Source organism: Capricornis sumatraensis, chromosome 23 (assembly GCF_032405125.1).
Source record: "Capricornis sumatraensis isolate serow.1 chromosome 23, serow.2, whole genome shotgun sequence".
NCBI classification, from domain to species: domain Eukaryota; kingdom Metazoa; phylum Chordata; class Mammalia; order Artiodactyla; family Bovidae; genus Capricornis; species Capricornis sumatraensis.
The window spans coordinates 19,718,184-19,862,048 of NC_091091.1; the positions used below are offsets into that span (position 1 = coordinate 19,718,184).

The window sequence follows — 143,865 nt, forward strand, 5'->3', positions numbered from 1 at the left end:
GGAGTCTTTACCTGCATTAGAACCTCTTTTTCCTTTTTTATATTCTAGCTAGGGATTTATCAAGTCAACAAATACTCATTTAGTGCTAACTATGTGCAAGTTAACACTGGAATCTGAGAGAAGCTAGCTTTGAAATCTTGTACCCTGAGATGACTCAAGCTGTGATTCTCAGAGTATAGCCCATATGGATATTCCTGGCAACTGAGGGCTGATAAACCCTCCTACAATATCAATAGTTGGGGCAGATTCTGAGCTGGAGAGCTATTAAGGCTAATGGGAAAAAAAAAAAAAAAACAATGGACCAAGAGTCCATAGACCTGATCTGGGGCTGGATCTTTCGCTAATTAGCTGTGTGATCTTGCACCAGTCTTCTAAACCTCTCTGGGACTTAAAGACTTCTTTACCTGTGAAACAATACGGTTAAGCTGCAGTGTTTTTCAAAGTATGGCCCTCAGAACACTTTTATCAGATTCACCCAAGTGAGTCGTTTTTAAAAATGCAAATCCCTGGACTCAAACCAGTGTGTTGAAATGAAATCTTTGGGGTCAGGGCCTAGGGGTCTGCACTGGAACAAGCTGCCAGGTAATTCTCATTCAACTCAAGTTAAGCACCTCCAGAATTTTTGAATTACAAGGTTCCTCCTGTTCTAAAATGTGGGAATGAGACTTCCCTGGTTGTCCAGTGGTTAAGACTTCATCTTCCAACGCAGGGGGTATGGGTTCGACCCCCGGTCTGGGAATTAAGATCCTGCATGCCTTGTGGTCAAAAAATCAAAACATAAAACAAAAGCAATATTGTACCAAACTCAATAAAAACTTTAAAAATTGTCCACATCAAAAAAAAGTTTAAAAAAAAGTTAAAAAAATAGAAAATAAAATGTGGGGGTTACTGAATTAAGTAATAATCTGAGTTATTTTTCAGAGATCAGTAGAATGGCCAAGTGAATAATCAAGAAGGCATCTTGCCCTCACAGTGTCTATGAAAGAAAGCTTAGAAAACCCCTGTTCAGTGGCATGCCAGCCAGGCCACAGCCCCAGGAATATGCTGCAGCTGATGCCCGTCTGCCCACCTGCCTCCTTTCTTATCCCTCCCTCTCTCTCTCCCTTTCTTGTCTTCTTTCTCATTCTTTTCTTTCTTCTCTTTCCTCCTCTCTTCTTGCTCCTCTATCTCCCCTCCCTTTCTTCCTTCTTCTTTCCTTTTCTTTCTCATTTCTTCCAAAATCCCATCAGCACCTAGGAAAACACATCATTAGCAGTACATTTATTTGCACTTAATCAATATACTTTTTGTGATGAAGTCTTTCCGGCTCCCTCAATCAGGTATGAGCACTTCCTGCTCAGAACCTCACAGCACTTTGAACCAATCTTAAGCCATTAATCATGTTTTGCCATGTAATATTTCTAGGTGTACTCTATTAGGGAAAAGGCTGTTTTATACACACACCGCCCCTTCTACTACGCCCAGCCCGGTGCCTTGCACATGTTGATGATACTTTACACTTACGTGGTGTACATTAGTTTAATAAGTTTTTGCACAGACACTAACCAATGGCAGACCCTGAATGGATATTTACTGAATGGACCAATGAACAAATGCCTCTACTTTCCTTACCCTTTTCTTGAGCTTGTCTTATCTCCTGTCCAAGGCCCGGTTTGCACAGTGACAAGGTCATTGACCTTGGAGTAAGAAGCTTGAGGCTGAAACCTTGTTCTATCACTTAATAGTTGGGTAGTCTTGGGCAATTGTTTAACCTCCTGAACCCTGATTTTATCTGTAAAGTAGAATAATACCTTATATTCAGGGTTGGTGATGATGAGCTGCAATTACTTGTGAAATAAGTACGTGCCATAATCATGACACATAGCAGATAATTTAAAAATGCTAGTTAAATGAATTTCTTCCCTTCCCCAACCCTTTACGTCCATTAGAATGTCTCTTAGGACAAACACTGGCTTTTCTAATTCTTTCTCTCCGGGTTTGTATTCTGTGTCTTGGTGTGCTGCATACAAAGATGTGCAGAATAAATTTTGTGAACTCTTAAAAATAGTCAATGCCACATATGGAAAGCACTCAAACTAGAAATGAGCAGACTGTATTGTCAAGATTTTTTGTTGCGAGGTCTGTAAGCCCAACTCAAACAATCTTAAGGAAAAAAAAATTTTTTTTATTGACTCCCATAATTAGGAACTTCCGAAGGGCATCTGACTTTAAGCATAGCTGCACCCAGGGGTTAAAATACTGAAGTCGGGATTCTGTCGTTTTCTTCAGCTTCAGACCCTGCTTCGATGGCTTCATTCTCAGAGCAGGATCTCTGCAGTTGGTTGGGAAGGATGACTACTGGCCTGCAAAGCTGAAAGGGAGAGAGGCCCTTTTTATCTGTGTGAAGCTTACAAATCTCATGGAAGGATTCTCACTCACTCTGGTTGGGTCCTATTTCCACATCTGGACCAGTCAGTGAGTTCAAAGCTTCAGGATAATGGTTGGCTCAGCCTGGGTCATATGCCAACCCTTGTGGTCCATGGGGAAGGACACAGTGATTGACAGTCCCTTGGACCACAGGAATGAGGGAGAGGTAATGCCTCCAAAAGAGGGGCTGTCAGCAGACAAGACCAACTCATTCAGCATACAAGTAGAAAAGACACCATTTTCCCATAAGATGCCCTATGCTCAAGACTGCCTACTTTGTGTCATTTAAAGGACTCGGCTTCATTTACTCATTAATTTATTCATTCACTGTTATTGGGGAAAATATAATCATTTTGAGAGCGTCCTAATCCCCAGGCTCAGTGCCAAGGGTAGAGGTACAGCAGGGATGAAGGCAAACACGGGTTTCCTCGGACGGGGCTTTGAACTTCTTCCTGAGCGAGCTGTCACAGTTCCTCAAGGTTCTCTGCTAACTGTGACCCTTGGGTTCCAGTTCTGATTTTCAGAAGAACTGGGTTACAGTGTTTTAACTGGGAGGGGAATCGCTTTATCCGGTTATCACCCTCTTAGCACAGTCAGTTTGCTGGCTGGACTGGCCTCTCTTGGCAGAGGTCATGGAATGAGAGGCTCTAGGATGAAGATGAAAAAACGTGTACTCAGTTCCAAAAAGCAGGCTTTTTTGGTTTGTTTTCTGTTTGTTTTTGTACTATACAGTTTTGTTTTGTTTTTATTTTATTTATTTATTTTTTTAGCTGCACTGCGAGGCATGTGGAATCTTCTCTGACCAAGGATTAAACCTGCATTGGGAGCACAGATTCTTAACCATTGGACCACCAGAGAAGGCCCTGTTTTTGTAATAAAAAGTTTTTTAATTGTGGTAAAATATATAAGCTTCCCCAGTGGCTCAGTGGTAAAGAATCTGCCTGCTAGTGCAGGAGCTATGAGAGACAGGGGTTTGATCCCTGAGTCAGGAAGACCCCCTGGAGGAAGAAACGGCAACCCACTCCAGTATTCTTGCCTGGGAAATCCCTTGGACAGAGGAACCTGGTGGGCTACAGTCCATAGGGTTGCAGAGTTGGATTTGAGTGAGCATGCTTGCCCATACAAAATACATAAGCATAAACTTTATCATTTTAACTATTTTTAAGTATAAATTTCAGCTAGAAGGGATAGGCTACCCACCTCAGTATTCTTGGGCTTTCCTTGTGGCTCAGCTAGTAAAGAATCTGCCTGCAGTCCAGGAGACCTGGGTTCAATCCCTGGGTTGGGAAGATCTCCTGAAGAAGGGAAAGGCTACCCACTTCAGTATTCTGGCCTGGAGAATTCCATGGACTATAGTCCATGGGGTCGCAAAGAATCAGACACGACTGAGAGATTTATACTTTCACTTTCTTCTATAAGCACACATATTCTTGTGAAACTGATATCCAGAACTTTTTTTCTTGCAAAACTGAAACCCTGTGCTCATTGAACAACAACTCTGCATTGTCCCCTCCCCTAGCCCTAGGCAGCCACCATTCTACTTTATCTTTGTGAATTTGACCACTCTAAGTGAGTGAAAAGTGAAGTCACTCAGTCATGTCCAACTCTTTGCGACCCCATGGACTGTAGTCTACCAGGCTCCTCTGTACATGGGGTTTTCCAGGCAAGAGTACTGGTCTCCAGGCCAGAATACTGGAGTGAGTAGCTGTTCCCTTCTCCAGGAGATCTTCCCAACCCAGGGATCGAACTCAGGCCTCCTGCATTGCAGGCGGATTCTTTACCAGCTGAGCCACAAGGGAAGCCCAACAATACTGGAGTGGGCAGCCTATTCTTTCTCCAGTGGATCTTCCTGGCCCAGGAATTGAACCGGGGTCCCCTGCATTGCAGGCAGATTCTTTACCAACTGAGCTATCAGGGAAGCCCTAACCACTCTGAGGACAACTTTTGTCCTTTTGTGACTGGCTTATTTCACTTAGCACTGTGTCCTCAAGGTTCACCCACGCTGTATCACGTATCCGATTTTTATCCCTTTTTAAGGCTGAGTAATACTAGGTTGTACATCTACACCACATTTTGTTTACGCCTTCGTCCATCGATGAACACTGCGGTGCTTCCACCTTTTGTAAATAATGCAGCTACAGACTTGGTGGGGAAGATCAGTTTTGACAGCAGGAGCCCAGGTGTTCTGGAGCTTAGTAAAGATAGGGCCCAAGAACCCTACATGGACGAGCCCTGCGTTTGAAGGGGCAGTGTGAGCATTCAGAGTGCCCTCTTCTGGGGTGGGCTGAGGTGAGAGGAAGGGACAGTCTCCTGGGCCTGAGGTGGTGTGTCCATGTTTGAAAGAGAGGGTCCAGAAGGAAGGGAAATGCCAGACTTTATCTTCCTCATACTTTGTCCAGCCCAGGCCCTGATTGTACACTTTGTTGATCAAACTTTGGAACTCTTATTAGGTCACTGGAGGTGACTTACAAACTACGACATGGTACAAATTGCTTTAGGAGTGGTCTTTACTCATTCTTCAAGATTCACCTTCGCTGAGCCTTCTCTCAAGGCACCCCCGGCAGCCACCAGCAGCCTACCAGAAGAGTTCAGCCCCCTCCTCTGCCATCACCTAGCCCCAACTTCACTTTTCTTTGCCAGTATTACCTATATCAAACATGGTAATTTGTCCATGTTTCAGCTGTCTATACCAAACTGAGATTTGAAGTCAGCCTTGTACCAAGTGCCCAATTCTGTTCCTGGCACTTAAGAAGTAGGTGTTCAATATGGCTTTGTTTGAAGGTGAAGAAGGAGGGTCACACTGATTAAATGGGGTTTGCTCAGTGATGCCCCGCGTCAGGGGACTGTTAGCTGGAGGCTGAGCCAAATAGAAGTAGAGTGTCTAGGGGACTTTGAAATGGCCACTGAAGACAAGGGAACTGCTTGTTGGAACTAGGCGCAGGTTTCATGGCGCAGTACATCAATACTGTTCCTTCTAGGGAAACAAACAGGATCAATGCTGGCTGCCCCAGGCCTCTGAGAATATCTGAAAGCCACAGAGCCCACGGATGGAGGCTCCACGCTGGTCTTGCCGACTACGACAGCATGTACCCATTTGGCAGACTGAACGACACTATATTGAATTTCATACCTGTGATCGTATCCCAGGTCACCAAAAGCCCGATATATAAAGTGACAGCAACAGAGGAACACACGATCGAAGGGTTGAAAGTGTCCTTCAACGCTGGGGCTGGCATTCTCACTCTGTTCCCTACCTCTCTACCCACAACAGACACTGCCATTGGCATCCACACACTTGTTTGCCCGGCAGAGATGCAACCTCAAAATGTTCTCACCAGTGTTTCAGGCAGCTACTGCCAACAGATCATGGCTGGGACTTAATGTGAACGTTTTTTGCCTTTTCCAATCTAATCCAAGCTAACACCATTCCAGTAGGACTCCTTTCCATGGCTGTCTAGACTGCTGCTCTAGAGGCTTTTCAGCCTGTTTAGCTGTTGAACTCCAATCCAATTAAAACACATTGTGTTGCTACTAGAGGAAAGGCCTGGGGCTGGGTGCTGGGAGAGTGTTAAGAAGGACAGAAGTCTGCCTCGCTCTAATTTTGTCCCTTGGTCCTATACCTGCCTTCTGGACAACCCCAGTAAGGCTTTCCCCACATCCTATGACATTCCTTTCACTATGCGAAGAGGCTGTCATGCCTCCATCCTACTGCCCCCATCCCACCTTAGTCTTTCTTTTTACTAGAGGAAATCTTCTAAGTGCGTCTAGTCATTTCTCATAGCATTTGGTTTTTCAGATCCCGCACTCTATGGTTAGCCTCCCATGGTCATGCTCCAGTTTGCCTATATTCCTCTTAAATTGTGGTGTCCAGAATACACATCGTACTTCATTTGTCATCTAACTAAATCAGAGCACAAGCCAACATGGATGGGTGAAAAGGGGTTCACCAACTGACAAGGCTTATCAAGGCAAGAACCCCTGTGAACGTGTGACTACGACTTATTTGGGGTAGGTCATGCAAGCTCTTGTATGGACCAAATCCTTTATTTTTCATGACTTAACCATTATTGTTAGAATTACAAAAGCTCAGAGCTCCGCAAATCCTTAAAAGTCACAATCACCCATCTTACGATGAAATCACCAGGCTATCACATTCCCTGCAAAAGATGGGAGGTCTTGAGCATCTTCTTCTCTAATGGGGAATTTTATTTTTGAAGGCAGACCTTTCAGTTTTATGACTTCCCTGTTCAAAAGTTCCTCCTTTTCAGTTGAAACCTTCCTGATTGTAATGCTAGTCATTTTTCAGGGTTATTGAGCATTTCATTTGCTCAGCACAGTCCTAGGCATTGTGTGTGCAGGGTCACATGTGTGTCGGGGAACATGAGCACTCCACAGGGGTAACTGAGGTGGAAGGACAAGGACAAATAACCTCAGATTTTTGTCTCCTGGGAAATTATAGTCTGGTGGGGAAATACACCAAAGAGTAAAACAAATACTATCTTTGGGACATGGGCTAAATGGTATGCAAATACAGAGGAAAAGGTAGTTACTTCCAATGAGGAGAATACAGATTATTCTTGTGTCTATATGGCAGCCAGTTCTCTCTATAGAACAAAATCAGATCACGTTAAGTAATGTGCTCAAAACCTGCTCAAAACCCGCCAAGTTTCCCAACACACTTAGAAATGGACCTGAGGTCCTCACAGTGGCCTATAGGATTGTGGCCTATAGGTGGCCTGGCACTGGCCACCTCTCTTCGCCCACATAAATGCATACTTTTCCACTTTGCTCACACAGACCATCTTGCTGTACTTGAACTTGCTAGTTGCTATCTTAGAGCTTCAATACTGGGTGTTCCCTCTCATGGGTCTCCCCGAGGCTTGATCCCTCATTTACACAGTCTCAGCCCCATTGTCACTTGCGCAGCTAGACCTTTCCATCCTCCTATCCTGCCTTCTTTACTTAATGACATTTATAACTACCTGAAATTATCTTTATATTTATTACCAACAGTCTCCCAGTAGAACATAAACTCTACAAAGGCATGGATTTTATCTGTTTTGTTCCTGTTATATTCTCAGTGCCAAGAATAGGGCCTGGCACACAACAGGTACCAAGTAAATATTTGTGACGTGAGCGAATGAGTTAATCTTGAAGACCTATTTTGGCAGTCATTCTTAGTAGCATCCAGTGTTCTTGTCTATTGTTTCTCAAAACAAGTCCCATATTTTTGAAACGGTTTCTCACTTGAAATTCTGTGGCATTTCCTAATTTTTAAGATTTCTCAAAGATTTAGATGGTGGTTCTCAGATTTGCAAATTCTTTCAGCTTCTGGAAGATTTTCCTCCCAGGCTTAGGAACCTAGACAAATTGCATGCACAAAGAATGCACGTCTAGCATGAAGGTTACATTCTCAAGTCAGCAGAGAAAGCGAAAAGTGACATATTAGAATTTTCCTTGAATATCCTTAGCACTGCAACAAATCACTGATTCTGTAGCTGTGCACCCAAGGAATTGGCTTGTTTGCATTAAAAGCCCAGTAGTATGAAAAACATGGGTCTCTGACTACCTGAATCTCTCTCAGCCCCTTGGATGCTTTGCCTATAAGAGGTACTTGGGAACTGAGTCTAGTGAGTGTTGGGGCCAGACTGTCTAATTTTGAATCCTGGCCCCACCACTTGCTATGTAACCACAGGCAAGTTACTCAACCTGTCTATGCACCAGTTTCTTCATCTGTAAAGTGGGGGTAAAAACAGGGCATACCTGCCTCGTAGGGTTACATTGAGGACCAGATACGCTAACGCATATGAGGTCTTTAGACGAGCACCTGGCGCGTAGTACTAGAATCAATGTTAGTGATTATTTTATTATCTCCCATCTCATGTTCATACCGGGGCATATGCTCGGTGGGAGGAAAGGCAAGCAGAATGTGCTAGACTATTTAAATTGCACTCTTGCTAGTTCTCTCTCACTTTCTTTGTCTCTGTTTCTCTTTCCGCAAATGCCAATAATTGAATTTCTATGATGTGGCCTCGCTGTAAATTGCTTAGGCACTTTCCTTCTGCTGGAATTCTATATTTTTAGATTCATCATCATACCATTCTAGTTTGAACACCTTTGTAAAGACTGGAGAAGGTGAGAGAGAACAAACGTGGACTAGTTTGACCTCCTTGTCTCTATCACCTGAATATTCCCACACTTTCTGCCAACAGTGGCCTTAATTCTCTTAATGTTCTCTTGCCAGCGTGGCTATTGAGTCCCTTTGGCTGCTTTTAGCTTTTCCTAGAGCACTGGGATCCTTCTCTAGCTTTAGCTTTTTTGGACATTATTCTCACAGATTCATGTGTCTCCCTTTCTTTTAGCACTGAGAAAGTAAAAAAATCAGAAAGAAAGGCAACACTGCAGAAAATTCATTAAAAATAGCCAGCCTGTCTTTTTTTGTTTGGTTTTCCATTTTTGTTTTTGTTTTGAATGTGAAGAACAGAAAAGAGAGTAGCCTGAGGAGCTGGCATGAGGAGAAAGAACCATTTGCTGCTGCATACACAGAAGGTGCTGTTCGGCGCGTGATGAATCCCTTGAGGCCAGAGCCGCAGGATCATGCAAGGCTCTTGGGGGCACTCCTACCAGGCATGCAAGCAAGTTTTGACCACATCTGGAAAGTTCCGTTATTACTGTTGTTCAGTGGCTAAGTCGCTTTAGACTCTTTATGACCCCATGGACTGCAGTACGCCAGGCTTCCCTGTCCTTCACCATTTCCGGGAGTTTGCTCAAACTCATGTCCCTTGAGTCAGTGATGTCATCCCACCATCTTGTCCTCAGTTATTACAGGTATTTTCTTTCCTTCCAAGCCCTGGAACAGGATTCCTTGGTCCTGGGCTGGTCCTGAGAATAACAAGGAAACTCATAAGGGCCAGATATTATTATTAATATCATCCTGTGGCCCAGCGCTCAACTCATTCACTTATTCAGCAAATATTTACCAAGTACTTATGTACCAGGCACGATGCAAAACATGGAGGGTAAAAAATGAAGTAGACACAGTCTCTTCCCTCAGGTTGTTTATGTCTAGTGAGAAAGAAAAGCACTAACAGATAATGTCCTTACCGCAGGGTGAGTGCAGTGTGATAGGTCAGGTGCCACCCAAACCATCCCAGGCAGCAATCTCAGGAAGTACCCGTAGAGGAGCGGAAGCTGAAACAGGGAAGAAAAGGAGACCAATACCAGCCTTGTTAATGAACAGGTTTCTGCTGTGGGTAACAGGGGCTCAGTTCCAGGGCGGATGTCTCAGAGCTAGTGCAGAAACTGTCTGTGTTGTCCCCTCTGAGGGTGAGGATCTGAGGTATTGGCCCACTGACTCCCACCCTCTTGTCTGCCCTGGCCTCTGATTAGGGACACGTGTGGCTATAGGCAGAAAGCCGTGTGTATGTAGACATGAGGATGCCCAGTCTATGTGGGCAGAGCACTGACCGTGTCTGCTGCAAGCATTTATAGGAACCAGCCCAGAACCCCACAGATGCCCCAGGGAGGAGCTTCCAGCTCAATCTGGTGAGATATAAGAAGTCTTCCTGGAAGACGTGACAATTGAGCAGTACCCTAAAGAAGCCTTACTCCAGAGCTATTCAGCAATGTCTGGGGCAGAGTTCTTGCTGTCTGGTCACACTAAAGATTTTGCACTGAGAGGTCTGGCTAAGATGAACAAAAGTGCTGCTTATCACTCTGCTCGTGGGGTTTGGGAGGTTGAGAGCGGGGCAAGAACTCAGATGGCTGACCCCCCTCACAGTGCTGCCCTTTCCAGAACTGAGTCAGGAGAGTCAGAACAGCAAGCAGTGAGCCTGTGTCTGCTCTTTGTAAAGAGAGCCTGAGGACGTTTCTGGGTTTGCCCCAAACCTACCCTGGGTTTCTGTCTATTTGTGGATTAGGTGCTTCCTCAGAACATCCTTCCTCCCAGAGCGGTCACCCCGCGCCGTGCCCAGCCCCCAGATGCTCGCTGCACTCACTCCTTCATCAGCACCACCTCCCTATTAGATCGAGGATGTGGCAATCGGGCTGCCCAGAATTGCTCTCCCCACCTTCAGTTGCCCTGAGCAGAGTTCAGATTGCACATTTCCCGACACTCAGAGAGACCCATTAATATTTAGCATGTTATATTTCCAAAGCACTTTGCTAACACGAATTGATCTTTTCGGCACCCCCTTGTGAGACAGTTCAGTACTGCTAGCCCTACTGGGGACATCAGGCTTTGCGAAGATAAGCTACTTAGGCGAGGGCCATGGCTGGGAAGGGATGGATCCAGATTAGAACCAGAGGTCGATGAGACCCATTGTATGAGCCTCCAGACAGAGCTCCAGGGTGGGCCCAGTGCCCCCTCCCTGCCTAGGACGTACTGGAACAAATCCAGCCTTCTGAAGTTTCAAATAGAATGAGCTTGTCATCCTTAAGATTGGACTGTTACAGACAGCTGGACTGTTACAAACCAGCTATTGTTTAGCAAGTGCTTACTTTGTGCCAAGAGCTGGGTGCTTTACATAGAATGTATCATTTAGTTCTTATAACCCTTGCCCACCTCTGCAATGTTGCTACTATTATTATTTTGTACACCAGAAAACAGGCACTGAAAGATTAAGTAACTTACTTAAAGTTGAACAGGAATTGGTTAGAGCCAGGATTTAAACCCAAGCTACTCAGCTTCAGAGACTTTGAACCAGGTGAAAGGTGGATAGAGGCACCAAGTCAATTGGAATTACTCTTGAAGTTCTGCCTACTTTCAGGCAATTCATCATATGCCTTACAAGATTCTTTCTGGAGGTAAAGGAATTAGGTGGGGGTGAGGGGCTGTCTGCGAAAGAGTTCTTGAGAAATGAGAGTGTAAACAAAAGTTGGTGGTTACTTGATTTCCTCCGGCTTTTACTCTTGGCTCCCCATTCCCAGCCCTGCCTAAAAGAACAGAGAGAGGACTAGTTTATCCAGTAAACAAGTGTGGGGTCCATGTGCCGTGTGTTGTGTTCTGGTGGGGCTGAGACACACATAAGTCATTATGATTTGGTCGGGAGCGCTATAACCAAAGAGTCTGAGAGCTCATGGGAAGGAGGAGGCAGAAGCTAGCCTGGGGAAGTTGGGGAAGTTTCTTGGCGGTGCCATGAGGTAGGTCCTGGTGGAGATGGAGGAAGGAGAGAAAGGACATTCCAGGGCAAAGGGGATAGCACGTACAAAGGAAAGGAGATGTGAAATCACATGGTAGTCTGCAGCGTAGCAAGTTCTGTTTATGTGGAAACAGCCTGCTTGCTTTCTTGAGTTCAGTGAGGAGCCACTGCCCTAGATGAGGGGGCTGGGTTACCAATTCTAGACTATCCCTGAGAATGTAACTCCTTGTGACACGTTGAGCCAAATTTTTGATATTCTATTGCTGAGTAAACAAGATGATTGTTTAACTTTAGCAAGTTCTGCTGTGTGCAAGGCACGGCGCTGGGTGCTGTGGATAAGGAATCCTAACTGAGCGCTGTGGAGCTGTGGGAACGAGTCATGGACTGAGGGCTTGTGTGCCGGAAAGGAAACTTTGTAAAAGGGTCGCTCTGCCCCTACCATTCTTCTAAGGGAAAAGAATTAATGTTGCAATTTAAAAATCTGTTTGTTCCCTAGTCAGCCCTGTCCCTTAAGAGCAAAACTCTGTGTAATGTATATGCCCCCTTTCCTTGTTGTCACTTTATAATTTACCAAGCCATTTCCCATCCACTGTATGACTTAATCCTCATGATAACCCAGTGAAATAGGTGGCCTTGGTGGTTCTCCATTTTACAGATGATGAAACTGAGGTTTAGTGAATATTCAGGATTATGTGTTTTATAGCAATAGAAAGCTTCCCCACAGTGGTCTCAAATTTGTCCCATTACGCACACTCCTTGCCTTCTGAATCAATGCTTAACTACAGCTTCTGTGCTATGCGCTCCAGGGGCTCCCAGTGGCCCCCTGGGGTGGGAGGTGTCTTGCTGCACCTCTGGAGGTAGGTATTGAGAATGTTAAAACCAAGGCATGGATGCTGCTGTATTGGAACTCAAAGCCCAGCTCTAAATAGTTGACTCAGTCAGAGCTGAGCCAGGAAATTCTAAGTGGTAGACGTTATCCTACTATTTTCTCAATTATAGCTTGAAGGAGTCAAGTTGTCCTCAGATCAAGATGAATATGGACATAATATCACCTAGCCCTTTCCTCTAAGAAGCATTGTGGTGTTGGATATTTTAGCCAGACAAGCCTTGAGGTCAAGAGGTGGATAGATTAGACTTGGTATAGGAAAGCTAATTGTGTATACGTGTGTGTGTGTGTGTGTGTGTGAGAGAGAGAGAGAAAGAGATTGAAAGTGTGTGTGTGTGTGTTGGAGGTACTAGCACAGCTCACAGTTGGATAAGAGCATCAGATGTGTGAACTTATTGTCCAGAGAGTCAACCAAAACAATAGTTGCTGCCATGCCCTTTTAAAGGTGGCTTCAATTAGAGTTGGGAGAGTTTTCTGGGCTCCTATCTTAGCTGTGGGGTCAGAGGTCATTGCTGCTCATCAGAGTCCTCTATCCTATTTTCCTCATGAATTAAATGGGAGTTCTCCCAGTTGATATTTTGCCCTCCTATTGTCCTAAAAAGTCTTATTTTTCCTCCAGTTGATACCTAAGACAGATAAAATTCTAGAAAATAGCACTTACTGATGTTAGTCATGAGGGAAGGATCCAAGTACCCAAAAGCCCAATAAATTCTGGATCTTTCTGCATTTATTGATGAAAGTCACTAAAGGAAAGAATTCTGAAGTTAGGGGGCACAAGCAAGGGCCCACATTTCCAAGGGGAAGGTTCATTTAGTCCCTCTCTCCTGAACTTTTTCTCCTCCATCTTCCATGTCATCTGGGTAATTACGGTTTTATATTAGGAGGATATTGAAATTCCAAGGAGTTGTGAAATGTCCCCCAGCAGAGTTCTTTTATATATGCCTTGTTCAAATTGTCCGTTTTGAAACTTGGCTGGAGATGACCAAGCCCAAATCATTGAACAGAGGGGCAACATGGAATCCCTAAAAGTCTGAGGACCAGATATCCTCTATTAATAGCTATCCGAGGACTCTGAAGGTCTGAAAGAGGGGACCTGGCATCGGGAACATTTGAGTTAGAGGTAGTGTAACTTAGAGGTTGAGAGCTCAGACTTGAGAGTCAGATTGCCTTGGTTCAAATCTCAGGTTTGTCAGTTATTAGCTGCACAGCCTTGGGCTTCCTCCACTGTGAAATGATGATAATAATAGATTGCACCTTACAGGGTTGTGTGAGGACTGACTTAGATCAGGTACATAAAGGGCTTAGCACAGCTCCTGCACACAATATGCATTTGTTAAATGTTAAACGCTATTATTTATTAAAGGGAGAATTCTTTTCCTGTTCTAGGGTGTTTCTTTCCTTCCTTATGTCCTTGACCCCCTGCTGCTGCTAAGTCACTTCAGTCGTGTCCGACTCTGTGTGACCCCATAGACAGCAGCCCACCAGGCTCCGCCATCCCTGGGATTCTCCAGGCAAGAACACTGGACTGGGTTGCCATTTCCTTCTCCAATGCATGAAAGTGGAAAGTGAAAGAGAAGTCGCTCAGTTGTGTCCGACTTTTCACTACCCTCTAGTTTATATTTCTAAAGCCAGCTGCTTAAATATCCCCTCCTCTTCTGGTCAGGGATACAAAGAAAATACAGCTTGGGCATGGGAGTACTTTCTTCTGTATTATTTACAGCATCACCTCAAACTAATATACACAGTTCATTTTAATCCAAGAGCTAAGGGCCCTTTAAACCAGCCATTCCTTATTTATTCAGTTAAAAAAAAATCAAAGTCCTTTGGTTTCACGTTCCTTTATTGTATTTTGTAAGGCATATATTGGATACTATGTAAATGTGAAATACTCTAACAATAGTAACTGAGACAGATGAGAAACTCAAGGAAGCAAAGTCACCATTTTGAGCTCAGCTCTTTATTGATGGGCTGAGTGATTTGGGAGCGACAATGTGGCTCCAAAGTTAAAGAGCCCCCAGGGATTCAGAGGGCAAAGGCTTGAGTCGCAGTCATGGCAGCAGTTATCGTGACCCCAGACAGGCAGCTTCTTCCCCCGCAGACCTCAAATTCTCCCCATCAATACTAGGATTAATGCCACAGAACAATCTCCCAGGGATGTGAAACCAGGGCTGCCATATGTGGTTGTACAGGCTGTGTACTGCACAGGGTGTCAGCTGACGGGGTAAGTGGGAGCTGAAACATAGCTCATACTCTACTCATCAGTCTGTGCTCCCTGGTGATGTACAGCGTCCACATGGAGGAAGGGACCCTTCTGTCTAATTTGCATAAAAGTAGTATACGGGCTAGTAGAGGCCCTGTGTGAAGCAACGGTGATAGCCATGGATCACAGAGCTTAGCACTTAGAATGGATACATTTATTCAGCACACAGTTCTTAAACACCTACTATGTGCCAGACCCTGATCTAGGGACTGAGGATATGGAGAGGAGTGTAAATAATTTCTGCCCTTGGGTCCTCTTTCTGTCACCAGGCCATCCTCCCCTAACGTTCAGTCATCAGCAAGTCCTGTAGACTCGAGATGCAAAATATATGTCAAGTCCACCCACCTTGTTTCACTGCTAGCACTTTGTTTTTATTATTTCTTTCCTAGATTACTGCAGCAAATGGGCTCCTACTTCTACTCTGGTCCTCCAAACAAAAACAAGAGTGACTGTATAAAAATGTCAATCAGGGGACTTCCCTGGGTCCAGTAGTTAAGACACCACATTTTCACTGCAGGGGGTATGGTTCCATCCCTGGTTGGGGAACTAAGATCCCACATGGCCTAAGACAAGGCCAAAAAAAAAAAAAAAAAAGTCAATCAGATACCATTAACCCCTTGTTTTAAGCTTTTCAGTGGCTATAATTTAGTCCAGGGTCCTCACCATGGCCCCAAGGCTGTGCACACCTGATTCCAATCATCTTGTCATGTCATCTGAATCACTCAACCCACACTCTCCCCATCTGTATGAGAAGAGGTTCTTCACAGAAATAGGAACCAATAGGATATATGTGTATCTCCTGTAGGTATAGGTGTATGTGATATATATATATATATATATATCCTATGTATATGTATGTGTGTATATATGCGGGGCTTCCCTGGTGGCTTAGCAGTAAAGAATCCACCTGCAATGCAGGAGACCTGAGTTGGATCCCTGGGTCGGGAAGATCCTCTGGAGGAGGGCATGGCAACCCACTCCAGTATTCTTGCCTGGAGAATCCCATGGACAGAGGAGTCTGGGGGGCTAAAGTCCACAGGGCTGCAAAGAGTTGGACACGACTGAAGCCACTGAACACGCACATGTATATATGCATATATAAAACAAGATTTACTGTGAGGAATTGGTTTGTGTGATTTTATTGTGGCTGAGAAGTCCCACAATTGCTGTCTGCAAGTTGAAGACCCAAGAAAGCCCGTGGTGTAATGCCAGTCCTGGCCTGAGAACCAGAGATAGTAGGATAGAAGACCAAAACGACTCTCCCCTTTCCCAATTTTTTCTTCTGTTCACACCTTCAGCAAATTGAGTGATGCCCGCTTCCCAGGTGGTGCTACTGGTAAAGAACCTGCCTGTCAACGTAAGAGACATAAGAGATGAGTGTTTGATCCTTGGTGTGGGAAGATCCTCTGGAGAAGGAAATGGCAACCCGCTCCAGTATTCTTGCCTGGAGAGTTCTATGGACAGAGGAGCCTGGTGGGCTGCAGTCCATAGCGTCACTAAGAGTCGGACAAGACTGAAGTGACCTAGAAAGCAGGCACCCACATAAGGGAGGGCAAATAAGCTACTTATCTCAGTCCACCCACTCAAATGCTAGTCTCATCTGGAAACATCCTCACAGACACACCCACAAATTATGTCTGATCTGGTTAGTTAGTGACACAGTCAAGGTGACCCACAAACACAATTACCTTTCATACTATTCCACAAAACACCATTCTGTCCTTCACACAACCTAGCTTGTTCTCTGTGTGGTCTCATTGCTTTCGCTGGAGCACCAATTCCCTGGTTGTCCCCTTGACCATCTCTTTCTTATCCTTCAGTGCTCAGTGGAAAGGTCACTTTGAACCTCAGAGAGGCGATCTGGACCACCTTGTTAAAGTAGTGTAGTATGTATGCCCACCAGCCACTCTTTGCTAGGATGTTCCACAACAAAGCATCCCAGCTCAATGTGTAAGTACACAGTTCTTTGTTTACAATCTGTCATATCTGCTAGATTGTGAGCCTTGTAACATGATTGTTTGTTCTCCACTATAAATCCCTTCAGAATTTTGCTAGTCTCTGGTGCACAGTAATAAATACCAAATATTTGCTAAATGAAGTTGTTACAGAGAATTTGTCTCTCAAAGGGGAGTAATCATCACAACATAACGTAGAGATACATTTTGTGACAAAGGTAGTGATATGCTGGTAAACTGACTCTCAACAAAAGAACCTGATTTGTCATTTGTTGATTTCCATGGTGGTGTAATCTGAGCTGATTTCAAGTTACCAATGGTTTAAAAGCTGACTTGTAAAAACAATGAGCTTTTCAAAGGGCTTCCCTGGTGGCTCAGATGGTAAAGAATCTACCTTCAATGTGGGAGACCTGGATTTGATCCCTGGGTTGGGAAGATCCCTTGGAGAACAGAACAGCTACCTACTCCAGTATTCTTGCCTGGAAAATTACAAGGACAGAGGAATCTGGCAGGCTACAGTCCATGGGGTAGCAAAGAGTTGGACATGAAAGCTGTTATGAGCTGCCTCTGGCCTGTCACTGGACTAGAGGTCTGCATGGGTGCAAGGAGAACCCATTAGTTCAAGCTGGGGAGTTCAGCAAAGGCTTCCTGGAGGAGGTGACACTTGATCTGTATTTTGAAGGCTGGGTATGTTGGTTCAGGCCTTTTCACTCCAAAATAGCTAACAGAGCCCTGCTCCTAGTAGTCCATGTTCAACTGTTCCTGGCTTCTCTAACTCAGCTCATTTCTGCTTGTCCAGGAGTTACCACTTGATTAGTTCAAGCCTCAGAAAGGGTTTCCTGGTGGCCAGCATTCTACTGGGTTTGCTTTGCATGCAGCAAAGTAGAGTAAGACTGGGTAGAAGTTAGTCAAGGGAGAAAGGTAAGAGTTTTCCAAACAGAGGAACAATTTATGCAACTCAGCAGTTCCATAAGTCTAAAAGTATATAGGATGGCGTGGAGGAAGATTAGCTTCTGCCAGGCTGTGTTTGATAGGCTGAGGAACTACACTGATTCACAGCATAGGATGGGTGGCAGAGGGAAAGAGAAAGGAATTGATCACTTTCCCTGCATAATAATTCCTGCATAATTCACAACTGGTAATTGTGGGGGTTTGTTTTTGTGGGTTTCATTTTTTTCTGGTATGGAATCATTTGATTAACATCTGTCTCTTCCAAGAGACCGTAAACTCCACAAGGGCAGGGACTATCTTGTTTACTATTATTTTCTTAGTATCCGACACAAAGCCTTCTACATAGCAGTCAACAAAATACAATCTTGTTGAAAGACTGCATCACCTGGGGAACGTTTAAAACATGCTTATGTCCATTTACCCTGAAATAAGATCTGTAAGTCTCTCTTCCCTGAAACTCTGAACCACAAGGATGTAGAGAAAGTAGTAAGGCAGGTGTCCGTGTTTTGTAAAAACCACTCAAGAAATTCACTTCCATTTCTCCTTCCAAAACCAATCAAGTGGATCCTTTAAATGGTTTAACGAAGTGTGACATGATTTAATTTTACTGGTATAAGGATAGAGACTTAGTGCGGCTGGCCTCCATGTTTCGTAAAAATCACTCAAGAGATACCCTTCCTTTTCTCTTCTCAAAGCCAATCAAGTGGAGCCTTTAATAGGTTTAACCAAAAGTGTGATGTGATTAAATCTTGCTGGTTACATAAACAGGCCTGATGGCAGTGGGGAGGAACCCACAGAGGTCCTGATGGCCGTGGGGAGGAATCAGCAGAGGTGCTGAAGTGCTGGGCCCAGTAAGGAAGACCATGCTGTAACGAGGTAAAAAATGAGATGGGTCTGATTTAAATCTCTGGCGGTGGGTGTGAAAGGGAAACAGATTCAAGAGACGCTCAGGACGTAGAATCTACGCAATCTGGTGCCCACTTGGACACAGTGGAAGAAGTGAGACGGAGGAATCTAGGTTGAAGGTTGGAGTGAGTGTTAGTGAACAGGGAGGAGGGAAGAGTCACTTTTAAAGTTGCTACATTTGAGGTGCTTGTTGGACGTGGAAATATTAGTCGCTCAGTTGTGTCCGACTCTTTGCGACCCCATGGACTGTAGTCCGCCAGGCTCTTCTGTCCGCAGGATTTCCCAGGTCAAGGATACTGGAGTGGGTGGCCATTTGCTTCTCCGGCGGATCTTCTCAACCCAGGGATCGCACCCCGGTCTTCCGTATTGCAGGCAGGCTCTACCATCTGAGGCACCAGGGAAGCCCAAAGGGAGACTTAAATATTACTGTTCTCCAAGAACTCTGGAAAACACTGATATTTAAGAAGCAGATTAGAAAAAGAATTCTTGAAGGAGACGGAGAAGAATGACCAGGGAGGAAGAAGGAAAACCCGAAGATAGAAAATAAGTGATAATGTCCAACAGCATTAAGTGGTGCCTCAAGCTTAAGTTAGTGACTCGAAACTACCTTCAAGGAATGATGGTGACAAAGGGGACTTTCTTTCGGGGCAGAAACTGCCGGGCAGAGGACGAAGGAGGAAGTGGCGACAGCAAGTTCAAACCACCTTTTTCAAGAAGCTTTGCTGTGTAGAGGAGGGATGGTACGACTGTGCAGGACGTCAGGAGCTCTGACCCCTTTATAGCTGAGAGGGAAGGGGACGAGTGAGCGGACGGCACCGCACCCATCGCGGGGGCTGCGCCCTTTTGCCTACTCTTCCCCCCACGTGACCCGGAGGCCGCCGACGCAGGCCGGCCTCGCGGAGACTACAGTCCCCAGAAGGCCGCGCAGCGCTGGGGGGGCGGAACCGAGGCCTGGCGCACGTCTCGGAGGCGCGAGCGGAAGAGCTCGAGCTTGGAGGAGGCGGCGGATGCGGCCAGCTGAGGCGCCCCGGATAACGAGTTGCTTCGCGTACCTGTGCCTCCCTCCCTCCGCACTCCAGCCTGGGGCTCGTGGCTTCCACGTCTCCCTCAACACTTGGGACAAGCTTTCTTTCCCCTTTTGTTACCGGTATTTTTCTTCTCACGTGACGCGGGGCCGGCCTCCGCCTGCGGCGGAGGTTACTGAGAAGCTCCCGCCCTTCGACCCCTGCGGGCCCGGGTTGCGGGGGAGCGTCTCAGACCCCTTTTTCCTTCTCTGGGCTGCGTGCTTGCTTTGGGTGCGCTCCTCAGATACTCTCTGCGAAGGGGCAGTTCCTTTCCTGTGTTTCAACAGGTACTGAGTGGGGACTTAGGGACCCCTTTTTCTCCCCAGTGGGTAGGAGGCTGTGGACAGCGGGGGCCACCCGGGGCTTCGGGCGATTTCGGGGCGCGAGCCCTGAGCCTCTGGAGCGAGTCCGCTGGGCTGGCTGGCAGCCCCGGGCTATGAGCTGGGAGTGAACTGTCTGTTCGCCAGGGAGGGTATACTTCCTGGTTTTCTTGGGCCATCCTCGGAAAACTCCAAGTACGCTTTTTAAAGTTTTCTTTATCAATAAAAGCCTTTTGTCAGAGTTGAGTAGGGAAGAAGCACAGGATTTGGAATCTGATGTCCTGGGTAGAGTCTCGGGTTTGCCACTTGCTGGATCTATTATCTTTTGTAACCCGTTTATTGCCTCCCTGGTTTCCCAATCTGAAAAATGGGGGGTGATCGTCTTGGGCCTTCCTGCCTCCCAGTGTCGAGCAGTTTATTAGAAGTGACATGTGTGAGAAAGCATGTTTCACATATAACAATCTCACTGTCTTTCTGTCTCCAGCCCAGGTCAGTTGAATTTTCAAACCGTGTTTGTGTGTTTATGAACTTGATCATAAACGTGATCGTGAACCGTATGAAGATCAAATGAGATAATAAATAAATAGGGGAAAAATGTCTTTGGAAACGAATGTGAACCATACAGATGTTCTTATGTCGTGTTCCTGGGGAAGAGGTAACATTAGGGCCCTATCACCTGTGGAGTCAATTTTAAACTTCCTCTGGATTTTAAGGTCCACCAGAATTTGGCTTGTTCTGTCCCACCAGCGCTGCGTGCAGGCACTTAGGAGCAGTCTTGCTCTCGTCTTGCTGTATTACAGCCATCCTTTCTTCAGTGCTACACAGAGTACGGATATCCCAGAAAGTACTTCGTGTTCTGCGTGTGTAGTGCTAAGCTTATGCTTGTCTCCAGCTGGTTGGCCCTTTAGAGGTACTACTTGTTCTAAACCTAGCCCTGATTGTATCACAGTGTCACTAACTTGAATGTATACTAGCTGAAATGAGAAATATTGGGGTTATTTTTACCTGTCCTAGCTACGTGTGTTAGGAGTCTGTGTTACCTTATAGTTAAAATTCAGAACATAAACAGCCAGGATTCATGTGTAGTTTTTATTCTGGCAGTTCAGTCTGAGACTCCAAGCAGGTGACTTTGCTTCTCTTTCCCCTTGTAACGAGTGAGGATTTTACAGTCAACTTTTTGTGGGTTTGGCGGTATAGTAATTAGGTAGTCTTGTATTATTTCTGAAATCGTTAGTTGGAAAATACTTGAATGTGGTTCTAAAACCAAAGGATGGCAGTACAATTGTTGAATGTATAAAGCTGAACAAATTTGAGTTGAAATCTCGGTGCTGTGACTTCCAGTTCATGAGTTGTGGTGAATTATTTCACCTCTTTAAGTTTGTCTACTAATTTCTGAAATGAAGATGATAGCGTTTACCTGGTAAGGTGTCGATCCAGATTAAATGAGATGTGAATATAAAGTAGTGCTGGAGTGAGTATGTGCTTGTTATTTTGTTGCTATTTTAATTGATGACTGCTGCGTCGCTTCAGTCGTGTCCGACCCCATAGACGGCAGCCCACTGGGCTCCCCCGTCCCTGGGATTCTCCAGGCAAGAACACTGGAGTGGGTTGATGACTATGATGATGGTAGAAAGTGATGAAATTTTAGGTAACATATTTTCTTAAGATTCAATTTTTTTTGTTGTTCGTAAAATGAGGATAGTTATCCTTAACCCATAAACTTAAAGAAGCAGTAAGAAGTGCTCAGATTGCAGGCTTTTTTTTTTTAAAGCAGTTGCATTTTATATAAAGATTATATTAGGCTATTTTTTACGTTTAGAAGTTTCCAGAACGCTCTTGTTGTTGGGGTGTGCTATTGGGCTAGTGCTTCATTGATAACCCATAGTAAGAATTTAGTTTTGTGTCTTTTTGCACATTATAGCTTGTAGCAGAGCAATTATCAATGTTAATGACTTAGATATTGACTATTGATTAGGATAGCGTTTTATAGAGCATTTTTTATTGGCTTCCCACCCTCCCTGCCTTTTTTAAAAAAAAGCTAGACTATTTGACTCTAAAAGTTCAATCTAGTGGGAAGGGGCCAGAAGATTTGGTGACCCTCAGTTTTTGAAAGTGGTAATGTAGTGACAAGTGCTTATGGTGGCACAGGTGTGTGTGTGTATCTACAAGGAGTGAGAGTTTAGAGAAACCAAGGGGGAATGTCTACTAGAGAAAACTGATTTGTTGGTCCAAGCAGAGTCTTAGAGTTAAGAATTGAAATGTTTACTTTTCATCCCTTCAGATGCTGTGTTGAGTGCAAGATGTCTGAAGATGCAAATATCTGGGAACTGTTTCCTTTACTCTCTTTTTTGATGTGGTTTCCCCTGGCTCCACTTTACTAGTTTCACCCTGACCTGTAGTTGAGAATCAGCAAGATGACAATTTTTTTTTTTTTTACTACAGACTTGTGTATAAACTATAACAATAGCCATTTCCATTAAAATCTGCTTTGTGTGCTGTAACGTATTACTTTTTCCTTTATGTTTTAAACATTTTTGTTCATGACTTTTTTCTTTAAAAGAAATTTTTGGAAGATAGACCCATTTTCAGGCTTAGTGAAAGACAGTATTGTTACTGTGTTTAGTTATTATATTTTCTTATAGGCATGAATTTAGGTGATACATATATATTCACTCTCATAAAGCTTCACATGATCACTGTGATTTTTTTAGCCAAGGTTAAGTTTGTTGACTGTGCCCACTGAGCCCTGAAAAATAGCAAAACTAATTGTCTAATGTGTTTCAATCTGTGGCCCTGTCCTTATTAGCTCACCATTTACAAAATATCTCACCAGAATGAGTGATAAGACTAGTGTATTGTTGATTTGGAACTTGTGCACTCATTAGACATGACAGAAGGAAATGAACGAGTGCCAAAAGTAAAAGTGTAGATTTTTAATCATACAAAACTGCAATACATGACTGGCACTCACACTGTGTATAAAACTGGTGACCTATGGGATGGTTTTTGACAATCACTGACCTGAAAGATGGTGCTGTGAAAGTGCTGCACTCAATATGTCAGCAAATTTGGAAAACTCAGCAGTGGCCACAGGACTGGAAAAGCTCAGTTTTCATTCCAATCCCAAAGAAAGGCAATGCCAAAGAATGCTCAAACTACCGCACAGTTGCACTCATCTCACATGCTAGTAAAGTAATGCTCAAAATTCTCCAAGGCAGGCTTCAGCAATACGTGAACTGTGAACTTCCTGATGTTCAAGCTGGTTTTAGGAAAGGCAGAGGAACCAGAGATCAAATTGCCAACATCCACTGGATCATCGAAAAAGCAAGAGAGTTCCAGAAAAACATCTATTTCTGCTTTATTGACTATGCCAAAGCCTTTGACTGTGTGGATCACAAGAAACTGTGGAAAATTCTGAAAGAGATGGGAATACCAGACCACCTGACCTGCCTCTTGAGAAATCTGTATGCAGGTCAGGAAGCAACAGTTAGAACTGGACATGGAACAACAGACTGGTTCCAAATAGGAAAAGGAGTACGTCAAGGCTGTATGTTGTCACCCTGCTTATTTAACTTCTATACAGAGTACATCATGAGAAACGCTGGGCTGGAAGAAACATAAGCTGGAATCAAGATTGCCTGGAGAAATATCAATAACCTCAGATATGCAGATGACACCACCCTTATGGCAGAAAGTGAAGAGCTAAAAAGCCTCTTGATGAAAGTGAAAGAGGAGAGTGAAAAAGTTGGCCTAAAGCTCAACATTCAGAAAAGGAAGATCATGGCATCCGGTCCCATCACTTCATAGGAAATAGACGGGGAAACAGTGGAAACAATGTCAGACTTTTATTTTTTTGGGCTCCAGAATCACTGCAGATGGTGACTGCAGCCATGAAATTAAAAGACGCTTACTCCTAGGAAGAAACGTTAAGAGCAACCTAGATAGCATATTCAAAAGCAGAGACATTACTTTGCCGACTAAGGTCCTTCTAGTCAAGGCTATGGTTTTTCCTGTGGTCATGTATGGATGTGAGAGTTGGACTGTGAAGAAGGCAGAGTGCCGAAGAATTGATGCTTTTGAACTGTGGTGTTGGAGAAGACTCTTGAGAGTCCCTTGGACTGCAAGGAGATCCAACCAGTCCATTCTGAAGGAGATCAGGCCTGGGATTTCTTTGGAAGGAATGATGCTAAAGCTGAAGCTCCAGTACTTTGGCCACCTCATGCGAAGAGCTGACTCATTAGAAAAGACTCTGATGCTGGGAGGGATTGGGGGCAGGAGGAGAAGGGGACGACAGAGGATGAGATGGCTGGATGGCATCACGGACTCGATGGACGTTAGTCTGAGTGAACTCCAGGAGTTGGTGATGGACAGGGAGGCCTGACGTGCTGCGATTCATGGGGTTGCAAAGAGTTGGACACGACTGAGCGACTGAACTGAACTGACCTGAACTATATTTTAGACGTTTCTCTTAGTTGAGTTATATTGGTTGCAGGCATCCCACCCACAGGAGAAGTGAGAAGACATGGAATTAGGATGTTCATGTCTTAAAAGAGAACCTGCTTCTACTATGCCACCCACCAGAAAATGTGCTCTTAGCCAGTGGGGAAAACATGCGGAGTCTTCTGTTAATGAACCCAGGGGGATGAATGAAGCCTGGGTAACTCCTGAACTCCTGAGAGTTTGTTGAATTACAGAGGAATTCGTTGTCAGAGGTTTCGATAGAAGTTACAGGCTGTTGCTGTGCAGCAGTAAACCTGCGTGTGGAGAGAGTATCTTCCTCTCAGTAGAACATGGACCCATTGCTCACAGTCTGTGGTGCACATTTTCACAGTCTCATGCTGGCCTTCTGTCTAGTTTTTTATTCTTCAAATTTGTTCTTTGGTTTTATTTAATCTGTTGTCCCTTGTGCCCTTTTTAAAAATTTTTTGTTATTATTTATTTTTATATCAAACATGGCTGGTTTAGACTAGGGATAACAACAGAGAAGCAGAGAAGCATTGTTAGAAACAGCAGATTCTGGTGTCTAATATTCTGAGGTTCCCAAATAACATGAGTTCACCTGTACATACGGTAATATGAATTTCTAGAATGGACAAATTCATGACTGTTTAACTTGGTGCTAAGGCAAAAATATGGACAAACGGTGTGTGGTATTCTTATTATGAGACTTGCCTCTTAGGAAAAAATAGGTGTAGTGTTAATACTGGCTTGCATATGGGCTGTTTCAGGGTCTTTGCCGTGGAATACCAGATGAGTGTTAAAGAAGGGAAGCCTTTGGATTTAAACATTCCCCTCTGAAATTTATAGAGCAGCCCTGTTTGTTTTTTTCTTATCATCTGTAAAATAGGGTTAATAATACCAACCCTGCTTGTTTATAAAGAGTAGAGGGAAAAGTTAACAAGAATGTCTTGGAAATGAGGTAACTAGGGAAAAGGCTGACGGAAGGGCAGAGACAGAGAGGAAAAGTCTCACACTGGGGTGGGTAACTTGTCCCTGAGACAGGAAGAGGGTACACAGCAAAAGCAGAGAGTGAGGCTTAGTCAGAAACAGAGAGGGGCCATCAGAAACCCTTAGGAGGGACAGTCAGACGGAGGCAGTTAGAAAGAAGGGTAAACAGATGTAGAACCAAGGGCGACTTAGAAATGGCAGGTGGATTCAGGGAGGGAACTGCGAAAGACTGCAGGAGGGAACCAGGAGGGCATGGCCAAGGGCTTGTTGAATTAGTTTCTTGAGTTTTTGTCTGTTGTTTGGGGAGTTCTTGTAGACATTTGTAATTAGCCAAGAGAGGGAAGAAATGCAGATATTAGTAGTAAATCTAGTAACATGTTTATAAAGTTTTTATTACACTAAAATTTTCCCTTAAGCACTCATTTTATTTTGCAAATTCAAAATTCAAACACCAAGCCAGCTTTTGCTGCAGGCCTGTTAACTGCCTACTTGACCCCTTGATATGGTGGTTGTTTAGTTGCTAGGTCATGGCCAACGCTTTTGTAAGCCTATGGACTGTAGCCTGCCAGGCTTCTCTGTCCGTGAGATTTCCCAGGCAGAAATCCTGGAGTGGGTTGCCATTTCTTTTCCAGGGGATCTTCCTGACTCAGGGATTGAAACTGCAGCTTCTGCGTGTCTCCTGCATTGCAGGTGGATTCTTTACTGCTGAGCCATCAGGGAAGCCCTCATAGGTAAACTCATTTTAAAAAATTAAATAAAATGATTAGTTTCTCTTTTAGAAATACTTTTTTCTTAAAAAGAAAAAAATCAAATACGTGCTTACTGTGGAAAACTTGGAAAATACAGAAAAGTTTAAAGAGCAACAACAAAACCCATAATCTCACAACCTAAGCAATGCATAATGAGGCCTGCCCTTTCATTTTGTTGATGGTTTCCTGTGCTTTGCAGAAGCTTTTGAGTTTGATGTAGTTCCGTTTGTTATTTTTGGTTTTGTTCCCCTTCCCAAAGAAACAGATTCCAAAAAATACTGCTAAGACTGATGTCAAAGAGTGTGCTACCTATGTTTTCTTCTAGCAGTTTTATGCTTTTAGGTCTTACGTTTAAGTCTTTCATCCATTTTGAGTTATTTTTGTATTTGGTGTAAGAAAGTGGTGTAGTTATATTCTTTTACACGTGGGTGTCCAGTTTTCCCACCCTCATTTATTGAAGAGACCATTTTCCCCATTGTGTAGTTTTGCCTCTGTATTGTAGATTAACTGACCCTGTAAGTGTGGGTTTATTTCTGGGATGTCTGTTTTCTTACATAGTCTGGTCAGTCTTTGCAGTTCATCCCATTCTATCTAAATGTAAAATAGAGCAGTATCTATTTGAGGTTATTAGAACTCCGTGGAAGGGGAGGATCTTGAAGGAAGTGATAGAATGACAAATTGAGAGGACAGAAGAAAATTCCACATAGAGTGATGAGAAGCTAGAAGCAAGAAGTGCGGTGTGTGAACTGAATGAGACAGAAGGGGTATTTTAACAGTATTGCACAAATGGAAGACGATGAGTAGTAAAGAGAGATGATTTGCTAGGTTTACATGTGTGTAGGGATAATGAAGAATTAATGGAAAGCTCTGAAGGCTGGGCTGAAGAACTTAGATTTGGTCCTTAAAGATGATATTTTTGTTGAAAGTCATGATGAAAACAGTATTTGAGAAAGATTGTCCTGGTGGCTTAGAGGGGTAACCCCAAGTAGGGAGTGGCTTTAGGGTAGGCAATAGGACAGTCATGGAATAATGTAGAAATACAAGGTGTAATAGCTCTTGTGGAGGAAGAGCAAGAAGTGTAGGGTTAGAAAAGCTGAAAGTTGAAATACCGCAAAGTTTTGAGTTTGACAGATAGGTGTATTGTAGTATTTTGACAGTGACATTGAGGAAGGATCTCAGAGAGGTCTAGGGAGAAAGATATTGAATTCGAGTGCTTTTACAAGTTGTAGGTTTGAGTGGTAGTTGAAAAATCTGGTACTTTAAAGATCTTCATTATTAAATTTATTATAAATGAATGCTGTCCCTTTTAAAGTAATCATTCTTAAGACCATGCATTTACATTCTTAAGACCATGCATTTATTCTAGCAAATAAATATTCTTTGGACTTTGTCTTTTGGAACTGCTTTCAGAACCAATAGAACCATACAGGAAAACCAGTCTCATCACTTTATGGTCATATCTTTTGTGCCCAAGAATATTATCTTGCTTGATCACTCATCTTATTTACCATATTTATTTCTAAGTGATATTTGACGGTCCCTAAAAGTTAATCTGCAGAGGCCTTAGATTTATTACCATGCTGGATATTTAAATAACTGTCATCACTGCTGAGAACAACCTTAAGCTGTGATAGCATTCCAAGAAGAGCTGCTAGTGCATGCTGGCTAAGAGGGTGGGTTCTGGAAGACTAGGTTTGAATGATCTCTTTAGTACATTAATTCTGTACCTTGAATACATTTTTTTTAACTTGCCTCAGTTTCCTTGTTTTTAGAAGGATGGTGATACTACTTCCTGCTTCGTAGGATTATCGTGAGGATTAGCTGCTAGAACGGTGCCTGGCATATTTTAAAAGCTTGGTGTTAGCTGTTCATCACCATCACAACTACTGTTGCTGCCATCTCCATGTTGTCTGTTTATCTTTTTAGTTTCAAAAATCACTTATGTTCCTGTTTAATTACATCTTGTACAAATGGAATGATGGACAGCTAGAGTTAAAATTAGAGCTCAAATAAATGATCAGACATATAGGAATGAGGCTTTTTAGAATGTGTGAACTTAGTGGGAGAACAGCAGAAAAGACAGATTTTCCTCACTGTGAAGTCTAACCAAGGATAGAATACTGGGGAATATTCATGGTAAGGGAGTGTGAAGCAGAAGAGGAAGCCAGCAAAGGAGCAGTGGAAGATTGTTTAGAGAAAGAAACTCTATAGAGTGTACATTAATATAGAGGTTATATTAATTAGGATAAGATTTGGGTGCAGTCGAATCATAGAGACTTAAATGTGATAAAAGTTCATTTCTGTCATTGTCACGAATTCCTGAAGTAGTCTGGGACAGTCGTGGTTTGTCATGGCGTCATGTTGTTACACCGCTGTGCGTGGATTCTCTTCTTTTCCAAAGTTGCCCGGTGGTCTGAGATGGCTGTTGGAGTTCTAGCCTCTTCATCCACATATGAGCCAGCAGAAAGGAGGAAACATCTTTTTCCCTTTAAGGATTCTTCCTGAAAGTTAGATGTACCACTTCTGCTCGTATTCTGTTGGTCACAGAGCCACATCTTCCTGCAGGAGAGGTTGGGAAATGTAGAATATTTTGAATGCTCAGTGCCTGGAGAGAAAAATGAGGAAAAATCAGGATAACCCAAGGGTAGCTAGTTGAAGAATATAGGGTAGATAACAGAGCTAATAGTCTGTGTGTGTGCCAGGCTGCTTCAGTCATGTTCGACTCTTTGCGACCCATGGACTGCAGCCCTCCAGGCTTCTTTGTCCATGGAATGAATTCTCCAGGCAAAAATACTGGAGTGGGTTGCCACGCTTAGGGTAGTTTACTTCTTTATTGGTAATCCTTGATAGAGTTTTTGTATTTGTGAAACTATGAGTATGAAACTACTCTTAATCAAATTGCATCAATAGTACTCTGTTTTTAGGGTGTTATCCTTTCATGAATCCTTACTTAATTAGGATTATCAGTCTCTTAAAGGGAAAAAGGTGATGGGTATGTATGTATATGTATGCCTGTATGTGCTATGTGTATAGATATATAATATACGTTAATATATATATATTTCCTCATTTAGCATTGGTGTTTGCCAAAATTGCTTCATACAGCAACAGCCTGCCTTAAAATTGATAGTATTTAAGTGTCTGATATCATTCTTTCATTCTTTTAAGCTTCTAATTTTACCTAGCCTTCTATTCACTCTCCAATTTGATTGTTTTGGGCCATTGTTTTTAATCTGTCTCTGTCCTTTTATATTACTACTCTCTCTCACTGCTGTTAATGCTGTTAATAGTACTTCCCAAAATAGATAAATGAGCAAATTTAATTAAATGTGTTATTTGCACTCTCCTGATCATTAATGAGTTTGTATGTAAGGTCAGGCCTACAGTCTTGCTAGGATTATAATGACTGAATTTTCTCTGTCCACTAAATGGATAAGTATTTGCTTTAGAGTTGTTTATTTTTAAAGCTTCCGTATTTTGTGTGTTTGTGTTCTTTTAATGTTGGAAATAAGAAGCCCTTCTAACAATAAAGGGAGAGTGTTTCCCTGTCTGAGAGTAAGAGACAGACCTGTTCCTGTTTACCTAAACACTTGAGAGTACATTTTCTAAAGGGAAGGACATTCTTTTATGAAAGCATAGTACAGTTATCAAAATCAGGAAATTAACATTGATATAATATTACACTGTAGTCCACAGACTTATTCAGATTTCACTCATTATCCCAATAATGTACTGTTTTGTAGGAAAAGAAAATTCTGGCTCTTGGAGTGTGTTCAATTGTCATGTCTCTTTAGTTTCCTTTAATCTGGAGCATTTCCTCGGTCTTTGTTTTTGCATGACATTAACATTTTTGAAGAGTCGAGGCCAGTTGTTTTGCTGTTATTATTGTTGAGTCGTTAAGTCGTGTCCAACTCTGCCATCCCATGGACTGCAGCTTGCCAGGCATCCCTGTCCTTCACTGTCTCTTGGAGTTTGGTCAGTTTCATGTCCACTGAGTCAGTGATACTATCTAACCATCTCATCCTCTGCGGTCCTCTTCTCCTTTTGCCTTCGATCTTTCCCAATATCTTAGTCTTTTCCAGTGAGTCAGCTTTTCGCATCAAGTGGCCAAAGTATTCGAGCTTCAGCTTTAGCATCAGTCCTTCCAATGAATATTCAGGGTTAATTTCCTTTAGAATTGACTGGTTTAATCTCATTGAAGTCCAGGGGACTCTCAAGAGTCTTCTCCAGCACCACAATTCAAAGGCATCAGTTCTTTTGTAGAATGCTTATAAATTGGGTTTATCTGCTGTTTTCTCATTACTGGCTTCAGGTTACCCATTTCTGGCAGGAATACCACAGAAGTAATGTTATGCTTCTCAGGGCGTTGTGTCAGGAGGCACAGGATGTTGAAATATTAGTAATGTGGTCTTGGATCACTCCTTTAAAGGTAGTATTTGCCAGGTTTTCCAGTGCAAAGTTACTATTTTTCCTTTTATAATTACTTTGGTGGTAAAATATACATAAAATTTATCATTTTAACCATTTTAACCAAAGTGTATAGTTCAGTGATTAAGTATATTGACATTATGTTTTTAATTTTGAGGTATCTTTGAAAAAATACTTTGAGATTTTATCAATTTCCTACTACTCCTTGAATTTTACTAACTTTTGTTTATCTGCCTGAATCATTTTCATGATGGTTCCTAAATGGTAATTTTCTAATTCCATCATGTCTCCTATACTTATAATACTTTATTTCATTATTTATTTTGATGCTGTTACTGATTTGGTCAGTGGGAGCCCATTCAGGCTGATTCCTGTTTCCTTTTGCCTTGCCCTTGTCACTCATACACGTTCATATACATCTTTATCTGTCTACTGAAAGCAATGTTTATATTGATACTTCTGATTCCAGTCCAATGCTACAGGGTTTATTCATTCTGTATTTATAACCCCCTCTTCCAAAAGAGAGAAACTTGTCCCTATGATTTGCATTTTTACTTACTGGCCTAGTCCTAGAATACCAGAGAATAGTTTCATACCACTACTTAAAAGACATCTTGTAAGCAGAGTTCAATATTTGTTTTCCTTATCCTATGGGCATATAGTCTAAATCTCCACTGGCCAATAAAGTAGCCACTAACTGCGTGATTTGAGATGTGTTGTAAATGTAAAATGTATACTGGATTTTGTAAACTTAGTATGAAATAAGAAATGTGAAATATCCCAATAATATTTAAATAATATGTTGAGATATATTAGATAAAATAAAGTTAATTTTAACAATTTTAACATGGCTGCTGCTGCCGCTGCTAAGTCACTTCAGTCGTGTCCGACTCTGTGCGACCCCATAGTCGGCAGCCCACCAGGCTCCCCCATCCCTGGGATTCTCCAGGCAAGAACACTGGAGTGGGTTGCCTTTTCCTTCTCCAATGCATGAAAGTGAAAAGTGAAAGTGAAGTCACTCAGTCATGTCTGACCCTCAGCGACCCCATGGACTGCAGCCTTCCAGGCTCCTCCATCCATGGGATTTTCCAGGCAAGAGTAACTGGAGTAGGATAACATGGCTGCTAGAAGATATTAAATTACATATGTGGCATCCATTATCTTTCTGTTGGACATCACTGAGCAAGAAACCACTTTCAGAAAGTTACTTGGGTTAGTTTTCTCCCCAGCTTTCTTTCTGTAACATAGTTATGTTAGTCATTTGCAGTACAATTCATTTCTATTATATTTTAAGTTTTTCTCCTCATCCTAATTGATCTTACTTATTTTTGAGCATGTGAAGCATTAATATGGTTCCCAAAGTCAGAATTATTTTAAATATGTATATGTACTCAAAGCAGTGTCACCCATTTCTTCTTTCTTTTCACCCTGTTTTCACCCCACCTTTATAGGCAATCAATCTCATCAGTCTCTGGATTACCCTCTCGGTGTTGTTTTCGCCCAGGTATGAGGAGATAACACGTTTATTTTTTTTATTTCTTAACTTTTTACACAAAATTTAGCATACTGTAGATACTTTTTTGTACTTTGCCTTTTTTACATTAAACATTTCACTTCAATATGTTTTGGACTCCATTCCATATCAATTTATAGCGCTCACTGTCCCATCCTCCCTTTGTCTTTTCCTCCCTCTGTCTTTTCCTCCCTCTTATGGTTACTCTGTTGTGATAACTTACCCATTCTCTCATGCCATTTCCAGTGTTTTGAATTTATAAGCAGTGCTGCAATAACTAACCTTGTTCATGTATATTTTTGTATGTTGGAAGGGTATGTTTGGGTAAATAACCTAAAATAGGATAGTTAGGTCAAAAGTTTACTGGAGTGGGTTGCCATTGCCTTCTCCAAAAGCAAATATAGTTTTCTTAAATATTGCTCAATCCCTTTCTGTGGGAGGTTGTACAAGTTTGAATTTGCACCAGCAATGTATGAGAGTTTTTCGCATAAACTAATTATCCGAGTATGTTGGTATGCTTTTTAATTTTTGCTATCCTATTTGTAGTTAGAAACAAAGTATCTCAATGTCACTTTACAGTTAATCTTTACATAGAATATATAAAAGTCATTTTAATATCTTTCTGTGTGAATTATATTTTTAACTTTATTTTTCTATCAGACTTTTTTTTCTCCATCAGTTTTTAAGTGTTCTATAGAAGTCCAGTCATTTCCTTATGATAAATTCTTTGAAGGAGAATTGCTGGATCCAAAGGTCCTTTGATATATAAAAGATTTTGAAATATTGTTAAAATGCTTTCTATATTAATAAAATATGTATCTCCATTAACAATGTGGAGCTCTATTCAAATAGTCTTTACTCACCAAAACAGACCTTACTTCTTAATCTTTGTTTGTCTGATAGATAAAATAGTAGATTTATTGTGGATTTCTTTGCTAACTGATGTGATTTATTTTTTCTTTGTTAACTGATGATGGTTTATTTTTTATTTGTCCAGCTAGCTGTCCATTCAACATATTCTTATTGAACATCCACCATGTACCATCCTAAAAGTTAGAACTATAGTAATGACTAGAAGTTGAACATCTTTTTGTATTTCAGTCATTTGTATTATTTTGTTTCTTATCTCCATCTCTTTCTCTCTTTTTAATGGCATTTAATAGATGTTTTGTCTCCTCAGACTAGTTCTCAGAGGACTGAGAATGAGAGGAAATGACATTTCCTTATTCTGTTTTGTTGTTGAACTTTTAAAAAGTATTTTTGTGCGTCTGTTTATTTTCATTGCCCATTCTATTGCAAATCACTGTATGAAACTCTTAGAGTATTCATGAAATGAGATCATGAAAGTTAAATGCAGAAACAGGTGTCAAAGAAGTGATAATTACAGATTTTTGTAAAATTAACTTTTATCATTATTATTTTCCAGGAGAGGCTGCTGTCTATCAGAAGGGAACTTTTGTACCATTTGCCTCAGATGCAGCCTGTCTGCACGTTCTAGAGTTTTATTATTCAAAAAATAAATGCCACTTATTTGGTAAGTCACTTAACTAGAAATATTATTTACTCTGTTTGCCTATGTTTTGTATGTTTTTAGTGCCATTTTACTTTGTAACTCTCCTGTATAACAAGTTTGAAAGTGGCAGTATCCTGAAAGACTTTCAGGATCTTTTGAAGATTTTCTTGCTTTTGTTCATGTGTCTTTCTTAATTTTGGTGTTTGTTGTAGAGAGAATAGGGGCTTGTTAAATATTGGAATTAATTCTCAACGTTGGATTACTCGCTTTGTTCTTTTCAGTCTCTTTCTACTATAATAACTGAGAATTAACATCCCTTCTTGTCCAGCTCTAGCTTCCCTGTAGTTCAAATAGGGAGCAGCAAAGATGCACTGTTATGGTAGGAGTTTGATGAACTGGGAAGACTATATGATCAGTGAAATCCTCAGGAAACCATAATAAAGCAGAATGAATACGGCTATCAAAGAAATTGTGGATGAAAACTAATTGATAGCTAGTGAAACTGATTTTAATTTGTAAAATGTTACTCTCTAGATGTTTATTTTTATTTTTCTAAGAAGACTTAAGTTGCTATGACCTGCTGTTTTGTGAGAGGTTTCTCTTCCCCACATCCTGTGATAATCTTTTTGGCCTGTTGCAGCTTCTGACTCTCATGTGTAGCCATTGGCAACCAGGAAACGGATGTATAGGATGAAGGCTTTTTCAGAGGGTCAGTCATAGCGCTGTCATAATTGTACTTGTGTGCTGCTGCAGCACATGCAAAGCATTGGATTAAAGCTTTAAAGAAATGATACTGGTGATTTGCAGAATTTCCTTTTAAATGGGTTTGCACAACAAGACATAGAAGTAAATGTTGATGTTGAGAACTGAGCTCAAAACAGTACTATCAAATAAAATTTAAGAATGAGGAGCCACAGGCACAAAAAAAGGGGAAGGAAGATTCTCCTTTGATATGTTTTTTTTGGTAGCCTCTTGGCTTCTGTTAACGTCAGAAAGCTGACTTCAGGTGTTCCTAGATAATGTGCACGTCTCATGTCAGTACAGCGACATGGGTTTTCATTGTGCTTGACTCTGAAAGGGCCACGTCTCAGAGTAAACCAAGTGAGTTTTAATCTTGGTTATTTAAAATCTCCTTGTACCTGTCTTATTAGGAGTATTTTTTTTTTTTTTAGAAGAAACTAATTTGCAACTGGCTATAAAGACTGACATTGTGTCCGAGAAAATGCTGTACTAACGCTGCGCTGTCCCACAGGGGCACTTCTCAAGTCCCCAAACACAGTGCTGACAATCTGTGACAGCCTGTGAATTGTTGGGCAGCATTTTGGGAGGATGGACAGCAAGCAGAGTGAGGCAGTTGTGTCTAAGTTACGGAGAAGATGGGGAGGGGGAGAAATGAGAGAAGAGCAGAGCAGCTCAGGTTCTGGGGGCAGTTTGAACAGTAGCTATTCTCCTTGTGAGCTCTGCTGATACCACTGAAATGAATAGCTGGAATTGGTTTCAGTGGGGTAGAAATGTGTTTCACTTTTCCTTTCAAGGTGTTATGGTTTCATTTTGTCTTAAAAACTGTAAGGTTAGATGTTCTATTGATAAAAGTAGGAGTTGGATAGATTGAAAAGTTTTGAAGAGACTAGAAATATCACTTCATGCTAGGAAATGAAACTATTAAAATCAAAGAAATGGAGATGGGTCTTACCTTTTCCAGAGACTGTTGCAATGGTAGTAAGGCCAGTTACCATATCTAGAGTCAAAATGATTGGGCTCTTATCTCAGACAAATGTATATCCTGATATTTTTTAGTTTATTAGATACCACTGGTGGCTCAGTGGTAAAGAATCCGCCTGCAATGCAGGAGACACTGGTTTGATCCCTGGATTGGGAAGATCCCCTGGAGAAGGAAATGGCAACCCATTCCTGTATTCTTGCCTGGGGAGTCCCATGGACAGAGGAGCCTGGTAAGCTATAGCCCATGAGGTTGCAGAAGAGCTGGACATGACTTAGCGACTAAACAACATACTAAGGTATCACCAGCTATTTGTTTCAGAAACACTTGGCCAACTATAGGAATCTTCACCAGGTAGCAAGGCACAAGTTTCTGGTATTTGGACTGTGGAGTGGAATTTGATGTGGGGCAAACTTTGGTTCAGTTCTTTCTCTGATTGTGAGTATGGTTATACAAAGTGAGTGTATTTGATTGCTCCCCTAGATGTAACGTCGGTTTATGCGTGTGGGGTTAGACTTGGGGAACACTGTTACAGAGCCCATCCCTCCTGTTGATCCTGTTTCTGGGTTTGGGTTCGATGTGATTGCTTGCTCACTGATACCATTGGGTTAAGCAAGTGTAATGTTGAGCGATGTCAGTATTAAGATTGTGTGCTATTGTAACACCTTTACCTGATGGTACATAATAATAAAAAGCCAGGGTAAATGAAAGAACAGATGGTGTAAGGGAAGGTTTGGAGACTAGACACAACAGTAATAGTATCACTTCTCAGCAATTGCCTGTAGGGTCTAGACTTGACTCTCCATTGCTTATGGTATTGAATGACTGAACCTAGTATTGAGGGCCCTCCAGGCTGAAAACGGAATATTCTTTCTGGCAGAATATTCCACACTTTGCTATATTGACCCTTTGGCTCTAGTAGTTTCTATAGCTGTCTCCAAAATAAGGTTTTCTGAATTACTGCCTCTTCAGATTGCTCAGACCATTCCTTCTACTTGGAATATCTCCCTTCAGTCCCCAGTCTACATACTAGCTTCCAATTCCCTTCGATGCTATCTTTTTCAACTGTTCCAGGCCCTGTGTGATAGCTCTCTTTTCTGAATTTTTATCATTTAGAGCTTTTTACTTGTCAATTTTATATTACCTTAAAACACCTTTTTAAAAAAATTTCTTACCTTCCCAATTAGGTAGAGACAACTTAAATAGGAGGCTATGTTCTTCATGTGGCTCAAGCTGTGTCCTTACCTGTGGTCCAACTTTATAATTTCCACTGTCCCAGCGTAAATCTCAGTACATTCTGTGCACTAAAAAATGTTTGGCTACAAGAAAATGCCGTTACCTATTGTTAGCTATTACTAACCTTTAACATTTGTCTTGCTTTTTGTATCATAAAAATATTAGATTAAAATACAGTTTAGTACCTGAACCATGTTTGTTCAGTAGATTATTCTACTTTGAAAGCCTTTTGTAACACTCTGGACAGGTTTCCTGATCCTTAAAGGAGCAGTTCTCTGAAGATGTTTATGTATTATAAGGTAATTGTTTGCTGTTCTTGACAGTTAGTAAACTTTCAGTCTGCATATAAGAGAGTCTTTTACTTATTAATTATCTGATGTTTTTTCTTTGCCTGCTTTAAAGTGAAGCTTGCTGCTTTTGGTTTCTCAGTTTCTGATCAGCCACATTTGGTCTTCACAGTTGCTAGTACAGCTACAAGGAGGAAGGAGATAAGAGTTGTAACTATATCGCTAACATACCTTTACAATTATTCTCTTTGGTTATGGTTGCACTTTGGTATTTTTTCTTTTTTAAAACTATACTAAGCTTTGTTTGCCCCATTTTTTTAGAACGCATGTATTCTAGTCTACTGTAGTAGTTAAGTGTAGGGACTTCAGAATCCTAAGCAACACTTGGAAGCTGTGTGATCTTAAGTAACTTAGTTTTAGATTTCTCATCTGTAAAACTGAGAAAATAGCAACTACCTCTTGGTGTGTACTTGGGGTCAAATGAGACAATATGAATAAGACACAGATTAAGCCTATTACTGCTTTCAATACTTACTCAGTGGTTTATTAGCTTTAGTTTGTGAATCTTGGGCTTCTGTGGTGGCTCAGATGGTAAAGAATCCACCTGCAGTGCAAGAGACCTAGGTTTGATCTCTGAGTCAGGAGGATCTCCTGGAGAAGGGAATGGCAACCCACTCTAGTATTCTTGCCTGGAGAACTCCATGGATGGAGGAGCCTGGAGAACTCCATGGATGGAGGAGCCTGGAGGGCTACAGTTCATGGGGTCACAAAGAATCAGACACAACTGAGTGACTTTCAAAGGGGAAAAACGATCAGGCTTAATGCATGTCAGATTTAAGGCACAGCCCTGAAAGCCTTATTTGTTCTAACTCTTTTATTCTCAGTTGCACTATAGGACATCAGTGGAACCCAGGATAGACGCAGGAAAGGAACTAATTTCAAAGGAGTGTAGAAACACAGACCAACCTCCAGATGTGTAATGAAGGAAAGAAATTTTAGGAAGGTGTTTTCTTCCCTCTTCTCTACCACCAGATAGAGACACGGAGTAGGAAGCAGACTGCTTGCTCTACCTTGATGTTACATCTTGCTGTTGTTCAGTTATAGTAAAGCTTTGATCTGAGGTGGTCAGTTGTAGGTGCAAATATTAGACTCAGAACAGCTAAGTTGGTGAACGATGGGGTTACCACATCAGTGGAGTGTGAAAGAGACTAAGCTGCGGACTGTTTCCTAGCCTCTAAAGCGTGAAATCAGTTGGTGCCGATGCATGGCGGCTGTAGCCAGTGGAGTATAAAATAAGTTGGGAGTGTGAATTGTGTTATGTTATGAGAAAAACCTTTTCATGCCATAGTTTGTTTACATATTTTGAGGCCCTCAAGACCCCTGCTGGAATCATCTCTCCTGTATCTTTCATTGTCTGGATACTCAGATTTCTTTATGAAATATTTCTTCCAGTTCTGCAGCCTATAATCTTTGCTCAGCTGCATGCACAGAGGCAAAGGCTATAAATGTCTGGAGCAGACTAATATTAAAATACTGACTTATATTCTGTTTAAGATTACATCTGAAAAGGCCATTTGCAGCAGGTATTTATTGTACAAGTTTCTTCTCTCTTTAGATTCAGATTTGAAAGTGCACTCTGCATTCTGCTTTGAAGGTTCCTCTAGTCTAGGAACCGTGCCATCAGTTTCACTGTTCGTTTTTCCCATGTGCCTCTGGAGAAAGGTGGAGAAGGATAATGTTTTCAAATGGTCGTGGGAGTAGATAGGAAGAAGTATAGAGATTATTCTTATGGGGAATAGAAGAGAGGGAGTTCCTCTCCTGACACCTGGTTAGGTTCTTCAACCATATGGCTTTGAGGGTGAGGCAAGGTGAATGAGGAAGTTTCAGAGATAGTAGTAGATTATTACTGTCAGCACTTTTAAGTCTGGAAGGTTATTGGAAATAGTCATGCCATGAAAGCATTAATCTTTCATTCTTACCCTAGTTGATTTTCTTGTTTTACTGCAGCGGTCTTTGAATTCTTTTTTGGTTGCTTTGTATTTATACAGATTCTAAGCAAATTGCTAATATTTATGAAATTAATAGATGATTGTGAGAGACCCATCTTGCTGAGTATCATCAGGCAGTCTAGTGTAGTAGTTAAATGCAGGGACTTTGAAATCCTAACCAGCACTTAACAGCTATGTGACCTTGAGTTGCTTCAGATTTCTCATTGGTAAAACTGAGGTCATAACACCTATCTCATGGTACTGTAGCTGGAATCAAATGAGAAAATAAGATACGTAAAATATTGAGCACAGTCCCTGTCACACCACGAGCACTCATCAAATGGTTAGCTGTTGATTTTTCCCTTCTCTTCCTCCGCTGCTGCTGTTGGCACTACTCTGCCACTACTTCAGTTTTGCTTGTGGGGCCTAAACCTTAATGGAACAGAAAACATAATTAGACATGGTTCATTGCAGCAGATTTTGAAAAATATGTCATTGTTCCCTGGCTTAATCTATTTCTTAATAGATCTTTCTTAACCAAATAGAAACACCATAAAAAGACTTTTTAGCGAAAGGAAAGGATCTTTGTGTTGACTTGAGATTGTCTTGTAAAAAATTGATTATTCTAAAATGTATTTGGTTAATGCAAATAAAGCAGCTTTTCTGTGAACTTAAGGAGTATATAAAAATAAGAAAGAGTTTAAAGCACTGTAGAAATAAGAAAAGTTTAAAGCGCTGTCATTCCTTATTATTCACCTAGTACTGATAATTTTTTTTAGGAGGTACCTTATTTTTAATTCCTAGGAGAAATGTTTTGTCTGGTCTGAAGACTAGTTGTAGCAGAATTCTCATCTAATGTATGAGGACATTTCTGTGGGAATGGGATGGAAAAGTCATCCTGATCATTTATACTAATGGAGATATGCATTAGTGTGGATAATATATTTGGTTTTGATGTGTATTATGTGATTATTTTTGCAGCACAATTAACTTTCTGGTTAAAATTTACTCAGCTAGTATATCCTGCATATATATACTGGGTAGAAAATTGGTTAAAGGCAGGTGTGATGGTTAGCTTAACTAACTATTTAGATTAGTTGATGGGAGATCTGGGGTTCTTGTCTCAGTTACCACTCAAATAGTTCCAAGTCTTAAGTAAATTCCTCAGTTTCCTCATTTTAAAAATGAGTTTATACGACATGATTTTCCAAGGTCTTTTCCAGCTATCTGTAAGGCTGTAAGATTTGTATGGAGGTAACTTGACAGTCAGGACATGCAACAGTGACACATTTTGACCACCAGAGGGTGGAGTCCAATCAGTTAGCTGGAGCTCTGTATTTGACCAGAATGTGGTGTCCTTGGAAACGAAGAGGACACATTGCTCCTCTGTCCATTTAACTTAAGTTATGGAGCCTCTGACTTTTGTGATTCTACTTGCGTTAGACATCTTTCTGCTTTTTTCTTTGCAAACTTCTAGATAAACAAGGGAGAAGAGAAGGATAGAGGTTTCTTGTTGTCCGGGATTCATCAAATTTTGTTCTCTTAGATAGCAAGTGACTCTCAGGTGACCCATTGGCAACTTTGATGGGGAGCACAATAGTATTAGTGGCTAAGTTTAAATTACTTGTGGCTTCCTTCCTCCCCAAACACATAGGCATACATACAAATGACAGTCAATCCTCATTTCTCTCATTCCTTCTGAAATCCCAAGGATGAAAATGGGATGTCTGAGAAATATAATAAGCACAATATTTTTAATTGAAATCTAGGTTTCAGCCTTGCTTTACCGCTTAGTATCTATCTAACCAGGCACATTACAACCTCAGATCCTCAGTTTCTGTATTTGAAAAATTAGGATATTGAATTATGACCTATATAATCTCTTTCAATAATGTAATTCTAAAATTATGTAAAAATTTTTCAATGTTTATGTGAAGGGCAGTGCTATTCTTGATAAGACATTAATTTTTATAAAAATATCACAGAATTTTTCCTATTTTTTGTTTGAAATAGAATTATAGGTATTGTTAAGGCATAAATATTAAAAATTTAAACTACCATTATGGCAAGAAGAATGACAGTTGCCTTTCCATTGAGACATTTTTCTAATCCCCAAAACAAATACAAACAGATTCTCTGAGCATTGGCTCACAGCAGCAGCGAGTCAGTCAAAAGAGGTGGGACCAGGAGCCAGGCCAAGCTGATTTGGGGTATAGTTGATAGTAAAGCATTTAGAGAAGTCATCTGGGAACACGTGAGCTTAGAAGAGAGGGCACGTGGGGTCTAGGAATCTGTATTATAAAGCTGGATTCAGAGTCCATTTCTTTAATCACACAAGTGGAAATATCTTTGATAGAGTCCGGTTGTATGCGTCTGAGAGCACAAGGTAACATGGAAGTAACAAAGGGGGTGGGTTGCCATTTCCTTCTCCAGCAGATCTTCCTGACCCACGGGTCGAACCCAGGTCTCCCGCATTGTAGACAGACGCTTTACTGTCTGAGCCTCCAGGGAAGTCCTAACAAAGCAGGCATATAGTCCAAAGAAACAAGCAGAAATGAGTGTCTAGAAGGTGACAGACAAGTGGATGCAGAAGCGTGCTTGTGAAAACAGGCAAGGATTAGCACTTATGATTTGATATGTATACAGGAGAGTAGAAGCCAGCCAGGAAAACCAGATAGAAACAGCATTTTAGGATTATGTGCAAATACAAAATTTCAGTCTATCCTTGTTTTAATCACTTTCCTTGATGTTGGTAGCCATGTCTTCTTGGCATATCTAAGGTGCTCACAGTTGAGTCTAGTGAGGATATCACTGACACTCGATATAGTTTATATGCTTCTAATAGCTTCACATTCCACTGGATACACATATCCACAGATCTGCTCACTAGAACTGCAGAGTTCATTTCACAGAACTGGCTAGTAAAATATTTGGCAGGCAAGCTAGCTTTTCAAGTGCTCCTAGGAACAGAGCCCAGCTGTTCCCTTTGGGCTTTGCACTGTTGGAATTCATTGGGTTAGCAGCTAGAAAGAATGGACTGTAACATTTTCAGCCTGGTTCCTGACAGCAAAGCAAAGGTGTTAGAATTTCTGTTCTAGAGGTTTACACTGCAAGTAACTTAACCTGATTGTGTGTCTTAATATTACTGAGCTTCTGACCGCTGAAATATGGCTTGGATCGATGGTGGTTTGGAGAAAGTAGAAGGAGGGCTATCCATCATTCAGAGGCTCCATAGAAGCTGCCTGATAATGCTGCTTTCACCAAGCAGCCATCTGTCCATCCATCCATCAGTAGGATGAAATGAGATTTAGCGGAACAGGCAGCTGTAACTCTGAGACACTTTCTAACCAACGATTGAAGCCCTGGCCTTAGTCTGACCACAAAGCACAGCACTGGGGTTTGGCGGGATGTGGCGGCAAGCACAGCAGTCTCATTCCCGTCAGTGCCAGCCTTGAGTGTATTCAATATGAGGCTGAAGCCCAGCCGAATCTCTTGTACATAATTCGGCTAAACTTTGGGTGATGAGCAAGCGGTAATTCTCTTTCAGCTCCAGTACTGTTTTACAGGTTGAGCAGACTCTTTTGATGGAGAATTTTTTGTTTGACTTGGAGAAGAAATAGAATTAAAGAGCTGATTTAATTACTCTAGAATCCGACCACACAGTTTAGTCTTTAACCCATATTGTATATTGGCAGAAGGCTTTGTAAATGCCAATATACAATATGAATATATTTGCCAATATACCAATGAATCAGGAAGACCACCTTTTTCCTCAATTGTAAACACTGTGGGAACTTGTGCTGGCAAGTCCCCATTTGTCATGGCAGTGAGGGATGAGGCTAAATTAAATTCAAGGATAATTTAGTGATTTTATTTTATCTAGATTCTTTTTTCTCTAAAATTGGCATTTTTTTACCTAGGTTGTTATAGAGCAGAAATTGCATATTTCTCTCTACTCTGTATTAGTGGTGCCAACATGGGAGGAAAGTAAATGTGGGCCGGAAAATAGGTCAAAGATAAGAAGCAAGAAGGGGACTACCCCTGAGGTGGATAATCAAGCTCTGAGTATTGAATGTTACCTGTTGTCTTCCTGGTTCTCCTGCTTTCCCAGGGCACCAGGCCTTCTGAGAGCCTCTTGCTCAGTATGGCTCTGTGCTCACTTTGCCTGTCCTGGTGCTTCCCTAGCCGTGGCCAGGTTTCTTGACTGTTTTCTTGCTGTGGTCACTTCAGACCACTGCTCCTGCTCTTTGTTCTGAAGCCTTAGCTCTTCATTTTAGATTGGGGGAAGGGTCGAGGGAGCCTAATGTACCGGAGATGCCTCGGAAATGAGAGCCTTGGATGAATTCCTGGGCCTATTGATCCACCGGCAGTTTATGCATCCTGACATTCATAATCTCAGTAGGTTGCTGATGTTCCTGATTAATGGGTCCAGGGGCTGTCCATCCGTCACTTCACATTAATTACTGAAGAGGTGTTTTTCCAGTGATTTACCTGACAGCGGGCTGTGATAAATACCCCTAAGCAGAGTGGGCAGTGATTTATCACAGGGCCACACCCTCCCCCCACTTAGCCTTCCCCCTAACCACAGGCCAGCACTGGGACCTGACCAGAGAGTGCCCCCTCCCCATAAGCTATCTATCTCCATAATTGCTTGTGGATGCATATTTGCTGGGGCATGGGACCTGGCAGATAGCATTCTAGAATTTGTGCCAAAGATGATGAAAAACAAATCTTCCTAGTAGGAAGAGTAACTAGTATGTTTTTTCATGGGCAGAGAAGTATATATAAGGTGCTTTTCTTTTACTTTTTAAGAAATCTGATGGAAATACTGCCTACCTACTGTGCATCATGTCCTGAGCACTGGTAATCGCTCTGCAAGCTTTAAAGAGTAGAGAAAGCAGTTTTCTTTTCAATATTTGTAGTCTGCCAAGGGAGAATCTGAAGACACATGAAAAATTAGAGAATATTTCATGGCACTAATAGCGCCGAAGAATTGATGCTTTTGAACTGTGGTGTTGGAGAAGACTCTTGAGAGTCCCTTGGACTGCAAGGAGGTCCAACCAGTCCATTCTGAAGGAGATCAACCCTGAGATTTCTTTGGAGGGAATGATGCTAAAGTTGAAGCTCCAGTACTTTGGCCACCTCATGTGAACAGTTGACTCATTGGAAAAGACTGATGCTGGGAGGGATTGGGGGCAGAAGGAGAAGGGGACGACCGAGGATGAGATGGCTGGATGGCATCACGGACTCACTGGATGTGAGTCTGAGTGAACTCCGGGAGATGGTGATGGACAGGGAGGCCTGGCGTGCTGCGATTCATGGGGTCGCAAAGAGTCGGACACGACTGAGCGACTGAACTGAACTGAACTGAATATAATCTTGAGAGGATTGGGATAGAACTCTAGGGTTCCATTTCTGTGAGATCAGGCTCACCAGCCGAAAACCAAGGGATGGACTCAGAGACATAAAGCACAAGGAAAGCGAGGCTTTTAATGACAGTCTTGCAAGATCTGGTGTCCGGTGGGCAGGCAAACCCAGGCAAACTGTTACAAGCAGTTTGTTCCCTAACATGCAGCTCCCTTCCCCCTGTTCCTCATTGGCCCAGTATTGTGAGATGTACAATCTTTCTGGATGTCACCTAAGTTTCGTTATTTCCTTATTAGGCTATCCTTTCTTTCTTCCCAATTTACATCCTCATTTTTCAACAAATACTTTCTTGTTAGTTTATCCCTTCCCCCAACATCCCGTTTGCTTAGGGACCCTGCAGGTTCATGAACTATGTCACGTCCACAAATCCTTAGGCATGGTTAGAGCTGGGGCATAGGTAATGGGTGGAGTCCTATCTCTTTAGGATCCAGTCTGACCTCCCTCCCCCAACCCTAACTTTATCTGAAGAGTTCAGGCCTCAACTTTGTCGTGTTTGCAAATTCAACTGCTAGTAATTTTTCCACTCAGAGCTACGTAGTTTGCCTTGAAAATGGACCACTTCAAGTTTCTATTTCTTACAATTTCTTATTTTTTAGTCTTTGAAAGTAAAATTTAGTGCTATATTTCAGTGTTTTCCATGGGTCAGACATTGTATTTAACTCTGGAAATATGAAAATGAATGTGGTATAGCAGCAGATCTCAGGGAGCAAAATTTGATTCCTTCAATTTTGATGTTTAGCCTGTTGGTGTATAAACAAATAAAATCTGCAAACTGGCTTTCTTTTGTGTCTTTTGAAACAAAAATAGCATACAATTGATCTCAAAGAGCTAGTCCTTGTAGAGAGAAACGTACTATATGTAATCACATAATTTCCTTGTTTTTCCCAGATGTTTTTACTCAGCATTTAGTGTGGTGGATATTTTAGAACTTGTATTAGAAAGTTCAAGTCTTTTAAGACTCCAGAGTTACCTAAGGTAGTAACCACTATCCCTACTAGCTGTGGTAGGTTTTATATAGAACAGAGTGGTTCAACAGGTGGTGCCAACAGGGTTTTCCTGGTTTTAGGAGGGGTGAAGTCTGATTTCCAGAAAAGGGAAAGTTAGTGGTAAACAGCCCATGCTATGATTTGAGATTTCAGGGGTTAGGTGGGCAGATATATATGGAGTCATGTTGGTAATTTTACTTCTTGAAGTGATGAAGTTAACAATAAACATGGCATGTTAGCACAATATTAAAGTTAGGTATCTATGATTCAGAAAATTCAGAGTTGTTTTGTTGAGGATATACAATGGGAGACAGTTGTAAGCAGTCAAAACTTGATTTCAGTTACGGCTCCTCTACTTAGCAGCTAGCTGTGTGATCTAGAGATTTAGTTACCTTATCTGTGAAATGGTAATAATAACTATATATACCCCAAGGTGTTGTTAAATGAGATAGTTAGTATAGGAGCACTTAGCACAGTGCTTTCCACTCATTGACTTCTTTAGTGCAGGACAGATATTGCTCAGTGGTTTTAAAAATCCCAACATAATACAAGGTTTTTATAATCTCAGAAATATTCATAGTCTTAGTGCTTTTCAGTATTTCTTGTGATTGGGATGTGTGTGTGTGTGTGTGTGTATATATATGTATCTGTAAAAATAGATAATACTTAAAAACATAGAGCATCATTTCTTCAACGGTGGAAGGGCATTGTGGTTTTTAAGAATGAACCAAGTACAGGGGACAGGCCTTTAATCTGGCTGTAGTTTGATTTTGGTCTCACCATTAGTTTGCACATAAGGCCTCTTTTTGTAAATATATATTTATATCATGTGTCATATATACAAGTTAAGAAGAGTCTATGTTAGTAGGAAATAGCGAATGAATTGAGTTAAAAAACACACTGGTAAAGAATTCCTAATTTTGACCAAGAATACATGTGCTTTTCAGCTATTCACAGTCTCAAGTTAAGCAGAAATATCTGAACTGATAGTACTTCATGTTAGGAACATTGGTTTTTAATTCTCATTTTTTACCAAATTTACTGAATGCCATCCATGTGCCAGTTATGGTGTTGTGCATTGAGGATTTAAAACTGGTAAGATGTTTCTTACTTTCAAGGAACTCAAGGTATAATTGGAGTCAGACAAACTAACAGTTTGATATGGCAGCAGGAGTTGAAAATACCTAACTTTTCTCAAAAAAAAGTTCATTGAAATGTACAACATGCAGCAGGTGTTCAGAAATCCTTTAGGGCTGGGTCTTAGAAGGAACAGTCTGAAACCATTCTTGGCAGGTAGGGCTTCAAATGGCAATGGACTGTCTTGGGTTTGGATTCACTACAGGACAGGCATAGGGTCATCCTAGACACAGTTGGACCAGTTAGACCTCTGAAAGCTTCCTGGTCAGTTTTGCTGACCCACTGGTGTTCCTCTGGCTTTTTAGTTCCAGGGCCCCATTATATCTTTTGGAGCAGCTTTTGAAAAGAAAGGAGAATGGTTAAGGCCTCTAATTTCTAAGACATCAACTAATAGATGTAGTTATTCCTAATATTTTTCTTCCCCAGAGGGTTATAAGATACTAAAGTGGAGGGCATTTAACACTGGTATATTCATTTTGCCATTAGGCAGTTCAGAGCACAAACACAGGAGCTATATTATCTAGATTAAAATCTGGCACTTTCTAGGTCCTTGGCCTTCGACATATTATTTAACATCCTGTGCCTCATTTTCTCATCTGTAAAATTTGACTGGAAATGATTTCACATTGTAGGGTTGTTGGGAAGCTTTTAATGAGGATATCACTGTTTTGAACATCATCAAGTAAGCTACATAAGATCTGATAAGTGGCCAAAATAGGTATCATAAAGTTCATATATTAAAGTTCGTAAACTTTGCTCAAATAAGAAGCATCTCAGATCCTTACTGGAGAAGGCGATGGCACGCCACTCCAGTCCTCTTGCCTGGAAAATCCCATGGACGGAGGAGCCTGGTAGGCTGCAGTCCATGGGGTCTCGAAGAGTCGGACACGACTGAGCGCCTTCACTTTCACTTTTCACTTTCACGCATTGGAGAAGGAAATGGCAACCCACTCCAGTATTCTTGCCTGGAGAATCCCAGGGACGGGGGAGCCTGGTGCGCTGCCATCTATGGGGTCACACAGAGTCGGACACGACTGAAGTGACTTAGCAGCAGCAGCAGCAGATCCTTACTTACAAGCCTTTTTATTCTTATTCCGTATATAATTTGAGCATGCTGAAATTTACAGTATCCATTAGACTCAAAGAAATATAGATGCTGAGAGTGGCAAGAAGTGACAGGTGGGGAAGAGATAGGAACAATAAAAATCCTGTAAAAAATTACTTTTTTTGGAACAATAAAATTCCAATGAAGAATCCACATTCTTTCACAATGAAAAAATGTATCACTCAGCAAGTGGCCAGTTTAGCCATTTAAATAGAGCTGTTTGACTCCTCATTTGCTTCCAGTTAATGAATCTGTTTACCTTCTGAGTAAGGGCCTCTTAATGAGTGTCTGCTGCTGCTGCTAAGTCGCTTCAGTCGTGTCCAACTCTTTGTGACCCCATGGACTACAGCCTACCAGGCTCCTCCATCCATGGGATTTTCCAGGCAAGAGTACTGGAGTGGGTTGCCACTGCGTTCTCTGAAATGAGTGTCTACCTGGTTTAAAACCTTTTTTTTCCTCTTCAGTTCAGGTATGTTAAAGAGCAGGCCTTGATTCACTAATGTCACAAATTATTGTCTTTATTCTGTTAATCTAAATCACAGCATACATTTTGTAAACCTGACTTGAATAGAAGTAAGAGTAAACCTCCAAGTGAATGTAGAAATTATTTTCTTTTCAAGTGTGAAATATGTCCCTGTTTTAACTAGTACGAGTGCATTTATGGAAGGATGCATTAAGAAAATTACAGCAGAATCAGTTGTGGTTCATTAACAGACTTCATGGTTTTTAAAGTATGAAACCATTTCTTTGCTGTCCAAGAATAATTTTTCATGTTATTATATTATAAGCAAGTGCCTCTTTGTTGTGTTTGGATCAAGGTTTTGGTTTTTTGTTTTTGTTTTTTAAATGAAGCTTGTTTGCAGAGAGAGGACATTTCTTGGTTTCTTGTTTGTAAAAATGTGCTTGACACTGGAAGTGAAGGAACTTGAAAGTGAGGAAAGATTGGGTATATCCCTTATTTTATTATTTTACTAAAGACTTCTGGCCAGGTGATATAATTGTCTAATTTTTTTCTCATGTTTTACTTTTTCTTTTGCTCCACAAGCAAAATTCCAAATCAGTTGAAACAGAGTATGTTTTCTATCCCTGCTGTGAAAATTTCTGACATTAAATATGCTGTTTTGGAATGGTTTTTCAGTCATTCAGGTGATATTTAGAGTGCTTATCTCTATAAGGTGAGAACACAGATTAAAAAAAATTTTTTTAGGTTTATTGCATAATGCTTTTGTGTTAACGGAAACAATGACTTTTTTGGTTAACTTCACACTTCATGGGGCTTCCCCAGTGGTGCAGTGATAAGGAATCCTCCTGCCAATGCAGGAGATACAGATTTGATGCCTGGGTTGGGAAGATCCCCTGGAGTAGGAAATGGCAACCCACTCCAGTTTCCTAGCCTGGGAAATCCCCATGGACAGAGAGGCCTGGCAGGCTACATACAGTCCTTGGGGTCACAGCAGAGTAGGACGTGACTTAGCGACTAAAACAACTACAAATGCAACACTTCGTTAGAAGTTTGTAAACGATTATTTACTGCTCCATTCACAAGATTATGAAATAACTCCAGAAATGTGTGTATGTATATGCTGGCCATTGCTAAAGAAGTAGAATTCATTTGTTTGTGTTCCTTAGATTAAATTGAAATGACTGAAGAACTGGCATAGGCTTTAATGAATCCTAAACCTTTCTAAGGCAAAAATAACTAAAAAAAGCTGTTGATTATGTAAGTTTAATTTATATATGAAATAGTGAGGCTCAAGATACCGTATCTGTCCTGAGATAAATATTTGAGCAATTCAGAATATCATGTTCTACTTAGTACTCCCCTTATGTTTTTAATAGTATAACAAAGCAGGTATTGATAGAATTTTTAATCTTATGATTGCTAACTTTTTTGTTAGAGGATTTAAAAACTATTATACATATGCCTTTATTACATTAAACTCCCTATTCCCTATTTCTGTCATTTATTTCTCCTTTCCTATTGGATCATTTTCCACACCTCATTCCAGTTAGGTATTTATCTCTCCACCTCCACTGAAACTATTCCAATGTCACCAACAACCTCTATCCTGCCAAATCCAGTGGAAAATTCTCAGTTCTTACTACTTGACTTTTCAACATTTAATGCAAATGATTAGTCTTGCCTTTTAAAGAATTGCATGCTTCTGTTTTTTTCCTCCACGTCCCATGCTTGGCTGCATCTCTTCTTCCTGACCTCTAAAGTTGTAGGTCCCCCATGATTCAGTTCCCCTGGCCTACTATCTCTGATGCTCCCTGAGTAACCTTATTCCTGTTCTTGGCTTGAATCTTTATGGTGATGATTTCCAAATTTTTATCTTCAATTCTTATGCCTCCTCTGAGCTTCAGACTTATATTTCCAGTTGCTTCCTTAATAGCTATACAGTGTCCAGCAGGCATTCACATTTAAAGTATCCAAGCCACAGCTCTTGATTCCTCTTTTCTTATTTCCTTCCTATCTTAGTAAATTTAACTGTCATCATCCAGGTTGATCAGACCAAAACTCTCAAGTGGCTCCTCTCTTCCCATCACACCCCATACAACCATATCATCAAGTTTTTGTTGGCTTTGCCTTGAAAATATATCATTAATAACCTTTTCTTGTGACCTCCTCTGTTAGTAACCTATGCTGCATGCCTGTTTTTAGACATAGAGATTTTCTTCCTCAATTCCAGACTTTGTTTTGTTTATTGCTGTGTTCCCAGTGTCTAAGATGGGACTTAGCACATACTACGTGTTCAGTAAATGTTTGTGAAGTGAATGGGGCCTTAAGTCCCACCTAGGGGTTGGGAGAACATCACCTATTGAGAAATTTCACTTGCTGTGATTTAACAGGTAGTATTTATTTGGTGCCAGGTACAGTGCTATGAGACAAAAAGACACTAACCGTACACTGAAGGAACTTAATTACTGTTTAGAAGAGAGCCGGGCATGCAAATACGTAACTCTAAAGCAACATGATAACTGTTTCAATGAAAGTATTTGTATTATAGTGAGAACTTATGGGTAGGGCTGTAGCATATCAAGGAGTCAGTGATGTAATTATAAAGAAGTTAACCTTTTAGGTGAGATGTGAAGGGCATGTAGGAGACTATCAGGCTGTCATCTGACTGAGAAAATAATGCATCTTAAATCACAGAGGGGTGAGAATGCGGCTGGGCATGTTTCTGGTACTACCAGAGCTGGAATCAATTGATGGACTGTAAGTCTGATGTTAGGAGTGGCTGGAGATGACCCTGGGCAGCTGGGCAGTTTTAGGGTGGCAGTGGAGCCAGATCATGTAGGGCCATATCTGCTGTGCAAGATACTGAAGAGCCACTGAAGGGTTTTGAACAAAGAGATAACCAAATCTGACTTGTATTTTAGGAAATCACAGGAAACAGTGTAGAAACAGAATGAACAGTATAGAAGTAGGTAATTGAAATATCAGAGATAACGACTTCCAGGTTTCTGGCCTGAACTACTAGATTGAGAATGATACCATTCACCAAACTATTAAATTAGAGCGAGAAAGACAGTGAATCTTTTAGAGGGGATGGCCAGGAGTTAAAAGTATGTAATTATATTTTAGTACTCAGAAATCTATTCATTTACTTGTGTCACTTAACATATTTTGTATATTACATTTAATTATAAACATTCTAAATCTCCTCTTAGGATTCTTTTATTTCTTTACAGATGCACATGTATGCTACTGAGCTGAAGGATATTGGCATTTCTTAGTTTTGTCTGCTTCTAAGTAGACCAGTGAGAATAAGAATGCTCTTAATAGTCCAGTAAAACAAAGGCAGTTGTTTTATTAATATGCAAAGAAGTGATTCTAAATCTAAGCCCTTCATAGTTTTAGTCATATATGAAAGAAAAAATGCTCCCAAATTTGTTGAGGGTAAATTTCACCACATAAGAGTGTTGTCCATTCAGTCTTACTTTTAATTTATGAATAATAAGTAGACTTTACTTCTTTTGATGCTTTATTTTTTGATCATTATGAAATTTGGGAAATTAAATTGTGCAGAGATATCTGTAGATTTATGAGTTAGTTGATTCCTTGGTTTGTTATATTCCCTTGCTGAAACTGAAAAAAATCGGAAATAGACAAGACACAAGAGGAAAAGCAAGACCGTGTTTGTTCTTCTGGCATTAAGGTCCCATTAAAAATAAAATAGAGACCACAAAAGTGAGCCACAAGTGCAATTTTAAATTCTCTAGTAGTCACATTAAAAAATACAAAAATAAACAGAATCACTTTAATGTCTTTTATTTAACCAGTTATATACAAAATAGTATCATTAAACATATAATCAATATAAGAATATTAATGAGACATTTTACTTTTATTTTCTATACTAAGTCTTTGAAATCCAGAGACATTTTATAAGCACAGCACATCTTAATTTAGACTGGCCACTTCTCAAGTGATCACTGACTACATTTGGCTATTGGCTAGTGTATTGGACAATGTAGCCCTAGGTTCTTCCTAGACCAAAAAGTAGGTTTCTCAGCATTCTGCAACATTTGTGAAGTTATCTTCCCAACATCAGATATTTTCTGTGCTGTTTTATTATCCTGTGACATGTATTCAAGAGGTTGCCCTTTTCTCCATTCATCATTTTCCTACTTTGTCCAATAAATGTCTGTTTGTCAATTTTCATTGCCAAAAAACAAACAAAAAAATTTTCATTGCCTTTGCTCTCTCCTTGCACCAATTTATGGTAATGGCCTGTTATACTAAAGCAATAGCATATCTTTAAGTTTTAGTAATTTTGTTTTTAATTACAAAGATAACTACATTTATTGTAACAAATTCAACCAATTCTGTGCTAAATGTATAAAGAGAAATTCTTAATTCCTTTCTCCTTTCTCCTCATTCCTTGCTCTCCCAAATGTAACCACTGTTAACAGTTTAGATAATAGCCTTTCTCCCCTTATTAGGAATGTATATTTTTGAGAAAACTTTGTTAAATGAGAAAATTGGTACTTTGAAAATATATCTTAAAGTGGACCTGTTTAAAATGGTGACGAAGTTTCATAATTATTAATGAAAATAATTGCTAGGGGCAGTTTTCTGACATGAAAACATTTTACCATGTATTTAATAAAATCTAAGTTATAATTGCAGCTGTGCTATTCTTAGAATTAACAAAGAATAAGTATCAGTACTTTGTTGTTATAATTTTTTTCGCTGAAATTGTGTGATAGTCTGGTAGCATCCTTTTACTTTTATTTTCTTTGTATTTATCAAACAGATTTGGGCTTCCCCAGTGTCTTAGTGGTAAAGAATCCACCTGCAGTGCAGGAAATGCGGTTCGATCCCTGTGCCAGGAAGATCCCCTGGGAGAAGGAAATGGCAGCACACTCTAGCATTTTTGTCTGGGAAATCCCATGGACAGAGGAGACTGGCAGGCTGCAGTCCCTGGGGTCTCAGAGTCGTATACGACTTAGCGGCTAAACAACAGCAACAATCCGATAGATTAGATGAGCTTCAGTTTTACCAAAACTGTTGAGAGTGTTAGCAATTTCTCAAGAGATCTTTCTTAAGCCCTTGACATTTCTTTTCTTGATTTCTGTCCTGTCGTCATCCTTGTTAGATTTTTCTCTTCTTCAGTTGTTCACTGGTTTGATTTTGCTGCATCTTCATTCCCCAAGGGTTTTGCTCTGAGATGAGTACTCCTTCAATATTATTTTATAGACTTCATGAAATCCTGCATTGTTTTCAGTGTTTTTATTTTCACTTTACAATTGAATTGCATTGTGTTTACTTTGTCTTATTGGATGCTTGCAACATTAGGCTATTAGTGAGTGATTGATGGGGCAAAGCCAGAATACATAGTTGCAATAGATGTTAGTGTCAAATAGAAATGGATTTTATAAGTGATCAAGGCACTTTTGATTCCTGTGTAAACTTGTAACTTAAAGAACTCAACTGCGTATTTAAATAATAGCTAATTTTTATTGAGACTTTAGAAATGGATTTTATAAGTGATCAAGGCACTTTTGATTCCTGTGTAAACTTGTAACTTAAAGAACTCAACTGCCTGTTTAAATAATAGCTAATTTTTATTGAGACTTTTGAAATGACTGGCAAATTTCCACATAGGCATCATGTAATTAATTTGTTCAGTGTGTCTGCGAATAAGTCTTTTGTTTTCTTCATTTTATACTTTGAGTAAACAAAGGCTTGAAGTAGTAACTTTTGCCACAATGAAGCTAAGTAATTTGTCTGATATAAGCGCTAGTCAAGCATGGGGCTGGTAACCACAACCTATACTTGATTGTACTAATGTGTACACACACACACTTCTGTGCAAAAAAAGAAAATAAAAAAGGATTGTAATTTTCTTGTTTCACTTAGTATTATGTTTTAGATATGAAAACATATCCAAATATGTTTCATTTGGGCTGTGAATGGGCTGTAATTTTAAGAAAACTTCCCTGTTTAGATTTTGTATACAGTTTTTGTTTATTTTTCATTTTACTAATGTTGATGTCCTTGGTAACTAAGAGGCTTAGATTTTAATAGCCCTGTGAGAAATAAGAGTGGAGGTATTGGGCCTGGGAGAGATGAGTTGGAACTGAGCTCACCTCCTAAAGCCTTGATTTCTCAAAGTGTTAACCCTCACTCAAAGGGTAGACTAGGGGAAAAAAAAATTTACTCAGAGTTACAGAAAGAAAGTAAGGATGCTTGCCTATTTTCACCTGGGTTCTGAGTGAAGGGGGAAAGTTTCCTAAGATTGTGTTCCTATTATTTTATTCTCATCTGGGTTTGTGTTTTATATTTGTATTTACTGCATCATTAAGAAAACTTCAAACTTAAAAATTAACATTAATGTAGAACTACTCTATAATAGAGAAATGCATATAGTCTGGCTGTTTGGAGTTCCCATTGATAAAGCCCCACTGATGTTGCGCTCACTATCCAAAATTACAACAACAACAAAAGAAAACAGTACTTTAAACAAAAGTCAGAGACACAAGAGACAACAGAATTAAATCCTCAGGAATTTCACAAAGTAGAACTATTAAATAATTAAAATTACTTGCAAAGTTCATTTAAAAGTTAATGCTGGAATTATAGTGAAAGTGAAAGTCACTCAGTTGTGTCTGACTGTTTGTGACCCCATGGACTATAAAGTACATGGAATTCTCCAGGCCAAATACTGGAATGCGTAGCTGTTCCCTTCGCCACAGGATTGTCCCAACTCCGGGATTGAACACAGGTCTCCCACATTGCAGGCGGATTCTTTACCAACTGAGCTACTGGGGAAGCCCTTAACATTAATAAAACTAGAAACATTAAAAATGATTAAAGATAGAAGAAGAAAAACAAAACTATTAAAAAACATAAAGGCCATGGAGATTAGGGCCAGGGTGGGTGATAAATAGCACTTCACAATAAAACTTTAGTCATTAAAAAAAAGCTGATTGGATAGTATATAATGTAAAATAGACAAATGTGGAGAGAAAACTAATGATACAGAAGATGGGTCCATAGGTACTGCTCTGAATAAATAGAACTGGTAAAATTCAAAACCATAGTGTTACCCCAGTAGAAAAGCAATCATGAACACAAACCAAAACACTGAGTAGGCACCTGAGAAAACACACATGTAAGAGAATGTCTTGAGAATCGTCAGAGAGGAAAGAGAGATGCTTACAAATCAGTGACAAACTAATGGCAGATTTCTGAACAGTAACAGTAGAAGTCAAAGTACATTAAAGAATGGGAGCAATGTAAAGATATCTTCAGACAATATAGTGTGAAATAAAAGCTTCATACAGGTGTCTCAGAGACATGTAAATAATGATCAATGTGTAACATTACGGAAAAGGAGATAATCAGACATTATTGCTCTCTGATGTGATGCAGTAGGAAGTTCATAACACCATGTATGCCATATACTTACTAAAAAAGATTAAATCCCAATTCTATCAAGTCAGTAGGTCAGCTACCATTTTTTGGGAAGTTTAGAGATTATATATAAGAACTTATTAGTGCTAAAGAGTACAAGCAGCAAACTCCAGAATGTGGTAAATTCTAAAAGGACATCTAACCCACTTTCTTTAAGAAATGAATGGCAAGATAGGAAAATAAAAACAGTGTTCACTGATAACACATTGGTAGCTTGAAATTAACCACAATAGGCATATTTATACCACAGAGATCAGCAAATGCCCTAAATCAGGGTTTGATTTATTGCTTATTGATTGTCTAGGCTTAAAATGATGGAGCAGTGCTGATAATGCTGACTTAGAAAAGTGCCATGTCTTTAGCTATTTACTGTATTGTGCATAATCAAAAAAATGTGAATATATTCTTTCATTCAAAAATGATTATTATCCACTTCAGCAAAGAAGTCACACCACTCACATTGGTGACATCATTGATGTAAATCCAAGCATTACCCAGTATCCCAAACTACAGTTGGGAAGCCAGTTGCTAAACATTTACCAGCACAGTGCTGGTCAGGGCATAATCAAATTCAGTGCTTTGGTAGAAATAGACAATAATATAAATTTATTATACTGTTACTCAGCTTTCAAAATCATCATGGCAACATATAGGCATGAACTAAGAAAAAAAAAGGTTAAGTTTCAAAAGCCATTTGCTGTAGCACAAAATAATTTAAAATTTGAAGCCTTTGATGTATGTCTATTGTGGATGACAAATAGAATCATAATTTAGAGTTTGAAGAACACTTAAAATTAATACAGACGAATCTGCCTTACAGATAGAAATTCTTTCTCTAGTGTTAATCCATTGTCTAGGCTGTATTTAAATTATTCTAGAGGCAGAGCTCATTTACCTGATAGTAGTGCTGGAAAATCCCATGGACGGAGGAGCCTGGTAGGCTGCAGTCCATGGGGTCGCTGAGAGGTGGACGCGACTCAGTGACTTCACTTTCACTCTTCACTTTCATGCATTGGAGAAGGAAATGGCAACCCACTCCAGTGTTCTTGCTTGGAGAATCCCAGGGATGGCGGAGCCTGATGGGCTGCCGTCTGTGGGGTCGCACAGAGTCGGACACGACTGAAGCAACTTAGCAGCAGCAGCAGCGCTGGAGAATTCTAAAAGTAGAGTTCTTTTTTATCTTGAGGTATACTTTGTTTTCTTTTAATTTTTTCCAGCTAGTCTGGTAATTGACTTCTGGAGAAACACAGAAGCAACCAACCTTGTAGAGCAACAGTCCTTCAGGTATGAAGGTAGCTGGACTGTCTCCATTTAGACCTTTTTGGGCAGAGTATACCTTTAGTTTCTTCAACCACACTTTGTGTCATATATTTTCTAGGCTCTATATTTTAGACCGTGTTTCTTTCTAAACATCCACGTCACTCACTGTCTTTTGACTTCTATTGACTTTGTAGATGAAGTAAAAGCCTTTAAATCTTTTTGTGTGTGTGTGTGCCAGTTATACACTTTATTCTATGTTGCTTGAATTTTTTTTTTTTACATTTTATTCTATGTTGCTTAAATTTTTTTTAGTCTTTGTATTTATTCATTCTTAGTCTTAACAGCATTCCCAATTATAGAAATTATATTAAATTACAATTTTATCATTTTTGGCATTTATTAATCCTGTCAATTTTGTATCAGTTGCACATTTGATAAACACTCAGTGTTTATTGTTTGCATTGACATTTTTGTTTAAAATGTTGAATTTTAAAAGGTATCAGTAATACAGTTCTCCATTAAATAGCCCTCTCTGAATTTGCTTCTACCTTATCATTACTTTTTGCTATGAGTCTACCTACCAGTTCTTAGTCACCCGTATATCACTAGCTTACAGTCCGTCATGATGTATTTTGTCAGATGCTTTGCTCAACTGAGATTGGGTTACGCTATGTCTCTGGTGTCCTCTCCAGTGAAATATACTTCAGTCCTTCTGTTTTTGAAAAGTAGGCATTTTCAAAAGACCCTGGCATGGTTAAATGTTGAAGGGACATTCTTCCACAAGTGGAAAGATAGAAAACCCATGAAGAATGATGAGCTAGATGGTTAAGACATTAGAAGAGAAAAGGGACCGGTGGATCACTGGGCTGGAAAAGAAAATAGCCTGCGCCATGAAAGTGGAGCTTATTCAGTGAGGAAGCATTCTGATCAGGCGAAATGTCAGGGATCTCTAATAGAGTGAACAGGATTTGTTAGTCTTTCCCTCCTATTATCTTTTTCCTTTGAAAGGTAAGTGGTAAAATATTAACAGTGGTGCGTCTAAGAATCCGCCTGCAATGCAGGAGACCTGGGTTCAATCCCTGGGTTGGGAAGATCCCCTGGAGAAGGGAAAGGCTACCTGCTGTAGTAGATTGGCCTGGAGAATTCCATGGAGTCCATGGGGTTGCAAAGAGCTGGATGCGACTGAGCAACTTTCACTTTCACTTTTCTGAGTGTATATGGGTGTTTCTTTGCTATGTGTTCAGTTCAGTTCAGTTCAGTCGCTCAGTCGTGTCCGACTCTTTGCGACCCCATGAATCGCAGCACGCCAGGCCTCCCTGTTCATCACCATCTCCCGGAGTTCACTCAGACTCACGTCCATCGAGTCAGTGATGCCATCCAGCCATCTCATCCTCGGTCGTCCCCTTCTCCTTCTGCCCCCAATCCCTCCCAGCATCAGAGTTTTTTCCAATGAGTCAACTCTTCTCATGAGGTGGCCAAAGTACTGGAGCTTCAGCTTTAGCATCATTTCCTTCCAAAGAAATCCCAGGGTTGATCTCCTTCAGAATGGACTGGTTGGATCTCCTTGCAGTCCAAGGGACTCTCAAGAGTCTTCTCCAACACCACAGTTCAAAAGCATCAATTCTTAGGCTCTCAGCCTTCTTCACAGTCCAACTCTCACATCCATACATGACCACAGGAAAAACCATAGCCTTGACTAGACGGACCTTAGTCAGCAAAGTAATTTCTCTGCTTCTGAATATACTATCTAGGTTAGTCATAACTTTTCTTCCAAGGAGTAAGCATCTTTTAATTTCATGGCTGCAGTCACCATCTGCAGTGATTCTGGAGCCCAAAAAGATAAAGTCTGACTCCGTTTCCACTGTTTCCCCATCTCTTTCTCATGAAGTGATGGGACCAGATGCCATGATCTTCGTTTTCTGAATGTTGAGCTTTAGGCCAACTTTTTCACTCTCCTCTTTCACTTTCATCAAGAGGCTTTTTTAGCTCCTCTTCACTTTCTGCCATAAGGGTGGTGTCATCTGCATATCTGAGGTTATTCATATTTCTCCCAGCAATCTTGATTCCAGCTTGTGTTTCTTCCAGCCCAGCGTTTCTCATGATGTACTCTGCATATAAGTTAAATAAGCAGGGTGACAATATACAGCCTTGATGTACTCCTTTTCCTATTTGGAACCAGTCTGTTGGTCCATGTCCAGTTCTATCTGTTGCTTCCTGGCCTGTATACAGATTTCTCAAGAGGCAGGTCAGGTGGTCTGGTATTCCCATCTCTTTCAGAATTTTCCACAGTTTCTTGTGATCCACACAGTCAAAGGCTTTGGCATAGTCAATAAAGCAGAAATAGATGTTTTTCTGGAACTCTCTTGCTTTTTCCATGATCCAGTGGATGTTGGCAATTTGATCTCTGGTTCCTCTGCCTTTTCTAAAACCAGCTTGAACGTCAGGAAGTTCACCGTTCACGTATTGCTGAAGCCTGGCTTGGAGAATTTTGAGCGTTACTTTACTAGCATGTGAGATGAGTGCAATTGTGTGGTAGTTTGAGCATTCTTTTGCATTGCCTTTCTTTGGAATTGGAATGAAAACTGACCTTTTCCAGTCCTGTGGCTGGCCACTGCTGAGTTTTCCAAATTTGCTGACATATTGAGTGCAGCACTTTCACAGCATCATCTTTCAGGATTTGAAACAGCTCAATTGGAATTCCATCACCTCCACTAGCTTTGTTCGTAGTGATGCTTTCTAAGGCCCACTTGACTTCACATTCTAAGATGTCTGGCTCTAGATTAGCGATCACATCATCATGACTATCTGGGTTGTGAAGATCTTTTTTGTACAGTTCTTCTGTGTATTCTTGCCACCTCTTCTTAATATCTTCTACTTCTGTTAGGTCCATACCATTTCTGTCCTTTATCGAGCCCATCTTTGCATGAAATGTTCCCTTGGTATCTCTGATTTTCTTGAAGAGATCTCTAGTCTTTCCCAATCTGTTGTTTTCCTCTATTTCTTTGCATTGATCGCTGAAGAAGGCTTTCTTATCTCTTCTTGCTATTCTTTGGAACTCTGCATTTAGATGCCTATATCTTTCCTTTTCTCCTCTGCTTTTCGCCTCTCTTCTTTTCACAGCTATTTGTAAGGCCTCCCCAGACAGCCATTTTGCTTTTTTGCATTTCTTTTCCATGGGGATGGTCTTGATCCCTGTCTCCTGCACAATGTCACTAACCTGTGTCCATAGTTCTTCGGGCACTCTATCGATCAGATCTAGGCCCTTAAATCCATTTCTCACTTCCACTGTATAATCATAAGGGATTTGATTTAGGTCATACCTGAATGGTCTAGTGGTTTTCCCTACTTTCTTCAATTTAAGTCTGAATTTGGTAATAAGGAGTTCATGATCTGAGCCACAGTCAGCTCCTGGTCTTGTTTTTGTTGACTGTATAGAGCTTCTCCATCTTTGGCTGCATAAAATATAATCAATCTGATTTCGGTATTGACCATCTGGTGATGTCCATGTGTAGAGTCTTCTCCTGTGTTGTTGGAAGAGGGTGTTTGCTATGACGTGCATTTTCTTGGCAAAACTCTGTTAGTCTTTGCCCTGCTTCATTGCGCATCTTCTTATTCTCTTTGCTCTGGACAGACTAGTACATACTTCACAGTATTATTTTGAGGATTAAAAGAATAACTCAGTGTGAAATTGTCTAGTACATTCCCCTGTATTTTGTAGATAGTAGATAAAGTTTTATTTAACCTTTGTTAAATTTTTCCGCTTGTTAAATTCCATTGGCCAACCTTAGTAGAGGTTGTCAGGGAGTTAACCAGTGAGTTGTCTCATCATATTCCTTGACCTCCACCCTCCTTTACTGTACCCAGACTGATTTATTTGCTACTGGAAGGAAGAAAAATATATAGTAGGTCACTCGATTAAACAGTGTTAATAGAATGATGACTTTCTCTTTCCTACAACCTATTTCTTTCCTAAAAATCATAGTTTACAAGCAACATGTTCTGGAAAATAGTCTGATTAGTTGTCTCATTTTCTAGCCCACATTCAGGCTACTCTTATTCGTATGTTACTCTTAAAATCAGCAAGATAGAGGAAAGAGGCTATAAAGATAAAATCCATGGGTTCATGAGTTATTTTGGAATTTACTTTCCTTAGTTGCTTGCCTGATTGCATTAATTAGTTTATGGCAGATTTTACTTGCTTTGAAGTTGAGAGTTTCTATAGGATGGATTAGTAGGGCCCATCTTTAAAATCTCTCAGTTCAATACATTGTAATTAGTTTTTGGTAATTGAGTCATTTTGTCTCTTTCTCTTGCAGATTGAGGTGGTGCCATGCAGCAAGGAGCAGAGAGATGCAGAGTTCGAGCCAGGAGGCCTGACATGGCACTTTATGTTCCCAAAGCTCTAAGGGGCATAGTACTACTCAGATCAGGCGATGAGGGAAAAAGCTGTGGTCCACCGGACTCCGTGGTGAAAGAACAAAGGGAAGATTCTCTCTCCCGAAAGGAGATCTTTCGAGACAAATGGGAGACTCCAAGACTGAGTACTCATCCTGATAAAAAGGAGCACAGTCGTAGAGAAGGAAAGAAATCTTCAATGAAATTTAAAAAAGATACATGCCTTCAAGAAAGAAAGAAAGATAGGGTTTGTACTAAGAGGGCAACTGCAGAATCCAAAGAAGTATTGTCCCAAGGACATCAACAAAGAGTCTTGAGTACTGGGGTTGTACCTAGCATACCTTTACAAAGACATTTTAAACCAAAGAAGGTAGGGTGTTTGGAGGTTGAAATCAGAGATGTGAGAGAACACGATGGGTTGCTTCTATCCCAGTCTTGTTCAGAAATCAGTAAGGCTCGGGTTCCAAACAAGCCATCCAGAAACGTGGAAGTCTCTGATACTGAGAAAAATGAACTAAATGGGGAAATATTTGAAGATAGAAATTTGGAAAACAGAATGGAAACTGATGCTGAGATTATGAAGATACTACCCCAGTTTCCTGGAGATTTTAATTCTGTAGTGAAACCTGAGAGTGTGATCTCACCAGTAAAACAAAACTCTGATTCTGGAATTGTACAACAAGGCATGCAAACATTAGGTGGAATGCTGAAGCACAGCAATGGCACCATCACTACTGATTCTGTTCCTGGAAGTTCAGATGGTATCATTGGTCAGGCTTACGTGGACTTGGATGCTGAGAATGTTGGTGATACAGCCAACAGGACAGATTCCATATTGAGTCAGAAAGGTATGGATTCCATTCCTGAGACTGTGGGTCACCTCTCTCATCAAATGACTATGGGCAGCAAATTAGAGAGCGCAAATGACATTTCTCATCCAAAAACGATTAGAGAGTGTGAAGAGAATGACAATGCTGCTGATGAGTTATGTGTAATGCACGAATCTTCTGACACAGCTGCCCTTGCTCACGAAACATATACAGATAATGAGTCCGAGAGTGTACGTGACATTACCAATAAGATATGTACAGTGGATGTTACAGATACAATATCTGATCAAATAACTGTAGGCAGCCCTTGTGTAGTTTCAGTTAAAGTAGCTGATGGGGCTTGTAGCAACACAGGGAGTTTCTCAGACTGTTTAGAAATGAATGCAGATACAGCCCTTCATGCAGTTAAAAGTGGGAATGACACTGAAAATTTCAGTAACCTGAGTGCTTGCTCAGCTATCTATGCTGAGAGTATTTCATCTAGTTTCACAGAGTCAACAGGAAAGTTGATAGAGAGCTTGTCTGATTGTGCTTCCTCTTTACCTATAAAGAAGATAACTGGTAGTAATTGTAACACTTTTTTGGACTCTGAACTCAGTATGTTAAATGGGACAAACGTATTTTCGGATAGTGCCTTGGGCAGTGACCTTGATGGTACTGGTGATATAACAGAGGCATTGCATGAACTTAAGACTGCTGAAGAGTTCAAAACAAAAGAAGATGGCGACTCAGAGAATGTGGAATTTGGTGTATCCTTTCCTGATATAGAATCAGTATCTAAGGAAACATCCGTGGAGCCTAAAGCAACGGATGTATCTCACACAGAAAGAAGTGCTGCTACTGAGGAGAGCTGGGAGTCTATGTTCAATGATGATGGTGAGTGCGTGGACCCACGTCTTCTACAAGAGGTATGTTTTAGTAGAAGTTGCTTGCCACTTAGGTAGTTTATCAATTCATAGAACCTAGGATTTGGGGAATAACTTTAGCAGACGTTTTTGTACAGTCACACAGTCACTCATATTATATCCAATGTAACAGTTCCTGCAACAAACTAATAGGATTGTAGATTGCAAAAAGAACAGTCTGATCGTTAAGAAACAAAACGTCTCCTGGTAAACTATATCTCTAATAGTGGAATCCTGAGAGATCTTACTGAATAGATTAAAGATGAGTTTAATGGCTTCTGGCTAACTGTTGAGAAAATACAGAGGGAAACTTCTTTGAAAAGGCTTTTCTGTGTTGACAAGATGTATTTTACACCAGCCTATTTGAAGAGAAGAATAATTTATTATTCATACTTATTTTATTCCAACAGATGTTGGAATGTTGTTAGACACTCTAGAGGGAAGGAAGGGTGTGATAAAGGAATGTATGGCGGTTTTCTTACGAAGTTTGTGCTGAGTTAAAGAATAAGTGATTGTTGAATACATGCAGAAAATATGCTGGCTAGGTAGAGTTCATAAATACAAAATGTTGGATTTGAAGGCATTTTAGAAATTATTTAGTTCAGTCTTTTCATTTTCTTGATTTAGACATTCCCCCTCTATCCAGCATTTAAATTCCTTACCATGAATAAGAATAGTTGGTTTTGAATAGTAGAATCATTTCCCCTTTCATTCCTTATAGCGAGTTCATATAACCTTTGCCTAGAAGGGGAAAAAAATCATTTCCCCATAAAATCTCCAGTTTTATACATGGGGGAATTGAAGGTTAATGGTTGTATTTTTAAGAAAGGCAAATTCAGAATTTCAGTCTCCTGTCTTAATCCTGTATTTATGTTCTTTCTACCAGACCACTTCCTCACATGTAAGATGGTTTTGTTTGAGTGATTCCACAGAGCGTTTTAAATGCCAAGTGATGAGTCTTTTGTTTCCAATAGTTGAACCAGAAGTACAGAAAAATGTTTACAAGCCCGTATAAAAGAGGCACGTGAGACTGAAGAGGGCAACCCATTGGGCAGAATTGAGTTTCCTGTATCAAGCACTTCCTCCTTGCTCTTGGGAGGTGTTTGCATGCACATTTGTACCAATTAGTACTTATTACTGTGACGTCAGGAAACAGTAGATCTTAAACATTTCTTAGAAAGAATATAGAGCAGAAAGGCATCTACATATTAATGTTCACGAACCCTTTGAAATTGCATGCAAAATTTTGTGTGTGAGTGCAGTCTTTCATAACTTTCATCAGATTCTCCAAGGTGATCGTTTCCAAAGTATGGTCCCTGGACCAGCAGCATAAGCATCACTAGGGAACTTACTAGAAATGCAAACTCTGCAGTGAGATTCACATGCACATCAAGTGAGAACCACTGCTCACAGGCAACATGCAAGCTTAAATTACATCAAGATGTGAGTGTGGTAACATGAGAGGGCCGTCAGCTCATAATGAAAAAGAAGAACACTTCAGCAGAGATTTTAGAACCAAATCAGGTTAAAATATGCTAATAATATGGTGAGTTAGGTGATTATAGAGAAGTTATTAAGGACCCAAGCATTGGCAGAAGGCCTTAGTCTTGGGAAGGAAGCAGTGTTCTTAGTTGGCAAAGGAACTGCTTAAGGAGACGAGAGACCACAGGTGTGCGTAGGTGAGAACAAAACAAAGCTTCTTACAAAAGGAGGGCATAGGACACAGAGCCTTTTTATACATGGTAGGACTCCGTAATATTTATTGAATGAATGTGAGTCAGTAGGGCAGAGTTGCTCTGCCTTTCTGGGTAGCCTCCAGGAGCTTTCAAACGTCACAGCTGCTGGAACTTTGAGTCTGTGTGGTAGCTTAGGGCTATGGCTTCTGTGCTGGGAGGAGGGAGGTTCAGGTGTGCAACTCGGTTGTTAGATCTTAACACTGTTTAGGTGAGAAAGAATTTAGGCAGCCAAGTCTCCAGAGGGGCATAGTAATATTGCCAAAGAAAACACTGGCTTGAACTAAAGTTGGGAACAGCTGGAAAACAGAGCTGGTGGAGTTTTAAGCTGAAGATAGCCAGTGCCTGGGTATTGTGTTTGGGTATCTTTTGAGGTGCTTGGTAACATTTGGGATCTATGTTGAGGCATGAAGATAGATGAGAGCCGGAAAGAAGTTGGATCGAGAGTGCAAGTAGTGGATCCAGCTGCCAGCTGTTGTCTCCTGTGCTTTGGGTTTTAAAACGTGTAATAATGATAATGTTATTAAGAGATGTCACAAATCCAAGAAAATTAATAGCCTTTTGGTAACTATTACTCCTAATTTATTATTTACATTGTTCCAAATGTACTTCATTAAAGTAAGTGTCTGCTTACCTTGAAAACTTTCCAACCAAAGAGTTTTGGCTCTTTCCCCACCTGGCCTGTTTCTTTGATGACAATGGCTAGCCACAGAGGTATGCCTCATACTTCTGGTAGGCAGGGAAGTATGCTCTAGAGCAGGGTGTGGTCATCATTGGCATGTGAAGCACTTTCCTGACCTTTCGAACTTCTAAATCTGCCTGAGTCATTAGCTCCCAGAACTGCAGCTCTTGATGAGTCTCTAAAGATTACATGATCTCCTAAAGCCCTGGTTATGGGATACCCAGAAATTGAGATTTTTAACTGATAAAGAAAAGGGTATTGGCATGACTTCTTTTAACCTTTAAGATCTTGGTACCAGAACATAGGAATTATTGTCTAGATGAAACTTCCTTTTCTGCCTCCTGTATCAATCAGCAGACTTACTAGTAGGAGGGTTAGTGAGATGTCAGCAGCATAACAGTGATATTGCTAGATGCTGGCACCTGGTCCCTTCAGTGGCCATTTCTGGTTTTGAGGTATGTTTTTAGATAGGGGTAAATATTTAGGTAGGAGTTTTCTTTTGTCATATACAGTTACTAACAATGTATAACCATGGAAAAGAGAAAAGGAACACCATTCATTTCCAAATCATCTTTCTGTGTGTGCCTACCCATGTTCATGTTTCATCAGTGGTATCTTTCCATCTAGTCGTTTCAGTCATGCTGGGAAGATGAGGGAATCCAGAGATGTCTCCCTATTTTCTCAGTCTTCCTCTTGACTATAAGTGTAATCTACTAGTGTTTTCCCTGTTCAGTGGGTTTGGATAGCATCTTCCCAAGAATGCCAGCATCAGTTTGCCATATGAACCTTTCTGTACTGTCTGAATAGGATCCAGGTCCCTGTTGGTTTACTGTATTGATGGTCCCTGCCAATATTTATGTGCCACATGTTACTATTCGTTAGAAGCAACTAGAGCTCTCACATTTGTCCTCTGGCACTGGGATCAGTAAGTGTTCATCTGACATGCCTCATTATTGTAGCTTGCTTTCTTATTTCCTTTTGTTCTTCTCCTTTTCTGTGTTCTTATTCACTTTCACCCTTTCTTCTCTCTTACTATGCCTTAATCCAAGGCTATAGCCATGGCTTTCTCTCACTGATGATTATCAGTGATATTGAAATGTGCTGATACCTATTCTAGAGAAATCTTTAGGTGGTACCTTGAATGCCATTCTGCCTATTCTGTGTTATACATTTTATGAGGTCAAAGTTTGCATTTCTAGCCCTGGTTTCTTGATAAGGTCAGTGGAGGCATAGCCCTAGATATATTATATAATTTTATTTGCAGGTTGAGAACACTACTGAAGACATTACTACTCTTAATGTGTAAAATGTTAAAAAGTTTAAAAGTCTAAATTTATCCTTCTACTGTTGTAAAGGATTTATGCCCAAAGCAGTATAGAAAATGGATGGAAGCCATAACTTATGCTGTATATTATACATTGTAGTTTTATTATCTTTTTAGGGAACTCTTTTTGTATGTGTTTGGACTTTAGGTCATGAGAAATTTTACAAAATGTTTGAAAATACTTTAAAAATAGTCTTATTTCCCTGTTTGCCAAATACGGGAAGTTAAATGGGTAAAACATTGTAATTCTAGCTTTTGATTTGTTCGCTTACCCTTTGGAATTTTATTTTATACCTATCAAAAGAGCTTCTTTAGGCTTACTTATTAAAGGAGGGGTCTCAGGTGGTGCAGTAGTAAAGAATCTGCCTCCTAATGCAGGAGATGAGTGAGATACAAGTTCGATCGCTGGAAGATCCCCTGGGGTAGGAAATGGCGACCCACTCCAGTATTCTTGCCTGGGAAATCCCATGGACGAGGGAACCTGGTGGGCTACAGTCCATGGGGTTACAAAGAGTCAGATATGACTGAGCACAGCGTAGTAGCACACAGACTTAGACATGAGTTTTATCATGTATTGTATCTTATAGATATGTGAAATATCTTGTAGGTGAAATGTAGGTGAAATAAATTGGTTAGTTTCCTAAAACTTTGTGTTATCGCCCAGCTCTTTCTAATAATTTCTTGACTCAGTCATTGATATTGATGCCTTTCCATCCTCTTATCACTTTCTGTGCCAACAAGAACTTTGATGATACAGCATTTCTTATAAGAATACACACAAAAAGCAAAAATCATCGTTGCTGGATTCTTCAGCCATCTTTGCATTTACATAGAAGTATTCTTATATTGAGATTTTCTTCCACACTGCTGGACCGGTAAGAAATGCCTGCAAATTTTGGTACTGGTGCTTTTGGGTCTCATGCGTATGCAGGCAAGCAATGACAATATGTATGATGATTAAGATGCATACTGATATTGGAGATGTTAAAATGTTCACCTTAGAATTGATGAAATATGATATATATCCAGCTTCTAAGTGTAATGATTCAGTAGTATAAGGAGTGGAGAAACCATCAAAATGGGGTCAATGGGAAAAGCTTCAAGAGGAGATAAAGATTGAAGCTGGGTCTTAGAAGAAGAAGGATCAGAAGCAGACAAGGCATTCCAGGCTGTGAGAGCAGCTTATAAAAAAATATGGAATGTTCCCAGATTCAGGTCCTGAAATTTGTCACTATCAGAAGTTTAGATGATCTATTGAGAAATTTTGTTGTTGTTGCCTTCCTTTTATAATTTGTTGAATTGTTTGCATGATTTATATAACCAGAACATTTAAAGTCTACTGGTAAAGGGGAGGAAAAAATTGTCATTTTACCCCAAATTTCAAAATGCCATCCAAAATCATTTAAAAAATATATGTTGCATAAATCAAATTCTTATTGATGAGGGCTCCCTGTAAAATCAGTCTCGATAAGCAGGCATTTGGACAAAGTAATTAATTTGAGGCATGTGCCTCAAGTATTCATTCCACAAGTATTTTTTGATTGCCTAGTTTGTGCAAGTTAATGTGTGCAGTGGGAGTATATAGGGGTGAATATGACATGTCCCTTGTAGTTGTATTATAGAATCAGAATATTGATGAGGAAGCTGAAACTCCAGCTTTACTCCCTGCATTAACTTGTTAAGGCTGCCAGAGCACAGAACCCTAGACTGGCTGTGACAAGTTCAGTTCAGTCGCTCAGTCCTGTCTGACTCTTTGCGACCCCGTGAACAGCGGTACACCAGGCCTCCCTGTCCATCACCAACTCCCGGAGTCCACCCAGACCCATGTCCATTGTGTCAGTGATGCCATCCAACCATTCATCCTCTGTTGTCCCCTTCTCCTCCTGCCCTCAATCTCTCCCAGCATCAGGGTCTTTTCAAATGAGTCAGCTCTCCGCATCAGGTGGCCAAAGTATTGGAGTTTCAGCTTCAACATCAGTCCCTCCAGTGAACACCCAGGACTGATCTCGTTTAGAATGGACTGGTTGGATCTCCTCAAAGTTCAAGGGACTCTCAAGAGTCTTCTCCAACACCACAGTTCAAAAGCATCAATTCTTCGGCGCTCAGCTTTCTTTACAGTCCAACTCTCACATCCATACATGACTACTGGAAAAACCATAGCCTTGGCTAGATGGACCTTTGTTGACAAAGTGATGTCTCTGCTTTTTAATATGCTGTCTAGGTTGGTCATAACTTTCCTTCTAAGGAGTAAGCGTCTTTTAATTTCATGGCTGCAGTTCCATCGGCAGTGATTTTGGAGCCCCCCAAAATAAAGTCAGCCACTGTTTCCCCATCTATTTGCTGTGAAATGATGAGACTGGATGCCATGATCTTCATTTTCTGAATGTTGAGCTTTAAGCCAACTTTTTCACTCTCCTCTTTCACTTTCATTAAGAGGCTCTTTAGTTCTTCACTTTCTGCCATAAGGGTGGTGTCATCTGCATATCTGAGGTGATTGATATTTCTCTCGGCAATCTTGATTCCAGCTTGTGCTTCCTCCAGCCCAGCATTTCTCATGATGTACTCTGCATATAAGTTAAATAAGCAGGGTGACAATATACAGTCCTTGATGTACTCCTTTTCCTATTTGGAACCAGTCTGTTGTTCCATGTCCAGTTCTAACTGTTGCTTCCTGACCTGCATACCTGTTTCTCAAGAGGCAGGTCAGGTGGTCTGGTATTCCATCTCTTTCAGAATTTTCCACAGTTTATTATGATCCACATAGTCAAAGGCTTTGGCATAGTCAATAAAGCAGAAATAGATGTTTTTCTGGAACTCTCTTGCTTTTTCAATGATCCAGCAGATGTTGGCAGTTTGATCTGTGGTTCCTCTGCCTTTCCTAAAACCAGCTTGAACATCTGCAAGTTCACGGTTCATGTATTGCTGAAGCCTGGCTTGGAGAATTTTCAGCATTACTTCACTAGCGTGTGAGATGAGTGCAATTGTGTGGTAGTTTGAGCATTCTTTGAGATTGCCTTTCTTTGGGATTGAAATGAAAACTGACCTTTTCCAGTCCTGTGGCCACTGCTGGGTTTTCCAAATTTGCTGACATATTGAGTGCAGCACTTTCACAGCATCGTCTTTTAGAATTTGAAATAGCTCAACTGGAATTCCATCACTCCCACCAGCTTTGTTTGTAGTGATGCTTCCTAAGGCCCACTTGACTTCACATTCCAGGATGTCCAGCTCTAGGTGAGTAGGAGTGATCACACCTTCGTGATTATCTGGGTCGTGAAGATCTTTTTTGTACAATTCTTCTGTGTATTTTTGCCACCTCTTGTTAATATCTTCTACTTCTGTTAGGTCCCTACCATTTCTGTCCTTTATTGAGCCCATCTTTGCGTGAAATGTTCCCTTGGTATCTCTAATTTTCTTGAAGAGATCTCTAGTCTTTCCCATTTTATTTTTTCCTCTATTTCTTTGCATTGATCGCTGAGGAAGGCTTTCTTATCTCTCCTTGCTGTTCTTTGGAACTCTGCATTCAAATGGATATATCTTTCCTTTTCTCCTTTGCTTTTCTCTTATCTTCTTTTCACAGCTATTTGTAAGGCCTCCTCAGACAGCCATTTTTCTTTTTTGCATTTCTTTTTCTTGAGGAAGGTCTTACTCCCTGTCTCCTGTATGATGTCACAAACCTCCGTGCATAGTTCATCAGACACTCTGTCTATCAGATTTAGTCCCTTAAATCTATTTCTTACTTCCACTGTATAGTCATAAGGGATTTGATTTAGGTCATACCTGAATAGTCTAGTGGTTTTCCCCACTTTCTTCAATTTAAGTCTGAATTTGGCAATAAGGAGTTCATGATCTGAGCCACAGTCTGCTCCTGGTCTTGTTTTTGCTGACTGTATAGAGCTTCTCCATCTTTGGCTGCAAAGGATATAATCCGTCTGATTTCAGTGTTGACCATCTGGTGATGTCCATGTGTAGAGTCTTCTCCTGTGTTGTTGGAAGAGAGTGTTTGCTATGACCAGTCTGTTCTTTGGCAGAACTCTGTTAACCTTTGCCCTGCTTCATTCTGTACTCCAAGGCCAAATTTGCCTGTTACTCCAGGTGTTTCTTGACTTCCTACTATTGCATTCCAGTCCCCTATAATGAAAAGGACATCTTTTTTGGATATTAGTTCTAGCAGGTCTTGTGGGTCTTTATAAAACCGTTCGACTTCAGCTTCTTTAGCGTTACTGGTCAGGACATAAACTTGGATTACCATGATGTTGAATGGTTTGCCTTGGAAACAAACAGATCATTCTGTCATTTTTGAGATTGCATCCAAGTACTGCATTTTGGACTCTTGTTTACTATGATGGCTATTCCATTTCTTCTTAGGGATTCCTGCCCACAGTAGTAGAGTTAAATTCTGAGTTAAATTCAAATGACCATTCTATCTACTACTGTAGATGGACTATAGTCCATCTTAGTTTGCTGATTCCTAGAATGTTGATGTTCACTCTTGCCATCTCCTGTTTGACCACTTCCAATTTGCCTTGATTCATGGACCTAACATTCCAGGTTCCTATGCAGTATTGCTCTTTACAGCAATAGACAGCTAGCCAATCTGATCATACGGACCACAGCCTCGTCTAACTCAATGAAACTAAGCCATGCCGTGTGGGGGCCACCCAAGACGGATGGGTCATGGTGGAGAGGTCTGACAGAATGTGGTCCACTGGAAAAGGGAATGGCAAACCACTTCAGTATTCTTGCCTTGAGAACCCCATGAACAGTATGAAAAGGCAAAAAGATAGGACATTGAGAGATCCACTACCCAGGTCAGTAGGTGTCCAGTATGCTACTGTGGAGATCAGTAGAGAAATAACTCCAGAAAGAATGAAGGGATGGAGCCAAAGCAAAACAGCACCCGGTTGTGGCTGTGACACAGTACCACAGAAATTTGTTCTCTCACAATTCTAGAGGCTAGAAGTCCAAGATCAAGGTGTCAGCAAGGGTTGGATTCTTCTGAGGCCTCTCCTTGGTTTGTAAATGGCTGTGTTTACATGATCTTCCCTCTGTGTCCAAATTTCCTTTTATAAGGGCGTCACTCAGAGTAGGATCTACCTTATTTTAACTTAATACCATTTTAACTTATAAAATGGCATTTAGAGACCTTATAACTGATCCCTAAATACAGTTATGTTCTGAGGTGTTAGGGTTTATGATTTGAACTCATGAACTTTGGGAGGACGCCGTGAAGCCCATAGCACTCTCTGAAATCCTCGCCTTACTCACTGTGGCCACACCAAGCTGCTTAGTGAATGCTACGCTCCTTGCATGCCTTTGCACACTTCTGTCTACGATACTTTTCTCTGTGTAATTTCTTTACTTGGGTAGTGAACAAGAGTAAGCAAAGTTCATTCTCCTCTACCCACTGGTAATACCTTCTTCATTCTTATAACTTTATTACATATTAAAATTCTTTGTTCAGTTTCTTTTTCTAATGTGATGTTAAACATACATTAAATGTTTGTTGGATAGGTGGTTAGGTAGTGAGGTTAAAGCTAGAGGAAGAGATAAGTCTAATTAATATTAGGTGTTATGCAGTGAGTACTATAAAAGTAGTGCACATGATGGGACTTCCCTGATGGTGATGGTCTAGTGATTAAGGGGGCACAGGTTTAATCCCTGGTCAGGAAGCTAAGATCCCACATGCCACATGGCACAGCAAAAAAAAAATAGTGCCGATGAGGTAAATGCTATAGAAGTATAGTGGAAGAGTCAGATTATACATGTGATCAAAAATAATATGATCAAATCAACAGGCAGAAAGAAGCAACATGTGTTTAGGCATATCGTTGTTCAGTCACTCAGTCATGTCCAATTCTTTGCAACCCTATGGACTGCAGCACGCCAGGCTTCCTTGTCCTTTACCATCTCCTGGAGCTTGCTCAAACTCATGTCCGTTGAGTCAGTGATGCCATTCAGCCATCTCATCCTCTATCATCCCCTTCTGCCTTCAATCTTTCCCAGCATCAGGGTCTTTTCCAGTAAGTCAGTTCTTCACATCAGGTGGCCAGAGTATTGGAGCTTTAGCTTCAGTATCAGTCCTTCTAGTGAACATTCAGGGTTGATTTCCTTTAGGGTTGACTGTTGGATCTTGCAGTCCAAAAGACTCTTAAGAGTCTTCTCCAACACCACAATTCAAAAGCATCAATTCTTTGGCACTTAGCCTTCTTAATGGTCCAGCTCTCACATCCATACATGACTACTGGAAAAACAATAGCTTTGACTATAGGACCTTTGTTGGGAAAGCAGTGTCTCTCCTCTTTAGTGTGCCATCTAGGTTTGTCATGGCTTTTCTTCCAAGGAGCAAGCATCTTTTAATTTCATGGCTGCAGTCACCATCTGCAGTGATTTTGGAGCCCAAGAAAATCAAATCTGTCACCGTTTCCATTGTTTCCCATCTCTTTGCCATGAAGTGATGAGACTGGGTGCCATGATCTTCGTTTTTTGAATGTTGAGTTTGAAGCCAGCCTTTTCACTCTCCTCTTTCACTTTCATCAAGAGGCTCTTTAGTTCCTCTTTTCTTTCTGCCATAAGGGTGGTGTCATCTGCATATCTGAGGTTATTGATATTTCTCCTGGCAATCTTGACTCTGGCTTGTGTTTCATTCAGCCTGGCATTTTGCATGATGTACTCTGCATATAAGTTAAATAAGCAAGGTGACAATTTATACAGCCTTGACATACTTCTTTCCCAAGTTTGAACCAGTTTGTTGTTCCATGGCTGGTTCTAACTGTTGCTCCTTGACCTGCATCCAGGTTTCTCAGGAGGCAGGTAAGGTGGTCTGGTATTCCCCTCTCTTTAAGAATTTCCACAGTTTGTTATGATCCACACAGTAAAAAGCTTTAGCGTAGTCAATGAAGCAGAAATAGGTGTTTTTATGGAATTCTCTTGCTTTTTCTATGATCCAGAGGATGTTGGCAATTTGATCTCTGGTTCCTCTGCCTTTTGTAAATCCAGCTTGAACATCTGGAAGTTCTTGGTTCACATACTGTTGAAGCCTAGCTTGGAGAATTTTGAGCATTACTTTGCTGGCGTGTGAAATGAGTGCAGTTGTGCACTCATAGGCATATAATTATAAGCTTGTTTAGGCATAGTATTACTTTTTGGTTGGAATGTAGCATATTTTAAGGGATGACATGACATGAAGCTAGAAAGGTTTTACACACACACACACACACACACACACACACACATACAATTACTGATGTTTTCAATTACCATGAACTAGAAGGAAATGGCAACCCACTCCAGTGTTCTTGCCTGGAGAATCCCAGGGACAGGGGAGCCTGGTGGGCTGCCATCTGTGGGGTCACACAGAGTTGGACACTACTGAAGTGATGCAGCAGCAGCAGCAGTGTCTTAACAGAGATGTATTGCCTTACAGTTCTTGAGGTCAAAAGTCGAAAATGGGTCTCACTGGACTAAAATTAGGATATTGGTAGGATTGTGTTCCTTTCTTGAGACTAGAGTAGAATCCGCTTTCTTGCCCTTTTCAGCTTCTCTTAGATACTGCTGCCCTCCTTCCTTGGCCTGTGGCCCACTTGTGTCTGCAAACTGATCCTCAGATTCATATGGAAATGCAAGGGACTCAGAATAGCCAAAATGATTTTGAAAATGATCAAAGTAGAAAGACTCAAGCCTCCTAATTTCAGAACTTATGAAACTATGGTAATCAAGACTGTGGCATTAGCATAAGGGTGGTTTTGCAAGTAATTGCAGGCTCCCCTCCTTTTTAGAGCCCCCTTTCTGGGGCTCTGAGTTATTCTAAACTGTCAACTCTAGGCTTTTAAGAACTTGTTAAACATTTCGCTGATATCTTCTTGCCCGCTTGTTTGGTGGCCACTTCTCATGATCTACCAGAGGGAAAAAAGTTTAGGTATTCTCTGTCTCTTGGGGGAACATGTCATCCTGTGGATTTCAGTTTCCTTGCATACTCAGTCAGCTCTATGCTAAACTCAAGAAAAGCCATGATATGTATAGATTGTTTGCTCTTTCCCCATTGTTATGGTGTGAGGGATATTTTCTTCCTGCTTTCTGTATCCTAAGCAGGGTGGAAATAACATGGTACTTGGCCTATAATAGATTCAGGCAAGAATACTGGAGTGGGTTGCCATGCCCTCCTCTAGGAGATCTTCCCAACCCAGGGATCAAACCCAGGTCTCCTGCATTGTAGGTGGATTCTTTACTGTCTGAGCCCCCAGGGAAGCCCAGTAGATTCAACACCTCATTAAAATTTGTTTAAATTGGGTTGAATTCATACTTAGATGCTAAGTAGTGTGCTAAGTACTTACTGCATCATCTCATTTAGTCTGCACCCCTACTCGTAAGGTGTTGGTGCCATTATTATATCCTTTTTTTAAGATGTAAAACTGAAGCTTAGTGGAGAAAAGCAACTAGAGACACAGCAATAGATAAACATTTTAATCGATTTTACCTAAATCACCTTTTTCCTTTTCTGCCTCCCAAATAAAATTTTTAAATCCGTTTTTCACTTCTCTGAGGAAAGGAGATGCATCCTTGGCATTGCAGATTCTTATTTTCTCATTTGATGGGAAAGGAGGCACCGTATGAAAGAAAGAATGCTTGAAGGTCCCTAGTTGGACTTGTGATTAACAGAACACTCTTTTGAGCCTGAAGGTTCTAGGTATTGAGTACCAGTGTCTAGGTGAATGACAAATGACTATCATGGTTACTTTGCTGCCACCTTTCATTTTTCCCTTTCCATTCTCCTGCTTCCAGTGTAAAATAGTTAACAGCATTCAGGTTTTAATCATAGAGTAAAATTTTAAGTATTCTTCATTACGGTTTCTTTATTAACCTGTGTGGGAATCCCTTTAGGTAGCCCTAACGCTGGGGAACGGTAATTACCTGTGCCATTTAACGTTTGTCATAACGACTCTCTTTGTAAGCTATCATCAACAATATAGGTAGACTAGCAAAGTGTTTTCATTTTTAAACATTTTGTTTTGTTTTTGCTCACTTTCAAAAACGAAACTATTGGTCTGATCAATAAGCTCAAATAAAACGTTATTAATTCATCTCTTGAACTATTTTCTGCAATTCAGTTTCTAAGATGTGTTGTTTCTAACTCACTGCATTAATCATTCTACATTTTCTCACACCTTGTTGATAGATGCAAGCTAAGTTTCATTCATTGCTTGTCTTTTCTGGAATTTCAGCACTTTTTCAAATATTCCACATGTATAATATAAACTGGGTGATATTACTGTGTTTGGAACAGAGACAAATGGTAAAGGTTAAGGAATAGGGACATGGAGATAAAAGGGAGAACTGTTTATATATGGGAGGATATTTTATAATGCTCTGGCTTGGTATAACAGTCACATGTATGCTTCCTCCTCTCTAGTTATCAGGGAATATGAAGAACAAAGAAAGTATCCAAGAACCTAGATTTGATTATTACAACCATGAAGTTCCTGATATTGACCTCAGTGATTGTGAATTCCCACATGTCATTGAAATTTATGACTTCCCCCAAGAATTTCGTACTGAAGATCTCCTACGGATTTTCTGCACTTATCAGTAAGTATTTGCAATTGATTGGGGATGTTAGGAAAGGTGGGATGAAATTTTCTTAAAATGTCTTCTGAAAAATCACCTCTTTTGCTTTCCTATTCCCTGTCATTTACTTTAGCATCAGGTTTCTTTATTGTGTTTTCCAAGCCCATTGGAAATCTGTATCAAACCACTCTTCTAAGTTCCTTTAAAAAAATGCTAAAGTCTTTCTAGCTCCCAGTTTAGCATTTAAGAAGACTACCATCAATAATGACTTTTGAGTCTGTCTCCACGGTGCATTTAGTCCATTTATATTTATTGTAATTGTTGATATATTTGGATGTATTGCCTGCCATCTTTTTGTGTGTGTTTACTTGTCCCATCTTTTTCTCTTCTATCTTGCCTTCTTTTGGATTGATGAGGTATTTTTTTCTCACTCCATATTTTTGGGGAATGATACTGTTTCTGTTATTTGGTGATTACTTTAGAAATTATAAAATGCATGCTTAATTTACCAATGACTAAGGTTAATACTTTTACACTGTTTCTAAACACTTGAAGGGTTTTAAACTCCACTCCCCAATTCCATTCCAGTGTCTCCCCGACCTCCAGCTAATATACTATTGAGATTTAATAGTTTGCGTCTTTTTGATTTAGTTTTTTTCTTTTTAAACTCCATTTGATGTTACACTTTTTTATATAGTCAGCATTCAGATTCATCTGCTTTCTGTATTCTTTTTGTGTCTCATATCTTTCATTTGAAATCTTTTTCCTCCTGCATGGAACAGGTTCTTTAGAATTTAATTAATAACAGTCTGCTGGTAACACACTCAGTTGGATTTTGTTGTCATTGTCGCTCTTGTTTCTTAATGGCTTTATTTCAACTTCATTCTTGAAAGACATTTTTGCTGGGTATAGAATCCTAGGTTGACAGTTATTTTTCTCGGGGACTTGAAGCTTTTATTCTGCTTTCTCCTGGCTTTCTTAGGGCAGGCTGAGAAGCCCACTGCATGTCTGACTGTTGGTTCTGAGTGTAATCTGTCTGTTCTCTGTGGGTGCTCTTAATGTTCTCTGTCTTTGGTATTGCACATTTTCAGTATGAGGTGACTTTGTGTTTCTTTTGTTATCATTATTGAGATTATTTGGGCTTCCTAAATAGTTTTCATTGGTTTTGGAGAACTCCAGACATTATTTCTTCAAATGTTGCCTCTGTACTAGTCTCTTTTATATTCTCTGTGATGCTGCCAGTTGAAAGTGGATTAGACCTCCTAACTTAATCCTCATGTTATCTCTATCGTATTTTCCATTTCTTTGTCTCCTTTATATGCTGAGTAATTTCTTTAGTTCTGATCTCTTCAACTGTGGTTAATTTGCTTTTAAACTTATCCATTGAATTTTTAAATTTCATTTTATGTTTCTTATTTTTTAAAGTTCTCTAATTTTCAAATCTGCATTTTTTTCCTCTATTTTCAAGATTTAAAAGTTTCTTTTTAAGTATAGTGAACATAGACCTTCTATAGTCTGTCTAGTTATTCCTTTACCTGAGGTCCTTTTAATTCTGTTTTTATAAATTCTCACTCATAGTGCCTTGCTTTTCTTTTTTTGGAGGTTTATTTATTTATTTATTTAAACTGTAAAGCTGGCCATTTCCTCTGGAATTTTATTTATGAGAATTGAGGTCTGCAATATAAGAAGAGACTATCTCCTGAGAAGATATATGTTTTCTTCTGCCAGGTACCAAGGGTCCTAACAGTCCAAAAGGCTGTAAATTAAATTACTGATTTGAGGTTATTCTGACCACTGAGATACAGTAGAGGATGATAAAATGTGATTGTTACATTGCAACCGGTTTATTGTAACAGCACATATGAATGGCCACCTCCTTGCCGTTCTTCAGTGTGGTGGTGGTGGTTCAGTCACTCGGTTGTGTCTGAAATGTCCATTTACTTGCCGGTCTTTGATGTGGTAGTGGTTGTTCAGTTACTCAGTTGTGGCTGACTCTTTGCAACCCCATGGACTACTACAGCACACCAGACTTCCCTGTCCTTCACTATCTCCTGGAGTTTGCTCAAACTCATGGCCATTAAGTTTGATGTGGTGCCAGTGCCTTTTTTTGTTTGTTTTAAAATTACTAGTCTGTTGATAGAAGAGTTCTTAATGTCACCCTGATATCACCTACAACTTCCAGCAACAACTAATATCCATTGAAAGTCACCTGAGTACAAATTCCTTATAGAATAAAATGTTTTTCTCTCTTTTAAAATAATTTTTTTTTTTGGCTGCACCACATAGTTTGCAGGGTCTGAGTGCAGGGCCTTAGTTCCTTGACCAGGGATTGAACCCAGGTCACAGCAGTGAAAGTGCTGAGTCCTTACCACTGGACCACGAGGGAATTCCCCATCCCCTCGCCCTTTTTTTAAAAAAACTGTTCTGCCGAAACATAATTGATGATAGTTTTTTGGGGTTTTTTAGTGACTTTATCTTTCTCATGTCTTTCAAAGCATTAAGTTTTTATAGACATAACTCTTATGTTTCATACTCATAGTTAATTGTTTTAATTTTATTTACTAAATTAAATTATGTCATAAACATAAAACAGATGTAAATGGGTTTGAGAATAGTTGCACTACCTTTTATATATGTATATGCTTCATACATACATAGAGTCAGAAGTATACTTCTGTATCTTTAGCTTATAAGGAAACATAAGCTTTGGGAAGAAAAGAAATAATCCCCAAAGTAAGTTATTAAGAAAAACATTTTTTAGGATCTTCAAGAAAGTCATTACCAAGAAGAGATTATGCTTTAATGCTGTAATCCTGCCATTAACAATAAACCAGGTCTATTGTCTGATATACAGATTTAAACTTAAAATTCAGTTCATGTACATCTTGAATTAGGGTATAGCTCCCAACTCTTCCTTTAGGGTCAGAAAGATGGTAAGTATTTTCCTGCCATCATTGTACATAAATAGCCATAAACCATAGGTAAATAAATGAGCGTGACTGTATTCCTTGAAATTCTGTGTACAAAAACAAGAACCCTGTTTTTCTGTACAGTTTTAGAACAGGCAAAACTAGCAGCTAGGTACCTCACTTATCAGTTATGTAACTAAAAGAAAGGAGCAGTGACTGGATCCTGGAGGACAGCTAACAGTCTGCCATAGACCTTACTCTAAACATGTAGTATGGGTCAATCAGTCTAATTCATTACAGTTACGATAAGACCCAGTATCAGGTCTGTACCAGGTGAAGTGCATAGTAGATTTTAAAAAGCAGTTGGTGAGATTAAATCCAAAATTAGAACTACCTGAAGTTGTCACTAATCATGATTTTTAAAACCAAGGATTAATTTGGTTGATATCTGGAATTTTCTGAACATTTCAGTTTCAGTTCAGTCACTCAGTCGTGTCTGACTCTTTGCAACCCCATGAATCGCAGCACGCCAGGCCTCCCTGTCCATCACCAACTCCCAGAGTTCACTCAGACTCACGTCCATCGAGTCCGTGTTGCCATCCAGCCATCTCATCCTCGGTCGTCCCCTTCTCCTCCTGCCCCCAATCCCTCCCAGCATCAGAGTCTTTTCCAGTGAGTCAACTCTTCGCATGAGGTGGCCAAAGTACTGGAGCTTCAACTTTAGCATCATTCCTTCCAAAGAAATCCCAGGGTTGATCTCCTTCAGAATGGACTGGTTGGATCTCCTTGGAGTCCGAGGGACTCTCAAGAGTCTTTTCCAACACCACAGTTCAAACGCATCAATTCTTTGGCGCTCAGCCTTCTTCACATTCCAACTCTCACATCCATACATGACCACAGGAAAAACCATAGCCTTGACTAGACAGACCTTAGTCAGCAAAGTAATGTCTCTACTTTTAAATATACTATCTAGGTTGGTCATAACTTTTCTTCCAAGGAGTAAGTATCTTTTAATTTCATGGCTGCAGTCACCATCTGCAGTGATTTTGGAGCCCCCCAAAATAAAGTCTGACACTGTTTCCACTGTTTCCCCGTCTATTTCCTATGAAGTGATGGGACCAGATGCCATGATCTTCGTTTTCTGAATGTTGAGCTTTAGGCCAACTTTTTCACTCTCTTCTTTCACTTTCATCAAGAGGATATTTAGCTCCTCTTTACTTTCTGCCATAAGGGTGGTGTCATCTGCATGTCTGAGGTTATTGATATTTCTCCCGGCAATCTTGATTCCAGCTTGTGTTTCTTCCAGTCCAGTGTTTCTCATGATGTACTCTGCATATAAGTTAAATAAGCAGGGTGACAATATACAGCCTTGATGTACTCCTTTTCCTATTTGGAACCAGTCTGTTGTTCCATGTCCAGTTCTAACTGTTGCTTCCTGACCTGCAGTTAACTGTTAAGAATTATTAACTTCCTTTTGCTCTATTTCTTCCTAATTTTACCTGCAAGACCATTTTTTCTATTAAACCCAAAAATATTTTCAAAAGGGGTAAAGCATTTGAAAGGGTTATAAAGTTCTGAAGTCTAAAAAGGCCCTCTAGAGCCCATCTAAATTTTTTACCATCTTTTGTCAACTATTGTCTAATATAGACTTCTACTGTGGAACTTTCTCATAGTCTTCAACTCCTGTGGTCATTTTATGCCATGGTTGAACTTAGTTTTACGTCAGGAAATTGTCTAACTAACCTTCAAAGCCTCTTTATTCCTTTTTCCTTCAAAGGAAATTTTTTCTTGACTAGTTGTTAAAGGGAAAAGATACTTTAGCAGTTGTCTTTTTTTTGTTCTTTATAGTGCTTTATTTTAAAAAAAGAGAGAAAGAAAAGGTCATGGTGCGAAAGCCTGTGAGTCAAACACCAGAGTCAACTTCATATTTTGATCACATCTTCATTAATATTAATCATCTTCCTGATGAATATTGTTATTAATGAAAAATAATGGGCACCATTGATTTATTAAATGTCCACTAAGTGCTCAACATCGTGCCCTTTGCCTTGTCATGGATTATCTCATTTCCATTTTCATAGCAACTCTGTTAGGAAGGAATTCAACCCATTTTTTTTACAGATGAGCAAACTTGGCTTACAGAGAGATTAAACCAGCCCATGGCCTCAAGATGGCAGAACCTGAATTTTACTTTCTTACTTCCCTTCTCCAACTGGAAAGAAAGAATAGGTCAGCCTCCCTGATTATAGATGTCTCTTTTTTCTCTTATTTGATTGATTTTGCTTTGAATGACCCATCTCCCTGTCCCTCTCTGTCTCTTGTCTCTGCCCTTGAGCCTACATTTACATTAAATCCAAGTGACCTTCCCTACCTACCTCCTCCTCCTCTGATTCTTCTTATGCTTCCTTTCTCCAGTCCCCTAAAAGCATCTCTTGTAAATAGTGTGATAAATACTTTGCCTCCCCAGGGAACATGTGCGGATTAATTAGTTGATGTCTATAAAATGGCTGACAAGGTAAAACCCTCCCAGGTAGTTCTTTATGATGGTGTTATTGCTTCTAATGGCTTCTGCTCTCCAGGCGCTTTGTGTGTCATTATCCCCACTCCACCCATGCACTTGTTGAGTGTTTCTCTCATCATGGAATGCCTTACAAGATACTATTTGAAAGATGTTTTTTAAAAGTGAGTTTTTAAGTAAAAAATAAATAATAAAAGTGAGTTTTATTTTAAGGAATAAAATCCTTTTATTTTGTTGCAGAAAGAAAGGATTTGATATTAAATGGGTGGACGATACACATGCCCTAGGAGTATTCTCCAGTCCGATTACAGGTATTCACCCAGTGGAGTTCACTGTGTTTATTGTCCATTTTCTCCTGCTGCTTTTCCTAATTTGGTTTCTGTTCCAGCCACCTGGCATTTTATTCAGTCACTATAGATAAATGACAGGTAGAGGTTTTTGAGGCAAGGTACTTTGGTACCCATGTGCTCCCCGCCTCTCCCTTTTTACCTTAATCCAGTGGTATTTGAGGAGATAGTCAGCTTTTCAAGGTTATTTGCTGCATAACTGTCTGTTACGATAGTGCATAAACAGGTAGAGATTTAAGAAGCCAGTATGAATAAATGTTAATATGTTTGTGATTCTGCCCCCAGCCCCACTGACAGATGAATTTGCAGTAGCCCTTTAACCTGTCCAGTGATCATTTGTAATACATACTTTCCAAGTGTATGATTTGGCCTCTTCATTGGCATCAGGATAGATCTGATGCAGAGACTTTCAGACAAAGTAGAGATGATTCCTGTCCAATTCATCTAAAATCAGGGTCTGCAAACTTATTCTATAAAGAGCCATATAGTGGATATTTCAGGATATAAGGTTTCTGTTGTTACCTAACTCTGCTGTTGAGGAAAGACAGCATCCCTCAACAAATGAACGAGCATGGCTCTGTTGCAGTAAAACTTTTTACAGAAACGGGGCGGTTGGCTAGATTGGGTCACAAAGCCATAGTTTACTAATCCCCATTTTAAAATAATCACTGCCGAGTGGTTCCTTATGGATTTTCTAGAGCTTACCATTTCTTTTGCCCATGATGAGAAAATAAAGCACAACATCTAGGAAATGCTTTCTAAGAACTAGCCTTAACTATATACATATTTTGCATCACTCATCTTCATGTCTTCTGCTTCTTTATATATATTTATTCTCTTCACAGCTCGTGATGCTCTTGGTAGTAAACATACCATGGTGAAGATCCGGCCCTTGTCACAGGCCACAAGAGCAGCCAAGGCCAAAGCTAAAGCTTATGCTGGTAAGCCTGTAATCTCAGGAGCTTTTTCTTACTGATGGTCGTGTTCTCGTTTTTTTTTTCCCCAGCACTTGTATAGCATCCAGAGTTCTAAAGACATACACTTTGATTTTTAGTGTAAAAAGAAATATTTTTAAGGAAAAAGGAAAAGAGAAAAGGCTCTGTTGGAAATATAGCATTGGAGAAGCCACTTGGAGAGAGTGGGAGATGCGAGCTGCAGGCGCTGCAGTCACCGTTTTCTGACGACAGCCTTATCCAGTTTACCTCTGTGGTTAGCAGTTTGATAGAGTCACTGTAGGAAATTGTGTTAATACAGATAATGAAGACAGGGTTGTTTGTGCTTTGCCGTGTTAATTTCCTCTGATCTTCATCTATCAGGCTTGTATTAATTACTGCTGATGCAGCCCTTGTTAGTCTATTTTGTATGTTAATTACTGAGTTAAATCACTTGGAGCTAGAATGCTTTCTCTTCCTTACTCCCTTCTGCTCCCTCCTTTTCTCCCATTCAGAGTTTCTCCAGCCAGCAAAGGAGCGTCCTGAGACTTCAGCAGCCCTAGCCAGAAGGCTAGTCATCAGTGCCCTTGGGGTTCGAAGTAAGCAGAGCAAAACTGAACGGGAAGCAGAGCTTAAGAAACTGCGAGAAGCCCGAGGTGAGTTGAAGCTGATGGCATTCTTCTTTAGTTCCTTTAGAGCTCACTATAAAGCATGTGTTTTTTTGTTTTTTGTTTTAAAATGAAGATATTCCATATTGTCATTTCCATTTCCTAGAAGCCTCCCACATATATTGACATTGTTTTCATGACTTATATTTAGGAGGAAGACATGTTGGAATATGTCTTGCCTGTTCCACACACCAGGGTATCCTAATCCATGCTCCTTTGTTGTTTTTCAAAAGATGGATTTCAGTCTATCTAGCTCATCCATGGCTGTTTCTATAGTTCTTGCTCCTGACTCAGAAAAATTTTCCTATGAAGACATAGTAATCTCCCAGGCAGAAAACAGTATTCGCTGTGGTTTTACTGGGCCATGATTGCCATGATTTTATCAAATGGTTTAGATCTTAGAAGATAAATTAAGGAAAAGCCAGCAGTTGACATTGGTGATGATAACTCTAGGATGTAATTTTTTTCTTTAAAGACAGTCCTGAGTGGCTCCATTAGAGCACATCTAGATTAGCCTAATCTTATTATTTTCCAGTACTTAAGAGTTCTCAGAAAATATTTCAACTGATTCACAAGCAGGGTTTTTCTTTCCCTATAGTTTGTAGTTGAGGTTAAATGTTTCTCTCCTCTTGATAGGCTATTGAATTCTATGTAAAGGCTTGGGACTACCATTGCACTTAAGTACTTTTTATCAAACTTCAGACTATAAACAGTCTGATTGCCTTAGTCCACGATCTATGGAATCTGAAGGCAGTTTATTCTGAAAGTTCCACTTACTGAAAAGTAGCTTCATTTTTCCATTAAACGAATTGAAGTTTCAAACTCCTTGTTTATTGCCAGTCTAACAAGTCCATTAATACTTCCTGTCCACTCTGCTTTGGTGATAGCAGGCAGCTTGCAGACTCTCAGCTGCACTGGCCAGATAACCAGTGACAGAGTGTGTTGTGGCAGGTGCTAGGGTTTCAGAGTTGAACCAGCTAATTTTTGGAAACCTTAATGATTATAATGAGGCAGGTTTGATTTTTCCCATGTTTTCTTGACTCAAAGGCTTCCTTTAGATTACAGAAACAGGGGATGATCTCTCTGGTTTTTATATGAGACACTGTCAGAACTAGATTAAAGTGGAATGTGCAGTGTCCTTAACCCTTTACTAATTGGTTATCTCTGAGGAAAATGATTTCTGTCATAACCACAGTCATCTCAGAAAGTAGCGGGTAATAACTGTGGTATGTATAAAAGGAGATGTGATTCTTTCTGCAGTGTATCATGCTTCCCTATGAGTGTGATGTCACCTATATTTCGACAGGTACTGCAACAATAGTTTTGTGTGGGTATCACCCCACTGTTTCTCTGTAGGGCCATCATCATACAGGCGCACTTGAATTTATTTTAAGTGCCCAGCTATACAAAGGACATTTCAGTGATGAAGTTAAAAATGAGGCTTTTGGCTAAGTGGGTACCCTGGTACATACGTTTTTAAAGAAGCCTTTTAGTTGTGAATAGAGGCCCACTGTGATAAATTTCTCCTATCCATTGGTGCTAAAACTATACAGGTTATAGAGGACTCTTCCTTTATTGTGTCTCAGAGCTCTGTCATTCTTTATATCTGAGAAAATGCCTATGGAAAATTCCAATATAGCCTTCTGGCTGCTTAGGCATTAAGCATATACTCTAATAATTGCCTGCATGGAACCTAAAACTGCTCACGTAAAAGTTTTTTGTTTCTTTTTTTTTTCTGTGAAAATGAAAAGTACTGTTTAGATATTAAATAGAACAGATATTTTTGTTCCAAATTTTCCACTGGAGGGAAGGGGGTCAGTACAGCACAAGAAATAACATCATAGACTATGGAGTCAGACTGCCTGGGTCTGTATCTAAGCTCTGCCATTTACTGTCTGTGGCTGTGGCACCTTGGGCAAATTACTTACTCTCCGGAGGCCTCTGTTTCCTCACCCATAAAATGGAAATCAAGTGAGATAATCCACAAAAGGTACTTAGTCATTTTCAAAACCTGTAGGAACGCTCTCCTTCCTGTTTCTCTAGGCCTATAATAGGTACAGAGAAACAGGCCCATGATAGATAAATGTTAGCTGTTGCTGTTTTTAGTAATAGTAGCAATATCATTTTATGGTGAGTCCAGCACAGATTCCAGTGCATATTTTTTTTCTTGGCATTAATTTTTTTGTGTTAAGTTGCCTCTGATACTCTTATCAACTACATTTGGCATTGCCCCTGTGCAAGGCGTTGTGCTCCCTAATTAGGAAGACTAGAGAGAGCAGGATTTTGTTCCTCTCTTCAAGACCTACAATCTGGTCGAGATATCTGCCTTGAGTAAGAAAGAAAATATGAACCTGATATTTTAAGCAGTTGTTTCTTCTCTTCACTTCCGAAGATTTTAAGATTAAAAGCCATGAAAAGGTTTTTGCAATTAAAAGGATTGAAGGAAGTTCCTGGCAGTATAACATGTTATGCTAACGCTTGATGGGAATGAGATTATCTCCATTTTAGAGAGGTAAAGTATCAATAACTGGCCTAAGGTTACCCAGCTGGTAAATGGAGAGGTGGTATTGGAACCTAGGCCTCTCGAATTAAAACCCATGTTCCTTCTACAACACTGTATTCCCTTTTGAAGGAGTTTTGGGGGGTAATTAACATTTTTTTTCCCCCAGTTAAAAAAAAATTTAAGGTCTTCAGAAAATAGAATATGACAGGCTTCTTTTTAGTTATCTGTTCCAGTGGTTAAGAGCTTTTACTATCAGAAAATTCTTCCTTAGGTCTAACTGAAATCTATACAATAGTTTAAAAGTTTTTTCTTAGGTATTTACTGGAAATCAGAAGCATCTGGACACCATTCTGTTCTAACAGTTTTTAACTATAAAGATCAAGGGCAGATCATTTAGGAATGAGAGGATCTGGACTGATAATAGAGTTTTTGCCATTAACTAGCTATGTAGCTGTGGGCAGGTCTCTTATACCTCCCCGTGCCCCAGTTTCTAACACAGTGAAAGCAATGCTTGACTCAGCTAACCTTGGAGAATTCTTTGAGCAACGTAAGTTAACATATATAAAAACATTTAGAAAGGTGCTTTATGTATTTAGAATACTATTGTTTGTGTGACTCTTGGGAAGTTGATATTCATTATAATAATACATGCCGGTAATGACAGATACATACTGTGTGCCATTGCTCCCCATTCATTATCCATGACAGACAGTGCTCATCAGTCATGACACTCTTTGTTGACTTTTGACTTGACCATTTTCCAGTCGGTCAGAATTAGTATGATATCAAAATCTATGTGGCATCCTGATATAGGTACTTTTATTATTAATACTAGGGCTTCCCAGATGGTGGTGCAGTGGTAAAGACTCAGCCTGCCAGTGCAGCAGACACAAGAGATGAGGGTTCGGTCTCGTTGGGAAGATCCCCTGGAGTAGGAAATGACACGCTGCTCCAGTATTCTTGCCTGAAAACTTCCACGGACAGAGGAACCAGTGGGCTGCAGTCCATGGGGTTGCAAAGAGTCAGACATGACTGAGTGCAAGTGTGTGTGCACGTGCCTGTGCATGTGCACGTGCCTGTGCGTGTGTGTACACACACATGTGTGCACACGCGCATTAATGATACTATGGAAAAAAATCTCATAGCCTCTCTTTTTCCCACTTCAAGAGTTCTGCAGTCTGGCACAGTGCTTAGTTTGTAAAGAGATACTCAGCTACATATTCATTAACATGAATGACATTGGTTACTTTAGTTTTTCTTCATTAAGTCTTATTTCACTCATGATTCTGCTCTGAACCCTTTCAAGTCCTCCATGATTTTCTTTATAAAACCCAGAGTTAAACATTGCATATGGAACCTTTCTAATTAATGAATTTGGAATTTGGGATTTTGAAGTATAAATACTTTCCTGATAACTTCCTCTACCTTATTTTGGTCTTCTTACCATTTTATTGAGGAATCTTTGTCTTAATCCTTAAGAAAAGAGATTAAGAAAGTAATCTTGGATAAGGGAATGGCAAACCACTTCAGTATTCTTGCCTTGAGAACCCCATGAACAATATGAAAAGGCAAAAAGTTAGGACAATGAAAGATGAACTCCCCAGGTCAGTAGGTGCCCAGTATGCTACTGGAGATCAGTAGAAAAATAACTCCAGAAAGAATGAAGAGATGGAGCCAAAGCAAAAACAGCATCCAGTGGTGGATGTGGTGATGGAAGTTAAGTCTGATGCTTTAAAGAGCAATATTGCATAGAAACCTGGAATGTTAGGTCCATGAATCAAGGTAAATTGGAAGTGGTCAGACAGGAGATGGCAAGAGTGAACATTGACATTTTAGGAACTGGTGAACTGAAATGGACTGCAATGAGTGAATTTAACTCAAAAGACCATTATATCTACTTCTGTGGGCAAGAATCCCTTAGAAGAAATGGAGTAGCCATCATAGTCAACAAGAGAGTCCGAAATGCAGTACTTGGATGCAGTCTCAAAAACGACAGAATGATCTCTGTCAGTAATCCTTTATCATTGACAGTAAGTGATAAGACCACATTTTAAAGTCCAAACTCAGGAACATATGTAAAATTTCCCCATGTTCCACTTGTCAGAACGCTTAATTCCCATCTAAAGTTGGAATCAGAGTTCTCAGAATAAGCTACTCTCATTTTAAAAGCCGGCTATAATTTTGTTTCATAACTGTGTGTCATTTTACTCTTGGGGGAGGATGATTAATTGGCTGGTTCTGAAAGGCCATCTTTTGGGGCACAGGCCTGAGAGGCAGAGTAAGTAAACAATAATTTGATCCCTTAGTTTGATTAATGAAATCACTAAGAACTTAAAAGTAAAATCATCTCTGTAGGAGACCTAGTCAGCTGTAATAAAAATCTAATCACAATCACTGCCTTCTGAAATCCTTTTTAGGAATTCCGTTACTCTGCCTTCAAGGACAGCACTGCATTGCTGACTCGTAGGCTAGGTCTTACAGCATTTTCTTGGTGTCCTTTCTCCCTCTGTGTAAAGTTCCCTTCATTTCCTATCTTTTTCTTTGGGATGCAGTGTTTACCCATATTTTTGGTGTCACCTGCCTTTTAATAAACTTATATCTGTGGCCCTGATCAGAGATGAAAATGTTTACAGACTGACTGACCGGTTTACCGATTATTGCCAAGTAAATAGCATGTGTATACTTAATGTATTGATAACCATTCCACTCTCTAGAGTTAAATGCCCACTTAACATTTATGTGAGGTAGACTCCATTTCCCCTGTATTAATGGTCATATACACACTTGGTAAGCCTGAAATCTAAAACTTGCTAAAATACAGAGGTTTTTTATATCAGCCCCCCTTGATCTACCAGGTCTGTCAATCCATAAAAGAAGGCAATTAGATTAGTTTGACTAGACTTGTATTTCAAGTCTTCATGTTGATTTTTACTCTGTAAAAATTACAAGCAGATTTTGTGATGATTTTTCATTGTTTTCTTAGGTGTAGAAGTAAATTTTGAAGGTTTTAATTTCCATCTCTTTTCTTTATTGTTTTAGACATGACACCAGACTGGCCCCTTTTTCATCTTCAGCACTTTCTATTTCCTCAGTGAGAACTCAACTCATTTAATATAATTGTTTCTGTCAGTTTATTTATTATACTGAGAAATAAAAGTCTTCAAGGCTTTAGGTTAATCATTTCATACTAATATTCTCTTCTTATTTGGTTCCATGCCCTCATGGCTGCTGTTGGGCTTTCTCTTACTCTTTTAATTGGTAGAGTTAAAGTTAATAGGAGCTTTTTTTAAAAAATGCAGTCTATCAGCTATTATCTCTTTTCTTTAGTAAAAGGCAACATGTTTATTCTTTACTTTTCTGATCATATTTTTTTTTCCCACATATTTTCCTTTTCTGTGTAAATATTTTCAGATCTTGTCTTCAGATGTCAGGGTAGTGGAAAGTATTCTGATTTAAGAACTAAGGACCTGGGTTCCAGCTTCAGGTTTTCACTGATTATATAACCTTAGGCAAGTCACTTGACTCCCCCAAGCTTCCATTTCTTCTTTAAAATGAAGAAAATATATTTAGGTCTTATCCTACCCTGTATTTATGTATTCTGAATGTTCATGTTCTGTATTTCTAAATTTATGCCTCACATTTTCACTGTTTCTTTGTGCTTCTCAATTTGTCTCCCTATTCTTGCTGATTTTATCATATGGTTTACCACCAGAATTTCCTCTTATATTTACATATATTTGGTAATACAGATGTACAGTCTTTTGTTAGAAAGTGTTAGGATAGGAAATGTTTCAGAAATCTAAACTATTCTAATTTTAGAAAGATAATATGTTTATCTTTATATCTGTTTCCTAACACCAAAATCGAATCCATTAGCATTAATATTTCTATAACAGACTGACTAGTCACATTAAATGGCATATAAAGGCTATAAAGCAGCCTCATGACCTTTCAGGTTATAGTATAGTTAAAGGAATTTTGGCCCCAAGCTTTTTAAAAAACAATTTTTTTTCAGTGCTACTTTGATTTTTAAATCGTGAATTGTGGGCCACAAGTCTGTTTTTCTACTGCTCCTGGATTTGCTTTCTTATAACACCCCACATTGCCTTTCTGGTTTACCTCTCTGAGCTTATTAAAATATCTAAGTTCTGATAATTCACTTGTCTGGTTTCTTCACTTTTTCTTAGAACCCAGACCAGTTTTTGTTTTTGTTTTTGTCCAAGGTTGCCTTTGCCTTTAGATCCTCTCCTAACTTTTCCCTGTTTTTAAGGATCAGAACCAGCACTGGCCAGTTATCCTTAGTACTCTCTCCCTGGAGAACCCCAACCCAGTTTAAGCCTGCCTTCAAGCTGAGTCCAGGACTCTGAATTCAAACTAGCCTTCAGTTGGGAAGTTGCTTACCCCCATTTTTTGCCTCTTGTAACTTTGCTGCTATTTTCAGATAATGCCACAAGAGGGTGCCCAGATAGCAGCAAATTTCTCTTTCTCACGTTTCCAAGTGCCAGTCAGCTTCCTTATCAAGTTCTTTGCCTTTAAAGTTGAGTCAAATATAATAATTTTTGTAAAGTATTCTGTTAATTTGGAAAGATAACATCAAAATAGCAACTATTGATATTAACTCTAAACTCACTTTGATTTCTGTAATTCCCCTTGGTTCATGACTTGCAAAATCTTTTACAGACATTATCTGAAATAATTGCCCTTGGAAGGAGGCACTTAGGCTTAATTATCTACATTTTATAGTATCAGGATCAATGACTGACTAGCCATGAAATTAGAACTGGTATTGTGGCGCCTAGTGAAGCGCTTGGGTCACCAAACCGTGTATGGGATGTACTGTCTCGGGTCTTGGTGAAAGTGTTAAATGGAAACCGAGCTTCTGTGTTAAAATTTGAAGATGGTTTGCCCAGATGTGTGCATTTTTTTGTTTTTAGAAGTAGTTTTTATTTTCCCTTCATTATATGTGGTCTTTTCTCCATGTTGGAATTGACATTCCAAAAGATTCCTGGCTCCTGAAAGTACTCTGAAAATAATAATACTTCACTCCTGTGAAGTATTTTTTTCGTAGGACTGTAGTAAAGAGATATTACTAAAGCCCAGTGGCTACTATTTCCATTTGAGCAAAAAGGTAGAAGAAAAATATTAAAACATATTCTTGATCCCTTTTGAAATATTTATAAAGATCAGTCAGTCAGTTCAGTTGCTCAGTCGTGTCCGACTCTGCAACCCCATGAACTGCAGCACACCAGGCCTCCCTGTCCATCACCAACTCCCAGAGTTCACCCAAACCCATGTCCATCGGGTTGGTGATGCCATTCAACCATCTCATCCTCTGTCGTCCCCTTCTGCTCCTGCCCTCAATCTTTCCCAGCATCAGGGTTTTTTCCAGTGAGTCAGCTCTTTGCATCAGGTGGCCAAAGGACTGGAGTTTCAGCTTCAACATTAGTCCTTCCAGTGAACACCCAGGACTGATCTCCTTTAGGATGGACTTGTTGGATCTCCTTGTAGTCCAAGGGACTCGCAAGAGTCTTCTCCAACACCACAGTTCAAAAGCATCAATTCTTTGGCGCTCAGCTTTCTTATATAGTCCAACTCTCACATCCATACATGACCACTGGGAAAACCATAGCCTTGACTAGACAGACCTTTGTTGGCAAAGTAATGTCTCTGCTTTTCAATATGCTGTCTAGGTTGGTTATAACTTTCCTTCCAAGGAGCAAGCATCTTTTAATTTCATGGCTGCAGTCACCATCTGCAGTGATTTTGGAGCCCCAAAAAATAAAGTCTGCCCCGTTTCCACTATTTCTCCATCTATTTCCCATGAAGTGATGGGATCAGATGCCATGATCTTCATTTTCTGAATGTTGAGCTTTAAGCCAACTTTTTCACTCTCCTCTTTCACTTTCTTCAAGAGGCTTTTTACTTCCTCTTCACTTTCTGCCATAAGGGTGGTGTCATCTACATACCTGAGAGAGAGAGTGTGTGTTGCTCAGTCGTGTCCGACTCTTTGCGATCCCATGGACTGTAGCCTATCAGGCTCCTCCGTCTATGGGATTTTCCAGGCAAGAGTGCTGGAGTGGATTGCTATTTACTTCTCCAGGGGATCTTCCCAACCCAGGAATCGAACCTGGGTCTCCCGCATTGCAGGCAGACGCTTTACTGTCTGAGCCACCAGGGAAGCCCACGGGTGGTGTCATCTGCATATCTGAGGTTATTGATATTTCTCCCAGCAATCTTGAGTCCAGCTTGTGCTTCCTCCAGCCCAGTATTTCTCATGATGTACTCTGCATAGAAGTTGAATAAGCAGGGTGACAATATACAGCCCTTGATGTACTCCTTTTCCTATTTGGAACCAGTCTGTTGTTCCATGTCCAGTTCTAACTGTTGCTTCTTGACCTGCATACAGATTTCTCAAGAGGCAGGTCAGGTGGTCTGGTATTCCATCTCTCAGAATTTTCCACAGTTTATTAAAGATCAGTAGACTGGGAATAATGGCCAGTTTCACTGAAGCACTAATGCAGTTGAGAAAGAGAACTAAAATAAATAACCTTAATAGCAAGATAAGAATCTGGATCCTCCTTGGTTCTGACTTCTATTCCATACTCTTTTAATTTCTATTAGCCCAGCCCTTTCTCTTTTTGTTGTATAGTAATGCTAACACTGTTTCAACTTACAAAGCACTTGGAAAGTTAAAAATATTAACTCTTGGAATCAGGTAAGAGAAAACCAGGGAATCCACCCATTTCATGATTAAAATTTGCCTTGTAATTCAAATTAAGAGAAAGCTACTGGTGATGTGAAGTTATACTACTATTTTTAACGCTGCTTTTATTTACAGAGAGAAAACGACTGGAAGCCAAGCAACGGGAAGCCATCTGGGAAGGCAGAGACCAGTCTGCAGTTTGAACATCACTTGATGAAAGGGATAACTCCAGGAATTCAGAAAGTACTTCCAGTTTTCAGAGGATTTTTCCAGACCTCTGTGTACATGCAGACGTGCGTGTTAATGAAAGAAAGAGATAAAGCGATCAAGACAAGGGCTGACTGGGTATAAGAAGAAGATCAAGTCCTGTTTGTCTTCACTCCTACGTGCAGTTCTTTGGAATCGCCTTACCGTGTTGGACGTGACAGGAAGCCATCAGCTTGGGAGAAACTTGGAGGATGTGGCTTCCAAGAATCCTCTGGACAGGGCAAGCCATGCTTCCAAGATGTTTTAAGTGAAAGCAAAACAGAGGATTCAAACCTGTGACGATGGAGATTTAGGCCCTGCAAAGGGAGCGTGTTCTTAGTACCTCACAAAGCTGAGACCAGCAATACTGCGGGGGGCAGATGAGGCAGGTGGGGGACAGAGGGGAGGGAGCCGCTAGTACCGGGAAGTGGACTGGTATCTGGTGTAGTCGGTATTCACAGAATCTACACTGCCGGCTCCAGAACCCCAGAGCGGGTGAACCGCAGCAGGTGTAGGCATTTGGACCCCAGATCTTGTACTAAGCCGAGTGCCTGGAGCTGCTCCGGCTGCATGGCAGCCAGGGGCTTGCCAGCGTCATTCCTCATAGGAAGCTAGTCTTGGGAGCTGGGTGCCAGTTCCAGTTTAAACAGCACTATCATGTTATAAGAGGGAGACATTAAAGCCCATTTTGTGATATACATCACTCAGCTGTTGGTCGGTTTTGTCATTCCCACAGAGAAATGGGAGAGCAATTCTCCCCTTATTTTCACCCCTGTAATGCTGTGTAGGGGATTCGGTGGGCCTGTTGGTTTAACTGAACCCTGCTGAGTAGACTGCTGATCATCTGGTGCCCGAGAGTACACTACAAAAATACTCCCCTGGGATTGGTTTATGGCAGCTTCTCTCCCCTTCGTGTCCTCTTCACACATCCCCATCCCACCCTCTTGCCTTTGCCATTTCGTCCAGTCTGACATCCTGCAGAAGCCATCTGGCACACAGTGTGTTTCTGGTATGGTCTTCTCTGCCCATGCCAGAGGCATTTGGCAAGCCACACCAGACCGTCCATTGCAGTGAAGAGCAGCCAGAATCAAACACACACCTCTGGGCACTGAGAGATTTCCTAAAAGACACGGACAAGTCAGAGCTGTCAGCTCAGGCTGTATCCTTCTTATATCTGCATTCTCAGTGTTTTGGGAAAGTAGTTCTACACTAAAGAGATGGTAGTGCTAGACGCTAAGATGCTGAGGTAGCAAGAAACTGTCTCATTGTGCTTTCAATGAGGGCAGCAGCCTCATTTTTGTATGATTCAGTGCCCATGACAATGATGGATTATTAGCATTGCCTCGAAGATGGTGGAGTGGAGCTCTGTGCAAACGTTCCTCAAATGACACTGGCCTTGGGGTCTCGATCCTGCTGCTATTCCCGTCTCTGAGCCCTCTTACAGTTCCTCAGCATTGTTTTTCTCTGTTCTGAAACTGTCCCTTGTTCACATTCAGTACCTCCATTCCAAGTTTGGGGGAGTCATTAAGTCCTTCTCCTGACCCTCTGCCCCAGAACTGCTTAGGCCAGGCCCCTCTCTTTGGTGTGGCCATACAGCTTGAGCTTTCTGTCTTCAGAGAACAGAGGCAGGTCTATTTGAACACTGTGGCTGCACTTGAAAGAAGATGCAGGAAACTAGCCAGGTTTCAAACTGAGACAGTGTGCCTCTAAGGTATACCTTTGCTCTGTTTTGATTCTTCAAGGTTGAGAGTGACCTTGGATGGTAAAAAGAAAAAAAGCGATCATTCCTATCACTTGCCTTTGAGGTGCTTCCCCCAGCATTTTGGCTTTTAAGGGCATTGTTACTGGTAACATATAGTCCCATATTTATTACTCAGTTTTCTTACAAAACTCATAATTTCAAGACATTACTTTTATCCTCATTCTAATGTTATGTACTTGGTGGCCAGTAACTTAAACTTTTTTTTCCAGATAATAATCAGCCACGTCTAACTTTGATTTATAAGTAGATCCAGAGAAAGGATTTTTTTTAGCCAATACTGCAAGGTGTGGCGTGCCCTTGTTTCTACCATTAGTAGAAAATGTGCTTTTTAGTTGTAGTTTTTCCAGTAGAGGAAATTAATATACATTGGCTGGAGACAAGAGGGCCTGCTCAGGCCCAGCACAGACTACGGTGAGCTTGTCCAGAGGGGACCAAATCCTCGGCTGTATCCACACCATGCCTTCACACACACAGCTAATTGGAGAGCTCCTTATAACTGCCACTGGCTCTCTTAGATATTCGATAAGATAGCTAATGCACTCTGCTATGCATGTATATTGCTTCCAATATGTTGAACTTGTGAATCCCAGTACTACCTGGAATTTATAGTAGGAAGATACATTCCCCTTTGATTTCCAGTATACTCCTCATAGAATGGAAGTCTTTGTGGAATAGGAATAAATTAGGCATCTGAATGGTAAACTGAGTTCCTGATACTTCAATTTCTGTGAGACTGAAGAATGCCAAGGTGAAAAATATTCGGACATTTTTGGTTCTGTCTGGAATTTGGTGGGTGGTATTCTGTTAACATTCCTCCTTTAGTTACAACTCATGCCAGCCACATCTTCCCGTGTCCTTCCCTTTCAACTCAGAGGCGTAACAGCACAACCCTTATATAGCTTTTTCCAAGAATTAGAACTGGCTGCCCCTATCACACGTGTGATGTGGGCACTGAGACAGAGCAGAGCCGGTGGCTGGCCGCCTGGCCTGGTTTTTCTGGCCTTTTTGGAAACCGGATCCCGCCAGAAGCTGCGGGTAACCTCTGTGCTGGAATCCAGTCATCAGTCACCACACGCTCCCCCACCAGCCACACATTCTTTCACAGACCATTAGCTGCATGTGTGACTATAATGTTGTTACTGTTTGGGAGATGTTTGCTGGATCTAACAGGAAATCAGTCCTTCCCTTGTTTACCTAAACTGCCATGCCAAAGTCTAACGCTCCCTCTGCCCAAGGAAGGAGATGAGGAAGTTGAGGAGAGGTAAAGGGAAAGAAGGAAGAAAGCTCTCCTTTGTATTCACAGAGGATACCCCAGGGCCGATATCCCTTTCCACTCCCTGAGGAGGGGCAGCTCTGTGTGGGGTTGGGAGCACTATGGTAACTCTGCCCCATCTACCACCATTCACTTCAGCCTTGCAGCCTTGGTTGTAGAAGTTTACCATCTTTGGACTTTTTCCTTCTTCCCTCCTAACTGCTCATCTGTTAACCTTTCCAGCCCTTGATTTACCATGGAGCCTAGGGAGGGAATCGGGAAGCAGTGTGTGTGTGCGTGCTAAGTCACTCAGTCATGTCTGACTCCTTGCAACCCTAGGGGCTAGCCCTCCAGGCTTCTCTATCCGTGGGACTCTCCAGGCAAGAATGCTGGGGTGGGTTGCCATGCCCTCCTCCAGGGGATGCGTCAGTAGCACGTGCGCCCCACACATCTTAAGAAACCAGGTCACTGGGAATGAAAAGGGGTAGAGTTCGTGTGCTGGGAACTGCCAAGAATCACAGCCAGCCTTGCTTTGTAGCAGTCCATAGTGAGCAACCTTTATTGGCATGAGGGCGTCAGACCTGTGAAGATCATCTCTCAAGTGTGTCCAAGTGGAGACAGGATTAAGAATCACGTCCAAGAAGATCATAGATCTTAACCTCACCTGAGCAAGAGCATATCACAGCCACATCGAGCAGAGATGGAGGCCTTTCCTAGGTTTAATCCTTAACTAAATTAAATCTTCCCCCTTCTGACTTCTCCATAGTCTAGCCTTCACTCTACTAGACCTGTCTTCTTTTTCCTGCAGAGATGAGTGGCCTGTTTGACAGATGTTCTTTCCACTTCAAAAATTTATTCAATGGAAAGTTCACTCCAGAAATCTGGGGGACTTGACATTTAGGCCAGGCCTGAGATGCACAGTGATCTCGCCTGCTGGATTTATGACAAGTATTTTTCCCTGGCAGAGACCCTGGCAGCAGCTGGGGTCTACATTGCCCCAGCCATCTTTCTTTTGGGCCTTCTCTTGCTGCTCTGCAGGAAGGCTGTATCTGGCCACTTCTGTGAATCCTGCCCTGTCTCAAGCACTCAGGAACTGGTGGTTTGGGCCCATCAGGAGATAAGGAGATGCCTAAGGCCTAAGCCTCCAAGGGCATTAGCAACAGCCCATATGTGCAGGAGGATAAAGGTAAGGACACTGAAGAACAGACTCTTGAAGAGCAAGACAGCTGAGTTCTAAGCGTGGACAGATCAAGCAAGGGGCTCAGTTCACCAGCTTCTCTGCCAGGTGTGACTTGGACACAAGCTGTGTCACTCAGAGCTCCTAGCAGAGAGCTGACTCCTCCTCCTGTGTATTTCGGCCCTCCTCTGAGACATCTGCAAAGCACCATTTAGATGGGGAGCCAGGCCACAGTCCATTCCTAAGGAACTGGTACCTGCTGAACCAGGAGCTCAGGGGCAAGATCCTGGGAAGACCAGGTCTCCTTAGAGGAGAGGAGCTCAGCTGAACAAAGCCTGGAAGCCATAGTCTAGAGACCAGAGGCCCCCAGGGATCAGACCCAGAGCCATCCTGAGGGAGCGGTGCCATTCTGGTTTGGTGATCTTGCCATCTAAAGGCTTCCTGAGTGGGTTCCTGGTGCCTCTTGGTGCTAGCCCCTTTCCCTCTGCATCAGGGCTCGGTGAAGGGCATGGCTCCAGTAAGCTGAGGTATCTGGTGTGTGGGCAGCAGCTGGGAGCGTGTGGTGACGGCTTCAGATGAGGTTGTTCCTGAGACGCTGCTCCTGCTCCTGGGACAGCTCTGTGTTAGCTCGGTATGAGTCCCCTGTGGACCAAAGGACGACAGGTAAGTAGCTGACCTCACCAGAGTCCCATCCCCTCACTGACAACTTCACAAACACCAATACATCCTGTCTGGCTTGGCCTTTCCATTGGGTTAGTCATGGGCACGGACAATGACCCGTTTTAGAGAAATAGATGCCAACAGGTGCCTAGCTGCAGGAACATGGGAAAGAAGAGGCTATCGCGTGGGAAGGGTTGTGCTGGTCACTCTCCTTGCCCCCTCCCCACATTCATTCTCTATCTTTTGTTCTCTCAGAGCCCTGGAGACCGGACCCCTAGAGACTGCCTCACCCTGGCTCCCTCCTCTTCTGGCTTCTGGTTGGTTTAGCTCAGTGGGAAGCAGCAAGACACTAGAGGATGGAAGGAGAGAGAGGCTGGGCCATTTCCTACCCCGTCCTGCAGCAACGGTCTCCTGCGACTCCACCCCACCAGCTCCTCCTTCCTCCTCAGCACAAGTGTTCACCTGGCTCCAGGGCAGCCTTTGCCCGCTTAAGCCCAAAGTGATAGCAACATTTCAGTCTTCCTTATCCCTGGATATCTCAACATGCTCCTCTCCCTAGTCCTGCTCACACCTCTGGATAGCCCTCTCATTAAATAATCTTATACTTGCACTTGAGTGTGCCCTCTGTTTCCTGCAAGGCTCCTGGAGGGGTCAGAGCTGCGCTGTTTCCTTCCTTCCTCACTCCCCTGGACCCTGTGCAGCCTGCCGCCAGTGTTATGGAGCCTCTGCCTCCACGCCAGCAGCCTTAGGTCTCTGGGCTCCAACTCCTAATTCCTCTCCTGTTCCTGTCTTGCTTGATGGCAGCAGAATCTATTCCAGTCACACAGCTTTCAAATCCTTACTCCTCACTGTCTTCATCCACTGCCAGAGTTATCTTCTGAAAACATAAATCTGACCTTCTTGCCTCCTTGACTGAAATTTGTTTCTGGTTTCCAGAAGTCCACTGGATAAAGTCCATTCTCTTAGCAGGAACCATCATAACCCTCCCTGCAAAGAACACTAGTGGACTTTGGGTACATAGCCCTATTTCACAATAGAGAAGTCTTCTGCGTGGAAATGTTTTCACTGTCTTAAAGCTGGAAGGTGGTGGAACTGGATTTGGTGCCCAGTGAAACCTTCTGAGGCCAAATGCTATGCTCTTTCTCCTGATCTTCCCCTCTGACTTCAGTCTCCCCTCTGAAATCAGCACAAATGTCCCTTCCTCTGGGGAACCTTGGGCTTCCCAGGTGGAGCTAGTGGTGAAGAACCTGCTTGCCAGTACAGGAGACATAAAGAGATGTGGGTTTGATCCCTGGGTTGGGAAGATCCCCTGGAGGAGGAAATGGCAACTCATTCCAGTATTCTTCCCTGGAGAATGCTATGGACAGAGGAGCCTGGCAGGTTATTGTCCACAGGCTTATAAAGAGTCAGACATGACTGAAACAACTTAGCACTGGGGAATCTTGACTGGCCCCCAGGCTGCTATTCAGAAAGCACTCTGCTTGCTCAGCCTTAGTTCACAGTGGTGTGGGGTGCTCAGTAGGACTGGGGTATCCATCTGCATGTTTGCTTACCCTACCTGACACAGCTCTGCATTTTACTCCTGTTTAATTTCCCAGAGCCTGGCACAGTGTTCGACACAGAGATAGGTCTTAACCCATGTTTGTTGACTAAATGAATGAGTCTGCTCCTCCCCCTATGTGCAAAGTGAGGGTGTGAATGCACACACCCCACAGCAAATGCAAGCATTTAAAGGTTGAAGACAGAGGAACCGCTACCTTTCTTTACGGGCAACCACCTCCTCACTCTGGGGTGTATCTGCCCTCACTGCATCACTGCATCTTTGTCTGAAACTACCAGTTCTGCAAGCGTGCAGAGCCCTATTCTCCATGTAAGCAGGGATCACAGCTGGAAGCAGCAGCACAGATCTAGGGCACTTTCGTATTTGCCTGTGAGGCAGCCAGCCTGGGATGGAGACAACTAAGATCCTACGAAAGGAGAGGGAATAGTAATAGACTGGGAAAGGGAAATCCTGACTCGGCTTGAAGTATCAGGAAAGATTCCAGAACAGATGGGAGACTGCATTTTCAATCTGAACACCCTTTAGGATAAAGAGGGTCATGGAAGTAGTTAGTGGGTGAGGTGGGTGAAGTCTGTTCTGGAAATCCACCTTCTATGAAGCTATCAAAGGACACCCATCTCTGTTCCATCCCCAGCCTTGTACATGCACACTCTACTGCACGTAGGGATGCTGAGGGTCTTCCAGCACCCCAGGCTCGCGTGGGGCTGGCCGCATAGTGGCCCGCAGGTACCTGTGTGGCAGTTGTGCAGCCAGACCCGTTGCCCGTCGTACTTGCAGCGGCACCGCATCATGTTGTTTGAGAAATCTGACTCTGCCACCTCGAACTTGGGGTTCACGACCACCTGGAGTGAGAGAAGCATTGGCTGAAAACAGGCAATTTGGCTTCTGTGATAACCTTTACATTTCATGCAGTCTTGGCAAAGTGTGTTGGTATTCCTCATTAATCCTTACAATCACCCCCAGGAAGTAGGCATTAATATCCTTTTTTTTTTTTTTACAGATGGGGACTGAGTTTTGACTTGCCTGTTGTTCCTTGACTCAGGACTCAAACCTAGGTCCTGGATCCTGATTTTTTTTTCCCCTACAGTGTAGCCCCTTCAAGTGCCAGACATGTCAGAGATCCTATTTATGAAGCTCTTCCTTCATTTGACCTCAGAGAGCTTTCAGAACATCTGGAAGAAATGGAGAAGCCCCCTTACCTGGAAGATATAATCCCCAGGGCCCACGTCTGTGATATCCACCCATTGGCAATCAATGTCATGTCGGTAGGTGTCCCAGCAGCCAACGGTCACTCCCTGTTCCCCAAAGTTGGCACACGCATAGCGCCTTTGCATTCCTATAAGGGAGGGTACTGATGGTGACTGAGGCTCTCAACAGGTACTCGGGACAAAGTACCTGTTAGGTCTTTCACATCCTTCAACATTTAATCCTCATACCAGCCTTGCCAATTGACTGCAGTCAGACTAGGGACCTGAGCTTCCTAAAGATCCTGCCTATCAGAGCCAGGTGTCCTACTAACCACGAATCCAGCACTGTACCAAAGTCCATCTGTGACAGAGATCATTTATTTGGATGCTCTAGTGAAAATTCCTGTTGGCCTAGGGAATGTGATTGGAAGATTTCAGCCCTCTATGCTAATTCACCTGTCCATCCAACCTGGTGTTTCACCATGCCCTTTCTAAGGGCTACGATTTGTGGGTATGCAAATAGGAATCAAACAAGCCATGTTCTCAAAGGATCAGTGGAAGTGAAATAGGTCAGCAACTATTTTCCAAAAAAAAAGAGTTAAGTATTTTAAAAGTGGTACACAGTACACTGCACTTCCCAGGTGGCTCAGTGGTAAAGAATCTGCCTTCCAATACAGGAGATGTGAGTTTGATTCCTGGCTAGAGAAGATCCCCTAGAGAAGGAAACAGCAACCCACTCCAGTATTCTTGCCTGGGAAATCCTATGGACAGAGGAGGCTGGTGGGCTACAGTCCATGGAAATAGTCTGACACGACTTCATGACTAAACAATAATATACAATCTGCTGGGAATGCAGAGCAAGTAGAGAAGGTAAGAAATTCATCTTCCTTTGTTTTTTGGCTGTGCAACACAGCTTGTAGGATCTTAGTTCTCCAGCCAGGGACTGAACCCAGGAATGAAAGCAGGGTCCTAACCACTGCACAGCTAGAGCACACTGCACGGAATTCCCAGAAATCTGTCTTTTTGAATTGCCTCAAGTGCTGACCGTTGCCAAGCCCCAGTCTCCAGACGCCTAAGGCTGTTGAGCAGGACAGAGGGGTCCTGGCCCCAAAGGGGCCGGGGGAATACAGGAAACCACGCACCTGTGGGGCAATTTGTGTCCTCTAGGCAGAAGCTGGCCTTGTGCCCCTCGGCCACCTTGGAGCCGTTGAGAGTGAGGAGGTCGTAATGGGTGAAGACCTCAATGCTGTGGTAGTGCCTGCGGGAGAGGCAGGGCTGTCAGCCCGGCAGCAGCAGGAGAGGAGCCGGCAGGGAGGACGGAGGCACCAGGCCCCATCATTACCCAGAGAGGAGCGTTATAATAGCAGGGCAGTGCCCTTCTCCCTCCCAGACCCAAGATTAGTATGACCCTGCCTTCCCGGCACTCCTGCCAGGCAGCCAGACACGGCTGCCCCCATCCCGCAGGGTCTCAGCCAGGTGCGGAGGGGTCAGAGCTCCAGGAGATGCTGCCTGACGACAAGGCCAGAGCCCTGCGGGTGGAAGGAAGGGACACAACCAGAGACTAGCCCAGGAGCGGAGCTGCGGAGCCTATGGGACACTAGCGCTGCTCCCTGCCAGCCTGGGCCCAGGTGGCTACTGTTATTGCCAGTCCAGTTCTAATGACAACTCCATCCATGCTACAGGGAAAGATGCTTATTATCTCAGCGAAGTTGAGTCCCAAAGTCACTGCCCACTCCTCTCAGCTTTCCCCACCCACGGCTACGTGAAGAAAAACAAAACAAAACACCCTTTTCCATTCTGCCTTTGTTGTAGACAACGTCTCTCCTTCTGTCCGGGCTGGAAGCTGCTGATAGGAAAGAATGCTCATTGTCCCCTTCCAGTGCCAGCAGCGCTTCCTTGCTCCTCCTTGGGGGCCTCGCTTTGCTGCTGCAGAAATCAACCAGCTTTATCTGCAGAGCTAGGATCCTGGACGGAATGGCTATTTTGGGTCTCCAGGTTTCTAGGTGTCCTCACTTCACCTGGCTGTTAAAGACAAGGCTTAAGGCCTCCAGAGAAATATCCTTCTAACAGAGACCAGCTCTGCTGGTGAGGACCACTCCATAGGATACCGCAGGGGAGGTGAATCCATGGGTATGTCCAGGGAAGGTGAGAGAGCAATGGAAAGGCCAGCTGATGCTCAGGATTCCTCACTGCCTCCCGGAGGCAGGGTTGGCAGCATGTCTAGGAAGGAAGGTTCTTTCCCTGAGCTCACACCCACCCCTCCCAGGAAGGATCAGACTGGTTGGGTCCCTGCACCCTGGTTTTGGCCCCCTAAGGGCTGAGGCCCGAGCAGGCGCTCACCTGTGGCACTGGTGCCAAATCCAGCTGTGGCGCCCCATCTTGGGACGGAAGTCGGCCCGGCCCAGGTTGTGGATCTGTGAGGAGAAGCGCAGCAGACGCCGGTGTCCGTAGGGCCAGTCCATGCGGTCAGCGGACTGAGACAGGCAGTTCTCTTCATGGGCGCAGTACAGCAGGCTGAGCGGGCGGTCCTCCAGGTAGGCGGTCTCCTGCACCAACTGGGCGTTCATCACGAGGTCTGGGGCACCTGGGCACCGTGGAGACACCAAGGTGAGGGAGGTAGCCAGTTTTGCTCTCCGGCCCAGGGGACAGGCTTGCCTCCAGATGGAGTGCTTTTGGAGGAACCAGGAGAGTAGGGCGGTTTAGGAGTCAGAAGATTTCCCTGGTGACTCAGACAGTAAAGTGTCTGTCTGCAATGCAGAAGATCTGGGTTTGATCCCTGGGTAGATCCCCTGGAGAAGGGAATGGCAACCTATGATGGTACTCTTGCCTGGGAAATTTCACAGACAGAGAAGCCTGGTGGGCTACAGTCCATGGGGTCACGAAGAGTTGGGTACAACTGAAGCAACCTAGCACGCAGCATGCATTAGGAGTCAGGAGATGTGAGTTCTGCTAACAGGAGAGATCTATCACCTTAAGCTGGGAGGCTGCTAGCATCACAGTGGAGCTTGCTGGCTTCATAGCTAGACTACCTGGGTTCCTGTCTTGGCTTAATTTCTGTCTACACCACTAAGGGGAATGGCTTATCCTTTCGTCTATCATTTTCCTCATGTGTAAGATGCAAATAATGAATAAAATGAGTGTGACAGCACCTGTAACGTGCTGAGATCATGGGGTGGCCCGTGGCAAGCATGCAGTGACATAAGTAGCATTGCTCTTGTAGAGTATACCTTTGCCTATAAGCCTGGCTCATATAACCTCTCAGAAGCTCTGCTGATGCCAGGCTTGTCACCTCAGCTCTTTCTCTGAGCCTTAGTTCTTGCAACGTGAGAGGGAGAGGGCTGGAGATTGCAAGAGTTCATCTCTGAACCTGCTCCTGGGCTCTGCTGTTCTGGACCATTCTGCTACATTGTCTGAGACCGTACTTCCTCCAGGGCTCCTCTTCTACCCTGATGGGCACCGTGGGTGTTCACCCCGGGATACTGCGTGCCCGGGTGCGTGGCGTCCTCTTCTACCCTGATGGGCACCGTGGGTGTTCACCCCGGGATACTGTGTGCCCGGGTGCGTGGCGTCCTCTTCTACCTTGATGGGCACCGTGGGTGTTCACCCCGGGACACTGTGTGCCCGGGTGCGTGGCGTCCTCTTCTACCCTTATGGGCACCGTGGGTGTTCACCCCGGGACACTGCGTGCCCGGGTGCATGGCGTCCACTGTGCTGGAGCCTGCTTCTCCACAGGCTGCTCAGTGCCTCTGTGGTTCCCTTCCTGCCACAGGGGCTCTTAGCCTCCTCGGGGCCACTGTGCCATCACTGTGGTCCCTTGTGTGCCAGGGCAGAGATGTGGAGATCCACAGCTTTTGCCTTGTAACATCGAGAGAGAAAACTGCCAATTCTCAATGCTCGTTCATGCAAAAACTGGGTTACAGTTTAGATTTGGGGCAGAGCCATCGCTGACAATGGTGAGACGGGAACACGGGTTTATTTTCAGTGAATGGGCATCAGGGTGGGAGCTGGTTTGCTGGATGATATCTCTACTATCACTAAATGTTCTTGGAATGCCGAGGTATATTTTGGAGACGGACAAGGGTATGCCCATGGGCACACCCTAGAATTTCTGAGGGAAAGGAGTTCTTTCAGAGAGAAGAAGAGACAATAAAGGCAAGAAAGAAATGAGAAAAATCACAGAGGAGAAATGGGGACGACCACAGGGATGGTGGGTTGGCTGCTTGTGCTCAGCCGTTGTGAAGTATCAAATGAATTCAGGAGGAAAGCTGCCCCTCCATCGAGGGCCACAGGGTCCCAGGAGGGGAGAGGGTGGGGAGCCGGCCCCCAGTATGCTGGGCGCTGTGGCTGGAGGCCCACTCAGAAACCCCAACACCCTGCAGGGGAGGATATGCTGTGAAGGCTGGTGCTCTTCCAATGGGCGCTGATTAGAGTGAAAGCCCTAAGCTTGCTGATGGAGCTGAAGGATATCTTGGCATTGCAGCCTGGCTTGGAAGAAGGTCATGCAGCCACTTGGGTCAGTGGCAGCCTGCAGCCTCTGGACTGGATATAGTTCTTGGCCCAGACCTGGTTGGCATATGTCAAACAAAGGCTGCTACCATAAGAATCTGGGAGTGTGGGGCAGATGGATGCCTCAAAACAGTCTTGACCTACAGTAAAGCCTTTTGGGTAAATCCCACAGCTCACCATAAGGCCCATGTGTCCTCACATTTCTATGCCCTCTACAACAGCGTTCAAACTCTTCTTACTACAAACTACAGTAAGAAATATATTAATATTTTCTGTTGGGATGTGCATGCGTGCTTAGTCGCTCAGTTGTATCTGACTCTTTGAAACCGCTGGCTGTAGGCCGCCAGGCTCCTCTGTCCATGGGATTTCCCAGGCAAAAATACTGGAGCGAGTTGCCGTGCCCTTCTCTAGGAAGAAAGACCCTCGCTGGATCTTCCTGGCCCAGGGGCTGGACTCGAGTCTCCCACATCTACTGTACTGGAAGGTGGATTCTTTACCACTGAGCCACCTGGGAAGCCCTATTTTGTGACACACAGACATAATATCAAGAGAAAACTACCATCCTTACTAAATGCAACATGTTGCTGCTGTTGTTTTTAAACTACTGGTCATGACACAAACACTGGAAAACACTGTTGTGTATCCTCACATTGTCAGGTACTGTCTTAATTCTTACATTAACTCCATGAGCGGGGCGGAGCTTGTTTCCCCACGTGGCAGGTGACCTGGCCACACGTGGCAATGACAGAGCTGGTGCTCCACATCCAGCCCTCCCTCCACTCCCAACCCTGGGGCCTGGGAGCTGGAACCAGCTCTCAGGGCCCTCCCTGAGGATGGGAGTTGCAGGCTTGGCAACCCAGAGGAGCCACGTCCACCCATCCCACTGGCCCCTCCCGTTACTCACTGTCCGTGCAGGAGACTCCGGCCGAGAAGCGCCCCGTGCCGTGGGAGCAGTGCACTGGCCCATGCCTCTGACACTGCTGCAGGGCCAGCTCTGCGCCTGAGCAATGCACCCCACTCATGACCACTTCTGTGGCTCCCGGCGTCCCCTGCCAGTACCAGGTGTCCTAAGGAAACAGCCAGCATCCCCCAGTCAGGGCTGAGACATGCTCTTAGAGTCACCTGACTCCATCTGAGGCTTGGACCCCGGCCAACGGCCCTCACCCAGCTGTGCCCAGCCTCGGCCTGACAATCTTTAGTGATGCCACTTTGGACCCCTCTGGTATTAGACACGTCCTCCAAGTATGAGGGCAAAATCCACTGCTGTGGCTTCCACCACTGGCCTTGTTCCCATCACGCTCCCTGACTGCAGCCCTCAGCTGTTTGAAGACGATGGTCTTGGTCCCTTCCTGTCCACTCAGACCTGTCCCATTTCCCTAGCTGTTCTTCATCCAGCCCTACATGGCCGGTTGTGCTCAGGGTCGAGCCCAGTTCTCCAGGGTGAAGGGTGCCCAGTACTGCCAGGCAGGCCACTGAGGGTGAAGCTGAAGCAGTTTCCCCATAGCAGCCTTGCCCCAGGCCTCTTGATTTCATTTCCTTGATATCTTCTGAACCTATCCACCTGTCTCCCCCAGGACTGCCGCTAGCCCCGTCCAAGCCAGCAACATTCTCAGCTGGGCACCTGCAATAGTGTGTTCCTCTGTATTCACAGTAATCCCTACCCCAACAGTTTGCCAAATAGCAAGGAAGAAATCTTTTAAAAAAAAAAAAAAATCTGCCTTGCGGGCTTTGAATGGTCTTGCTCCTGCCTCCTCCTCTACCCTCGCACTGCACACCGATCGATCACTCTAGAAGCCGCACTCCACCCCTGATTTCCTCCACCAAGTCAGGTGTCCTCTGGCCACAAGGTCTTCACATGGGCTGTTTACTCCTCTCCCACCTCATCTGGCTTACGTCTGCTCATCTCTCCTGCAGATACAGCTGTGTGCCTGTTGTGTGAACATTTTAGGAAGAACCGCCTCCCTCCCGTGACCGTGGCGACGGACCGCTCCATGAGGCAGGAACTGTGTCTGGTTCACCACAGTCGCCAGCACCCAGCATTCCCTGGTGCATAGTTCCACTCATAACTAATTGTTGAATGAATGAATGAAGGGTCGGCAGCTTTAGCATGGCAGAGACCTACCTTGATGGCATGGCTGGCAAAGCCCAGGCCAAGCTGTCGACAGGCCACCATGGCTTCGCTGAGGCCCCAGTGGTCGCTGCACACGGCCCCCCAGCGCTGGACGCCGTTCACCTCCACCTGCACCTCCACCACCCCCTCCTCGGGGCTGCGCCCACCAGCCAAGCGCACCTGCAATGGTCAGGGGTGTGTGAGGAGCAGGGCCAGTTTAGGAGGGGGAGAGCGTGGGGCTGCTGGCTGGGAGACCTGTCCAGGCCAGCTCACCACGCAGCCCTGGACACGACACGCCCCTTCTCTGGGTTGCTCTCCTCTGTAAAGTGAGGACATTTTATTGGGTAGTCCCTAAAGTCCCTGCCGCTTGAGAAAGTTGACTCAGAGTGCCTGCACCCAGGCCTTGCCTTCCATCTACCTGAAATCCTGCCATTGATGATGACTCACCAGTTGCCAAGTGCTTTCATATCTATCGTCACATTCAGTGACCCTCCGGGACAGCTGACCCCATTTTACAGAAGAGAACAAGGTCAGAGACAAGAGACTTGCCCGCCCGCAATCCACGTCAGCATGATGCTTGAATTCTGACCACTCCCTGGTGCCGACACCCTGCGGCCCTCTGCCCATGGGCCGCTTCTCTCTCAACTTCACGGGCGACCTGAGCGGGTGGGGCAGGCAAGCCCATCTGCCTGAAGTCAGTCCCCTTGAGCCTCTGCCGTCTCTGAAGGCCAAAGCCTGGCCCTGAGGGGAAGCAGGCCAGGCCAGGGTAGACTCACAGAGGAGAGGGCGGTCCAGGCTGGCTCCAGGCAGGCACTGGGGCCCAGAGCTCTAGCTGCCTGTCACAAACCCTCCCCACTGGCTGCATGCAGTGTCTGGGGCTATCTCAGGGCTGCCCAGCCCTGGGCTCACCTGGTCCCGGAAGCCCATGTTAGGGACGTTGCATCTCACGGCAGCATCATTGTCGTGCTGGCAACCATTCTGGGACCCTTCCAGGGAAGGGCAATCGCCGAGGGTCCGCTCATATCCCCTGCAGCGTACTTCACTCAGGTGGATGGGCCCCAGCGCTACAGCGGGGAGTGGGGAGAAAGGCCGTGTGAGGCTCCACCTTGGCAGCCTCACCCCTACGGCAGCTGCCCTGGGCCCCAGCACCCTGGGACCACCAGACCAGCAGCACACCCAGGCTCTCCCACCCCACCCCAGGCGTCCTCACTCACCCTGGCCCAGCTGGGCCCCAAAGAGGGCCTCCCGAGCAGAGCCGAAGCCGAGTTGGCGGCACACGACGCTGGCGGAGATGAGGTTCCACCCGTGGTCACAGACGGTGCCCCACTGGCGGTTCACGAGCACCTCCACCCGGCCCTCGCCCACCTGGGCCCCCGAGCGGAGGCGCACCTTCATCTCCTGCTGGGAGAACGCCTGGCTTCAGGGAGGGTGAGGAGGAGGCAGGCATAGAGGCTGCAGCCCCTCAATTCAGGCAGAGCCAAGGACTGGAGTTCTAGTCTCATCTCTGGCTCCTGCAGCTATTGCCTCGAATAAGTCATTTTCCTCAGTCCTCTCCCCCTTCCCCAGTAACAGAGAACCACCACAATAATAATAGTAATAGCAAATTCATAAATTGTTATGTAATAACGCTAACAATAAATGTAATAACAAATTCCAGCCGCAACAAAAGAGCCTCAGGAGTTGGGGTTCCTGGGCTTCACAACCTGCCACCTAATCACTAGGCAAGTCCCTTCCTCTCATCCAGCCTCACTGCTGCTTTGTCCTTCGGGGCTGAACCTAGAGCAACGCTCCCCCAGCAGATCTGTGGAATGATTTTAGAGACCTGCGGGGACGTGGTGCTAATGAAACGCATGGTGGGGAAGTCATTTCGGTTAAGTCTCTCCCATCCCTTCCTACACTGTGAGGAGACCCTCTCAGGTGGAGACGTCGGCCTGCAATGCCTCCCTAGCACTTGCTCTTTGCTTTTTATAACGAGGGCCAGGCTCGGGCTCAATACCTTCGGCTCTCAATGGGATGCAGCTACAGTGTAATTACAGTTTTTATGGTTACCTTCTATTCCTGGCCAGTGATGTCAGCTTTCCATTTATGGTAGGGTTATAAATGGGCCCTTTTAAATAAATCCCAAAGTTCAACCATTCTGGGACTTGCTCTCCTCCTGGTCTGAACCAATGTCCTCTTGATGGGAGGTTCGCCCCCCTCCTCCCCTGACTCTCCTGGAGAGTCCCCTCCCACCAGTCAGTCCCTCCCCACAGAGCAGGGTCCTGTGAGTGGGGCCTGGGCCTCCAGGCCTGCGGGCAGGGCCCTGGGGACCCACCTCTGCCCTGGACTCCTTGCGCCCTGGCTTCGCCTTTGGAGGACGGAAGTGGGGCCCTGCCACACAGCTGACCACAGCATGCATGCCACCCGGGCAGGCCGGCCGCAGCTTGCCCTGGGCTGGCGCCACCTGCACCTGGCAGTTGGCCATGTGGGGCTCTGTGCCCAGGCAGTTGACACGGTGGATCCAGAAGGAATTCTTCTTTGTTAGGCTCTTCAGTCTGGAAGACAAGTGAGACTGAGGGTGGAGAAGGGGTGCTCAGGACTCGGGGAGGCAAGGCACTGGGGAGGGGAGCAGGGCCTGGAGAAGGGAAGGGAGAGGAAGGAGGCCCTTCACGCCACCTCGTTTGCATCCTCCCGTGAGGGCACTACTCCTTACCTAGAGTTGGGGTCCTTCATCTTCGAATCCCAGACTTTCCTGGAGGGGAGCAAACAGGTGGGGAGTGGAGTGGGTGCAGAAGTCCCCGCCCTGTCACCCTGGCTCCTCAGAGCTGTGCTTGACTCTGCACTAGACTTCACAGTTGGTGCACTTGTTCACAAATCTTATTTCAATGCTGAGCTTCGCCACAGTCTGCTCCACAGAGGGAGCAGAGAGGGTGGCCGCTCCACAGATAAAGACCATCTCCACTTCCCAGCGAGGGAAAGCAGGGCCCAGCAAGGTCCCTTGACTAAACCCAAAGTCGGGTCCTCTCTGAGCTGGGCTGTCTAGGGCAGGAAGCTCCATGCTTGCCATTTCCCCAGTCTCTTTGAAGGGCAGCCTTTAGGGAGCAACCCCATGATAAGGGGCCCAGGCAAAAGTCCTCTGGGGACAGGTGGAAGTTGAAGGCCTTTCTGCTGGGGGCTGCCCACCCAGAGATACTGAGGCTGTAATCAGGGCTGCCTTCCTCATGGGTGGTAGGCAAGTCAGCCAGGCCCAGATGTGCAATTACCAGGCAGCAGGGAGTCAGGGACGCAGACCCCAGTCATGCCCAAGGATAGAGCCACGTGGCTGGTCTTGGAAATCAGGGTCAGCTAAGCCAGACACAGAGTAGAATGGCTGATTGGGGACGGGTAAGGGTGGATGACTCACGTCCTATGGGAGATTTATCCCCTGATGAGAAACATATGAAGCGCTCACTGATCAGAACGGGTAGAACCCTGACTGCTAATCATTTACAGGCTGATGCAATCTTGTGACAGTTCTGTCACGTTTCTGACAGAATATTTTTAAGTATCCTCTCCCAAATGCCTCCCCACCCCATGCCTGGCTTACACGCAGCCCAATCAGAACCTGGCTTAGATTCTGGTCGAGGAAATTCGCTGGGTCAGGGTTCAGAGAATTCCCTGTGGATTGGATGACTGAGGCCTGGATGCCCTACCAAGGACCTCAAGCCTGTTATCAGCAAAGCTTAGACCGGAACCCACACCATCTGTCCTTGTGGGCAGAACCGTATCTTTACTGCTGCTAAGTCACTTCAGTCGTGTCTGACTCTGTGCGACCCCATAGATGGCAGCCCACCAGGCTCCCCCGTCCCTGGGAGTCTCCAGGCAAGAACACTGGAGTGGGTTGCCATTTCCTTCTCCAGTGCATCAGAGTGAAAAGTGAAAGTGAAGTCGCTCAGTCGTGTCTGACTCTTCGCGACCCCATGGACTGCAGCCTATCAGGTTCCTCTGTCCATGGGATTTTCCAGGCAAGAGTACTGGAGTGGGGTGCCATTACTCAGGTCTAATTTTCTAATCAGGAACACAGTTTTACATTTATTTACATTTCATTTTGTGAGTATTCTGTGCTACAGTCAATTCTTTCTATCTGATTGGCAAGTACGATGTTTATTTTCTGACTTTTTCTAGGAGTTTCCCAGGGTCTGAAAATTCATCTTTACTCTTAATTATTGAGAGATCTATAACCCCAGAAATCCAGGGACATTCCTTGGTTGGGCCTCTTTCCCTCCCAATCCCAACACCCACTGAATCTCCTCCTATAGACATCGCTCCTGCCACTCTCCCTGCGGTCTGCAAGGTCCCAAACATATGCACACAGACACAAACACACACATGCATACATGCATGTACACACACACACGTACATACATGTGCACACACACAGGCGCACACATGCATGTGCATGCGTGTGCACACACACTCAGCCACTGCCCCACAACCCCGCCTCCTGCACAGCCCTCCTGCCTGTAGTGGTGCCTTCCTACCTGTAGTGGTGGCTGTCGACAGGTGCCTCGCTGGGGAAGCCCAGCATGCCACACACCACCCTGCTGTTGTTCCTGGTCCAGCCCTGGTCACACACCTGCCGCCAGTGGCCCTCGTACTTCACCTCCACGGCTCCCTCGGTCACCGGGCTCTGCCGCTTGGCGGTGGGCAGGATGGGCTTGAGCCGCACCTCCTCCAGCCGCCGGTCCTGCGGGATGTGTAGTCTCCATGGGCCCCAGGAGTCCTGCCTCTGCTGAGCCTGCTGCAGGTCTTCACATGGGAAAGCTGGGGCTCGGAGCACTTAGAGATCATGCCACCCAGCACCCTCATTGGACGGGCTGGAAACGGAGGCTCAGAGATGGGGAGGCAGGGGCCGAGGGCCACACAGTGAGTATGAGACAGAAGCTCGGTTTGTTTAGGGTCCTTTCCTGAACCCCAGAGAGGACCAAGCAGATCCACACCCTCCCTGGGCTCAGGATGGGAGCCTCTGGAGTTTGGGAGGCTTCCATCGGGCACAGGGGGACCTTCTTCATGGCACCCTGGGGAGGGTGGAGGAGGGACACCGACCGGCTGCTTGAGACCACAGCAGGATCCTTTGGCCCTTGAGCCCCGACTCTGGCCCTGAATGACTTAGACCAGTGCGGAGCTGCCTGCCATGGCCGCCCCAGTCAGTGGGCCTGGACCAGCTGTCCTCAAGCTGAGTCTGCCCGGCAGCAGAGGGTAAGAGTCAGAGACCTGCCCTGCCTGCCCCTGTTGTTTGGCTTGAGCTGTTTTTAGCTCCGGTTTGTTTGTGCCCGGAAGACACAGCAATTGTGGCCGGGCCTTGTGGGTGAGGCAACCCCCTACCCTCTCATGGGGAGCAGCTTCAGTGATTCCCGGCAGGCCCAGCCTCGAGTCCCTGCCCGTCTGCCTCAGGCTGGGGCCCTGTCCGTGCACCTGCTCCAAGCCACAAGCAGGTGTCGGGGCCCCCGGGGCACTTCCCCGCCCGCCCCCTGCTCCCTTTCCTCTCCCTCCTCCTCCCGGCTCATCACCCGGAGGCCCTCCATTCCCTGAGCACCCCCTCAGCTCAGGCAAGGGCCCGAACAGCCTCCTCACCTGGGGCCCAAGGGCATTGGAGACCCTCTCAGAAACGTAGCCACGCTGGCGCTGGGGATGGCATACCACCCCGACGTCCTCTGAGTGAGTACAGTCACTGACACCCCAGCCGTTAGAACTGCACTGGTCCAGGGAGCTCTCTGTGCCCACACAGTGCACATTGTCCAGCCAGATAGGTCCTGTGGGGGGAGGATGAGTGATGCTTGGGGACAGGCACAGAGAGGTAAGTCATGGTCTCTGCCTCCTGGATAGGACCCCACTTTCCTGTCCCAAAATCTGAGTGGGAAATGGGGGTGGGAGAAAGCAGTTGGTTCTCCTGGGAGCTTGGTATCTACAACCCTGCCTACTGCCTCCTCTCAGAATCAGATCCCAACGGATCTGCTTTCGGAAAATGCCAGGTAGGTCTAGCAATTAGGTCTATCTGTTCCCTCATTCATCCGTCTAGTCATTCACTCATCAGCATTTGCTGAGCACCTGTTGTGTGTGGTAGGCTTCCTTGGTGGCTCAGCAGTAAAGAATCTGCTTGTAATGCAAGCAACGCAGGAGACGTGGGCTCCATCCCTGGGTCGGGAAGATCCCCTGGAGGAGGGCATAGCAACCCACTTCAGTACTCTTACCTGGAGAATCCCCATGGATAGAGGAGCCTGGGGGGCTACAGTCCATAGGGTCATGAACAGTCGGACATGACTGAAATGACTGCACACATTTTATCATGAGTCTACCATGTGGTAAGTGCTCAATAAACATGACTGAAATGAGTGCAGGCACACATGCATTGTATGTAATTGCTATGTTCAAAGAACTTAGAGTTGAGTGGTGGTGATGGTGGCAATGGTGATGGCCTCATTGCAAATGAGAATGCAAGGGTAGGACAGGTCATTTGAGCTGGGTATTCAAGGATAAGTGGGGGTCTCATCTGTTCTGTTGGAGTCTCAAGGAGCCCACCCCTGAGAGAAGCCCATTGCCATCCCCCTGTCATTCTTCAGGGCAGCACCAGTTACTCACCCTCCCCTGAGCCATACTTGGCGCTGTGGGCCCAGGTCAAGGCACCCTCAAAGCCTAGCTGGTGGCAGGCCACCGTGGCCTCCTGAAGCGCGAAGTCGTCATCACACACGGTGCCCCACTGACCCTGGTGCAGCACCTCCAGGCGGCCCTCCTCTGGCCTGCTGCCGGGACCCACCAGCCGTAGCTTCATGGTGCCGAGTGACTGTGACCTGCTGGGAGGAGCCTGGCCCAGCAGCAGGAGCAATGGGAGCAGGGGGAGGGCGGCTGGTAGGAACCACATTGTGGTGACTTCAAGGGCAGCTGGAGTCAAGGCACCTGGGGAACAAGGAAACATGACAATGATCACCACCTCTGACCTCAGGCCACTTCTGCTGGCAGAGACAAAGGACGGCCTGGGCCCTTCCAAATGTGTGTGTGTGTGTGTGTGTGTGTGTGTGTGTGTGTGTGTGTGTGTGTGTTGGGGTGTTGGGCTGTGTGTGTGTGTGGTGGCACAGATTGAGTCTGGGCTCTGAGATTAGTCCATCTGGCTCAAACCCAGCATTCCTTAGCTGTAAGTTTAGTTTTCCTGAATCTCAGTCTCCTCATCTGTAAGGTAAGGGTAGTAATCCTTACCTCCCAGTGTTGCTGTGAGTGTTGAATAAAACACTCATAAAGGGCTTATCATGAGCCTACCACATGGCAAGTGCTCAATAAAGAGCTGCTTTTGATGTAGTCTCCTATGGAGGAAGGGGCTTCCCAGATGGCACTGGTGGTAAAGCATCCGTCTGCCACTGCAGGAGATGCAAAAGATGTGGGTTCAGTTCCTGGGCTGGGAAGATCCCCTGGAGAGAGGAATGGCTTCTTGCCTGGAGAATCCCATAGACAGAGGAGCCTGGCAGCCTTCAGTCCATGGGGCCACAAAGACTTGGACACAATTGAGTGACTAAGCATACGCATGTAGAAAGGGGGGTCCTTAAGGGCTAGACTATGCAAGCTGGAGGAGGTATAGGATGTTTGGTTCAACCTCCTGACTCCAGAAATAAGGAATAGGACCTAGAGAGTTTAAGAGACTTGCCCAAACCACACAGCAAGCTCCACCTCTAGGAGGCGCATGATTTGTACATTGAGTCAACAAACATTTTTGGAATATTTGCTTCAGGCCAATGATCAGGCCAGGTGCTGGGACAAAGAAGTAAACATGTCAAACACTACTCTCTGCCCTCCTGAAACTCAGAGATGAGGAGTCAGGGAAGGCTTTCAGAGAAGGGACATTTAAGCAGGGCCTTGTCGGATGAACAAGAGTTCTCCTCAGTGGGAAAGGGGAAAGAATAGGGAAGAAAGAGGGAAAGAGGTGAGTTTGTGCAAGAGCAGGGAGTGCCCTTTCTTAATCCTGTACTGCAGTATCAGCGACTTGGAGGGGACCAAGGTGGAGGGACAGGCTGGGGCCAGAAGATCAAGGGCTGTGTGCACCATGTGGAGCGTCCGCCCTTCATCCAGTAGGAAGTGAGGGGTCATGGGAGTATTTGAGGCAGTGACCAGACATGGGAGAGGGCCCCCATGTCCAGGAGGCTATCGTCAGATGTTCTTTGGGTCCCCATAGGGGACAAGTTGGGGGCTGGTCCTCCCACCCCCCCATATGTTAGCAGCCTTGGTCCTAGTTGCAAGGTTGGGAGGAGCACAGAGAACAGTTATGCCCAGCTGCAGCTGTCCAAGTGTCTGCAGCCACCGGTGTTGAAGCTCCTGCATGGCCAGCTCTATTGATGGGCAGCCAAGGCCGGCCCAGAGGAGCAGATGGACAAATTTGGGTCCTTGGCTACTTCTTTAGTGCTTGAGTCTTAAAGGGGCTCTTTCTGGGGAGAATCCCCCTTCTTCCACGGCCCTGCTCTTCTCGGAGGGGGATTCCATAGCTGGGAATTCTCAGTAGGGAGGGTCTTAGGGGGCCTCCTGCCCCCTCCTTCCCCACAAGCTAGTTTCTGGCTGAGAATCAGTCCTTATTCCTTCCTGCACCCAGCTCCATCTCCTTTAGCCACCAAGCCTCCTGCTTTGAACAGCCCAGTGCTGGGGGCAGCAGGTACCTAGAAGTGCACGAAAGAGCTCAAGAATGAAGCTCCACGGGGACGGGGACCTTGTGTTGCACCCCCGGGGCCCAGGATAGTGCCAAGTATGCAGCTGGCACCCTGTGAGCATCTGCAGATTTGAGGATGTGAGGCAGCAGAGCACAGTGCCTAGGCAGGCAGACGGGGTGAGGCGCCTGTGTTCACATCCCGCCTCCACCGGCTGGTTTCTGGGTGGTCTCGGGCAAATTATTTAGTTTCTCAATGCCACAACGTCCCCCTCTGTAAAATGGGGATAGGATTCTTGTGATCACATGCATGAGTACATGAGTAACTAACTCAATGGTTAGTTAGCTAGTATTAACAGCTATACTATAGAACCCTTGTCGAGGTTGGTCCCAGCCCCTCCCTGGACAAAGAAGGACTGGAGGGGGTGGCCCCAACTCCACATCGAGTCCCTGTACCGATACCCTTCTTTTCCGTACTTCTTCCGACACAGACTTAAGCGCCTTTTTCTTCACTCAGGAGCCGGTGGAGGGTCCCCACTGGCTGTCACCACAGGCAGAGTTCTCTCCGCTGCCTGGGATGCCCCACTCCCTCTTCCGTGCACCCCTAAGGAGGAGGTGGCCAGCTAGGGACTGAGCCAAACCAAAATCGCCATGGGAGAATTGGGCTCCAGGCCCTCCAGCTGTTAGGTCCCAGAGGTGACACTGGGTCTGGCCTAAAAGATGACCCTGCTCCCCGACAGCAGGAGTCAGGATGCTCCTCATTTTGCCACCAAATCATGTGACATGAATCAGAGGCTTTCTTCTCTGAGATGCAGGTGCAGCTCCTCTAAAATGACAGGGGGGCACTGGACATGTTGTGGGCCAGGGCTGGGCTGGGCAGGCCTGTTGTGTGACTGACATCCCTAGAGTACTGGAGGCCGCATGAAAGGCTATGGGCAGCCCTGGGCCAACAGGCTCCCTCCCCTCCAAGGAGCCTCTGTGGGGACAAGAGAGGGCTTCTGCTGAAGGACCCTGGGTGCTAGAGCAGCTCCCTTCCATGAAAGCCCTCCAGGAGGTGGATGGGCAGTAGCAAGAACTGAGTCAAAAAAGGGAGAGTCCAGCCTTCCTGCCCACTGCAGTTGCCTCTGCAGCGTTTGCTCACATCACACTTGTCTACTCACGTTCCCCAAAGCACACCCTCCAGTCTCCAAGCCTTTGCTCTCATTGTTCCTTCTCCTTGGAGTACCCTTTCCCTCTAGCTCAGATTGTCAAATTCCTATACATTTTTCCATACCTGGTTCAAAGGCTACCCCTCCATTAAGTGCCCCCACCCTGCCCAGACCCCAAAACTTGCTAGCACTTGGTGTCTTTGCTTCCTGTCCCCACAACCCAGAGGAGTGTCTCCCCACAGCTGTTCCCCCAGCGCTGAGCACAGAGAAGAGGACGAGGCTGAGAAACCTCTTTAGAGAAGGAAGCAGCCTCCAAAGCGGCAGTGCTTTTCCCAAGTGAAGGAGAGAGAGGGTCAGAAGGAGAAGGAAGGCTGAGAAGGAGAGGAGGTTAATATTAAGCTATCATGATTATTATACATTAAAAAATATTTACTGAACACATCTCCACTTGACAGATGAGAAGGGGAGACCCTGGGAAGCTGAGTAACTTGCCCAGGCAGGATTCAAACCCAGGCGTCACGGTTCCAGAGCTGGGCTCTCAGAGAAGGATGAACATGGAAGGAGGCGGAAGAGGGAAAGGAGGCAGGGAGATGAATGAAATTCCACCCTGCTGCTTGTTGATTTATGACCCAGCCATGGTGTGAGGGCACTGGGCTGGTTGCCAGTGCTGAGTGCAACCAAGTGACAGATCCAGGATCCTGCCAGCTTGAAAGAGACAGGCACCTGAACCAGGTGCTGCCAGGGGCCCCTGGCACCTGGCTTGACCTGACCCTGCTAGGGGGACTGAAAGTGCCCAAGGGTATTGAGGAGAGAGCACTGGGGTGGTATCCTGGTGGGAACCAGCCTTGGGAATCACTAGAAGCTGCTTCTCTAGCTCTCTGGGGAGGGGGTGAGGCCCCCCCCCCACCCCACCAGCCCTGATATCCTCCCTGGGACCACTGGCTGTGGCGGCCTGACACAGTGCAGACTAATGTCCACGTGTTCAGGCATAGCACCTGTGAGTTTGTAGCCCTTTGCCTACCTTTCACCTCTCCCTTCCAATTTCCAGCCCTGGGCAAACCCCTGGGCCACCCCAGCACACTCAGTTTTGGTCTGTTTCCTCCCAGAGTCCGGCTCCACTCTGCCTCTGAGTCCCCTAAGTCACAGGAGAGACATCTGAGCCCACCTGCCCTTTCTCCTGCCCCGCCCCCAAACCGGGGAGAGAAGGCCAGAGAAATGGTTGGACTACACGCAGCGTGTCCACAAACAAGACACGCAGGCACCCGAGGCCGCAATGCACCACCCAGGGAGGGCCTTGGGCCAAGCTCCCCAACTTGGACACTTCCACTGGCAACAGGTTGGTGAGCGACTAGGGGGCTAGGCTCACTGTCCAGGGGAGCCCCGTCCCTCCCATTCCCAGCTTTCAGGAACCCTCAGAGACTTGCAGACCCCCCAGAGAGACAGAAGTCAGGCAGACAGGACAGCTAGAGTCAGACCTGGCCAGGCACCAGGCAGGGGCTCACCGGCTGGAGCGCGAAGTTGCGGGGTTGGGACCGGGACTCCGCGGCCAAGCAACGCTAACCGGCCTCCTGGGTGCCTGGGGGCCCTTTTATCCGGCTGCGGCCCGCGGCGCCCCCACCCCGCCCGCCGCGGAGGAGGCCCGCAGGCCCCGCCCCCGGGCGGACCTGGGCTCGGCAGGAGCCCCGCCCGGCCGGTCGGCCCCTCCGAGGGCTCGGCGAACCCCCACCCCGGACGCGATCCAGGGCGGCCCAGCGCCCGCTGGCCTGGGAAAGCCCGGGGTCGCGAAAGTTGAGGGGGTCGAGGGGCAGCTGTTTTCCGTGCAGGGAACTGGCAGGCTGCAGCAGGAGAGATTGTGGGTGGATCGGAGTTCCCGGGAAAGGACGGCGGCGCAGCGCCAGCGGGCGGCCGAGTCCCGCTGTGGCCTCGTGAGTCCCCGTCGGAGGACTCACATCTTCCTTCTCTGCAAACTGGGTGGTACACCCAACCCCAGGGCTGACCTGGGAATTACGTTCAGTGGGTCTCGAAGGGGACTGTGTCAGGGACCGAATCCCACCAGCTTGGTTACTTAGGACAACGCAGATTCCCTTCTCCAGGGACCGGCAAGGGGCCCAGGGGACTCAGTTCTAATTAGGTCCGGGATGGTGTGGTGCAGGTGTGCTGTCTTTGGAGTAACAGGCAGTCCTTTTCATTCCTCTGCACCCTCTGAGTTTATTGAGTTCTACGGGGGCATGAGGCCTCTGTTCTCCTCATTATACAGTTGGGAATACTGGGCCCCAAGAGATAGGACTTGCTGCCTAGCATAGTAAATTTCAGTTCTCCACTGCAACCCCTTACAGAGTTAATTGAGGACGTTCTGTCCCTTGGGGGCTGGGGGGAGCGTGTGTGGAGGGTGGGGTGGGGGAGACTCTGAAATAAGACAAAAGTAGGAGAGGTCAACAGAGGGGAGTCCCATAAGCCTCCTTGGGTACCCAGATACCTGAATCATAGCCCCTTTTGTCCCAGTTTCTTTCCCCCGGTTCTGGTTCCTCCCCGTGCCTCAGTGCCCCGTGGCCCCGTCTGTAAAACAGGCAGATTTCCCACCTCCCAGCTTCCTCCCAAGGCCAGATCAGTACAGCCTGATCCTGCAACTCCCCACCCCACAACTTTGCCTGACTATCTTCCAAAGGCTCATTCATTCAGCAAATCTTTATTGATTTTCTCCTACTTTCTAGACAGGGGGCTAGACTGCTAGACATTGCTGGGGGTGGATGGGAGGGGCTTTCCAGTCTGGTCTGGGAGGCAGATGTGTAAACAAACACTACTACAAGGCTGATTGTGATAAGGGCTAGGTTGGGGAGGTAGACTTCTTTGATTTCTGGGTGACATCCAGGTCACACCAACCTGGCCACTGGAGGACTACTGTACACCCCTGGCTGCCCCAGTCCCAGATGTCCCCCCAGTGGCCCTGCCCCACCCCAACTGGGCCCAAAGAATTCCCTGTGATGAATCAACAGGAAAGAATGTTCCCAGCCTTGGGTCAGTGGCAGTAGTAGCAGGCCAGCCCCTCCCCTGGGGACAATGAGGCAGCTGTGGGCTGGAGTGCCAGGTATGCTCTGGCCCCCTCCCCATGCCCAGCCACCTCTCATCCGGAGCCAGGAACAACACGGAAAGCTCAGAAAACACGGGCTCCATCTGCTGCCAATCACCCCCCAGACCTGGCTGCCCAGAACTAAAAATACCCTGGAGGCCAGAGGCTGGCCTGGGCTGGAGCCCAGAGAGTGAATGGATGTTTCCCGGAAGTCCCTTAACCTACAAGTCTCTGGGCAGAGGCTGAGGCTGGGGAGCATGGGAAGGAAGGACTTTCCAGGGATCACTGTGAGCCTCCTCCTTGAGAAGCAAGGGACTTGAGTCCCTGGCCCATCTCCATTACTTACTAGTGGTGGGATTGTCTCTGCTGAGTGGCCGTCTCCTTGTCCTTAAATGCTATTGCTCTGGGAGTCAAATGGGACAGTTCAGTTCATCTCAATAAGCTTTGACTTGATGGAGACAGCCCGCTCTCTCCTTTGCACCTAACTGTGCTCACAGCCTCAGCCGAGACCCTCTACTGCACTCTTGATATACAGGTCTGTGTCCACCTTGACTCGGGGGCTCCCTCGAGTCTCTTATTTATCTCTAAACCCAGTTTCTATCACAGGGCTTGGCATCCATAGCAAGGGCTCAATAAGTGCCGGTGGATTGGATAAATAGGCTGGCTTTGGGCTGGTTCTTGAGCCAGAGCTGGGGAGAGGCAGACAAGCTGGATGTGAGGTCCCTGTCCTCAAGGACTTTGCAGAGTGATGGTGGAGACAGACACACAGTCAATCAACGGATGAGGCATCATCACTGTCATCATAACAGCCAGCAGGTGTGGAGCAGTTTTTCTGTGTATCATCTTATTTAATCTTAAAATTCCTATGGACAGGGCTTCCCTGGTGGTCCAGAGGTTGAGAATCTGCCTTGCAATGCAGGGGACACTGGTTTAATCCCTTGTCTGGGAAGATCCCCCATGCTGCGAAGCAGCTAAGCCTGTGCACCTCAGCTACTGAGTCCATGTGCCATAAATACTGAAGCCTGCACGCCTAGAGCCTGTAATCTGCAACGGGAGAAGCCATGGCAATGAGAAGCCCATGCACCACAACTGGAGAAAGCCCGTGTGTAACAACAAGGACTCCACCACAGCCAGTAAATGAATAAATAAATCTTTTAAAAAAAAAACCCTATGGACAGTTCTTTCATCACCCTCCTTTTACAGATGACGAACTTGGGGCACAGAGAATTTAGGTGAGTTGGTCAAAGTCACACAGCTGTTATTGGCAGAGGGTAAGCAAGTGGAGCCTAACTCCAGGGCTGTAAGCTTGCAAAGGAGGGAAATCTGAGGATTGAAGTCTTCGTGGAAGAAGAGCCTGTGTTCACTACGTAGAGAGGGGGAAACGGGGGTGGTCATGAATAAAGCTTTGGAAGTCGTGGAGCACTGTACAGGTGTCAGGGATTTCCCATCTCCCTTCAGCCCCCACCCAGTCCCCCAGGGGGCTGGGTGTGAGCATCACCATCTGCCCACCCCCTCAGAGTGAGGCACTGTGAGGTTAATCAGTAGCTAACAGGAATCCCTTCCCCATGGGTTATTCCTCATCCTCACCTGAGTCAGGGCCTGTGCCTCCCTCCCAAGTGGGAAGGCCCATATCTCCTGCACAAATCTGTGACCTTGGACGTTGCCAGCAGCCCTGGGGAGCACCTGGCTAGATTACCTCGTGCCATGCCCGCTGGGCAAACCTTCCCTCTCAGCGGCCTTTGGGACTTGGCCCCATCTTCTCTGAGACTCAGTATGGAGGAAATTGTACAATTTGGAAATAGGGTCCTGGATTCGGGTTCTGGCTGAGCTATGTGGCCTCTGGTGAGCTGTTTTGCTAAGCCCAGTGTATGGCCTCTTGCATTCCTTTGTCCTGCCTTTGCACTCCTGCCCTCTGGCATCCCAGAGCCAAATTTTTATCTTCCCTGAATTTCTGCAGACCCTGGCTTCAGTAAATCCTGTGCAGATGGATTCTCCTAACACGTTGTCATGCCCTCGTTCAAGAATCTCCAGTGGCTCACTGGTGTCCAGAGGATATGAAGAATCCACTGCTCCTCCTGTTCCCTCTACTCCCTGCCACTCCTGACTTCATTTTGCACCTTCTATCTGCCCTTCAGGCCTCACCCTGGTTCTAACTCCTCCGTGAATTCATCTATGAAACCTTGAATAAATGCTCTCAAAAAATAAGGTGCTGATCGAGTCATGCTGCTGGACCAGACACGGTCTCTGGCCTCAAGTTGCTCACCGTCTAGTGGGAGAGATGACTCAAAGACACAGCTGTGATGGAGAGTCGATTGTGATAACACAAAGTGGACAAATGGGCGGGGTGAGACCATTTCAACAGAGGACAGATTTTCTCTTTCCTGAGAACTATTTGTCAGGCACAGGGATTTTGATCAGAGTTGGGGGAGTGGGAGGTGAGGGGATCTTGAGAAATCTAGGTGATGGGCAGTGAGGAGGTGGATTTGGACAGGCTGGAGAGGCTAGCCAAGGAGATGGGCCCTAGGGAGAAAGGAGAGATGAGCTGGCTGAGTAAGGGGAGGACATGTGCGGGAGGAGCTGTGTGTGTTAGTCGCTCAGTCATGTCCGACTCTTTGCAATGCTATTGACTCCCGCCAGGCTCGTCTCTCCATGGAATTTTTCAGGCAAGAATACTGGAGTGGGTTGCCATTCCCTTCTTCAGGGGAACTTTCTGACCCAAAGATCGAACCCAGGTCTCCTGCATCACAGGCAGATTCTCTACCATCCGAGCTACCAGGGAAGCCCCTGATTCAATGAAAATGTTATCAAGTTGTGTTTTGTGATATGTAATGTCATCTTACCCCCTGTTCCTCTGAAATCTTCAGAAAAGTCTCTCTGACAAAAAACGTTTGGAGTTGGACAGGCCCACCCAGCATTTGCAGGGCTTGGGCAGGAGTCAAAGGGGGCCTTATATCGTATGCTTATGTATTCAAGAGTTAAACATCAACTAACTCACTGTCATACAAAACATAGTCTGTCCTCCTGCCTTGACAAATATACCTTCAGAAAGCCCTGGAAGGCCAGGTGTGAATCTGGAACTTTTCTACTGCTTGAAGTTCTGCGTCAAACATGTTATTACAGGGAGTATCTACCGCTGGCTCTGGGCCCCAGAGTGGCCCCCCCTCGCCCACTCTCTCCTCCATCCCGCACAGTGAGGAGCCTTCTGTGTCTGGAACACCAGCTCAGCAGGCCTTGTCCTGACTTCTGCAACAGTGGCCCTTTCGTGCCCTGAGCCTGGGTGCACAGCTTGGGGGTACAGTCTGCCCTCAGGAGGAAAGGCTGGGAACTGGCTCGGGCCTCAGGGGCAAGAATACCCATGGAGCACGGGTTTAGAAGTGGGATGGGAGTTCCAGTGGGCACATTCCCTTGACCCTGTGAAAACCATGCCCTGTGGAGAGGGCATGACTGGATAAGGCTGCAGGGCAGCCCCCTGAAGCAGGGAGTCCTTGCCCAGTCTAAACACAGTCTTGGGGTGAGGGAGGAAGTGCCACGAGGAGGTGGGAATGTGGCCTAGAGGTGGGCCCTGGGGCTGGGGTGGGGAATCAAATCAATCAAGTTTAGAAGGCCATGGGCCGTGCAGCCCCCAGAGTCAGGTGGGGGCCCTCACACTACCTCAGCAGGCAGGGGAGCCACAGAAGCTTTTGGAGGAGGGCACGTTGTGGATTTGATTAGAACTGGGCTGTAGGAGCCTTACTTCTTCCTGGTGCTGTCTTGAGCTGGAATTTAATTCCACAGATTTATACCTTTTGGTGGGAGGGTGCAGAGTCTGGGAAAGGGGGTTATCTGGGGGGAGGACAGGCAGGGTCTTAGCAACCTGTAAGCTGCTAAAGGCAGAAAATCCCACTGAGACCCCCCTGTTTCCACTTCCACCTCTGGGCCTCCAGCACAAAGGCGCTGAGTTCCCACAGCTGTTTGGATGTGCAGTGTGATTTGATACCAGTAATTCTACCTCATCTTTGCCCCGCAGTCTTTTTTCCGTGCACCCTCCCTGAAGAAGGCACACGCTGTTAGTGCATGACCCCATTTCTCAGGTGTAAGTCCTGGGGGAGGGGCTTGTCATCAGCATCCTGCCCGTTATCATTCCTCCCTCTCCCTCTAGACTCCTTCCCAGGCCCTGCTCCCCACTTTCCTCTTCTCTTTCTGCCTCTTTCTTTCAGCCACACACCACTCCAAGTGTTAAGTGCTGAGTCGCTCAGTCATATCTGACTCCATGAACTGTAGCCCACCAGGCTCCTCTGTTCATGGGATTCTCCAGGCAAGAATCTTGGAGCAGGTAGCCATGTCCTCCTCCAGGGGATCTTCTGACCTGGTGAGCAAACCCGGATCTCCTGCATTGGCAGGCGGATTCTTTACCATCTGAGTCACTAGAGAAGACCACACCCGTCTCTAATCTCTCCCCCAACTCTTCTTCAGGTCCCCCTCCCATTCTCCCTCACCCCCCGCCCAGTTCTACCTGCAAATGCCAGATTCCCCTGTCTCAGCAGCTGAATGTAGGCACAGTGCCTGGACATGCTTCTACTCAGGTAAATAGAAGTTGTAACTCCTAGAGGAAAAGAAACACAATGAAGACTCAGTGCCACAGCCCCGAAGCCCCCGAGATCCCTTCAGAATCTCACACAAGTCTGCGCTGACCATCTCACCCATCAGGAGTTGAACTCTTGTTTTCCTCAAGCAACAGCAGACAAGTTAAACTAAAAAACATTTCTTAGTCCATGCTGTTTTCCTGGATCTCTTAAAATGACTAATAGAGTAACCGCATTGCTTCTCCAGGTTTCCTGTGGCAAATGAGGTCAGTCGGCCTTAGTGGGCTAGCCTGGGGACCTCGCAGCTTGCACAGCACTCCCTTACCCAGGTCTCACCTTGGCTTGGCCCGTTTGGGAAGATCGTTGACTGCTTGGGAGCAGAGCCAAACTGAACACTAATGTATTAGGAGCCATTCACAGCCCCAGATCAGCTGTTTGTGAATTGTCTCTGGAACTAATTGACTAAGTTGAGTCTGTTGATTTAGAGCTTTGCAATAAAATTTTTAAGGCTTTTTGTGAAGAATTGGTTTTATCTCCCCAGCTAGAATGTAAGATTAAGGGTGGGACTGACAGACTACGAAGGGTTAATTTTCCATGCAACCAGGAGGGGGCAGCAAGGAGCTGTCCCATGGGGAATTCCCTACCAGGCCGACCACAGGCAGAGGGTGGGACCTGCCAGGATAGAGGTCAAGGGAAATCCCTGGATGAAGCAGAAGCCGAGCCAAGACAGAGGCCGAGAGCCAGAGGTGAGACAGGGAGCCTTTGGCATCAGGCCAATCAAAGGCCAAACCAGGAGGGAGTCTGGGGTGCAGGGGTGGGAGACAAGCCCCACCAGAAGGTAGGACTAATGGGTGGGGCTTGTTGGGCTAATGATGGGCCTGTTCAGACCACAGAAGATGGGGCAAGAGGCAGACAGGCAGTCGCACATGGTGGCCCAGCAGTTCTCCCAGTGTGGTCCAGACAAGCAGCGTCAGCATCACCTGGGTACCCGTTAGAAACGCCAGTTTCAGTCCCCACCCCAGAGCCACTCAATGAGGTACTCCCTAGATGGGGCCCAACATCTATGTTTTAACAAGTCCTTCAGGGAATTCTAACATCTGCTCACATTTGAGAACCATCTCTCTCCACCCCCTTGGAAAATGTTTGCCCTGACAGAGTCTGGAGCCCTGTGGATGCCATTTTCCTAGGAGTCTCCGACCCGTCTGGTGGGCTCAACCCCTCTCAGTGGCTGTCTTCCATCATGAAGGACCCCCTCTATGTATGATGGGCTGATCTTCTGGGATCACAGTCTTCTATATTGCAGTTAGTCGCAAAGGGGTGTTAGCCCTTTCATGTGGGGTGGTAGGGCCATATCGTCTATGTAGAGTTCTACAGAGAGCTTGTGTCCCCAAGGAGTTCATCACTGGGGTGGTGGTCTTGGGGAATTTCTCATTACTGTCCTCAAAAGGCCCTACCCATGCTGGGCCAGGAGTAGGAGGTCAGGCCAGCATATAGATTCCGGCAGAATCTTCCTCCATGACTGGAAGTTCGACATCTATGCAACACCACAAAAATCTATGCCGTGGTGAACATAACTGAGTGTCTGAGGTTGGGCGACAGGTGTCATTGATGCCTACCAGCTCTGGGCAGGCAGAAGGGACCTGGCACCTGTTCCAAATGCCCTCTCCTTCCACTCACAGCTGGTCCTGCCTTTCACCACCTACAGTGAGTCCTGAGTTGCAGGAACAATTCTTAGCCCTGGACCCTTCTGGATATACTTGTGCCCAAAGAAGAGTTAAACAGTTACAGGGTTGTTGGTTTGTTCACAAAGGAAACTGCCCAGAAAAGACAAGAAAAACTTCATTTCCTAGCCATTAAACTGAAAACCACTTTTCTTAGGACAGTTTGACCCCTAAAGTGTTGACTGAACTGTCCAGAAAAAACGTAGATAAATGATGTCTCCTTTTAGCATCGAGTACTAGTAAACAAGGCAGGAGAGAAGGAATTCCACCAAGATATCAGCAGAAACTTCACTTCTTAGGGGAAGTAATTTCCTCCTCATTACCAATTAATGAATATAAGCCTCTGCCCACCAGCAGAATTACTGTCACTGTGGTGAAGTAGGGTGATGGGAACTTCATGTTAATGCCTTACGCTTTTGGCAAGGCTCTGTAAACCAGAGCTAATAGGTGAATGTTCCTTGTTCAAATTGGGGCATCATCCTCTACTAAATATTGGGCATTGATCTGCCATATTTATAACAGAGAACACTTTCCAAGGTATAGGCAGGCACAAGGCAGACTCAGAGACATAAAGACCCAGTTCCTGTCCTCAGTATTAACCACATAAGTCATGAGTTATTTATATCATATGAATTATGTGAATTACATCAGCCAATGCAATCTGCCTCTATGTATGGATGAAATTGTTCATTTACTTATTTGCTCAATGATAGTTACTGAGCAACTAGTATTTATGGAACTGCTTTGGGAAATCTAGAAAAGTAAATTTAACCCAAGTTTCCCAGACTCCAGGTTACTCCTGGGGTCACACTAGCAATAAAGGCCATATTTTCTAGGTTCTTCTCTCTAGCATTCTGGTAGTGTACTTAGGACCCCCTCCCCCAGTCAAGTCTCACTCAGTTTACATCTAGGAGTTCTCAGGGAGTGGTCCACACGCACTCATAAAACAGACTGGAAGCTGCAGTTAGATTGCAGCCTCTTCCGTAATCTTCCACCCAGTTTGCAACCCTCTGCTGCCCCACCAACACTGATGTCTATTACCTGAGAAGCTTCTTGAAAAACTTTCCAAGTATTTGTGGCTCATGCTCACAAGCTTCAAATGCTGATATCCAAGCCAGTGGGACTAGTTATCGACGCTTCTAAAGATTCTCAAGGCACAAAGTGAGGAAAATGCCTCTCCCAGATGGTGTGATACTGTGGCCTCTTACTCTAGCCCGTTTTCCAGGTTTGTGGCTTTTTTTAAAACCGGTGCCTCCCTGTGTGGATCACTGTCGCTATAGAGAAAGTCTTACATCACATAGTGAGTCTTTCAACCTTGTGTTTCCAAAATTGTTTTAGTTATTCTGGATCCTTTGCCTTCCCATATACATTTTAGCATCAGCTTGTCAATTTCTACCAAAAACCCTGCCAGAATTTTGATTGGGATTGTGCTGAATTTATAAATCAGTGAGAAGAAGTAATATTTTAAGGAGATTGGGCCTTCTGATCCATGAACATGGGTTAGGTCTCCATATATATTTTTCTCCTTTTATTTATTTAATCAGTGATTGGTAGTTTTTAGCATAAAGATCCCACACATAACATACATAACATACACATGTTAGATTTATGCTTTAGTATTCCACATTTTGGGTATTCTTGTACACAGCACTTAATTTTTTAAAAAATTTATACTTGATCCTCACTGGCATATAAAAGTACAATCGATTTTTGCACGTTGACTTTTTATGCTATGAAATTGGCCCCAAATATGATATATCCAAGTCCTAACTTCATGAATCTATGAAAGTGACCTTATTTGGAAAAAAGATCTTTGCAGATGCAATTAAGTTAAGATCTAGAGATTGAGACTATTCTGGATTTAGGGTGAGTCCTAAGTCCAATGACTGATGTCTACAAGAGAAAAGAAAGGGAGATTTGAGACACAGAAAGGAAAGAAAGTCATGTGAAAATGAAGTCAAAGACTGGAGTTATGCTGCCAAGTCAGAGAACCAGGGTGATCAGAACCTGGAAGAGGCAAGAAGGACCCTCCCCTGGAGCCTTCAGAGGGGGCGTAGCCCTGCTGACACGTTGATTTCAGACATGTGGCCTCTAGATGGTGAGAGAATACATTTCTGTTGTTATAATCACATTGGTTTGTAGTCATTTGTTATGGAAGCCGTAGGAAGCTAGCACACTGACCACAAGCTAAAACTTTTGCTGTGAGAGGACCAAGTACTTCAAAGATGGAGCAGCTGCCCCGTTGCTCTGTCTCCTCTGCTGCTGCTGCTGCTAAGTCGCGTCAGTCGTGTCTGACTCTGTGCGACCCCATAGACGGCAGCCCCCTAGGCTCTGCCGTCCCTGGGATTCTCCAGGCAAGAACACTGGAGTGGGTTGCCATTTCCTTCTCCAATGCATGAAAGTGAAAAGTGAAAGTTAAGTCGCTCAGTCACATCTGACTCTTAGCGACCCCATGGACTGCAGCCCACCAGGCTCCTTTGTCCATGGGATTTTCCAGGCAAGAGTACTGGGGTGGGCTGTCATTGCTCTCTCCTCTGGATGCCGGGAAATATCCTCTCAGTCGTCTGCTGGCCTCCTGGACCTCATCTCTAACGTGACTGAACTTGGGCACGTCTGTGGTCTTCGTACCTACTCATTGTGGCCTTGATTCTGCATGGCAACTCCTCAAATAACCCTGAAGCTTAGTCATCCGGGCCCTATTCTGATAGAGACTTAAGAAACAACCTCTTATCTGTCATCCCTCTGACCTTTCCTAGTAGGGATTGGAAAATCTAGGCACCGATTTCAGCTAATTTAAATAAAGAAAGGATTTATTGAAGAGAAACTGGAAAAGCTAAATAGTGTAGGCTGGCATAAGACAGGCTAACAGCTCCAGGGAACTTGATTATTAGCAAGAATTAAAGGGCAGTTGATTCAGGTTGCTGTCTGTGGAATGTCCTCAGGCCATCTCAGGTGTTCACGCTCAGTTGATCAGTCATGTCCGACTCTTTTTCGACTCTATGGACTCTGGCCTGCCAGGCTCTTCTGCCCATGGGATTTCCCAGGCAAGAATACTGCAGTGGGTTGCCATTTCCTTCTCCAATTTCCTGACCTAGGGATCGAACGTGCATCTCCTGCATTGGCAGGCAGATTCTTTCCCACTGAGACACCTAGGATGCCAGGTCATCTCACTCACGTTCTAATTCAACCGGAAAAGCTCTTGTTGGGGATGATGATCAGAGCTTGCTCAAGGGAGTGGGGTGGGAAGGGGGTGCTTTAACACTGCTACCAAGGTATCTTGGAATGGAGGAGGGTAGTTCCTCAAAAGGAAACTAGGGTGCTGATACCGCAAAGGGGAAGGGACACTGGGTAGACTGAACCCCCAGCTGCTCGAGCAAGGGGCAACAGCCGGCTTCCTGTGACTCTTGCCACCATGATTCCCTACCCCCGATCTCTACTCCTTCCTGCTCAGTTCCTTGGAAGGAGTAAGGGGAAGCCACGGATTGTTTTTTATAACTTCACAGGATGCCTTGAGTCAGCGATGAGCGATAATTAGACTGTGATTGGTCTATTTAAGCACCTCACTTAATCAATGACAATTGCCTATGCTGTCTCCAGATATTGATTATAGGGTCCTACCTTCTGGAAATCTTAGTGCATTCTCCCATGATGCTGTCACTGACACTAGGGGTCTCTTAGGCATGTGAACACCCTGTGCAGGAGCTGACCTTTCCATGTGGTTGCTTGGGATAGTTTCTCATCTTAATCGTATCTGATGACAGGACAGAATCGCAGCTCCTTCTCTTGCTAATCTGAATCTAAGTGGGAAGGAGCGGCCGGGTTAATGGTGCATACAGCTGTTCCCAGGTGGGAAGGATGGGATTGGCTGCTCCAGAGGCCCTCGCAGAAACGTTACAGGATGCAGCCTGGAGACTGGCCGTGAACCCTGGTGAGGATGATAATTGAGAAGAGGTGACCTTGGACAGAGTCACCAAGTGACCAAGTCACGCCATCCATCCATAATCATCATGGCAGCAACAGGGGCTCAGAACTGTCCAGTGACCCCACTGATCGGAGGACCCAGAGACACCTCAGGTGCAGGAGTGTGGAAAGGGGAGGAAGGGCTAGGTCAGAGCAAGAAGGCAAGTGCAGCATTTCAACCTGCACTAAAAGGACCCATGGGTCCTAAAGAGGACCCATGCCCAGCAACTTGTGTCTTAACAAATCGCCTGGATCAACCTCTGCCGTGGTCCCACCCCACACTCATGGCAGAGGGGGGTTGGGAGATGGGGGTTGGTTTTCGGAGCATCTGTATTTTTGAAGTTCCCAGGTGACACTCTATTGCATGGTGAAGGTTAAGGATCACTGAGTTAGTATGGCCCTCAACCTGTGATCTGTGGTGGGCCTTGGAGCTACCTTTGGTGTCTCCTGAAAATGTGTGCAAAATTATCTGCATGTAAACTTTTCTAGGGAGAGGAGTCCATTGCGTTCATCAGATTCCCACAGTGACTTGTGACCTTCCAGAGGACACAAAGCATGGACGTAAAGGAGACAGAAGGTCTGAGCCAGGGAAGGGACGGGGTGGGAATTCAAGCTATGGTGATTCTGATACCAGGAGTCTCCTGTAGCATTTCTGTCACAACCCCACAAAACTGCCCTTCCATCCTTAGCTCAGCAGCTGGGTGGCCTGGCCACCAGCCCTGCCGGGTAACCTCTATCAGCTGATTGAAACCCCCTGAGAAAAGAGAAGAGCAAGATTTGGAGGCAGGTGTGAAGTAACCAGGGCTTCCCAGGTGGCTCAGTGGTAAAGTATCTGCCTACAATGCAGGAGCCGCAGGAGACACAGGTTCCATCCCTGGGTTGGGAAGATTCCCTGGAGGAGGGCATGGCAACCCCCTCCAGTATTCTAGCCTGGAGAATCCCATGGACAGAGGAGCCTGATGGGCTACAGTTCATAAGGACACAAAGAGTCAGACACAGCTGAAGTGACTTAGCACACATGTATGCACGGGAAATACCTAGGCGTCTGCCTCAGACTTTCCTGACCCAAAATTAGGGCAGCAGGAACCAGTTCCAAACCCTTCAAAGTGGTGGTTCTCAAAGAGCAGTTTCCAGATCAGCAGTCTCAGCATCACCTGAGCACTTAGTGGAAATGCCAGTGGTCAGGCCCCACCCTAGACATTCTGAATCAGAAACTCTGGCAAGGCACAGCAATCTGTGTCTTTTTTTTTTGGCTGTGCTGGATCTTCATTGCTGTGTGCGGGCTTTCTCTAGTTGGGGTGAACGGGGGCTGCTCATCACTGTGGGGCACGAGCTTCTTATTGTGGTGGCTTCTTCTGTCATGGGGCACTGGCTACAGGTGATAGGCTTCAGTAGCTGTAGCACGTTGCCTTAGTTGTTCTGAGGCATGTGGAATCTTCCCCAGACTAGGGATCGAACCTGCGTCCCCTGCACTGTCAGGCAGATTCTCATCCACTGTTATCACTAGGGAAGTCCCAGCAACCTGTGTCTTAACGAATCCTCTGGATGAACATCATGCATGTGACAGCTGAGAACTACTGCCATGGAGAATGAGCGCCTCCTCCTCATTTGCTGATAGATTTACTTAGGGGGAGCTAAGCGCCGGAGGTAAGGCTGATTCAGCAAGTTGAGAGCCTTGCTCACCCTTGCTGAGACAGGCACAGTGGAGGCTGAGAGTGAAAATGCTTCGGAGGCCTGTCCTGGGTGGGAGGAGGGTTGGGTGGCCATGCTCTTTGGCTGCATCAGAGACCACAGAGGCTGAGGAGGTGGTAGGTTCTCTATTTTGTTCCAGGCACACAGAGACCCCTGTGTAGGTAGTCGTAGTGGCCAGCTACGACATGTATTCGGATGTCTTGACATCATGACTTCGGGAGATAAAGGCCAGGGCTGTAGTTACTCCTCAGCAGGTAGGTTTAGATCCTGAGTAGGAAATGGGAAGAGGTGAAGGAGATGAGTGCAGAATCTGAGCCCTTCAGAACCCATCACCAGGTCCAGAGTGTCTGCACTGCACTGAGTTAGGCCTGATTTGTGCAGGGCAAGGGCCCTCCCAGCCCTTGGGGGCTGCACCTGGCTGGAATAGGAGACCTGCACAGAGGGAACAAGCCCTGCTTGGAGGGGGACCTTCAGCAGAGGAGGGGTCGTGAGTGTCTGGGGAGCAAGAAAGAAGGAGGGGAAGCTTGCACTGCGAGCAGTCCCGTGGGGGAGTGTGCTGTGCATGGGGCCTGAGGAGTGGGCTGGTACCAACAGGGGTACACGCTGGGTGGGTAGGCATGCCCACAGCCTCATACACAGGCCTGAGAGCACGGAGACTCTCAGCCTGATGGAGAATCAGATCAGTGCAGGGGACCAAAAGGAGGTAAGTCTAGAAAGGGGGTCCAGGGCTGGGCTGAGCGAGAACAGCCCGGTGTGGAGTCAGGGCCCTATCTCTCGCTGCAGGCGAAGCAGGTGATGAGACAGTCAAGGGCAGGGTTAGGAAGAGCAATTCGGCAACACAGGCTGGAGACCGCTGTGTGGAGAAATAGCTGGGAGGTGACCCCAGGGTGAAATGATAAGGACTCTCAGTTAAGGAGGTGACAAGTTGGTAAGAGAAGCTAATCTTTGAGCTAAGGGCCTGATGACTGTTTAAAGACTTTTCATTGAGGTGTGGAGCATCAACAACCCAAGCCATTGCTCCCTCCTCCTGTTCCCAGCCCAGGGCTCAGGCCTGGGAAGTGACAGACTGTGAATGATTCCAAAGGTCTGCACAGAGAAATATGGTCGGTAACCAGGAGAGGGGGGCGGGGAGATGGTATAGCCCTGGGGTAGGATATGGCACAAGAGAGAAAGAATGAGGCAGTCTCCACACACTGGCACAGAGTGGTTTTCCCACACTTTGTACAGAGTGAAAATAGGAAAGTTCCGTAACAGTGCCTGTGGAATGATGCCACTGGTGTACATGGAAAGAACCTCGTTATTTGTGCTTCGTATGTGACTGTGCAGATGCAGTTTTTGGTTGTTTAATCGTATTTATTTATGTATTTGTCTATTTGTCTTTGGCTGTGCTGGGTCTTTGTTGCTGTGTGCAGGCTGTAGTTGCAGTGAGTGGGGGCTACTCTCTAGCTGCAATGCACAGGCTTCTCATTGCAGTGGCTTCTCTCTTGTTGTGGAGCATGGGCTCTAGAGCTAGTTGCTCCGTGGCACGTGGGATCCTCCCCAGCCAGGGATCAAACTCCTATCTCCTGGACTGGCAGGCAGATTTCAGTGTTTACTGGACCGCCAGGGAAATCCATACATTTATAAAAGGTCCAGAAAGATGCACAACAATTGACAAGGTTACCTGTAGGGAAAGGAGAGTAGCTGCAGAATGGTGTGAGCAGGGCCCTGGTGCCCCAATTTTTTGTGCTGCCCCCAAACTCAACATTCAAAAAACAAAGATCATGCCATCTGGTCCCATCACTTCATGGCAAATAGACAGGGAAACAATGGGAACAGTGACAGACTTTATTTTCTTGGGCTCCAAAATCACTGCAGATGGTGACTGCAGCCACCAAATTAAAAGACAGTTGCTCCTTGGAAGAAAAGCTATGACCAACCTAGACAGCATATTAAAAAGCAGAGACATTATTTGTGGACAAAGGTCCATCTAGTCAAAGCTATGGTTTTTCCAGTAGTCTTGTATGGAAGTGAGAGTTGGACCATAAAGAAAGCTGAGCACCGAAGAATTGATGCTTTTGAGCTGTGGTACTGGAGAAGACTCTTGAGAGTCCCTTGGACTGCAAGGAGATCAAACCAGTCAATCCTTAAGGAAATCAGTCCCGAATATTCATTGGAAGGACTGATGCTGAAGCTGAAGCTCCAATCCTTTGGCCACCTGATGCGAAGAACTGACTCATTTGAAGAGACCCTGATGCTGGGAAAGATTGAAGGCAGGAGGAGAAGGGGACATCAGAGGATGGGATGGTTGGATGGCATCACCAACTTGATGGACATGAGTTTGAGCAAACTCAGAGTTGGCGATGGACAGGAAAGCCTGGCGTGCTGCAGTTCATGGGGTCGCAAAGAGTCGGACATGACTGAGCGACTGAACTGATTTTTGTAGAGCTGGGGAATAATGGTGGCCTGTAATGCCTGGCCAGGAGAGGGTAAGATGAGAATGACCCCCATTTTAGGGACTCTCAAACCCTGCTGTGCACCAGAGTTACCAAGGGGCTGGTTTAATGCAGGTTCCTAGGCCCCATCCCAACCATACAGAGTAGGATGTCAGGGGGAGGCCTAGACATATGCATTTTAACAGCTTCCCATGATTCTCCTATCCATGGTCCCTAGCAACACCCCTGGGGCAAACACCCTCCCTCCTGTAACTCAGGTGCTCAACTGCCAGCCTCATTAGGGAAGGCAGCTTCCCCTTCAGAGATGGAGAGGCCAGGGGAGTATTGTGTGGGGCACGTCCTCTTCTGTGGGATAAATGCCATTCTTAACAACCAAAGTCACTTAGCTCAGAGTCCAGCGCATTGAGCTCCATCTGCTGCCCCCCCTGGGACCTTCATACATATTAAGGAGCAAAAGTAACCACTCAAACTTCCCTGGGCAGTTTTTAAAAGAGATCCAAGCTACCCAAATTCATTTGGAATTCAAAGCAAGAGGTTAGAAACTGGCATTAATTAAATATTTAATTGATGCCCATTAAGGCTGGAATATTGGCTTTAGTTCAAATTTATGACATGGCTGTATTTTTTATAGCTGCCCATATATTGCATATAGGCCATTGGTTCCTCTCATGTAATAAAGTGTTGGGTATATTTATGCCCATTTTATAAGACTCAGAGCATAACTGAAGTATTGCAAGCGATTATGGAGACATACAGTATTTGCTTTTATGACGGTGGTGGTGGTATAAATTTGCCGTTAAGTCACCGCTGATCAGACCAGTAATCACCAATCACAACTCTGGACCTCTGGAAAAGTTTGGGCTGCTTTCTACAGTCCCTTTTATGATGCATTTTCGGGCACTTGTTGAAGCAAAATGAAGTCTGTTTGCATATTTACAAGGTCAGGGTGGTTAAATGTTCCCTCATCTCGTGGCTGAAACAAAGTCCAGAAGCAAACTTCCATGACTTAAAACATAAGTTTGGAGATCCATGAAGAACAGGGTGGGTTGTGGGAGATAGATGCATGTGGGGGATGGCGGATGTCGACAGGAACACACTAGTCCCCTCTTGCTCTTTTGTTCAGCCTTCAGAAATGCTTGACCTGGGCCTCTGACCTCTCAACAGTGACTCTCTCTACCTGCAAGGAGGAAAGTGGAGGAGCTGGAGAATTCCTGATCTTCCAACAGTCAACAAAACTGTTGCTGAGTCAGTTTGGGTTCAGTAGTTAAAACTGGGCCAGAGCTGGCCCTTCTTCTGGAGCAGCTCCTGGGGTCAGTAAATCAATTTGGCATAACTTTAAATTTCGACAATGGCTGAAGTAGGCCCCAGTGTTTTTTAATGAACTCAAGAACCAGAAGATAGAGATCTGAGGCCCAACATCCTTCTTTGAAGTTTAAAAAACAACAGTAACAACAACCAGGCAACAAACAAAACTGACCTTTTCTGAAAACACGCTGTGTGCCAGGCCCACCCCGAGCGCTGCCCAGGCATGGCCTCATTTGACCCTTGGAACAGCCCTATGTCGGAGGCGCTATTATTTCCCCATTTACAGCCAAGAAAAGTGAAGCCAGAGAAGGTGAGTGATCTGTCCATGGTCTCCCAGCCAGAGAGGGGCTCAGCTCTGAGTGAGGTCCCCCTGGTTCTGAGCCCAAGCTCTCAGCCCTCTGCTTTGGGGGCTTATTGCTGGGGGTGAGGCGCGTGGAGGCTTTGATTCTCGAGATCCAGACCTAGGGAGGTGGGGAAGGGCAGAGGCACGGGGTGGTCCAGAGAGAAAGTCCAGGTCCTTGCCTCTGCATCACGTGTCTCCTGCCCCTAGGTCTGAGAACAGTTCCCACAGCACCTGAACTGGCCAACTGAGCTGGGAGCTGAGACCACTGTGGGCACAGATGACCCATGAGGGAAGAGCCCCCAGGGCAGTGACACCTATGCTGGCAGTGAGTGCCCTCCAGCCCTGTGTGAGCTGGAGCTCTAGGGGTGACCCACATACCACAGGGCCATATCAGGAGGCAGGAGGAGAAAAGCCCGAGCTGGTGGTTTTAACCAGCAGTGATTCCCAGAAGGGGGCTCTCTGAGTGGCAGCTTGTGGCATGAGTGACAGGCCAGGCCTCGGCACTGAGGGGGGTGATCCCAGGGGGGCCAGGGCTGCCGGCTTCAGCTGCCAGTACTTTCCCCCGCTTACTCATCAGACTCGAAAAACAACTCCACCCACTTGCGGTGAACACTGCCCTGCGTTTTTCACCTTTGGGCTATCATTCTGTGGAAGAAACATCAGTCTGGGAGGAAAGTTTTGGCCAAATTCAAAGGGAAAAGCTTGAGGGATGGAAAGTCCTCTGAAACCTCGCTTGGATGGTGACTGCATGACCCAGATTTTCCCTTTTCAAAAGTATGCTCAGAGCTCAAAGACCCGGCTGTCATGCAGATACACAGGCAGGACGGAGTCTTGGGGCAAACACACCATCCAAGCACAGCAGCAGCCTCACTCAGAGAAACCTCAAGCCCAGGGGGCTGGGCCAGACTCCAGAGGGCAGCCCGGCTGCGGGCACTTCCTGTGGGCCTCTGGGGCCCCTGCGGAGGGTGAGGCTTCAGCCCACCCCACCGTCCATGGCCAGGTCCTCTCCTGGGCCCGGCTTCTATCTCTCCCTTTTTCCCATTTTCATTCCCCCAGACCTGGATGCTGAGACCCTTGGAGGTGATCCTAGGAATCACTCCTGCTGGAGCGGGTAGGTGGCATGGGAGGAAGGAGAGGATGACTGAGTGAGTTACTACTGTGGGCATCAGGGGTTGAATTCTGCTGGGAAATAGCCCAGACCAGCAACTCAGAGTTAGCCCACTGGGGAGAAAGGGAACTGGGGTATTTATACTCTATTGGGCATTGATTAGGGACTGCCAGTTCCATCATTCCACAGCAGAGCAGGCTGCAGGGCTAATGGGGGTCGGGGAGCAGGGAGAGAGAAGGCAGTTGGGCACCAGCTCGGAGGTGGTACAGGCTGAGGGACAGGGGCTGCACTTCCGTGTCTGGCCCATGCAGGTGGCTGCTTCCTAGACTCAACACTCCTAGGCGCTGCAGCTAGTAAAGATGGCCAACACCCCTGGACATGTCCCAGGGTTCTCTAACAGGAGAGAGAGCACCTGTCCTCTCTCCTTCCAGCCGGGCGAGAGGGTTTGGCCCAGCAAGGAGAATGGCTGATGGAGGCAGAGGCAGTGCCCCACCCTCCACCCGGGGGCAGGCAGTTCAGGGGGTGATTTTCCTAGAGTAGGGTCACTCGTTTCTGCCTGCATCCACATCGAGGAGTTAGTTCCTCACAGTTCATTCCCATCTTCCCATAGGGAAGATGGCTTTCCCGATGGTTCAGCAGGTAAAGAATCCGCTTGCCAATGCAGGAGACACAGGAGACGCGAGTTAGATCCTTGGGTTGGGAAGATCCCTTGGAGGAGGAAATGGCAACCCTCTCCAGTACTCTTGCCTGGAGACTTCTGTGGACAGAGGAGCCTGGTGGGCTACAGGCCGTGGAGTTACAAAGAGCTGGACACGAATGAGCGCCTACACAGGAAGGAAGAAGAGGACATGCTGAGGGTGAAAGCAAGGAGCCTGCAAGCCAGCTTCTCTTTAGTTTCCTCTCTCCAAAGTGGGGTTGTCCAGCCCTGAGTTCTTGGAGCACCAGCCAGCAGCCCACAGCCATGCCGAGCCTGGATCTCACTGCAAAACCAGCTACCAGGGCCTTGCTGTTCCACAGGCCTCCAGCATCCCATCAAAGCAGACTTTAGCTTCATTGTCACATTGCACCCCAGGTCTTCTTAATCCTTCCCACCTGGCCCCCATGGCTGCCCCTATTCTAGAAGGGGCTTTGGGGTGCCCTGGCTGGGCCCCTGCAAACCAGTAGGCCCTGGTAGGTTCTGCTGATGAGGAGGCCAGAAGAGATAAGAGGCAGGAGGTGGAGGGAGCTGGGACTTGCTCCCCCTGGACAGGATTTGCTTCTCGTTCCTGTCATCCTCACCCTAGCAGTGGTTCCTCATCTTGGCAGCAGAGTCAGGTCCAGTCTCTAGCTCTTCTGGGTCACTTCTAGCATCAGCCTCCTGTGCCCACTCAGATGCCCAGCCAGCCAGCCAGCAGCACCCATCCTCAGAAGCCCAGGGCCCAGTGCCTCCCTCTGAACCCTTCTTTTACACTTCTACATCCCGACATCTCCAACCCTTCCTTGTCCCTGTTCTGGGGTGGTGGTAGCTCTTGCCTGTATTCATTCTGTTTTCTCCATGTGTCTCCCCTGCTTTTTTCTCCTCTTTTTGAGTCATCCAATACCTGTTTAAGCAATTCTCTAGATCAAATTCTCTCTGTTAAAATAACTGCTGTGGTTTCTGTTTTCTGGATCAGACACTGACCCCTTGGCTGCCAACAGACTACATGAGGAAGTTGTAATTCACCATCTGTTTTTTATCCATCAAAGGCTGCCAGCTTACCCAGTTACCACACTGCCATGAGGCTATTCCAGCCCAAAGCAAAAAGAAAAAAACCCGATGCCTTGGTCAGCCTGTGTAACCTGATCATGAGCAGAGTAGGTGTTCCCTTCTGTCTTTAGAAGTGGTGAGGCTTCTTGGGTCCCTCGAGATCCTTGGGGTGGGGTTGGGGGGAGATCATGATGGGAGCATTGATTTGGCCTCAGGTCTCCTAATTCTTGGAGACCTCTTTGCTCCCCAGATGGCTCACACCCGTCCAGGCTCAAGACTCCTGTGATTCCCTCCCAGGTTGCCACCCTCCCTCCTCCTAGTCAGTCATTAGGGAAGGTCCTCTTGGTGTGGTGGAAGGGTCCTCACAGGGCCCAGACTGGGGCATCCACAATCTTGGGGCTGGAAGAGAACCTAGAGATCAACGGCTCCCACCCATGGAGAAACCATGACACAGAGAGGTTAGGCAGCTTGCCCGAGGTCACACAGCTTGTTAGAAGCAAGCCCTAACAAGAGCTAGGGCCAAATTCTCTGTCTCAGTGGGGGGGAGTTCCAAGGTCTTTCCATGAGCTACACTGAAATTACCCTTCCTGAAAGCCTCTGCAGGCCAGCTGAGGTCAGCTTGTTTCTGTGCAGTACCTTTCTCTCCTAACTTGTAACTTCCTTACAAGTTAGCATTTTCTATCTAGTTCTCTGCTTCCTCTGATTTAGTCCTGAGCTTCCTCTGAGCTTCTCATTCTATACTTTTGGTCCACCCTGCTCCCCTTACTGCCGGATTCTCTGCTCGTCCTAACTGCCCTCTCCCACCCAGCCCTAGGTCTCTCTATCACTCTTACGGGGGTAGGGGCTTTCACTTTCCCATTTGCAGGTAACCCTTAGCAATTAGTCTTAGCTCTTGGGTTATGTAAACAGTGGCTCAACCCAGCGTATAACCCTATAATCATAGCAAGTCCCTGCCTCGCTGCTCCGTGGGCATTGATTAAGCTGTCTTTCCCTAAAAGACCGTTTTTTTTCCTCCTATAATTGCAAGCTTGTGCCCATCGTTCTTCCGAGGATTCTTGGGAAGATGGGGTGCCACACTCAAAAGTACACAAGTCATTATCCTGTGGCTCAGCCTGGGGTGCTCCCCAAGGCATTGCTTTCTGGCAAACTTGCCAGTGCAGAAAAAGGAAAGCCGTCATCTCCTTTGAGGAGTGAAGCAGAGGCAGTTCTTAGAAATCACATCTAAAGCTTTTACCCCCAGCATCGCACAGTAGAGCTCAGATGAAGTTGGCAGAGTGAGACTGTTTACCCTATTTCAGGACTTTCAAGTCTGATGTAAATCCAAATCACCAGGGAAGCTGTTTAAAAGTAAATTTCTGTTGCCTGCCCCCCAGCACTACTGAGCTTTCAAAATAATCCCTGGGAAGCAGGAGGTTGTCTTAGGATCTCTGTTCTTTTAAAGACTCTCTAATGATTCTGATGTTCATACAAACTGAGACGCACTGCCTAGACAGATGGAATATATTGGTAGGAAAAAAGGATGGAAGAAAGGGTTTGAAGAACCTGGAGGAGGAGGCTGTGCAGTTAGGCCCTTTCAGGCTGAATATTTCTCCCAAAGTATGCTGTGTGGGGACAGAAGCTAGATTCAGGTCTCTCTAGGTATTGTCAGCCCTTCTTGGTCAGGAGCGTCTCTTTTGGGGTCACACTGCCCCTGGTGCACAGAGCCCAGACACGCTGACATCCTCCCTGCCAGGGAGACAGGGAGCTCTGTGAAAGTGCAAGGAGCTTCTGTGAAATTCAATACAAGGTTGCAATGGTTTCCACCACAGCCTACACAGTGAACATTATCAGATGGCATTGGTAAGTCCCACTTTGACAAGACTATTAGCTTTTTATTTTGCATGGATCTGATGACAAGAAAAACACATGTAAAATGTATGTGACTAAAGTACTTTTGATTCTATCACTCCTAAAATCCTGTCATTTATTATCTATCTATCTATGGAACAACAATTTAACAGCTTTTATGCATCAACCAGCATCTGAAAGTAGTTTGTATTGGAAATCCAAGTGATGCTACCATCTGTGTGAATGGGAATGGTTATCTCCCCTGGGGATGGCTCTCCCTGCCCAGAAGTCATTTTCCTATTGGGTGACCTGCCCCTAGTTTGGCTTGTTTGGATCAGGGGTCCTTCCAAACTGGCCCAATCAGATTTTTTTTCCCTTCTAGTGAACTGCAATTGGGACTGAGAAAGCAGAGCCAGTTTTACCCAGTCTTTATTCTCAACCAAAAAAGGGAATACACGTGAACAATGGATGACACATTTTGCCAAATGTTTGGAAGAACAGAGACAGCCACTCACAGATGGAGTAAGGAGATGTCAGAGAGGAGCAGAGATGGGAGATGGTGGCGGGTCCTGGGGAGGTTAGTGCATTGTGCTCTTGGCTTCCATCAGACACTCCCATGTCCTTGTAATGCAATGCCCATTAAAAAAAAAAAAGCCAATACCCATTTTCTTTTCCTTGTCACCACTGAATCCTAACTCCTGAGCAGGGAAAGGAGTCACCAGTCCAGGGATTGACAGGTTGCTAAAGCAGCCTAGGCATAGTGCTGAAGCTAACTGGATAATAATGTTGGGAATTTGTTACTGAGCACCTACTCTATGCCAGACACAAGATGAGTGTTTCATAGTCACCAACTATTAGAATCTTTTCAATGACCTTAAACAACGAATGTTATTATTTCATTTTCTAGAAATGAGAGCTGAGGCTCAAAGGGAAGGGAGAACATGCCCAATTCACACAATAAGTATAGAATTGAGATTCAAACCCAGGTCTATCTGGCTTGAAAGTCCAGCTCCTTTCAACTGCACTTCACTGCTTTTTCATGTGGTGTAAAACTGAGGAGGATGCAGACACTGACAGGCTGTTCATATTTGGTGTAGCTGGTCTCCGGAGGGCAAAGCCTGGAAGACGGAGGTGGTGGGCCCAGCTCCAGGCCTGAGGGTCCGCTAGGTCAGAAAGAGTTTTAGCGGAAGCTGTTCAGGACCCTGGAGAGCTCCAAAGGACCAACAAAGCCTAAACCCTCCTATCTGGGTAGCTTGGCCACTGTCATGAACCTCAGGAGGCTGAAGGCTGTTCACTGGCATACATGGGAGTGGATGGGAGAGAGGGTTATTCCTCTGGACCCCAGGAATTATCCTGGTCATCCCATGCACTCCTGTACCCTACCTAAGTGTTTCTCTGCATCAGCTTTTGGGAAAGAATGCTGACTTAGGCTGCCCATGTCTTCATGTTCAAATCGTTGAAAATAACTTAAATAATTTCTTTCAAGCTAACCCACCTTTTCATAGATGAAGTGACTGGCAAATGTGATCTGTTAATCATGCCAAGCCTCCTTCGGCAGTGTAAAGCCAAACTGGCTGCTTTGCATAATAAAAGGTTAAAATTATGAGCTGTATAGGGAACAAATAAAGCTCGATCATTCAGGCTCAAAATCTGTGACTGAGCATCTTTACACTTGCTTTTCACATTTGCTCCATCATCACATGTCTGCCCTCAGCTCAGTCTGTTTATTTTTAATCCACGTTTTCCCCAAATAGATATTAGCAATATTCCCTTGGTTTTCTGGCAGCACCCTCAGCATCAAACAAGAGAAACAGCATTTCTTTGACCCTATGCACTGGGAGTTTTCCTTGACACTGTAAATGGAGCCTTTGCTTGGTATTTAAGTTGGCTCTTTGTGGGAAGTGTTGGCTAGTTCAAACTTCCTTAATAAGTTCTCCATGACTGCATCTGCGATGATGTTAATGAAATCATTCTGAATATCAGTGGGCAGATAATGAGCCCACAGGCAGTGACCAGGGTAAGGGCCCAGATGGAGGGAGCAGGGTGGGGTGAGTGAGGGGAAGTGGGAGCAAAGCTGTCTTCCTTGCTCCTAAAGGAAACAGAAATTAACTAACACACTGCCTGACTTTTCTCTTCTCCCCCCATTCGGAGACATTCTGGTGGAGTGTATCCAGGAGTTTAATGTTCTTTCCCAGCCTCTGTAGGAGCATGAGGCCCAGGAGTCAGCTTTCCTGGCCCCCTCCTCCCATGTTCCCCTCTGGAGAGGAAGTTAGCTAGAATTTTCCTTTCCCGGCTTAGAGAGAGACCTTGGAAAGAGAGTCTCAGTGCTTTTTGGGTGCATTTGGCTTTGTGTCTCTATTTATTTCTCTCCCATGCTGTCCTGACTCCCTGTGCCTAGGGCCTCCATCAGCATCCTTTATTTACATGGCCAGAGGCGGCTTCCAGCCTCCTGCCCCCTTCCTGTTCCAAGCAGATGTTGGCCTGGGCCCCTCCCTCTACCCTGGGGCCTCTGGTTGGGGAGAGCAGAGGAGGCACTTGGGGACCCAACAATCTGCTCTCTGAATTTATGGGGAACCACAGGCTGACCATTCCAGGCCGAGCCAACTGTTCAGGCAATGGAAGGAGACAATCAGAGGTCTCGATGGGGCCGTTTTGGAAGAATCTGAGATAAGAGGAAGAGCAGAGCCGTCAGCTCAGGTCGCCCCGTACCACTGTGCAGGGGACTCACCCACAGTCATGGGGGCCTCGTTCATGTCGCATACCTTGTGGATTTGTAAGTGAATTGTGACAGTTTCCTGGCAATCAGGTGTCTTGTACTAACAAAATCAGTATTTTACAATTTCTCAGCAGAATTGTGGAGGAGAACCATTTTCTATTTCTTCCAAGGATGCTGTGTAGAAAGGTCCAATATCTGTTTGGAAACCCCATAAATCTTGAGGGACTTGCTACAACATGCATAGAGTACATCTCACGCCACCAGTTGTGCCTGGCCCTGGGAATGTGGCACTAAACTGGTTTCCAAACTCTCAATTCAGTGTAGGAAGTATGCGAGCCATGGACTGGGCTAAGCAAAACTCAGCTGATGATCTACAGACTGTGGTGGCTGTAAAGCCCCTGACCTTAACCTCCCAGGGACATTGGGAGGCGCGAGTGTGAAAACGATGCCCACATGCTTTGGAATCTGGGGTTTGGCATTGTTTAAACACTGCAACCCTAAACACACAGAGCTGAAGCAGGGGCCAGGGCACTC

The 143,865-nt window shown here is 44.4% G+C and overlaps 2 protein-coding genes across 2 annotated transcripts; one reads left to right on the plus strand and one right to left on the minus strand.

Annotated features, from left to right (window-relative positions):
- Positions 1-33,479: 33,479 nt before the first annotated feature.
- R3HCC1L (R3H domain and coiled-coil containing 1 like) lies at positions 33,480-93,217 on the plus strand. The gene is made up of 7 exons (XM_068961489.1): positions 33,480-33,560; positions 60,929-62,745; positions 75,888-76,063; positions 81,710-81,780; positions 82,662-82,757; positions 83,264-83,404; positions 92,758-93,217. Exons 2-7 carry the CDS (start codon positions 60,943-60,945, stop codon positions 92,823-92,825), a joined length of 2,355 nt encoding a protein of 784 aa, XP_068817590.1. The 5' UTR covers positions 33,480-33,560; positions 60,929-60,942; the 3' UTR covers positions 92,826-93,217.
- A 3,382-nt stretch (positions 93,218-96,599) lies between these two features.
- On the minus strand, positions 96,600-113,960 carry LOXL4 (lysyl oxidase like 4). The gene is made up of 14 exons (XM_068961523.1): positions 113,681-113,960; positions 112,676-112,854; positions 111,583-111,788; positions 109,776-109,814; positions 109,398-109,617; positions 108,298-108,481; positions 107,993-108,147; positions 107,096-107,263; positions 105,878-106,040; positions 102,808-103,051; positions 101,610-101,725; positions 100,480-100,616; positions 100,011-100,122; positions 96,600-97,701 (listed from the first exon to the last, which is right to left on the minus strand). Exons 1-14 carry the CDS (start codon positions 113,958-113,960, stop codon positions 97,631-97,633), a joined length of 2,274 nt encoding a protein of 757 aa, XP_068817624.1. The 3' UTR covers positions 96,600-97,630.
- Positions 113,961-143,865: the final 29,905 nt, after the last annotated feature.

What these genes read in the sequence shown, in the direction of transcription:
- R3HCC1L (XM_068961489.1), top strand. Translation starts at nt 60,943, where the DNA reads ATGCAGCAAGGAGCAGAGAGATGCAGAGTTCGAGCCAGGAGGCCTGAC. An exon ending in CGGATTTTCTGCACTTATCA is followed by an intron (nt 76,064 to 81,709) that starts GTAAGTATTTGC and finishes ATTTTGTTGCAG; the next exon opens with AAAGAAAGGATTTGATATTA. An exon ending in ATTCTCCAGTCCGATTACAG is followed by an intron (nt 81,781 to 82,661) that starts GTATTCACCCAG and finishes TTCTCTTCACAG; the next exon opens with CTCGTGATGCTCTTGGTAGT.
- LOXL4 (XM_068961523.1), bottom strand. Translation starts at nt 113,960, where the DNA reads ATGTGGTTCCTACCAGCCGCCCTCCCCCTGCTCCCATTGCTCCTGCTG. An exon ending in CCAATGCCCTTGGGCCCCAG is followed by an intron (nt 111,789 to 112,675) that starts GTGAGGAGGCTG and finishes CACATCCCGCAG; the next exon opens with GACCGGCGGCTGGAGGAGGT. An exon ending in TTGCCAGCCATGCCATCAAG is followed by an intron (nt 106,041 to 107,095) that starts GTAGGTCTCTGC and finishes CTGTTTCCTTAG; the next exon opens with GACACCTGGTACTGGCAGGG.